A 126,358-nucleotide genomic window follows, 5' to 3' on the forward strand; every position below is an offset into this window, starting at 1 on the left:
TCTGAGCAGTGGTGATGTCCCTGCGAATTGCGTCGATCTTGCTTTGGAAGTGGTTAGCAATCTTGTGGGCGGTGAGTGAGGTACTGGGTGGAGGTGGGGGTGGGAAGAGCAGAGAGTTGAAGGTGGAGAAGAGCCGGCGAGGGCTGGAGGAGAGGGTATTGATGAGGGTTACAAAGTAGGCTTGCTTGGCAGCGTGGAGGGAGGAAGTGTAGGTGAGGAAGGCGGATTTGTATCGGGTAAACGCTTGTTGGGATCCAGTTTTGCGCCATAGTCGCTCTAGTGCGTGACTGCGTCGCTTGAGGTTTTTGGTATGGTCATTCTGTCAGGGTTGAAGCGGTCGGGGTCTAATGTTTCATGTGGTTAGGGGTGCGAAGGAGTCAAGAGTGGCTGACAGCGAGTTATAGACAGTAGTGGCCAGGTCAGGGCAGGAAAGGGGAAGGATACTGTTGTAGAGTTGGTCAGCTGTAGAGTGGAAGGGGGCAGGGTTCAGCTTGCAGAGGTTATGGCTGGTGATGGTTTGACGTTTGGAGCGGTAGGTGTAAGAGGATGAGGAGACGGAGAAGGTGATGAGGTTGTGGTCAGAGAGGGGAAAAGGGGTGTTTGTGAGGGGTGCAGAAATGAGAGAAAACAAGGTCTTGGGTGTTCCCGTCGGAGTGGGTGGAAGACTGTATACACTGTGTGAGTGCAAAAGAAGAGGTTAGGTGGAGGAGTTGGGATGTGGCCGGGCTATTGATGTTGGTAGGGATGTTGAAGTCTCCAAGGATGATGGTGGGCAGCTCGGAGGAGAGAAAGAAGGGTAACCAGGCGGAGAAGTCGTAGAGGAAGAGGGATACGGGTCTAGGGGGCCGATAGATTACTGTGATCCTCAGGGGGATTGGAGAGAACAGTCGGATGCAGTGGGCCTGGAGAAGGATAGAGAGGGAGCGTTTGGGAGGACTTGGAAGGTGCTCTGCGGTGACAGGAGCATACCAACCCCACCACCTTTTCGACCGCTGGGTCTGGGTGAGTGGGTCCAGGTGAGACCTCTAAAGGACAGTGCTGCAGGGGAGTAGAGTCGGTGGTTTGGATCCAGGTTTCGGTGATCGCCAGGAGGTTGAGGGAGCGGGAGACGTGGATGGCGGTAAGTTTGTTGCAAACCAAACGGGCGTTCAGGAGTGCACACGAAAACGGAGGGGTGGTTTTGGGGAGCAGGGGGACCGGTATTAGGTTGAGGGGGTTGTGGCAGTTTGTGGAAGTAGGTGGGTGCCTTGTGGGTGAGTGAGGTGGAGGAGGGCCAGGGTTTAGGGAGATGTCCTCCGCGGTTAGGAGGAGAAGGGTAAGAAAGATGGCATGGGAGCGGGATGTACAAGAGCGTGTGATTCTACCATTGGTGGCGTTCCAGTCAGTCGGAGAGTGGAGTAACAGGAGGAGGTGGTGAGAGCCGTAGAGGGGAGATGGAAGCAGTGAGGGCACGATGTATAGTTGTTTGGGAGGAGTGGGGGGATAGAGAGAAGAGATTTTGGGGACGGAGGAGAAGAGTATGAGGAGGAGGAGTACAAGTGGCATTTTAGGGAGGTAAACAAAGTGGAGGACAAATGAGGTGGAAAGTCTTTCAGGGCGCTTGGTTGTAGATAGATTAACATATAAATATATATTTGACGAGGACAGTAAAAAGAAGAAAGCTGAACAATTAAAAAAGGAACATTGTAAAGCTATACGGTTAGAGATTTTCCTGCCTGGAAGGATTTAATGGAACTTCTGTATGAAAATGAAGCCCATACAAAGGAAATAGATGAACAAAATTTGATACAAGACAATAACAATATGGTAGCAGGAGAGAAAAATTCAGGTTCCTCCAGGAAATTGAAGAAAAAGTCAACTAAATTTCCTCCTTTACAAATGCAAGTATTTGGACATACTTAACCCAAACAACAAAAGAAATAGAGCAGATAGACATAATGCAAAAAAGGTCCATATAAAGTGGTGTATTTAGGTTTCACGTAGCCCTAGGCAACACAAAAATCGACACCCCCCCCATGGAGAGACCGTGACACTGACCAATACCTCCATCCCCCATGAAGAGAGCCTGACATTGATCAACAACACCCAAGCCCCCCCCTCCACCCCCACTCAAGCGAGCCTTCCACTACCACCACACCCCATACACTGTCAACCCCCCACCCCCACCCTACGAGAGAGAAGACACTCACCTTCACAGCTCCAGACATTCCCGGGATCAAGAGTCAGGCTCTGTATACACCATCAAACTGCCCACAGTCTCTCTCAGATCCAATCTGGTCCCCATGCTGTGTGTGTCCCTTCTTTCGGGGGACACGGCACTGCCCCCCTGAAAAGTGCTTCTGCCCCCATGAAAAATGCTGCCCTAGGAATTGTTTTCTGATGATCGATTATCGATGTACCTGTCCAACATATTATGTTGGTACAGATATATATACAATATATTTATGCTATGGGAGAAAATGAAGCAGCTCTAAATAGTTTTATGTGGGAATTGGAATTTAACAATCTAAAATTCACAATGCAATGTAACAGAGAAAGACTGGCCTTTTTGGATGCAGAAGTGTTTGTACAGGAAAATAGAACAATAGGAACATCTCTATATAGAAAACCTACAGCAGGAAATACTATCCTGCATGCCAAGAGCGCCCACCCCCAACTGTTAATACAAAGCATTCCATGTTCTTAATATTTAAGGATTAGACGGAATTGCTCTACTGGATAGCTATTTGAGAAGGAAGCACAGGTCCTAAAGGAGAGATTATTGAAAAGAGGATATACATGCTCAAAAAGGAATGTGATGGGGCAAAGAAGAAGCATAGGCAGGAACTACTATTCGGGGACAAAGAAAGGGTAAACAAGGAAAGGGAAAGGGTAATCACCACTTTTTCAAACATCAATTAATTAGGAAAACCATTGGAAAGCATTGGCACTTATTAACAGGAGATCCAATTGTGGGTAAATACGTTGGCAACTACCCAGAAATCACATATAGAAAAGGCAAATCTATTAAAGATCAACTAGTTCACAGCCATTTTGAAGAGAGGAGTATGACCATCATCAAAATAGAGGCACATATAAAATGTGGGGAGTGTGATTACTCTTACTGGATCTTGGAAGGCCTTTCATTTAATCTACCTAATGGTTCATTACACAAAGTTGGAAACTTTGTAAACTGCCAAACAAAAGGAGTCCTTTATATCATGTTTTGTTACTGAGTAGCATTTTACATAGGGAAAACAATACACAACTTTTGGCGTCGGAAATACTGTATGATCATATATACTATATTAGGAAGACCTTATTGTAAATACCAATTGTTAAACATGTAGCACTGAAACATAAACACGATACCTCAATGATATGCTTTGCAGCATTGAATAAAGTATATGAAGATCCTAGAGGAGGGGATTTTGATAAGAGAATTTTACAAAAAGAGGTGAGGTGGATCTACAATTTGGATGCCACCTCCCCCCTGGCTTAAACGAAGCAATGAGCTTCCAACTTTCCTTCTAAATCCAATGAGATAGCAGTAATATTAATGGTAGGTACAACCAAATTGAGGATAGGAAGTTTATGATTGGGAGCATACTTAATGTCATGACATCTAAAACTTTATCAAAATCAAAATATTTGACATGTTTGTAATGGAAGATAAATGAAGATGTGTATTATTCTAATCATCAGAAGTTCCATGCTAATCTATCAGTCCTTATATTTTAACTAGGTACCAGTATGTAAGCTCACAGTATGAGTATAACCTTGTTATTTGACTTATTGAATAAAATGGAGAATTGACTTATATGCTCTCGTATGGGTGAGGGTGACAGAAGTGCTGTTTTAATATGTATTAGGTAACAAAATGTTGTTTTACTGTATATGGTTTTCACAGCATCCTGTGGCCAAGGATGTAAATCTGGGATGGGAGAATGGATCTCCCTTGGCCCCAAGGTGGTGGAGATGAGGTGGAGGCAGCCAGGATATTGTGAAACCAAATGGTATAAAAATAATGCATCTGTATGTAACGCTGATGGGAAGAATGACATTAATGACAAGATATGGTGTCCATGATGGATACTAATGATGTTGGATGGCGATTTTTTTGTGATTGGTTGCCACCACAGCGTAATGATATTCAGAGCTGATTGGCAATAGGGCGTGCACACGCAGTAGCGACAAAATGTCGTGTATACGCAATAGCGGTCACATAGCGCAGTGATGTCATCAGCTGTTGACATGTTGCCGGTATTCTGCTAGCACACTGGTGCCATGTTGAGAGAATATAAGGGCAGATGAAGATGCAGTAGGGAAGGACAGGTGGACAATATTTGCAGGGGAACTGGATTATGACAGATGATTAACAGAAATGTATGATTTGAATGGCATACATTAATAAGGCTGTGAACTGGTGTACTGAAAGATATGTAAATGTCCACTATAGGTTTGGAGGAATAGAACTGATATACTTACCATGCATATTATTATTATTATTATTATACAGTATTTATATAGCGCCAAAGGGTATGCTCAGTGCTGTACAGTAGCAAGGGGGACAGAACATGAGACAATACAATAACAAAGCAATACACGAGGGGTTCGAGGGCCCTGCTCTTTCGAGCTTACAATCTAGGAGGGAGGGGAAGGTGGTACAGGAGGAAGTGGCTGTGGGGGATGAAGTGGTAGGAGGAGTGGAGGAAATCGGCTGTTAGGTGAGGGTGGGGTAGGCTTCCCTGAAGAGATGGGTTTTCAGGGTGCAATGAATCCAGATCTCAATATCATAGAGCACCTGTGGAGAGATCCCAAAACAGCAATTGGGAAAATGAGCCCTTATAACCTGAAAGACCTGAAGCAGTTGGTGAAAGAAGAGTGGTCCAAAATTCCAGTAGAGAGGTATAAGAAACCCATTGAAGGTTACAGGAAGCAATTGATTTCAGTTATTTTTTCCAAGGGGTGTGCTACTAAATATTAAATTGAGGGTGTTAATCATTTTGTCCAGTCCATTTTTGGGGTTTTGCATGGAATGTATCGAATTTGGCTTTTTGCTTCTCCTCTTTTTTACTAATACAAACAAAAGCATGCCTAAACGTATATAATTGCAACAATTTTCTGGGAGAAGTGGTGCATTATCTGACAGAAATGCAGGGGTTCCAGTATTATTGGCCATGACTGTACCTAAAAAAGAGAATAAGGTGGTGTTTAGAAAGAGAAGTAGGGTGATACAGATTTGGGGGTGAAGAAGGGAAGGTGGCCAGGTAGGATTCACAACCCACCTTTTTTGACACACTGTAGTTTTTAAAGTAGCAACCATCATAGTTCAAGAAGGCAGTGATAAAAATCCCTTGTCTGAAAGTAGGTGGCCCATGGTTCCCAGACTCTGAAATTTAGGCGTAGTGCCCTTAAGTTCAGTTGGTAATTTCTCATTGAGCATTATTCATTGCATCCAAAATGTAACCTTAGATATAAGTAGGTTATCCAATAGCCAAGCTTTTGCTATCATCTGTTTCATGGCAGTCAGGACCTGGGTCATTAGACGAAGTTACATAGTTAGTCTGGCTCAAAAAAGACAAAAGTCCATCCAGTTCAACTAAAAAAAAACCATTATAATCCTATACCTACAGTTGATCCTGAGGAAAGCAAAAAACCTCAGCAAAGCACGATCAAATTTGCTCCTGCAGGGGGAAAAATCCTTCCTGATCCCCCAAGAGGCAAATGGATATTCCCTGGATCAACTTTACCTATAAATGTTAGTATCCAGTTATATTCTGTGTATCTAGGAAATAATCCAGGCCTTTTTTTGAGCAATCCACTGACCTGGCAGGAACCAACTCTTGAGGGAGTCTATTCCACATTTTCACAGCTCTCACTGTGAAGAAACCTTTCCATGTTTGGAGATTAAATCTCTTTTCCCTCAGACGTAAAGAGTGCCCACTTGTCCTCTATGATGACCTCAGAGTGAATAACTCTACACCGAGTTCACTATATGAACCACTGATGTATTTATACATGTTGATCATATACCCCCTTAATCTCCTTCTCAAGAGAATAAATCCAGTTCCTCTAATCTTTCCTCATAGCTGAGCTCCTCCATGCCTCTTATCAGTTTGGTTGTCCTCTGCACTTTCTCAAGTTCCCAAATGCTCTTTTTGTGATTTGGTGCCCAAAACTGAACTGCATATTCCAGATGAGGTCTTACTAATGATTTGTACAGGGGTAATATGATATCTCTCTCTCTCTGGAGTCTATACCTCTCTTAATACAAGAGAGGATTTTGCTCACTTTAGAAACTGCAGCTTGACATTGCATGCCATTATTAAGCTTGTGATCTACCAGAACTCCCAGATCCTTCTACACCATTGATTCCCCCCAGTTGTAGAGATTGGAGTAAATTGACATTTGGAAATCCCAGTGGGTTTCCCGTCTAGGGGTGCTTTGCATGGTTATATACTGTAGATAGTGTTTTCTGTAGGAGTGCATCCAAGATTCTATATACTTGTGACCACAATCTGTAAGCGACTGGGCAGGTCCACCAAGTGTGGAAAAATGTGCCCATGACCAAACAGTAACGAAAACAAAATGGTGAAGTGTTGGGGTAAATTGTACCCTCTTTACTAGTTTTTACTAGTCTAGCCGAAGTTTGTTGAATATCTGTGTAAGTTCCTTATTTAATAAACAATTTTTTGTGGTTTAGCTTTTTTAATTATTTTTGTTTGGGAATGTCCAAAGATATTTTTCCTTAAAAGTTCCTTATAACAATGTTTTTTTTTGTGCAATCCTCATTAAATTTTATACAACATAAACGCCAGCCTCTCAATGATTGATTTCCACAGCCTGGTGAATTGTTGATTGACATGCACAGTACACATCATTGGCCATTAGCCATTGGAGTTGTAGGCATTATCAGTATTATCCGTTACCAGAAGATAGCTTAAGAGCCAAGTAATGGGCTGTAAATAATATCTAGAATGAAAATGTGAAAAAAATAGGTGGTAATGATAATGTATTCCGACTATGGACTAGAACATTTTTTAAAAAGGATTATTTTTTATTACTTACTGGAGGTATTTATAAGATGGGGAAGTAAATTTGTGTTGATGTTGTTAGTCCACAATTTTAAAACATTTTTGAATTATTGGCTGCTCCCACTATCACTAGCAACATCAATGCCTGTGGCACATGCAGTGCTCTGGGGAACTAACAGTATTTGGCTATCCAGTTTTACTACCTACCACCTATCAATAGGACTTGGTGTGAATTAGGCATGGTCAGTGATTGTTGTCATTGGAGACAATACAGGGTTCTGTCAGTGGCTTTTGACAGAGTGAATGTTTTGAAGGTAGGGAAATGCTTTCCTAAATCAGAATATGCCATTTTCCTTCCCCAAAGTGCTCCTGACTTTGACTGAAGGAAAAAATTCAAGGAGACCCAAGATTTGCTGTTCTGATGGCAACACCGATCTATCATTTTGACTAAATGAGCTGCCATTTTTTTTGTCTGATTTTTGTAGCTTTATGTATTCTCCTTAGTTTGTTTGTTAGTTCTGTTTGCTGTGATTTCCTTTCTTTATTGGATTGTTGTTTGGTTGCATGTTACATCAAGCTTGCAATTTCCTTCTGGTTCCTTGTCTCTGCATTTCTGCTGTGGTGATCCCTTTTTGAGCATTATGGCAATAAGTACAGAATGGCAAAAAGAGGTATCATGTTGCACAAAAAATGTTGTTGTAACCTATATGTAACCTATATTTATGCAGCTTTTTGGAATATTTACAAGAACTGAATTTAAATACTTAGTCTTGGGTGATATTGTGTGAATAATTGACATTTTTTCCACACCAATGCTCTCTGTCTTTTTTTAACAGATACTTTATTTTTCATAAATAGTATAAAATAATGCAAATCCAAACAAGTCTGGTTGGTACATAGCACATAGGACATGTCAAAATAATACAGCACATATGCAGCAACATATACAATTGAGGGCATAGATATTTCTTTGGCACAATAGATCAAGCTGCGAAATGTCCCAAAATAAGAAGCAGCATAACCTCATTAAAAATTCAGGCGGGTGAGGAGGGGGGGGGGGGGTGTAAAGAGGATAATTGGGCGGGGGCAAACTGCTCTCTGCTTTCATTTTATTGTGTCCAGGAAGGGGTATGGGAAATGTGTCACAAGTTAGCCTGCAGTGCAGTTTGGTTTGTGTTCTTACCTTCTTGCTGCAGCCCTGTTCCTGATCCCTTCTCATGTTTGTCTGTGCTCATCTATGGGCATCGTCTGCTGTTCTCTGGGTTTTATTTCCTTCCCTTCCATAACTTCCTCTCCCACCTCCTTGTCTGCCTGTCTATATAAGATGTGCTCAGACTAGGCCATTTTGCCTGAGCAACTTCTTAGTTGTTGGAGCTCCCATGTGTTTCTGCTGTGAATCCTATATTGTCTATCTGTGTACCGACCCCGGCTTCGTTCCCAAACTTGTTTGTTTTCCGCCTGTCCTGACCTCGGCTTGCATATTGGATTCCCTTTGTCTTCTCCCATTATACTCTGTTCACTCAAGTGGTCTAATCCACCTCAGCTGGGTGTTATTGGGGGCTGCAATCTGGTCCCAGCCTGCTGCAAGTCCATCCCCATCATCAGGGGCTCTGGTGAACAAGCAGCCTGGGGCTTAGACTCCTCACCCTAGGGAACCCCAAGTTGAGGATCAATGGAGCTCACTACCACAGGTGCTGACAAAATGAATAACATTTATAGTCTGCTTAAGGTCTGCAATAGGTGTATACACTGTAGCACATTCCACAAATAAAGTCTTTTCCTACTTTTTTTCCCCATGTTTTTCAGATAAGGATAACTCCAAAGAGAACTCACGTGGAAGGCCTAATTGTTGTTCTCTCACTGACTACCTTTACAGAGCTCCTTCTTCACCCAGAAACCAGTGTCCTTTTTCTAGGTTGGAGGACATTTTCCTCAAGTCATGGAACAGGACCTCAGCTACACACTACAGTGGGAATAGAATAGAGGGGCCAAATGCTGTAAGTACCTATAATAGAGATGCTGGGTGCAATAACTAAAAACAAGCCATATACACACACACAATCAACATGTAGTCATGCAGGTACCTTTCAAATCAGCATTTAAACCATTACATGCTCTACACATGTGAAAGACCAACTACCAAAGGAATACCTGTCCTGGCACATCATAGCATTCACCCGGCATTCCAAGAAATAACAGAATCCAACTGCAATATTCTTGCACTGTCAAAACCTCCACTTTTATTATCACACGACACACAGGAGGATATATCTTATAGGTTACTAGATGTCATAAACACGTTTCATTCCATAAACAAGTTTTTATCTTTCTCTCAGCAGAATATCTTGTGACTCTGTTCCTTTGACCTAGAGAAAGTGACACATCAGTCACCTCTCATAACCCTGGCATTTGGGCAACAATGCTTTATTGCAAAAATTACCCAAGAAACAAAGGGTCCAAGGCCAACACATTTCATAGGCATTACAGTACACCTTACGCATAGGTCTTGAAACACTAGTGTTTGGTGGTGTCACCAGGCTGGGCCGAAGTAAAGTAAAGCCACATTTAATCTCTACCAGATTACACAACCCAGTTGATCCCAAGCAGGTTTATTCTCCTGCTTGAAATAATGTTGATACGTTGATAAGTAACAATCTGAGAATAGAAAGGAGCACCTGATCTGCTAATGATGAAATGTCTGTTGTCTTCCTTGCATTAGTAGAATCATCCATAAAGAACCTATTCACACTTATTCAGGAGACAGCCGTGTGTGTGATAACTAGAATACCTGAAGAGGATCTGTATACACAGAGGGGAATGAACCAATGACTAGACCCAGCTAGTATAGGTTAAGAAACCAATGTGAATAAAGAAGGAACTGACCTCTGTAAAGGAATTTTGAGAGCCCTCCCTAAGATTCAAAGTGAGAGAAAGCAGAAGGTAAAGAATTCCTGGCTGCTGAGTATAAAGAATTCTGCTCAGTGCATGTGTGTTCTGGTTCGTGCTGTAACAGAAGAGCGAGCCATTTTGGCAGCTGTGTACAATATAGGGTTGATTTACTAAAGGCAAATAGACTGTGCAATTTACAAGTGCAGTTGACCTAATTTTTCCTGAGAGCTTAGCAAATGTTGGGAAGCTCTGCTGATTTCCATCATCCAATCATGTGCAAGAACAAATGTTGTTGTAATTTTCCTTGCACCTGATTGGGAATTCTTTACAAAGTGAGCTTTGAGGAGGTCTGGGGACAGGCAAAGTGCAGTGCCTTTTTGCATTTACTAAATCAAACCCTATGTCCCATTTTCCATGCCAAAATACTCCTGTATTAAAAAAACGTCATCTGCTCTATACTAACATCACATGCGTAACATTATTTACATCCCAATCATTTTAAAAGAATTTTAAGAATCAGTATAAACTTTAGACAATGTTTGGTTTGAATGAATCAGTTGCTTGCACAAGCATTTGCCTATGGATTAGTATAATCTCTAAAATGTTGTTACAGTATATTTATAGATGTCATCGTTCATATGTATACATACAAATAAAACCACTGGATATATTGTAATGTACCATAACAACCAGTTAATACTTAAAGCTTTTCTGTGACGGCACTGATGTCCTTGCAGACAAATGGGAGCTTAAGTAATTCACAGAAATTTATCATTAAACAAATGATTGCACTGTGTATTAAGGTGACATCACTAGACGCCAACAAAAACATATTCATAAAAATTAAATGTCATTTGAAAGGTCTGGCCAACAAATATTCTTTTTTTAATAGCCTTGGTGTTACCTTGTACAAACCCTGGCCCTAGCTTTATCTTGGGGGAACAGAAGGGGTCGGCTACATTAACATACACCAGAAGACTGATTCTTCCTCCAGGATCATTTGGCTAGTGTGTTTTATAAAAGGATGCAGACTCACCATGGCAATGATCTGTCAGTAATGTCTATTGTTATCTTTACTGCTTTATGGGTGAAAGGTTTTAACATTAATCATGAATTAGATGAGCATGTGTAGTGCTTACCCCAGAGGGAGCTGATGATGTTTCCCTGATTTTGGAGTTCAATGATCCTCTCGGCAATGCCATACCCTCTAGTCAGTGTGTTGGGGCCCAAATCTGGTGTTGGAACACTCAAATATATGTGACTATAAACCTGGTTACTAGTGCCTAAACAGTGTCCCAAGTGAGCAATACTGTTCCTTTAAATAAGTGCAGCAGGGTATGGCCAGCGGCCTCTCACTGACACATAGGATAATGACTTGTATCTTCTCCATTTGGAGCCCAGGGATACCAGCTGCAATGACATCCTCCCCGCGACCAGACACTGACACCAGACCTGACTGTGGTGTTCTGCAATGACCTCCTAATGACCACCTCAAGCCCTTTTACTGCTCTGCAGAGTGCTGGGATTTGTAGTTTGCAAGAACAACACTGCCATAGAGACGTAGTCTTTCTGGGAACTCCCACAAGTCCTTGTTTCTCCCAGCAGGCTGTGTCCACCCCAAAGGTATACAACGTTACATTACAGCTTCCTCTGCTCTTCCTGGTGGTGGGTTGGACTTTCCTCCAGCTCTCTGGGGCAGCACACAGCCCTGAAAATGTTCAGTGTTTTTTGTCTCTCACTTCCTTCCTTTCAAGGGCAAGGGGAAGGAAAACAGCTGCAGCAGAAACTATGTATGAGGGGCTGCAGCATATGTGACTTTGTCAGTGACAGCCTGGTTTGTGCAACTGTAGCCCAGGGTGTGCCTTGGACTGGGGCTACATGTTGGTCTGCAATTTTGTAATGGGCATATACACTCACCAGCAGGGGCATCCCTAGGGTTGGTTCATTATGCTCCCCAATCCGCAGATCCGATCCATCTTGTGGGGATCGTCGGCTTGCAACCTATACGGGGTTAACTGATCTTGCAACACTGGTCTGGGGGGTGCGACGGGGACACAGGGAGGGGAAGAGCCAGGCTGTGTGTGCACGACAGGGAACGCCCACCTCTGGAGAGGTGACACCATATGTTACCGCAGATCCGATCCATCTTGCGGGGATCACCGGCTTGCTGTAAAACTTTTTGGTATCACCCCATGAGATAGGTGTACATCTTGCTAGTGCCAAGCAAATATCCCCCACACCATTACAACCACCACCACCAGTCTGAACCATTGATACAAGGCAGGATGAATCCATGCTTTCATGTTGTTTATGCCAAATTCTGACCCTACCATCTGAATGTTGCAGCAACCAGTCTGCCCATTCTCCTCTGACCTCCAACATCAACAAGGCATTTTTTCCCACACAACTGCCGATCACTGGATAGTTTCTCTTTTTCTGACCTTTTTCTGTAAACTCTAGAGATGGTTGTGCATGAAAATCACAGCAGATCAGCAGTTTTTTATAGACTCAGACCAGCCTTTCTGGCACCCACAACCATGCCACTTTCTAAGTCAATTAAATCCCCTTTCTACCCCATTCTGATGCTCAGTTTGAACTTCAGCAAGTCATTTTCACCACATCTACATGCCTAAATGCATTGAGTTGTTGCCATGTGATTGGCTGATTAGCAATTTGTGTTACCAAGCAATTGAACAGGTGTACCTAATAAAGTGGCCAATGCGTGTATATCACTGCAGATGTGGCAACTGTGTCCCTAACAATAAGAAGCCACTATGTATGGACCTTTTATTAATAGAGGATAAATTGCGTTTTTGTACATATATTTTTTGTAGCGCTACCCCCGAAGGGGCTGCTGATAATAACTAGTCTTTCCCTAAAAGTACAGAGGCTGCCCACCATCTCAAGCGCCAGTTCATTCACACCAGCTCCAGTAACACAGTCTAGGGGATGTCATATGACTTCCTTGGATTGAAGTGGTTATACCAGGATGATGCCTATCAATATTTTCAGTAGCCGATGCTCTTTCATGTAAAAGTGATTTGAGAGGCTATACAGCCAGTCAGTCACTTCTACAGGTCACGAAAGGGTGTGCTCCCCTTTTGTCACCACCTTTTTTGGGCTGTCCTGTCTGATTGGGGAGCCTAAAACAGCTCTGACCAGTGGCAGAGAGAGAGAGAAACTGACCTTGTTCCTTCCTCTGTAAAATCAGAAACCAGAAGTGACAAGGATTTTGTCACTTCTGGTTTTGGTCTTTGTTTACTGACTGTTACCGGCTTTTACAAGCATCTGATCAAACTGAGCTCGTTTTGATCAGATGCTTTGGAAGCCAGTGAAAGATTTGTTATTCCAATGGTTGTTCATCCCTTGTGATAGTAATAAAGTTGATGAAAAAAAATATAAAAAAAATTAAAAGCACCCCCGTCCCCATGTGATCACGTGCAAACGCCAACGCATACTGTCAGGAATGGACTTGCCAATAGTGGTGGGACTCACCTGCCTTGTGGGCTGCAGTACCAGGGCTGGCCAGCGGGTGCTCTCAACAACCAGAGGCTCACTTCGGCAATTAGCCATCACTTAGGGCTGATTGCAGGTGGTGTATTTAAGGGATGGCCAGACCTGCAGTCAGTGCCTTGTTGTACTGTTCGCTTGGCCCTGGTTTCCTGATCCTGTTACTTCTGTCCTGACTCTGCTTGAACTCTGCCTGTACTGACCTCGGCTAGTCCTGACCACTCTCCCGCCTGCTCCTGGTACTCTGTTTGCCCGTTTGCTACCGACCCGGCCTGCCTGACTACTCTTGTATTGTATGTTTGTTATCTGTTGGGAGGTTTGGTTTAGTTTGTTTGTACTATGTTTATGTTTAGTTTTGCACTGCGTTTATATTGTTAGTCTTAATAAATTATATATTTACTACACCTGAAGCCTGCGTTTCCCTGTGTCAGTCCACACACTTCTGGTCATACCCGCATCCCTGACACATACTTAAGTCCCACAAGCATGAAATGGCTGCACAATTACTATGTGAAAAACATTTTTTTTAACACTCACCATTTTATTCTCTAGGGCCTCTGCTTAAAAATGCTGTATATAATGCTTAGGGTTAATTAATTTTCTAGCAAAAAAACTTTTACATTGTATACAAGAAGTATCAGAATTGGCCTGGTATTGAAATAAGCCAACACAAGTCCATTTGTGCTGTGAGTAGAGTGGCAGAATTCCCCAACTCTCCAGAAAACACCATGAATAAACTTATTTATAAAGCGGTTACCTAGTCCTTTTGATAATTGTAATCATCCAGAAATTATTTAATCCTGGTGGTTTATTGGTTTACCAATTCTGTTGGATTTATGCCCATAGGTGTGTTCTGTGTATTACAGGGGTGTACAGAATTACAGAAATACTTACCAATACATAATTATCAACTGGCAATAAGCATGTTTTGATATCTCTTTAATCTGATGTTTAGGAAATTGTGGGTTATGATTTGTGTTGCTGCAAATATATTCACTTAAAATGTTTTATCTAAACTAAAATAAGAGTTTATGACATAATATTTACAAATAGTAGGTTACAAAAGGCACAAGATCATTGAGCTCAACCATTAAAAAAAAACCCGTGTCCAGGACTCCTAACACCTTGTTGAGTCAGAGAAAGGAAAAAAATAGATTTTAAAATGAACCTGAGCTTTGTACCTGCAGAACCCTCCAGTTCCTTTTGCACATAAAAGACTGCATCCTTTCCTGAAAAACCGGGAAAAATCTTCTCTCTGTTTCTCATTTGTAGGGCTTTGCCAGCCCTTGTAGTTCACTGCCCCATTCACTTGCATTGTATATTGCTCCTCAGGGACTCCACGTCCCATGATCCATTGCCATGTCACCCAGTTTTCTTGCCTCTGCTATGAGGAGAAAGGGGGAAGGAGAAGTGGGCAGGGGATCGCACTCCTCTTGGTTTCCTCTCTAACCGGCAGAGTCCTGACTACAATTAAAAGAGACAATTTTGCTAAACTGCATTCCATACTACATGAGATTAAATGGGATCAAATCTTAGGAACAATGAACACTGAAGAAAATGGGAGTGTCATCACAGAGGACAAAGGGGCACTCTTTCCATCTGGAGAAAAAGAGATTCAATCTCCAAATACGGAAAGGCTTTTTCACAGTAAGAGCTGTGAAATTGTGGAATAGACTCCCTCAAGATCTGGTTCTGGCCAGATTAGTAGATTGCTTTAAAAAAGGTCTGGATTCTTTCCAAATGCACATAACATAACTGGAAAACAACATTAAGGCCTCATGCACACAGGGTGTTTTTGCAGCCACTTTTAGGGGCATCAGACTTTTTTTTTTTTACTGCTTCTAAATGGCCCTCTATGTTATCCTATGTGTCCATGCACACATATACTTTTAGAAGCTTTTAGCAGCAGTTGCATTTACCAGCAGAAAAAAAAAACCAGGGTCAGTGCGTCCTGGAGCAGCGTTTTGGCAGAAAAAACGATTGATGTGCCTAAACGCATCTAAATGCTAGTCACGTTTAGCGCTTGAGTGTTAATCCATTTCAATGGCCAGAATAAATTATCATTCTGGCCAATTAAATGAATTAACGCCCAAGCGCTTGACACTTGTAAATGTACCTAAATGCTTCTAGGAGAGGTTTTTTTTTAATGTCTTGTGTGCTCCTTATAGGTAAAGTTGATCCAGGGAATATCCAAATGGCTCTTGGGGGGATCAGGAAGGAATTTTTTCCCCTGCTGGAGCAAACTGGATCTTGCTTTGCTGGGGTTTTCTTACCTTCCTCTGGATCAACTGTGGGCAAAGGATTGTGCATATAGGATTGTAAACATTTTTTTTTTGCTTTCCTTTCTATTGTTTGAATGTGTCAGGACCTGTTACTTGGGTCACCTGCTGGTGGCACTGTTGTTCAAAGTCTAAGCGTGCACTTTCGGTGGCCAGCAGTGGGTGTCTCCCAGCAGCTGGGCTGTCCAAGTAATTAGGCTGCACCTGACATGGGCTACTGGGAGGTATATAATCCCGGCCTTGACTGAAGTTCAGTGCTTCAGTGTTCTTCCTGCAAGCCATGTCCCTGCCTGAGCCTGATCCTTGTACCTGAACCTGCTCCCTGCACCCTACATCCTACTCTTCCAGCACTCTGCATTCTGCTCCCTGCATTCTGCTCTCTGCATCCTGCTCTCTGCATCCTGCTCTCTGCATCCTGCTCTCTGCTCTCCCAGTACCTTGCTCTCTGCATCCTGCTCTCTGCATCCTGCTCTCTGCTCTCCTAGTACCTTGCTCTCTGCTCTCCCAGTACCTTGCTCTCTGCATCCTGCTCTTTGCTCCCTGCATCCTGCTCCCCAGTACCTTGCTCTCTGCATCGTGCTCCCTGCATCCTGCTCCCCAGTACCTTGCTCTCTGCATCCTGCTCTCTGCTCTCCCAGTACCTTGCTCTCTGCATCCTGCTCTCCCAGTACCTTGCTCTCTGCATCCAGCTCTCTGCTCCCTGCATCCTACTCTCTGCATCCTGCTCTCTGCATCCTGCTCTCCTAGTACCTTGTTCCCTGCTCCTCTTGTTTCCTGTCTTAGTCCTGACCTTGCCCTGCATGTGTGTGCTCCCTCCTATTTGTATATAGTTAGGTTATCGTTTGGGTTTCTGCACCTCCACATTTATTTTATCTCTTTACATTGTTTTTGGTTTACTGGTGTTAGTGTTGTAAGAGTGATATTTATGTTAATAAACTTCATTTAACCTTATTCAGCCTGGTTCCTGATTTACTATGGTCCAGCCCACTGATCTGGTCATCCTTGCTGGATGTCTATGGTATCCCTGACATAACACTGAAGCCACTAATGATCAGATTGGCTGCACCTGGGAATTAGGTCTCAGCATTTGCTAAATGCTGCAAGATGCATTCTGGGGAGGTTTTGTATTATGCACTGCTTGTAACTAGTGATGGGCTGAACACCCCCTGTTCGGTTTGAGGTTGAACATTTGAACCTACCGAAAGTTCGACCATGGACTTTGAACAGGGACAGTTTACTAAGTGGTATCTTACCGCATCTGAGTATGCAGTAAGATGCCACTCAGTTACAAAAATACCGCATGAGTTATATTATTAAGTCATGCGGTATTTTAGTAGTAAAACATTAATTTATGTTTCAGCTGTGAGTGGGGTTCCCTGCTGATAGCTGAATGTCGCCAAAATAAAAACAAAAAACGTTTTGGGGGTCCCCCCATATCCATACCAGACCCTTAGAGCATGCAGCCCGGTAGGTCAGGAAAGGGGGGGGGGGGAGAAAGAGCAAATGCCCTACAGTTGCCACCTCATCCCTTTAAAACACAGGTTCTGGGACTGATTAAGGTGGTAATTAAACTCACTTGGTGCCTTATCTGCATTAAATTTGCCCCAGTACCTGTGTAATTAATATGTGTTAGGTTTTAAAGGGATGAGGTGGCAACCCTAGAGAGCTCCCCCCTCCTGAACCATACCAGGCCACATGCCCTCAGCATGGGGGGGGGTGCTTTGGGGTAGGGGGGTACCCCCTAAAGCACCTTGTCCTCATGTTGATGGGGACAAGGGCCTCTTCCCAACTACCCTGGCCGGTGGTTGTGGGGGTCTGTGGGCAGGGGGCTTATCGGAATCGGGAAGCCCCCTTTAACATGGGGGGCCCCAGATCCTAGCCCCCCTATGAGTATGCAGTACATGGATCACTACCCTTTCACAAAAAAAAAGAAAAAAAAAAAAAAAAAGGTGTAGTGTAAAAAAAAATGGGAGACAATATTTTGACAAATCCTTTATTAAAAGGTGCAATGTTTTGGCCAATCACAATGCACTCTCAGAGCGCAGTGCATTGTGGGGTGCAGCGGGTGAACAGCCTTCTTAATGGCCATACCGTTCGTGTTTTCAATGAACACACAAACGGCCCATGTTCGAGTTGAACTTACATTCGGCTCCAACATGCAGCCCATCACTACTTGTAACAGAGAGGGGATATTGCTACCAAATTGTGAAAGAACAAACTAGGAAACAATTGTTGGAATGCATTCATTTGGCTCACTCTCTTGTTGATCAAGGCAGAGTTTTGTTCTGAGAAATTCAGCTACTCTTTCCAATTTGTGCAGAGTTGGCTCTGTCTAGTCTTCCTAAGGGTGGTGATAATTAGGGGCGTCCCTAGGGTTGGTGTCACCCGATGCGGTAACACTTGGTGTCACCCCTCCGACGTTCCCCGCAGGATGGATCAGATCTGCGGATTGAGCATAATAGATCGGAGTCCGATCCATTATGCTCTCCAATCTGCAGATCCGATCCATCTTGCGGGGATCGTCTGCTTGAAACCTATATGGGGTTAACTGATCTTTCAACACCGGTCCCGTCCTCACATGCTCGAGAAGTGTTGTCAGATGGTGGAGGCTCCTGCTATCGCGGCCGCATTTCCTGGTTACAGACAAGTCCCAGATCTTGCACAGCCTTACCTAGATCAGTTAACCCTGTTTAGGTTGCAAGACAATGATCCCCGCAAGATGGATCAGATCTGCGGATTTGGAAGCATAACGGATCGGACTCCAATCCATTATGCTCAATCCGCAGATCCGATCCATCTTGCGGGGATCGTCGGCTTGCTTTCAAAAATTTCCTTTTCGTGGAGCTCGCGGAGAGGATCCAGTGGCGCGCACCCCTCGCACCTGTCTAGGTACTGGTGATAATTATTCTCCTCCTTTCAGTGTGTTCCAGGTGGAATTTCTGGTGCGACTATTGGAAGATGATAAATCCTATTTCCTTGAACATTATTCAGTATATCCACAATAGGCTCTGCGGGATTGTATGAAAGCAGTACATTCTGTAGTCAGGCAAGGAATTGTAAATTGAGTTTTGTTCAGCCCCTACTACAAGCCTGATCAAATATTTCCTATTCAGCTTCGGTTAACATGCACCAATCCACTTCTGCCCGTAGCAACCACTGTAGCTGCAGTTGAGCATATTTTGCTTCCAACTGTATGTCAGTATCCTGTCTCCACTAGCTGCACATTTCCTGTATTTTATCCAGAGAAAACCCCTTCTACTACTCCATTGCCCCTGGCAACCCCTCAGAAATCCTTCTTTGTAACTGCTCCGCCTTTCCCACCATTTATTAATATAATTATTAATATATGGGATTATATGGCCAACAGTTTGCGCAGCACTTTACAATATAGGGGGATAGTACAATCACAATGCAGTTCAATACAGAAGGAATAAGTGAGCCCTGCTCATGAAACTTACGATCCATAGGAAGGGAGAGGTTGTACAAAATCTGATAGCTGCAGAGGATGATCTGATGGAGGTGACTCAAGTACAGTTCTTAAGGCGGAGGTGGGGTAGGCTTCTCTGAATAAGTGAGTTTTCAAAGATCGACTAAAGGTGGACAGGGTGGGGGCTGACTGGACTTACTGGGGCAGGGAGTTCCAGAGGATGGGAGAGGTTCTGGAGAACTCCTGGAGGCGAGCATGGGAGGAGGTGACAAGGGAGCTAGAGAGCAAGATGTCTTGGGAAGAACAGACAATTTGGACGATATCTGCAGATGAGGTTGGTGATGTAGCTAAGGGTAGTGTTGGGAATTGCTTTGTATATCGTGGTTGGTATTTTTAAATTCTATACGTTGGGCTAGTAGAAGCCAGTGAAGGGATTGGCAGAGAGGGGCAGTATACGATGATCAGTTGGTAAGGTGTATAGGTCTAACAGCAGCATTTATAGTTGAATGGGGGGATAACCTGTGTAAAGGTAGGCCAGTGAGGAGGGAGTTGCAGTAATCAAGGTGGGATATAACCAAGGCGTGGATAAGTTGTTTTGTGGTGTTGTTAGTCAGGAAGGGGTGAATTCTGGAAATGCTTTGGAGATTGAGGCAGCAGGATTTAGCCTGTGAATGGATGTGGTGCCTGGAGAGGTCAGAGTCTAGGATTACACCTAGCACCCTGGCATGTGGGGAGGGACCAATGGTTGTGCTATTGATCTTGATAGTAAAGTCATGAGTGGGGGTGGGGGATCAGGGAGGAGAAAATATTACAAGCTCTGTTTTAGAAAGATTGAGTTTGAGGAAGTGGTGTGACATCCATACTGATATGTCGCTCAGTAGATTTGTGATAAGTGAGGAGAACAAGGGGGTTAGCTGGGGAGTAGAGAGATAGATCTGGGTTTTGCCAGCGTAGTTGTGGTATTGGAAGCCATGGGGGGTTATCAATTGGCCCAGAGAGGAGGTGTAAAGAGAGAAAAGGAGGGGTCCAAGGACAGATCCTTGGGGTATCCCAATAGGAAGAGCAAGAGGAGCGGAGGAGTTGGTACTGTATGCATTGCTGAAAGTGTGCTGAGATAGGTAAGAGGAGAACCAGGATAGAGCAGAGTCATGGAGGCCAAGGGAATGGAGTTTACCGAGGAGGAGTGAGTGGTAAAGTGGTAAAGTGTGCAAAGGCAGTGGAAATGTCTACAAGTATGAGTATGGAATATTGGCCGTTGGTTTTAGCAGTTAGTAGGTCATAAGTGAGTTTCAGTAGGGCAGTTTCCAAAATGGCCGCCAGTCATTTGCACATGCGCAGTCTGTGGTGCCACGCACACACTCTACTGGGCATGTGCGAACGGCCAGTGGCCATTTTGGAAACTGAACATTTTTTTTTGCCAATCAATGCTTTATGATGCTTGCTTACATGTGAGTGCAACCATACTTTAAATAAATGTTGTGATTATGGTTTTACACTATGTGGAGTGTTCTTTCGTTGCATGTTTTCTACAAGCCTTATCCTGAGTGGTTTAGCTACCCCAATTAAGGTCCATTGTTTGGAAGATCTTTATGTGCTCTTTTGGAGATCTGGAGGAGGATTCGAGTGTCCGTCTTTTTGGATTGTTTAAACAAAGTGCAATTCCTGCCTTTCTGGTAAGCTTTCCATAGTAGTGGTTGGTGACACAACAACTGTCCTTGGATTTCTTTTGTTTCATCACAACCTCTGGGACTTTTTTCATTTTTGAATGGACTATTTTTTATACACTTTTCACTGTTTCTTTATGATTATTTGTCACTTTTGTAAGCGCTGCACTTCTATGTATATAGGAGAAATAGTATAGTTAATTAAAACAATTGCTAGTGTATTCCAAAAATATTATAGTTCCCTATATGTGGTTACATCTAAGAACCCAAAAAATTCAGACATATTTAGAAATAGCTGCAGTACCTAGATTAGAAGAAGAAAGGTTGATGTTAGAAAGACCATTAACACAAGCAGAGGTGCTAGAAGCTCTTAGGAGTAAGCGGGGAAGAGCTTGGGGCCAGATGGATATACTGTAAGATATTATAGGAACTTTAAAGAACAATTAATCCCGAAAATGTGTGTATATATGAATGCAATGGGAGAAGGAATGCAAATAAGGAAAGAGCCATTGCTGGCACATATAACAATTATACCTAAAGAAGGCAAAGATTTATCTCACTGTGCCAGTTTTAGACCACTATCATTATTAAATATAGATATGAAATGACTGTATATGGAAAAGTTATTGCTAATAGGATGAAAGATTTAATGTCAGAATGGATTCATATAGATCAAGTAGGGTTTATACCAGGAAGGAAGAGACAATGGCCTGAGATCATTGCTACTGCTACAATAAAAGTAAGAAGGAGAAATCCCTAATCTTATTTCTGTCGATAGACGCTAAAAAAGTGTTTGACAGGGTAGATTGGGGATTTAAGATTGAGTACTTTAGAAGCAATAGGACTAGGACCTAAAATGATTAAGTGGATAAAATCTTTATATAGCCACCACTCTGCAACAATGAAAATGAATGACTCATTGTCACAACCTTTTCAAATGCACCATGGAACCAGACAGGGATGTCCACCTCTTTTATTTACACTATCCTTGGCGCCCTCGTTAGCAATAATATGGCAGAGTGTAGATATAAAAGGAATTCAAATTGGAGAAGTGAAACATAAAGTGGCAGCATATGCAGATGATATGTTGTTTTATATAGTAATCCCTAGGGTAACACTACCAAACCTCATGAAAATATTTAAACACTTTGGAGAACTATCAAATTTTAAAATTAACCTCTCAAAATCAGAGATATTAGATATTATTATATCAAAAGCAGAAACACAGACTCTACAAGAAAGCTTCCCTTTTACTTGGAGGGATAAAGAACTAAATTACTTAGGAGTATAGTTGACTCCGTCACTTAGGAATATATATCAAATTATATACCATTATTAAATGAGATTAAGGATGAGCTGTGAAAAATCTCAAAAGGATCACTTTCCTGGATAGGACAAATAAATATGGTGATAACTCCATAGTGACTCACTCACTGACGCTTTGGTCCAAACACAAATCTAAATTGGGTTTAGTCTCTTCTATTCCCCCAGGTGTGTCATTTTTTGGGGATCCTACTTTTGTTGTAGCCTTTTCTTCCCCTCATATGTTTCGTTGGTGGTATGATCGATCTTTTATCAGATTATCTGATTTCCAAAGAGGAGGATCTTATATTACCTTTGATATGCTGCGCGAGTTGTTTTATGTTCCTCTACGTGAGTACCTTCGTTATAGACAGATTAGGCACTTTTTTAAAGCGCACTTTGGCCTTACCCCATCCTCTCCGATTTCCTTTTTTGAACGTATCAGCCGTGACTCTCCCAGGGGTAGGGGTCTTATCTCAAATCTTTATCACCAATTTTTGATCTGTCTTTTTCATGCTCCCCCTTTGTACAGACGAAAATGGGAGGAGGATTGTGGCGTCACTTTTTCGGATGAGGATTGGGATTCCATGGTGGATAATATATGCAAGAGCTCTAGATCTCTTTCGGTTCGTGAGACGGCCCTTAAAGTTCTAACCAGATGGTATTATACCCCGTCAAGACTACATGTACTGTTTCCACAAACGTCCCCTCTATGTTTTCGGGGCTGTGACTGCACGGGTACTTTGGTTCATATATTTTGGGATTGCCCGACCATATCTTTGATCTGGCGTAGGATTTCTGAGGTCGCTGCCTTATTGTCGGGCGCCCCGATACGATTGTCCATGCAGACCTGTTTATTGGGGGCCCATATCCCAGGGGTCTCTGATGCCAATCTGAGATTGATACACACATTATGTATTGCCACTTTATGGTCTATTGCCCTACATTAGAGGTCCAATGTTGTACCCTTAGACTCCGTTTTACACAGAATTGACACTGTAATGCTTATGGAACGCATTCATTATACCCTACTGGATAAGATGCACTTATACGATAAAAAATGGGAGTCATGGAGAGATTGCAGACACTTATTACATGCTTAATAACATCCCCAGTAAAAGTTGGCTGGCATGTACTATTGACAGGTGTATCACCTAACCTATTTTGTCGTTTACGTACTTCATGCACTTGTAACTTCCTCTTTTTTTTTCTTATCTTCTTTGTTATGTTCATATACGTTTATGTATTGTACTTTTCAAAAGTGCCTTGTTTTTGCTGACAATATCACTTTTAAAGTGTGCTGTTGTTCTACTGTCTACTCTTGTACAATAAAATCGTTTGTAAACAAAAAAAAAATAAATATGGTGAAGATGGTGCTGGTGCCTAAAATTTTGTATAAATTTCAAATACTACCAATATATTTGCCGCAAATGTGCTTCAGGGTCTCAAAAGGAACGATAATGAGATATATATGGGCAAACAAAAAACCAAGGGTGAAATATGAGGTATTATGTAAAGATAAAATAAATGGGGGTTTAATGTGCTGGAGTTTAAAAGATATTATTTTGCAGTATTATTATCACAAATCCCTATATAATGCACAGGGAAAAAGTTGGGTAGGAATTGAACAAACACTAAGTGAAGCACAATTAGACAAAATTATTTGGGTCCCACAACAATATCGAATGTTTTCGGTAAACACTAGATCACAAGAAATGTATTTAAGGTATGGGATTTAATTCATAAACAAAATGGATGGGGGTTTAATTCACCATTAATACCACTGGAGGGAACAATTTTTGCTCCACCGGGTAAAAGCACTATAGCAGGAACTTGGATCAAAGATAGCAATGTACGATTAAAGGATATTATGAATAATAGGGAAATAGGCACTTTACAGGAGTTGAAACACGAAGCCGCACTGATTTCTAAAGCAGTGCATGCACTACTTTTGTTGCGATTTGCATAGAGATCTGAAATCGGCATCTCACTCGCATAGCAGAGCCATACAAAGCAGTATGCTAACAGTGAAACACAGACACAGCCCACATAGTAAAACAGCACACAGTTAACCGTATGATCGCCCCACATGTTAACCCCTTCCTGCCCAGTTCCATTATTACAGTGTCATTGATTTTTATTAGCACTGATCACTGTACTGGTGTCATTTGGGATGAAAAAAAAATCCAGTATCTATACTGCCATTTGTAAATGCTATAACTCAAGTAAACCAATTAATTTATACATATTGGGATTTTTTTTAAGCAAAGACATGTAGTAGAATACATTTTGGCCTAAATTTATACCAAAATTAGATTTTTAAAATTTTTTACTGGACATGTTTAATAGCAAATGTTGAACTAGACAATGTGGGATTTTCAGGGTGCAAATTCACAAGGATAAACCGATTTAAAAAATCACAATAAATTTTATTTAATCTTACAAAAAAAGGGGAAAGAAAAAAAAATTAAAAAAATACTGTAAAAACAAAAATTGAAGCTTGGCTGTATTGTTACAGTAATTCCCTACATGTTTTGCCCAACAAGGGCTTCTTCAGGGAAGAGAGAGATAAAAGCTTCAACCACAATACAGTCTACAATATATCAAAAAGAATATACATAAACAACTGAGTTATGACATACATCCACACAATGAACATAATAATCAAAAGTATAAAAGAACATGCCGGCTCACCCTAGATGTCAGGCTCACGAAGCTACTACCGCATATCAAAGTGCACTATCAAATAACTTAATTGGCCTATTGGCAATTGTAAAGGATATATTAGGGGTCAAATATCCATCTAAATATAGGTAAAAATAAGCACAAATGGATTAATTACATTTTTACCAATATGGGGCAAAAGAAAATCAGATAGGGGGAGAGAGAGCACCAGATGATGTCAAGTCATTGATATAATAAAAAAATAAATGAAAAATGAATTTACCTGTAAATTATCACAATTCAGGCAATAGAAGAAACAAGAAAGCAGTTTTTGACTCAAATTGTTGATATACAATTCAGCCACTAGATGTCAGGAGAGGTCACAAGTTCATAGAATATTAGCAGTAAAAATCAAAGAGTACTCAGAACAATGCACTGTACAGAATCCCCCAGGTGACTGAGAAGTCACCATTTTCCTGAAGCCCTCTCCTCAACACAAATCTCTCAAATTACCTCCAGGGGGTCTCAAAACATCTTGTTAGATCCTACATGTGCACAGTTGATTAGCCAAAGGGCCATGTCTTTATTCCCGCCCTATTTTATACCCTCCACGCCGGCTGACGTGTGACATCATAGGCCGGGTGCAGATGTCCGACATACAACTGCGCATGCGTGAGGTCTCTATTGCACATGCGTGAACCAAAGCTGACGAAAACACAGCCAGATCTCTTAATATGAACAATATCTAAGCAGGACAGCTAAATTAAGGGTGTCAATACAAACAAAACCACCCAGCCACAATGTACACAAGCCTGTCTGCCATCTAGATGCAATTTTAGGAAATGCAGAAGAAAAACAAACTGAAGAAAAGAAAAAACAAATCCATTTATACCATGACAGGGAAACATCCCATCATTTCTATATAAGCCTGTTAAGGTCCAATCCAAACAAAAAATGATTAAGTCTAAAAGACAACAATTCCAAATCTAGATAAATGGGGCCGGAATTACGGTTCGCAAGTTGTGTTTAGGCAAGCACGTCGGAAAAGGAATTTTGCGGTGTAGCTGCGCCCTGGGCGTCCATACAATTGCACCTAGGGACGCATTATGACGCACGTTACAAACACTAGAGATTGTTAGTAACATCCAGGTGAGCAAGGCAGGTTCCTAAATCAGAATAATTTTCTGTCAAATAACAGCATTTATTCTTTAATTTTATTACAATAGACAAAAAAAATTTACAGAATAAACAAAATATTACAGTATTTGTGTTTATCATTTCATGAGCGTAGCATTAAAATATAACAACTTTTTAATAGGTCCTTACTGTGGGGTGATGGATAGGCAGGATAAGTGAAATTTCAAAATCGCAAAAAACATTTAAAGCTCAGTTACTCATTCAGACCTGGATAATGAGTAGCACTGAGCCTATGAATCCACCGTGTTTCGAGTTGTAGAAGCTTTTGATCATAATTCCCTCCTCGTACATGTGGAGGGATATGTTCCAATGCCATGAATCTAATCATTCCCAGATTAAAGTTATGATATAGACCTACATCTCTGCTAATGGGGGTTTCCATTTTGTGGTTTATAATAATTGAGACATGGTCTGTAATCCGCTCAAAAAAATTGGCGTTTTGTTTTACCCACATAAAAGCAGCCACAAATAAACTACAGCTGGTGTTTGGCAGGTGACTATATCTGATACAATGAACTGTACCATTAGGAAGATCGACTTCAAGAAAAAGAGCCAGCAGAATCTGGAACATTAGGTTGTATTTACTTGCTGTAGAATCGGCCAATAATAGGGGCCAATATTTTTTTAAGGATCTTTTTGATCTGTGAATGCTGTTTGGTATAAGTGGTTATTAACCTTACCCTAGAGTCATCCTTCAATTTACGTTTACCGAAAAATAACAAACGTCAATCCTGATTTTGAACTTTCTTATACGTTGTTTTCAAGCAACAATGGCTGTATCCTCTTTACCGTAAGCGAGTGTAAAGAAGATTGGCTTCTTTAACGAAGTCCGAATCTTTGGTGCAGTTACATTTAAGCCGAAGGTATTGACTATTAAGATTGTGGATGAGAACTTGAGGCATGTAAGATGGTATTGCCAGCAGAAGGCTTCCTATAGAGTGATGAGTTCAAGGAGCCATCTGGTTCTATGGATATTTCCATATCCAAAAATGTAATTCTTTCTTGGTGGCAGGTCATAGTGAATTTATTTTATAGTCGTTGAGGCCCAGAATGGTCATGAATTCGATAAGCTTCGTGTGAGTACCCGACCATAACATCAAAATGTCATCTATGCAGCGATACCAAGAAATGACATGTTCAAGGTACAGGTCAAGGTCCTCACGTGCAAAATTTTCCCTCTCCCAACCACCTACACCTGGAGGTAGTGGGAGAGGTCGAACATAAACATGTTACGTGTCAATATGAATTTCAGAAGTTGCAAAACAAATGGATTGTAGTCAAATGCTGACTGACCCCGTTCACACAAATGCTCAGATACCACTGATAGCATTGTACAGGCTTTCAATGTCAATAGCGACCAACCATGTGCCTGTCCACATGTAATCCACATGTAATCCATCTATTATCTTTAGTAAGCCAGTTGTGTCTTTGACAAATGATGAAAGGGATTTAACATGTAGGATGTAAATATCTATCTACCAAACAGCTGGCATTTTGTGTAAGGCTGTCACAACCAGAGACAAGAGGATGGCCCGGAGGAGAACTCAAAGATGTTTGCACTTTGGGTAGTGCGTAAAAGGTGGGAATTTTTGGTTCCTTGACATGTACAGTAGATATAGCCACGTATCCTTATCTATGATGTTTTTTTGATAGGCTCTTGATATTAAGTTTCTAAATTCTTTAACATAATTATAAAGAACTGTTTTGGATAAAGGTCTATGCCATTCTTAATTTATTAAAATTTTCATGTACATTTGTTCATATTGCGAACGGTCTTTGATTATCAAATTTCCCCCTTTATCAGCCGATTTTATGACTATGCTGGTATTGGTTTGTAAGGAAGTAAGGGCCTTTCTATCGACTAAGGTTAAGTTATCGGCAGTGGTATTTTGCCAAATGACTTTTTCAATTTCCTTGGTAGTTTGTTGCACAAAAGCCCAAATATTGAGATTATTACTCAGAACTGGGAATGTAGATGATTTGGCTTTGAACTTGTGGGGAGGGGGAAAAGCGGAGGCACAGGGGGATAAGGATTCCCCCTGTGTAGAGTCCACTTGACCCTCTTCCCACAGTTCCATCAAATCTTGCATAGCACAGAGATCATTAACTGTCAGATCTGTCAAAAAACTATCATCCAAGGCCTGAGGTTGAGTTGTAGCAGACTTATCATACATAACTTTAACCACCTCCCATATAAGGCAATGACGGGCGCAAGGCGGTTCTCTCGTTCTTGGAGGACGTCAATGCCAGTCAGTGCGACCTATCAATGCTGCCAATTAGTGCCACCTATCAGTGCCAGTCAGTGCTGACTATCAGTGTTGCCTATCACTGCCCGTCAGTGCTGCCTATCAGTGCCACCTAACAGTGCCAGTCAGTACCGCCTATCAGTACCATATATGAGTGTTGCCTTTCAGTGCCCATCAGTGATGCCTGTCAATGCTCATCAGTGCCATCTACCAGTGCCTCCTCATCAGTGCCCATAATTGCAGCCTCATTAGCACATATCAGTGAAGGAGAAAAACATTTGATCAGTGTTACATGTGGTTAGAATTTTCAGTTGGAGATACGGTCAAACAAATATAAGGAATTAATAGATTTAAGGCCTTTATGGATAAGCTGTACCTACTTAGAAAGTGTTATCTGGAGTTTAGATTTAATATGTTAGTGTATCTAAATCTGCTACTACATTTATCACTCCTCCAGCCTGACAATGCTGCAGTCCAAAGGTGCCTTTGTGCTCCTTCATCCAGAGTGGGAGCAATCTAATACAGGAAGTGTATTATTGGCAGGATCACCTCTGAAAGCAAAGGGTGAAATTGAAAAAAAACTAATGTAGCCACCATATCTGAGGATTGTTATCCTGTAATTTATTTTTGGTTTGGTGATTAAATACCAGATTGAAGAATTGATAAAACAAGAGTTTTCCCAGGGACTTGTCTGCCCTCACACCAAAGTAAAGAAATCCTTTCGTGCACAATGGTAGACTTTGTGGGAGGTAAGCTCTGAGTAAGGTAGAAATCACAAAGTCAGATATATCCCTATCTTTCAGAACCTGGGTCTCAACAGCCAATCTTGCCTTTTTGGAAGAGGGCAATGTTCAACTGCCATGAGTGAGCATATGTCTTGTGTACCACATCCCTCCAGGCCAATTTTGTGCAATGGGATTCCCAAGAACCCTTTTCACCTCCAGGCTGTGCAGCAGTTGAGGGAGAATCTTTATCAGAGGGAAAGCATAGAACACCTTGAATTGAGTCCAAGGAATCACCAGAGCATCTACTGCGAAGGTCAGAAGATCCCTAGTCCTGTCTACAAATATATCACAACAAAAATGCTGCGCTATATGAAAAAATATTACAAGTGTATCCTCTTAAAAACTAAAAAACAATCAGCGAATAAAGGTGAGATGTAATATGATGCAATAGCCCATAAATGTTATTACATATCAAGACAATAAATATGCAAGAAATATAATACAATACGTGCAATCATTAATAATGGTGACTAAACAAACAGTCCAAATAAATGGCAGTCCTTGATGCAATGATATCCAGTACACAAACAGGAAAAAAGTGCTCAATGGAATAAATGGCTGCACCCACAATTTATATGAACCGCAGTCCTAGGTAGAGTGAAGTGACATCCAAATGTGGAAAATAAACATCTGTGAAATCCTTCACCACTATGCATTTACAAGAACTAAGATCAAAAAGTCTTGTAACAAAAGATACTCCAAGGTAAACATATCTCCTCCTCTCAGGGCTGGTACGTGGCCTTTAGTAGTGTGTCCTGAAAAAAAAGCTCACCACACAGAGCCCAAGATGGAGACGCATAGTGTAGTATTTATTTAAAATCGTAACAAACACAGACAATCCACGTGGAATTTGAAAAACTGTGGCCACACTTACAAAGATGGACGCTGAACCAAAAACATGGACTCGGTGGCATGACATCAGCACGCAGGCTCCTCACTGACGTGTTTCGTGCACATGCACATTCTCATATAAATTGTTGGTGCAGCCATTTATTCCACTGAGCACTTTTTTCCTGTTTGTGCACTGGATTTCATTGCATCAAGGACTTCCATTTATTTAGACTGTTTAGTCACCATTATTAATTGATTGCACGTATTATATTATATTGCATGCAAATTTATTGTCTTTTTATGTAATAACATTTATGTGCTATTGTATCATATTACATTTCACCTTTATTCGCTGATTGTTTTTTAGTTTTTAGGTGGATACACTTGTAATATTTTTCATATAGCGCAGCACCTTTGTTTGATATATTTATTGTGATATGGAGTAGGTTCACCTAGCTGCTCCCAGTTTTCTCTTAGCGCTCACTATATAGTGTTTGTTTCTGTCTACAAATATGTGTAGTTTGCTGTTGACACTAGAGGGCAGAATGAGCACATCTGCCTTCCCCCTACTTACAGATATTCTGGAAGACCGTAGGGTTCCAAGACAGCTTGCCCAGCTCAATGCGTTGACTGCTTAGGAAGTCTACCTGCCAATTGTCCAAACAGGGTGTCAGGCTCCGCCCAACGGGATCTCTAGTGGTCCACAGCACGGGGTTTCCCAGGACGCGGAGTCTAAGTCCCAGTCTGCCTTTTCACCAGGGCCCCTGATGGTGGGGATGGACTTGGTGCAAGACTGGAACCAGGTCGCGCCCCTGGGCACCCCCAGCGGTGGCAGAGGGGTCCTGCTGAGGGTATGTGCCCGGGATGAGCCTGCTGTGAAGGGGATGACAGGTCTGATCCGAGCGGATGGATGGGATGACAGATCCCAATCCGAGCGGGATGGACGGATGACAAATCCCGATCCGAGCGGGATGGATGGGTGACTGCTAGGAGTGAGCGAGGTCAGACTAGCCGGGTCGGTATTGTGCGGGCAGCGTGGTACAGGGGGAGCAAGCGGAGAATGGTCGGGGTCACAAGCCAGGTTCAGCAGGTAGCGGGCAGAGCGGTACCGAGGGTCAGGCAGAAGGATGGTCAGGAACGAGCCGGGGTCGGAGCAGGAGAGGGTCAGCATAAATCAGAACAGGCAGAGTTTGGCAACAAGGAAACGTACTTACAGGAACAGGGACAAGACCTTGCGGCAACTTGGAGATGCACAGGGCAGTTTTAAATAGAACGCCCTGTTCTCCCATTGGTGCGGCCGCGATCGCTAGTGCGCGTGCACGGCCACCGCCGCGATCGCCGGGGACTCTGTGCTCGCCAGCTGGGACGGATCGGCAATCTGTGCATGCGCACACCGCCGAGGACCCGGGATCCCGGACACAGGGAAGTGGATTGCCAAGAGAGCTGCAATGTGAATTTCTGATGATTTATGCTGGCCACTGCTGTGACACTGTCCAACTGCACACTGCTAGGTGACCTTTCAGAAAGGGGGGGTCATCCAGTGTTGTAGAGATAGTATCCTGGTCTCTGTTTCATAAGGTTGATGGGGAGTTTCAACTCCACTAAGGACCAATTAACCTGCACGGTTGTTTTTTAACTTCCTCCAACTGGTAAAGCTAGCATCCATTGTAACCACTTTCCATGGCATGGGAAGGAATGAGTTGGAGATCCACCATGCCAAGGAGAGAATTCTTGGCCTAGTAAATATGCAGGATGTTCAAGAAAGTGGATCTGTTTGTTCCACAACGTGAGCATCTTGAGTTGAAGTGTCATGACGTGAAACAAGGCAAAAGAGGACTGACTCAAAATAGGCTAACCTTTGGCCCAGAATCCTCATGTAAAAGCAAACAGAGTGCTTTTTGGATTCCAATGCCCCTATGTGGGAACTGGTAGAGACAATATTTTCTGGACGAAGAAAGATTCTGACTGGGGCTGTGTCCAATTTTAGACCCAGGTACTCCAGTGTGAGAACTGGAGAGCAGACTTTGGAAAGTTGATTAACTAGCCAACAGTTTGAAGAACTGGATTGTCAGAATCTGGTTCACCTGCTGGTGGCACTGTGCTTCCCTGAGAGGAAAGCTGCAGCTCTAGTGTCCACCAGCAGTCAGCAGATTCTAGCAATTGGCTCCACCTGGCCACACCTGCTGGGAGGGTACTTTAGCTCCACTTCTGCTATGACTCTATGCATCAGTGTTTTGGCTCTCCCTGCCTTGTACACCATTTGCTATGTTGCTGCCAGACTCCGTTGCCACTAACTCTTCATCTTGCCCTGTATCCAGTACCTTGTTCTCTTTTGTTGCTCTCTCAGTCTCATTTTCCTCCTTCCCATCCACTATTCCAGCTTTCCCCTGCCTTGCATATTTCACTTGCATATATTTGTACATTTAGTTAGTTGTGTAGGTTGCTGCATTTTATTATTCAGTTCTGATTTTCATACATTTAATGTTTCTTGCTTTGTTGGTGTGTAGTTATCTTACATCCACTGTAAATAAATTTCACTTTAACCGCTTCCCACCTGGACACTGCACATAAACGGCCAGGTGGGAGCTTCACTGTTCTGAGTGGACGTTCAGAAACGTCCTTCAGAACATGCGCACAAGCGCAGCCTCATGGCCACGCAGCTGCACACTCTCGGTGTGCCTGTGTCCCTCGGCAGAAGGGCCCTCTGATTGGCCCTTCTGATCACATGATGGCTGTGTCCAATTACAGCCGTCATGTGTGATCAACAAAGCCACCATTCATTTGAGCGGCTCTGCCTCTCCTCACACAGAGCACGTGAGTGAGGAGAAGCAAAGCCGATCAGCGAGTAAACACAAGCATATCGCCCACACATCACCCTGTCACAGTACCAGTGATCCACATCTGTGATTCACATCTGTCACAGTGCCAGTGATCCACATCTGTCACAGTGCCAGTGATGGATTCTGAGGAGGAGAGTCCAAACAAAGAGGTTCAGGAGATCTGAGGAGGAGCAGGCATCCACCAGTAGCGCAGTGGTGAGTACAAGCAGCGCTCCCAGAAGATAGGCAGGCATCCAAGGGTAATTCCATTGTCCTGGTGCTCCAGGGCTTTCAGGTTTGTGATAGGTGTAGGTCCTACTTGGATGTTGGGCCTCTGTATGTAGCCAGGCTGTGGAAAAGTCTTACATATTACATAGGTGGTATCCACATATTCAGGAGTAGCAGAATGTATTTTGGGGTGTAATTTTTGGTATGTACATGCTATGTGTTAGAAATATCTTATAAATGAACAACTTTGTGTAAAAAAAATAAATTTTCATTATCTGAAAACTTCTGGTAAAAAATAACATGTTCAAAAGACTCATTATGCCTCATGGAATATACAATGGGGGGTTTGCTTTCCAAAATGGGGTCATTTTGTGGGTAATTCCATTGTCCTGGTGCTCCAGGATCTTCAAAATTGTGATAGGTAGTCAGGAATTGGGATATGTAATTTATGCCTCTAGAACGCCTGTAGGTCCTACTTGGATGTTTGGCCTCTGTATGTGGCCAGTCTGTGGAAAAGTCTTACACATGTGGTATCCCCATACTCAGGAGGAGCAGAAGTATGTGTTTTGGGGTGAAGCTGCAAGTATGCATATGCTGTGTGAGAGGAATAACCTGTTAATATAACAGTCTCAAGAAATGAGATCCATCAGAGGCCATCAATACATCAGGATTGATCAGGTGTGTTTAATTTTCAGTGATTGGTACCATAGCTTGTAGACTCTATAACTTCCACACAGACCAAATAATACACACCGATTGTGATTATTTTTACCAAAGTAATGTAGCAGTATACAATTTTGCCCAAATTTATGAAGAAAATTACTTATTTGCAAAATTTTATAACAGAAACGAAGAAAAATGCATTTTTAAACAATATTTTCTGTCTTTTTTAATTTACAGTGCAAAAAATAAAAACCCAGTGCTAATTAAATACCACGAAAAGAAAGCTCTATTTGTGTGAAAAAAGTACAAAAATTTCATTTGGGTACAGTGTTACATGACTAAGTAATTATCATTCAAAACGTGAGAGCACTAAACGCTGAAAATTGGTCTGGGCAGGAAGGGGGTAAAGTGTCCAGTATTGAGGTGGTTAAAGTTGTATACATATAGTGAAGGCAATACGTATTTGATCCCCTGCTGATTTTGAATGTTTGCCCACTCACAAAGAAATGATCAGTCTAAAAATCAAATGGTAGATGTATTGTAGCACTTACAGACAGAATAGCAACAAAAAATACAAAAGAAATGCATGTCTAACAAATTATGCACTGATTTGCATGTTCATGAGGGAAATAAGTATTTGATCCCCTATAATTCAGCATGATTTCTGGCTACCAGGTGTCTTTCATACAGGTAGCAAGCTGAGATTAGAAGCAGCCTCCTAAAGGGAATGCTGCTAATCTCATTTTGTTACCTGTATAAAAAGACACCTGTCCACAGGAGCAATCAAACAATCAGATTCCAAACTCTCCACCATGGCAAAGACCAAAGAGCTGTCCAAGGATGTCAGGAACAAGATTGTAGACCTACACAAGGCTGGACTGGGCTACAAAATGATCGCCAAGCAGCTTGGTGAGAAGGTGACAACATTTGGTGCAATCATTCGCAAATGGAAGAAACACAAAACAACTGTCAGTCTCCCTAGGTCTGGTGCACCATGCAAGATCTCACCTCATGGAGTGTCAATGATTATGAGAACAGTGAGGAAACATCCCACAACTACACATCAGGATCTTGTCAATGATCTCCAGGCAGCTGGGACCACAGTCACCAAGAAAACAATTGGTAACACACTACGCCAACAAGGACTGAAATCCTGCAGTGCCCACAAGGTCCCTCTGCTCAAGAAAGCACATATCCAGGCCCATCTGAAGTTTGCCACTGAACATCTGAATGATGCAGAGGAGGACTTATTGAAAGTGTTGTGGTCAGATGAGACCAAAATCGAGCTCTTTGGCATCAACTCAACTCGCCGTGTTTGGAGGAGGAATGCCATGACCACAAAAACACCATCCCATCCTATCAAACATGTTAGTGGGAACATTCTGCTTTGAGGGTGTTTTTCTGCTAAGGGGACAGGACAACTGCACCGCATCAAAGGGACGATGGATGGGGCAATGTACTGAGCATGAGCATTTTTCCCTCAGCCAGGGCATTGAAAATGGGTCGTGGATGGGTGTTCCAGCATGACAATGCTGCCTTGGTCATGTGTTTTGGGTCAAAGGAGTGGCTCAAGAAGAATTACAGTAAGGTCCCGGAGTGGCCTAGCCAGTCTCCAGACCTTAATCCAATTGAAAATCTGTGGAGGGAGCTGAACATTTGAGTTGCCAAGCGTCAGCCAACAAACCTTAATGACTTGGAGAGGATCTGCCAAGAGAAGTGGGCCAAAATCCATCCTGAGGTGTGTGCAAACCTGGTGACCAACTACAGGAAATGTCTGACCTCTGTGATTACCAACAAGGGATTTGCCAGCAAGTACTAAGTAATGTTTTGTGAAGGGGATCAAATACTTATTTCCCTCATGAACATGCAAATCAGTGCATAATTTGTTAGACATGCATTTCTTTTGAATTTTTTGTTGCTATTCTGTCTCTCAGTGTTACAATACACCTACCATTCAATTTTTAGACTGATCATTTCTTTGTGAGTGGGCAAACATTCAAAATCAGCAGAGGATCAAATACTTATTTCCTTCACTGTATTGTCTGGTCCCAGTTTCTGTGTGCAGCTACATATATCTGGTCATCCCAGCTGCAGATTCCTGACATGGATAGTCCAAATCGTGGCAAAGAAGTGTTTCACATCCAAGTATCCTGTGACATGGATGCTCTGGGTCAGCGGCCAGTAAATCTGCTGGTTTTTGAGCATATGCTGGCCAATTGGAGGGTAGTAAGCAGGGAAGGGGCAGAGACAGAAATTCTATTTTGTACCCATTTAAAATGACAAATTGGACCCATAGACCAGGAAATCTTAAAACCAAACTAGAGCAAATGGCAATAGATGTACCCCAGACTGCGAGGCGAGCTGGCACACCCCTTTATTATGAGGAGGGCTCCTAGATATGCTTGGTGGACCAAGGCTTGCAATGAAAGAAGTGCTAAGCCTTGGTTTGGTTCCCGCTTGGGGAGAGAAACACGGCCCATTTTGCTAAGTAGAAGGAGTAGCTGTGGGAGTAGGAGACTTACACTTTGTGTGAGTGTGGGTGTGTTTATGTCAATACCATTTCCTATATCCCTGTATCGCATTCACCAAGATGCCCATCTAAGAGTTTTTTTAAAATTATAGACACTTGCTGTTGACACCACTAATTGTGGAAGGGAGTTCTACATCCTTACCGCTCTGACAGTAAAGAACCTGTCAGCACCTGTGGTAGTGAGCCCTTGTAGATAGTCGACTTGGGGTTCCCCAGGGCACAGAGTCTAAGCCCCAGTCTGCTTCTTCACTAGAGGCCCTGAAGTTGGGGATGGACTTGCAGCAAGCTGGGACCAGGTCACGGCCCCCGGGTACGCCCAGCTGAGGATGAGGAGACCTCTCCAGGGAGCAGAGTACAATGGGCGGAGATAAACGGAAATCTGATAGACTAGCTGAGGTCAGGACGGGCGGAAAACAAGCACAGAGAACGAAGCCAGGGTCGGTACACGAGTAGTCAATGCAGGATACAGGTTATAGCAACACACAGTAGCTTCGACAACTAGGAAGTTGCTCAGGCAAAGTGGCCTAGACTGAGCATGTCTTATATTGGCAGACAAACAAGGAGGCAGGCCAGGAAGTGATGGAATGGAAGGGAAGGAAATCAAACCCAGAGAACAGCAGACGATGCCCATAGGCAAACACACATGTGAAAGGAATCAGGAACAGCAATGCAGCAAGGAGGTAAGAACGCAAACAAGAAACTGCAGGCTAACTTGTGACAGAACCCTTACATAGTTTATGGTTAAACTGCTTCTTCTCCAATTTCATTTTGAGTGGCCGCATGTCTTCTTAAGCTCCCTAAAACTGAATAGTTTTTATTTCTATGTGAGTATCCCCATTAAGGCATTTGTATATTGCTATATCTCCTCTCAAGTGTCTTATAAAGAAACTTAATACTTGTAGTCATTCCTTGTAATGGAGGTCCTCCAGTCCCCTTATTAGCTTTGTTGCCCTCCTCTTTCTAGTTCTTTCTAGTCCTTTCTGAGGACTGGAGACCAGAACTGGAAGGCATCCTCAAGATGTGGCTGGACCAAAGTTCTGTAGAGTGGAATAATTATAGTTTTATCTTGTGAGTAAATATCCTTTTTAATGCATGTTAATATTTTGTTTGCTGCAGCTTGGCATTGCATGCCATTGCTGAGCTCATGATCTATAAGGAACTCCAGATCTTTTTCCATCATGGATTCCCCAAAGGTTTTCCCCCTAGCGCGTAACTTGCATTCATATTTTTAGCCCCCAAGTGCATTCCTTTACCTTTCTCAACATTAAACCTCATTGCCATATAGTTGCCCACCCCTTTATTTTATTGGGGTCTGGCAGGAAACTTTTAATTTTCTATACCCTGCTGTGAAGTTATTGCCCTGCTTAGCTCTGTATTGTCAGCAAGAGAAAGCTACAGTCCTCAGCATAAATGAGTACACACCAACAGGTTTGTCAGAAAACCTTTACTTTCTTTTCAGAATCAACATTTTCTGTGGGACACTGTACTACAAAATACTCCCACAAATGCGGGCCATCGATTGCAAACAAGTTTTTTTAATTTTCACACTCAAAAAAGTATTTTTCAACAACAAATTCATTTAAGACAGGTGCTTAGCAGACAGTTGAATATAAAAGGGCGTTACTTAGCATGAAATGGGAAAGGGGTTTTCTTTGTTGTCAGCAATGGCACCACATGGAAGAGAAATGTTACAAGGCTTGAGAAAGAAAATAATTTCTTTACACAAGAAAGGTGAAGGTTACAAGAAGATCAGCAAAGCTTTACTTATCAGTCAGAATACTGTAGTAAAAGTGATACAAAAATTTAACTTTAAATTTTAATGGAACTGCAACCATCTCACAGAGACCTCCCAGCTATCCATGGAAGTTAACACCTGGACAGGAGTGCCTTCTGATGAGGTTTGGAGAAAATTGCCATGCAGTTATCTAAAGAAGTGGAAAGCCAAACTGGGCTGATTGTTTCCCATGACACAATATGGCATACACTGCAGAGGAATGGCATGTATGGGTGTTGTCCAGGAAGGAAGCCTCTCCTAAATCCCATGCACAAAAAAGCACGCCTAGAATTTGCCAGGGCCCATGCTGAAAACGAAGACTACCGAGACTCTGTAATCTGGAGTGATGAGACCATGATAAATGTTTTTGGAACTGATGGCTTCTAAACTGTAATCCAATGCATCTCTAATTTGGTGATCTCCCGAGTCGTATTGCACCCTCTCCAATGGGGTTTTAGCTTATCAATCACCGCAAATCTAATTTTGCTTTGATCTCTATTGTGAAACTGCCTAAAGTGAGCTGAAAGGCTGTGGTTCTTGAAGCCACATTTTACATTATATACATGTTTTCTTAGGCGGTCTCTAAGGCACCTTGTGGTCCTCCCCACACACTGAATGCCACAAGGGCATTGGAGAAGGTAAACCATGTATCTGGAATTACATGAAATGAGTGAGTCCACTTCATAATCCTTACCTGTACTTTGTGAAGTAAAGTTGGTCATTTTTCTACATCTCTGCCTACCTACCCCACAGATGACACACTTATTACAGGGGTAAAATCCATTAACCCAATTTACAAGGTAGGTCCACACCATTAGGGGCAATCTTATGTCTAAGATTTGGCGCCCTCCCAATTTAGAATCTTCAAATCACAGCCCTGGTTCCATCGTGAGGTGCATGTGCAAGCAGTAACTGGCAGCATTGCATTTACTTTGACTTTTTGTGGTTATAACACACGGGCATTTATGCTGTTGCAATAGTAGCCGTTTCTGGTGAGTTACAAATTAACAGACAGACGGTGGTGGACCTCGGAACACATTATATGAAGAGCTATCACATTTGCTAAGGGTGGAGGATTATTTTCTTCAAGACTGTCACTGGTTTTCATTTTATATGGACTGAGATTTATTTCAACATTGTGACATATTTCTACTGAATACACTACTATTTATAATTTATTTATTCAGGTGGTGCTACACCTTTTAAGTTTTTCTATATTCTTTTAGGTTTGTTATACTACCTATTGCTAAGAGCTGCCATGCACTACTGAACACAGTGTGGATACATCTTCTTTATACATACCCTAAGCACCATGCCAACAGAACTCAATTTGTATAGGGAACTGTATTGAATGCTTTTGCAAAATCCAGATACACCACATCAACAGGCCTTCTATTATCTAGACAGCAGCTCACTTCCTTGTAGAATGTTAAGAGATTGCTCTGGCAAGAACAGTCTTTCATAAATCCATGCTAATTACTACTAATGGTACGGTTTTCATCAGCAAATTCTTGGATACAGTCCCTTATCATCCCCTCCAATAGTTTACATACTATCAATGTTAGACTGACTGGCCTGTAATTCCATAATACAGGGGTGAGCAACTGAGGCCCTCCAGCTGTTGGCGACCTACACGTCCCATCATGCCTCTGCCTTTGGGAGTCATGCTTGCAACTGTCAGTTTTGCAATGCCTCATGGGACTTGTAGTTGGAGGGCCACAGTTGCCCACCCTTGCCATAATACATAAAATATACATACACACACACACACGTTAAAATGTCAGGTTTCTGCGATTTAAAAAAAAAAAACTAGACAAAGATAAATAATTTCAGAACTTTTTCCACTTTAGTGTAACCTATAAACTGTACAACTCAGTTGAACAACAAACTGAAATATTTTAGGTGAAGGGAAGTAAAAATAAAAAAAAACTAAAATAATATGGTTGCATAAGTGTGCACACCCTTAAACTAATACTTTTGTTGAAGCTCCTTTTGATTTTATTACAGCACTTAGTCTTTTTGGGTATGAGTCTATCAGCATGGCACATCTTGACTTGGCAATATTTCCCACTTTTCCTTGCAAAAACACTCCAAATCTGTCAGATTGTGAGGGCATCTCCTGTGCACATCCCTCTTCGGATCACCCCACAGATTTCTAATCAGATTCAGGTTTGGGCTCTGGCTGGGCCATTCCAAAACTTTAATCTTCTTCTGTTGAAGCTATTCCTTTGATGATTTGGACGTATGCTTTGGGTCATCGTCATGCTGAAAGATGAAGTTCCTCTTCATGTTCAGCTTTCTAGAAGAAGCCTGAAAGTTTTGTGCCATATTGACTGGTGTTGGGAACTCAGCCCCAAAGCATGATGCTGCCACCACCATGCTTCACTGTGGGTATGGTGTTCTTTTGCTGATGTGCAGTGTTGTTTTTGCACCAAACATATCTTTTGGAATTATGGCCAAAAAAGTTCAATCTTGGTTTCATCTGACCAGAACACATTTTCCTACATGCTTTTGGGAGACTTCATATGTTTTTGCAAAATTTAGCCAGGCTTGGATGTTTTTCTTTGTAAGAAAAGGCTTCCATCTTTCCACCCTACCCCAGACATATGAATATGGTAGACTGTTGTCATATGTACCACACAGCCAGTACTTGCCAGATATTCCTGCAGCTCCTTTATTGTTGCTGTAGGCCTCTTGGCAGCCTCCCAGACTGGTTTTCTTGTCGTATTTTCATCAATTTTGGAGAGAAGTCCAGTTCTAAGTAATGTCACTATTGCACCATATTTTCTCCACTTGATGATTGTCTTCATTGTGTTCCATTGTATATCTAATTCCATGGAAATTCTTTTGTACCCTTCTCCTAACTGATACCTTTTAACAATGACATCCCCGTGATGCCTTGGAAGCTCTCTGCAGACCATGGCTTTTGGTGTAGGAAAGACCTACTAGAACAGCTGAACATTATTTGTGGTTAATCAGGGGCACTTTAAGTTATGTCCGGTGTTTACTGACTCCTCTTTTACATGATTTTGAATGTGATTGCTTAATTCTAAAAACACAGCTACATCCCCAGTTATAAGAGGCTTTGCACACTTATGCAACCACATTACTTTAGTTTTTAATGTTTATTTCCCCCCCTAAAAGATTTGTTTGTTTTTCAATTAAGTTGTACAGTTTATAGGTCACATTAAAAAGGAGAAAAAAACATTTCTGAAAATGATTCATCTTTGTCTCCTTTTTTTTTTACATCACAGAAACCTGACATTTTAGGGGTGTGTAGACTTTTTCTTTCGTGTGTGCGCATGTATATATATATATATATATATATATATATATATATATATATATATATATACACACACACACACAAACTATATTGCCAAAACTATTGGGATGCCTACCTTTACACACACATGAACTTTAATGGCATCCCAATCTTAGTCCGTAGGGTTCAACATTGAGTTGCCCACCCTTTGCAGCTATAACAGTATCAACTCCTCTGTGAAGGCTGTCCACAAGGTTTAGGAGTGTGTCTATGGGAATGTTTGACCTTTCTTCTAGAAGCACATTTGTGAGGTCAGGCACTGGCATTGGACGAGAAGGCTTGGCTTGCAGTCTCCACTCTAATTCATCCCAAAGGTGTTCTATTGGGTTGAGGTCAGGACTCAGGCCAGTCATGTTCCTCTACCCCAAACTCGCTCATCCATGTCTTTATGGACCTTGCTTTGTGCACTGGTGCGCAGGCATGTTGGAACAGGAAGGAGCCATCCCCAAACTGTTCCCACAAAAGTTGGGAGCATGAAATTGTCCAAAATGTCTTGGTATGCTGACACCTTAAGAGTTCCCTTTACTGGAACCCCTGAAAAGCAACCCCACACCATAATCTCCCCTCCACCGAATGTTACTTGGCACAATGCAGTCAGGTAAGTACCGTTCTCTTGGCAACTGCCAAACCCAGACACATCCATCAGATTGCCAGAGAAGCGCGATTTCTCCAGAGACGGTGCGCTTTACACCACTGCATCCAATCCTTTGCATTGCCCTTTGTGATGTAAGGCTTGGATGCAGCTGCTCAGCCATGGAAACCTATTCCATGACATTCTCTATGCCATGTTGTTGTGCTAATCTGAAGGCCACATGAAGTTTGGAGGTCTTTAGCTATTGACTCTGCAGACAGCTGGCGCACTGTGCGCTTCAACATGCCCTGACCCTGCTCTGTCATTTTACATGGCCTGCCACTTGGTGGCTGAGTTGCTGTTGTTCCCAGCGGCTTCCACTTTGTTATAATACCACTAACAGTTCACTGTGGAATATTTAGTTGCAAGGAAATTGCACAGATGGACTTATTGCACAGGTGGCAACCTATCACAGGACCACACTTGAATTCACTGAGCTCCTGCATACAACCCATTCTTGCACAAATGTTTGTAGAAGCAGTCTGCATGCCTAGGTGCTTGATTTTATACACCTGAATCCAATGACCTGGAGGGAGTGTCCCAATACAATATAGTGTATATAGACACCCTTCTTAGAATATTGAAGATTCATTTGCATTTCATCAATCAGCTGGTACCATTTAGGTCACTAAGCTGTCCATAAAAATTAGGAATAATGGTCTGGCTGTTACCTGGCTAAATTCTTTAAGGACTCTCGGGTGTAAACCATCCAGTCCTAGTTATTTATGTTATGTTTTTCAAGTCTTTCAGTGTTACAAATGATACATTGATTACGCTACACCGCCTTTTCCTTTGTAAGGACAATGCAGAAACCCCCCCCCCCCCCCCCATTTAATACGGCTGCCTTCTGCATGTCCTTTGTAACCAACTTCCCTTGATCATCCTGAGGAAAATATTGTTCTGACCTCACTTTCTTACAATATAACAAAAAAAATTCACTCTCCTCTTCTATGTCTCTCATGGTCTATTTTAGCTGTCCTGATTGAGCACTTACATTTTTATTACACTCCTTTTGGTGGAATGTTGACAATGACCCCCTCCATCCTTACATTTTTTTGAAGACCATTTTTTTTTCTTTTATATGCCTTTTTAGGTTAACCACTTCCCACCACATGATGTCATGTGACATTGTGAACGGAGTAGAAATATCTGAAAGATGCTTGCAAGCTACAAACATCATCCAGATATATTTTATTCAGCCAGCAATTTCCTGCAGTCTAAAAGCCAACCTAGTGGCTCATTAGCCACTGGATTGCTTTTACAGGCATCAGAACCCCTCAGCGCTTCTCTGTGCACTCCCATGTGATCGGGGAGCCACGCAGAACCGATCCACCAGCAGTGCCAGTTTACCATAGAGCTGGCCGTCTCTAGGACCCTGGGAGGCCAGAAGCAACCTCATAACATCACTTCCAGCACTGGCATATATAAATTACTAGGATGTCAGAGGGGGAAATGGGGAGGAGCCACAGCAGGAAGCTGTAACAGCATGGCTGGGAGGCTACGGGCGCCGGCCTGCTAGAAGGAGTATGAGGTGTTGTGCCCTAAGTGTGGCAACAGCTTACCTTTCACTGGAGTGAGAGGACGTGGAGCCCAGGTGTCATCTGATCCAGAGCGGTAGAGGACGGTGTTGCGGCAAGGGAGCGGTGTCAGTGTGCTGGGGGAGCGGAGTGAGAGTCCGCTCCCATGTGAGGCTGGAGCTGGTGTGCTAGGGGAAGTGGCCGAGGAAGGAGAGAGAAGAAGCAAGGACCTGGAGAGATACGGAAGGACCCGCAGCTGCCCCGTATAGTGCCTGAGGACTGGCGGTCAGAGGTTAGAAGGGGAAGGGAGCAGCAGCAGTGGGACCAGAGCCTGGGGACATATGGTCAGTTCCCAAATTCATCACGTATTCCACCATATAAAATAAAACATATACAAAAAGGTTGGTGCAGATTTCCTGGTATAGGGTGATTAAGGGTTGCTGCAGACATTTTCCAGCACACTGGGTATATTTGTTTGAGAACTGGATTATCTATCAATGTCTGTTGGTGCAGGTGGAGTCTAATGACTGATATTTAATTACAGCAGATTCTTGTCAAGAACCATACAGCAGACCCACATCAAGCTTTTAAATGTAGATCTATACCAAAGTATATACAGCGTACGTAACAAGCTCTATCCAGCTGACTGGTGCCAAATATTATACAGTGGATATGCTCCTTGCTCCAAACAGCAGAATCACACCAAATCTTATATAAACAGACCTGTACTAAGCTATATATAGCAGGCTTTTGTTAAATACAACACCACAGACCCGCCCTAAGCTCCAAACAATAGACTCATATGGAAGTCTTAAGTGATCTGCACCAAGGTGGTGCAGATTTCCTGGTGCAGGGCGATTAAGGGTTGCTGCAGACATTTCCCAGCACACTGGGTACATTTGTTTGAGAACTGTATTACCAATGTCTGTCTGTGCTGGTGGAAGTCTAAAGACTGATATTCAGTCACAGCTGATTCTCATCAAGCATCATATAGCAGATCCACACCAAGCTCTTAAATGCAGATTTATATCAAAGGATATACAGCGTATCTGCAACAAGCTCTATACAGCTGATTGACGCCAAACGTTATACAGCGGACCCGCACATAGCTCCAAACAGCAGACTCACACCAAATTTTATACAGCAGACCTGTACTAAGCCATAAATAGCAGGCTCTTGTTAAACCCAACGGAGCAGACCCGCACTAAGCTCCAAACAACAGATTCGTATGGAAGTCCAAACAAGTGACCTGCACCAAGGTCTATACAGTGGAATTTCGTCTAGTGTTACATAGTAGATCTGCACAAAACTTCAAATAGTAGACGCACATCAAGTTGTATACAGCTGATCTGTATCAAGTTATATATTGCTGACTTAATCCAAGTACTATACAGCAGACACGTATTAGCTGTATATAGCAGATTTACGCAAATTAAAATACAGAAGATCCAAGTTAGTCTTATATAGTAGACCTATTTTATATATATATATATATATATATACAGTCATGGCCGAAATTGTTGGCACCCTTGATATTTCTCCAGGAAATCATGTATTTCTCACGAAACGTATTGCATTAACACATGTTTTGCTATACACATGTTTATTCCCTTTGTGTGTATTGGGACAAAACAAAAAAAGGGAGGAAAGAAAGCAAATTCGACATAATGTCACACAAACCTCCAAAAATGGGCTGGACAAAAGTATTGGCACCCTTTCACAACTGCGGATAAATAAGAATGTTACAAGCATGTGATGCTCCTGTAAACTCACCTGGGGCAAGTAACAGGTGTGGGCAATATAGAAATCACACCTGAAAGCAGATAAAAAGGAGAGACGTTCACTTAACCTTTGCATTGTGTGTCTGTCTGTGCCACACTAAGCATGGACAACAGAAAGAGGAGACGAGAACTGTCTGAGGACCTGAGAACCAAAATTGTGGCAAAATATCAACAATCTCAAGGTTACAAGTCCATCTCCAGAGAACTAGATTTGCCTTTGTCCACAGTGCGCAACATTATCAAGAAGTTTGCAACCCATGGCACTGTAGCTAATCTCCCTGGTCGTGGACGGATGAGGAAAATTGATGAAAGATTGCAACGCAGAATAGTCCGGATGGTGGATAAGCAGCCCCAAACATGTTCCAAAGACATTCAAGCTGTCCTGCAGGCTCAGGGAGCATCAGTGTCAGCGCGAACTATCCGTCGACATTTAAATGAAATGAAACGCTATGGCAGGAGACCCAGGAGGACCCCACTGCTGACACAGAGACATAAAAAAGCAAGACTACAGTTTGCCAAAATGTACTTGAGTAAGCCAAAAGCCTTCTGGGAAAACGTCTTGTGGACAGATGAGACCAAGATAGAGCTTTTCGGTAAAGCACATCATTCTACTGTTTACCGAAAACGGAATGAGGCCTACAAAGAACAAAACACAGTACCTACGGTAAAATATGGTGGAGGTTCAATGATGTTTTGGGGTTGTTTTGCTGCCTCTGGCACTGGGTGCCTTGACTGTGTGCAAGGCATCATGAAATCTGAGGATTACCAAAGGATTTTGGGTCGCACTGTAGGGCCCAGTGTCAGAAAGCTGGGTTTGCGTCCAAGATCCTGGGTCTTCCAGCAGGACAATGACCCCAAACATACGTCAAAAAGCACTCAGAAATGGATGGCAAAGAAGCGCTGGAGAGTTCTGAAGTGGCCAGCAATGAGCCCAGATCTAAATCCCATTGAACACCTGTGGAGAGATCTTAAAATTGCTGTTGGGAAAAGGTGTCCTTCCAATAAGAGAGACCTGGAGCTGTTTGCAAAGGAAGAGTGGTCCAAAATTCCGGGTGAGAGGTGTCAGAAGCTTATTGATGGTTATAGGAAGCGACTGATTTCAGTTATGTTTTCCAAAGGGTGTGCAACCAAATATTAAGTTAAGGGTGCCAATACTTTTGTCCAGCCCATTTTTGGGGTTTTGTGTGACATTATGTCATATTTGCTTTTCTGCCTCTGTTTTATATTTGTTCCAATACATACAAAGGGAATAAACATGTGTATAGCAAAACATGTGTTAATGCAATACCTTTTTTGTGTGAAATACTTGATTTTCAGGAAAAATATCAAGGGTGCCAACAATTTCGGCCATGACTGTATATATCCTACCCCAGTCCGAAATAACAAATAAGTCATTAAATGGGAAACCTCTAAAGAAAATGAGAAGTAAACCAACTAAAGGGGATGGCGCTAAAACACCCCAGGCAAGTGCAAACTCTCTTATGATAAAAAATTATATGCCGGCACAGGGGAAAAAAAAAAGTCCAGAATCGCAAAATCAAGGGAACCAGGGAGAGTGCTCTATAAACATGAGAGGTGATCAATCAAGACTGTCACTTGGTAATATGGAGGAGGTCCAAGATAAAGGAAGCCCAATTTCAGAGAGAAGAGAGGAACAAAGAAGAGTGGAACAGGAAGGGTCCTCAGTACATACCCTTTCAAAAAAGGATTTTATAGAAATGTTCACGAAATTGGAGATGGTTGTCAAGGAGATTGGGAACCTCCGAGGCGATCTGGGTCATGTACTGTTCCGTTTGGAGGAGTCGGAGGAAAGAGTAGAGGAACACACACTAAAAATCGAGAGATTAGAAATGCAAATAGAAGAGAGGCAATTAGTAATGAGAGAAGTATTTAAAATGGAAGATCAGGAGAACCGCAGTAGAAGGACTAATTTGAGGTTTAGAGGTATTCCGGAAGAAAAAGGACAAGAGGAAGACTTGCTGGGGAAAATGAAAAGAATTTGCAACCCAATTATGGGAAGACCGGAGACAGATTGTATAAAAATGGACAGAGTATATTGGGTCAGAAGGCCAAAGGGTATATCAGCAGAAAGACCCAGAGACGTGATATCCAGATTTCAGGATATTGGAGATCGGGACCAGATTTGGAAAGGGTTGCGGGATTTTCCGGAAATAAAATTTGAATATTCAGTCATACAAATTTATGCTGATATTTCCCCAGAGACATTAGCGAGAAGGAGAGCCCTTAAACCACTTCTAATACACGAGAGAGAAAAATGTCAAATATCGTTGGAGATTTCCTTCTTGTTTGGTCGGATGGAGAGATGGAAGATCGGCAAGATTGAGATTCCCAGAAGACTACAATGACTTTTGTGAAAAATTGGACTTACATAAAGGTAACAGAGGGGTGGTTTGAGGGGATTAGTAAATAGGAGGTAGATCTTAGAAGATGAGTGCAGGGAAGGGGCTATGGGATAGAGATGGGGGAAGGGGTGGAGATACATAGAGGCCCCCCACCCTTGGTGGTTGGGGGAGGGGGGTTGTTCCCCCCTCTCCGTCCAGTGGCCCACTGGGCTGCATTAGAATTTTGTAGTTCCTCATTGGTCTATATCCCCTTGTGCTGATGATCAAGGGGATAGGGGAGGGTTAGAGCAGGCTGGCAGTCTGGTAGGCTCAGCGCATGACTAATTGACAATTAGAGATGTCATCTGTACAGATGAAAGGGAGGTGGTCATGATGCGAGTCTCACCCCAATCAAGGAATTGCTAGGGGGAATCCTTCTAGTCAAATTCTTAGGCTTATGATTAGCCAGGGGGGTGGGGGGAGATGGGTTAGAGAAGGGGTTTAGTAGTAATTATCTGTATTCAAGCAGAAAGGAATCAAAGGGAACAGATCAAAAAAAGAACAGAGGGTATGAATGAGATTAAGTATATAACCTATAATCTGAAAGGGCTAAACTCACCCAGCAAAAGACATAGGATATTGAGGGAGGTCCAACAATACTCAATAGATATAATATTCTTCCAAGAGACTCACCTAACTAGAAATATAAATGTGATATTATATTCAAAGCATTATCAAACATGGATATATGCAGATTCACCTGTAAAGGGGGCAAAAGGAGTAGCAATTGGTTTTTCAGTAAAAGTTGACTTCCAATTGGAGGATAGAATGGAATATTTGGAAGGTTGATTCTTGTTTATCAGGGGGAAATTATTAGGAAAGGAATATACACTCGCTAACATATATTTCCAAATAAAAACCCAGCAGGATTTTTGGAAGGGACATTAAGGAAACTCATGGAGTTTAAAAAGGGGAACCTGGTTGTGGCAGGGGATTTTAATCTGTTTGGATCCCAGATGGGATGTGTCATCTGAGGGGAGGAAAGAAGGAGAGAGGAGTCTTAAATCTTTGAAGGGGGTATTGTTTAGATATCAGTTGGTTGATGGAGTGTGACAGAGGGTAGGCAGGACAGAACACACGACGCAGATGGCAAACACACAAAGCTTTGAGACAAATGACAGTCACTCAATGGGGGAATTGCAGGGAGTGGGACAATGCCCAGTATGGAAATAGCAAGGAGAGGGCCCAAATACTTGTAGTCCAGACCCAGGGGCAAAGTTAAAGTCTCTACAGTAGTTTGTAATCCAAACAGAGAGGTGGAGTACAAGAGCATTTCAGGGAAAACAGGGGAGCATACACTCACAGATCCGACAGGGGCACCCGGGTCCACAGGGGAACAAGATAGTATGACACAAGTACCTGCCCAGAGTCCAGAGTATGCGTGGCGTAGTCAGTGGTAGTATCCCCCCCCCCCCCCCGAGTCCTGGGTGCCTGCACTGGGCAGTTGGTGTAGTTCTCCCTCTATCCTTGGGGCTTGCAGTGGGCAGTTTGTGCAGTTCTCCCCCTTAGCTTGGAGGTGTGCAGAAGCTCCCCCTTATCCTTGGGGGTCTTCGGGCTTGTGTGGCAACTTGCAGAAGCTCCCTCCTATCCTTGGGGGTCTCAGGGCTGAGTGGCCGCTTGCAGACACTGCCCCGTGTCCTTGAGGGTCTTAGAGTGGCAGCCTGCGGAGACTCCCCCGTATCCTTGGGGGGGTCTTTGGGTGATTGGCAACTTGTGGGGACTTCCCCTATCCTTGGGGGTCTTGCAGAGTTGGCCACGAGGGTCCCGCCGCAGCTAAGATCCCTCAATAGCTTGGCAGCGGAAGAGGATGATTGGGAAGAGCCCAGCATCGGTCTCTTAACCCGATGCAGGACGCTTCCCAGTCGTCCTGGCAACGGTGGGCGGGCTGAGGGCGGCGTGCCTCATTGATCGGCAACAAGGCACGCCCCTCTGGACACAGGTCGCGCTCTTGTGAGCGCGGCCTTTGTCCGGAAGCATCCACAAGCACGGGAACTCCTCGTCCCCATGCTGCGGATACTGGGATTGTGCGGCGTCAGCCTGACCCCGCAGTCCGGAACATCTCTGCAGAAAAGTTCGCACCTCTCCGCAGAGGTGTGAACCTCGCTATCTTGTCCCCTCCGGCCTTGCCAGATGGGGATAAGATAGTGGCAGAGGCGAGAGGAGCCGCGCCTCTCATCCTGCAGGGCTTGGCTTCAAAGAGCCGCAGAAGGACAAGAGACAGCGGGGGGTCATTTATGAATGGGCCAGCGGAGGGGGGACAGCGGAGCAACAAACCGTGACACGGTGGATAAACCATCGGAGGGAAAAAAGATTACACCTTCTCACATGCCCATGGTACATATTCAAAATTAATTATATAATGGTGGAGCATAAATAGTTGGAGATCGTAAAAGGATCTAAGATTGAACTTATGTGATTATCAGATCATGCCCCAGTCACGATGAGGTTTCAAATGGGGAGTGGAGAAGATAAAACATTATCTTGGAAACTGAATGATTCGCTTTTACAGGATCCTGAAGTGGAGAAGAGGATAAAAAGGGAAATTGAACAATTTGTTGAGATAAATGAGACCGAGGGAATGGCAGAGGCAATAGTGTGGGGAGTCACATAAAGCTTACATCAGAGGAATATTGATTTCCATAAGCATAGAGAAGGAAAGGGGAAAAAGAAAAAAAAAAACCAGGCCATAGAAGAACTGCAAAAACTGGAACAAACTCACAAAAAGGGGATGGATAAATATCAGAAGATAATACAAAAAAGATGAGTTGAAAGAACTGATGGAATAGGATTCTAGGAGGATATTTAATAGAATGGCTAAAGAAAGATTTCAATGGGGGAATAAACCAGGAAAATATTTAATTAGAAGACTCAGGAATAAACAAGCGAGGAATTTTATGGAAAAAAAATGAGTGACGGGAAGGGAGAGAATTTGTTTAAAACATCTGATATTGCTAGGAGGTTTCATTACTATAGTGAACTTTACAATGTAAGAAAAGATAAGTGGGGGAAGTGAAGAGGAGGATAAAAGAATACAGGACTATTTAAGTGAGGTAGAGCTCCCAAATATAGCAAAGGAAAAAATAGAAAATCTCGAAAGCCCGATCACCCCCAAGGAAATTAATGTTGCTTTAAAAAATACAAAAGTGGGTAAGAGTCCCGGGCCAGATGAGTATGCAGTAAGATACCTGAAAAAATTTAAACAGATATTGGTTCCCAAAATATGCAAATATATGAATGTGATAGGAGAGGGAGTAGAAATGAGGGAAGAATGCCTCAAGGCTTATAATTACCCTCATTTTGAAGGAGGGGAACTATAGTTCTCAGTGTGCAAGCTATAGGCCGATTTCATTGCTAAACATTGATACCAAATTGTACGCAAAAGTACTGGCTGCAAGGTTGAAGGATCTGATGTCCGAATGGGTGCATTTAGATCAGGTAGGTTTCATATCAGGGAGAGAGGGGAGGGACAACAGTCTGAGATCTTTAATGTTGGTGCAAAAAGCTAAAAAAGGAAAAAACATCTGCGATCTTATTGTCAACTGATGAGGAAAAGGCATTTGACAGTGTCAACTGGGGGTTTATGTTTAACACGCTTGAAAAATTGGGGCTGGGACCGAAAATGATGAATTGGATAAAAGGATTATATAAGAACCCATCAGCAGCAGTAAAGGTAAATGGAACCTTATCCCAGTTCTTCAGGATGAATAATGGAACTAGGCAAGGTTGCCCCCTCTCCCCCATGTTGTTTGTGTTGTCATTAGAACCACTGTTGGAGAGGATCAGGAAAAGTAATGACATAAAAGGGTTAAAAATAGGAGATAGGGAACACAAAGTCGTTGCTTATGCAGACGACATGCTGTTCTACGTGGCTAACACTAGGACAACTTTGCCCAACTTAATGAAAGAACTAAAACAATATGGAGGAGTATCAAACTTGAAGATAAAGCCAGCTAAACTGGAAATCCTAAATATCAATCTTGCAGTCACAGAAAACAAAAAAAATTTACAAAATGTGTTCCCTTTTTCCTGGAGGAAAAACAAAATAAGATATCTTGGAATAAAATTAACGACTTCGATAAAAAGCATATACCAAATAAACTATATTCCCCTGATCAATGAATAAAAGATGAGCTGAAAAGACTAGTAAAAGGGGAGGGCCTCGTGAATTGGAAGAATGAATTTAGTCAAGATGGTGATACTCCCAAAAATTCTGTAAAAGTTTCAGATGCTCCCGATATCTTTACTGGGAACTTTCTTTGTAATAATTAGAAAGATGATTACTAAGTTCATATGGGCAAATAAGAGTCCTAGGATTAGTTATAAAGTTTTATGCAGAGTAAAAGCAAATGGAGGACTGGGGTTACCAAATATAAAGAAGTATTATACAGCTGTAATATTGTCACAGGTGATAGAATGGTTTTTTAATTCACAAGGGAAAAGTTGGGTAAAGATAGAAGGGGAATTAAGTAAATCATAATTAGATAAAATGATTTGGATACCTCACAGATTTCATATAGATGTAGAAGCGAGTAAATTGACTAGGATAGTGTTGGATACAGGGGACAGATTACACAATAAGGAAAAATGGGAATTTAATTCACTATTGATACGACTAGTGGGAACAGATTTTTTTGCACCAGGAAATGTTAAAATAAGTGGAAGATGGATAAAAACGCACACTTGAAAGATTACAAAAGGGGGGAGATTATGCACGTTTCAGAATTTAAAAAAGAATAAGGATTTGTTTGTTAGAATAGCTGAATGGAAGTATAGCCAGTTGTCTCATTTCGTTGCAAATTTACCACAACCATTTAGGGATGTAGGAGAAATGAACCAGTTTGAAAAACTAATGAATGCTGAAATAAGCCCAAAACACATCACCTCTAGGATATATAAAATCCTTGTGGACTTAAATATCCAGGGGGCTCTACATCATCTAAGTAAATGGGAAAGGGAACTAGGAATAAAAATCAACCCTCAGCAAAGGGAAGGTATTTTTAACCTAACACAAGGTAATAAACATGCACACAGAGATGAACTACAAATGCTTGGCGAGATGGTATTTAACACACAGTATAACCCATAAGCAGCAAGGGGAAAGCCATGGTGCTGGAGAGGATGTGGAGAAAACGGGAATATGGAGCACATCTGGTGGCGTTGCCCAAGGATACAGGTTTATTGGAGGGAAACAGCATATTATATCAAGGAAATGTGGGGTAGATATTCAAGGGGACCCACTGAAATGCTTATTCTACTATTCTGAGCCCATGGCAGAAGTAAATAGGAATAAATTGTATCATTTCAATACCAGGCAATTTTACACCTTCCTGCCTGGGCCATTTTTCACATTTCAGCGCTCTCACACTTTGGGTGCAATGTTGTATGACCGCGCAATTGTCATTCAAACTAAAATTTTATCATTTTCTTCACACAACTAGAGCTTTCTTTTGGTGGTATTTAATCACCGCTGGGGTTTTTATTTTTTGCTAAATTAACAAAAAAAACCAAAAATTTTGAAAAAAAAAAAAAACACGTTTCTTTGTTTCTGTTATAAAAGTTTACAAATAAACAATTGTTCTTCATAAATTTAGGCTGAGATGTATTCTGCTACATGTGTTTGGTGTAAATAACCCAAATTAGGATGTATTTTTTAGTTTGTAGGAAAGTTATAGAGTTCACAAACTATGGTATAGATCTGAAAATTGATCAATCCTGAAGTACTGACAGCCAATCTAATTTCTTGAGGTCCAAGAATGTCAGAATAGTATAGATATCCCCCAAATGACCCCTTTTTGCAGAGTAGAGTCAGACATACTTCATAAGAGGAATGGTGAGTTTTTTTGAAGTTGCAAATTTTTTTAATTTTCCAAAAAATTGACAAAAAAAATACCTTTTTTTATACTGTCACCAGTGCCATACAGCATCATCATATAACTGGCATGGCGGTGAACAGGAACACTGACTGGTGACAGTATGAAAAAATATATTTTTATTTATTTTTTTATTTTAAATTTATTTTTTTTTTAAGATTTTTCATATTTTACTATGACCAAAGTAGTACAATGTTACCATAGTAACATCATATATACATATATATACATATATTTTTTTTTTTTTTTTTTACACAATTTGCTTATAGCAAAGAATTACTTTGCTATAAGCAAGCATTTAGCTGAATGAAAATCGATTCATTCAGGTTTTTTTTGTGCTTAGCTGTGATTTGGCCACAGCTAATCACATGACATGTGCATGTGACCTTCTGTGACCATTCACAGCTAGGCACTAGTATACAATGGATGGCATGAATGAAGCCATCCATTGTATACAACCGTCATGTGACCTGCTATGATTGGTCACAGCAGGTCACATGGTACCGGCAACGGGGGCCAGTACCTAGTTCTGTCTTCGGCCGTGTCCGAGGTACACGGCCAGTGACAGATCACACTACTGCGCAGCTCTGCAACCGCACGAACTGCGCATGTGCGGGAGCACGCCAAATGGCGTGCACCCAGAAAGCTGAAGCATTTTTGCGGTCGCCAAACAGCTATAGGCCGGCTGGCTAATGGTTAATCAGTGCACAGGGTTTGTTACAAAAATTTTGGTTAGTGGCAGAGGTTACGAGGGTGGTTGATTGGATAGAGTGGAAGGCAATTTCAGAATGGAGGAACTGAGAAGTTTAGAAGAGGATAAGATGGGAATATTTAAAAGAACATTGAGTGTTTGGTTAAATTTTAAAACCACAGAATCTTATACAGAACTAATTAAAGTGAAGCAGGCAGCCTAAGAAATCACAATGAGATTGGTCGGAATAACAAGTTATGGAGAAATGGATACAGATAGAGAAAGATAAGACAATGATGGGATGGGTGGAGATGTGGGAGATGGAGGGGTTATAGAATGTATTTATTCATTTAAAAAGAGAGAAAATAAAAAAGTATATTTTAGAAGAGGAAATGTTTGTATGAAATAAAGTTAAAAAATTTTTTTTTTTGTTTAGTGGAAAGCTTGAGATGAAATTTTTTTTTTTTTTTGCACTCATGCTTTCCAGTAGAGGAGAGAGTAGGAATAAAAGTGATTATAAAACCCCAAAACAAAAACACTAAACTAAATTTTAAACACTCCCATCCCCACATGCTCGCACACAGAAGCAAAACGCATACGTAGGTTGTGCTCACATATGTAAATAACATTCAATCTACAGATGTGAGGTATTGCAAGAAGAACAAGAACAGACCTCCTCTCTGACTACACTGGAACCCTGTAAACATTTTTTTTTTAAAGCATCGCCTATGGCGATTTTCAAATACCAGTTTGTCACCATTCCACAACTGTATGCAATTTTAAAGTGTGACACATTAGGTATCCATTTACTTGGCATATCATTTATGCTTTGCCAGAAAATTGGGTTATATATTTTGCTTTCTTAAATTTAGTAAAGTGTATTTTTTCCCCCCTCAAAACAATTGAGTTTGAAAAATTGCTGTGCAAAGACCACGTGACAAATTGCAATGACCACCATTTTAGTCTCTAAATATGTGTGTGCGGTCTGAGTAATTTTATAGGAAATAAATGATCCTGACATTGAGAAATGCCAGCATTGGTCCGAGTGGAAAGTTAAAGTTTAGGCACCCAGGTTTAACCTTAGCGCTTATATTTGTTGGCCATTGGAATGCACTGGCTAATAACTTTATTTAACCGCTTGCCGACCAGCCACAGTACTTATACTGCAGAAGGGCAGCACCACTGTGCAAAATCAAGTACATAAACACATGATTTTGCATTTCCGGGTAGGAGGCGCGCAACAGTCCTACCCGCACCACCGATCACGGCTATCAGCGGGTCCTGGCTGGTGATTACCCGCCAGAGCCCGGTGATTCCTGGCAGGCAAACATTAACGGGGAGGAGGGCTGCATTGTTTACAATGCAACTCTCCTCCCTGTTAGGTTGGGCACACTGCTCAGCCATCCCAAGCAAAGCCATCCCGATCACTGTGCTTACAGTGACGCACACCCCCTAGTAAAACACTCCCATCACAGTTAACCCTTTGATTGCCTCCAAATGTTAACCCCTTCCCCCCCCCCCCCAGTGCCATTAGTGCAGTGTCAGTGCTTGCTTTTTTTTGCACATGGATCCCTGTCAGTCCCCCCATTGTCAGAATGTCCACCACACTCCTGCCATAAGTTACTGATCACCGCCATTATTGGTATGAAAAAAAAAAATCCCAGTATCTATAACCATTTGTAGACGCTATAACTTTCACAAACCAATTAATTTACACATATTGGGATTTTTATTTTAGCAAAAACATGTCGCAGAGTACAACAAATTTAACTACTCCTTGATTTTTGGAGCGGTTTTTCACTGAAAATCTGTATGCGTTGATGGTGGATCAAAGCAATTTATATGCACAATTTATTGCCGCCAACCCAAATTCAAACCTCGTCAGACCATTTGCATAGAAACCCATTACAATTTCAAAGGTTAAATTTTTTTGGGGACCCAACCCTCAACATTGACATTACTTTAAAAAAAAAAAAAAAAATCTGCGGCCCTCAATTTTTCTGGCCACCTTGCATTCAATTTCGCCCCAGCAAGCGTGCCAGATTTGGGGTCAAGATGTATACAACCCGTGTGAGAGCACCAGGCTATATACATACAAGTTTCAGATTTACAAGGGAAAAGATAGTCACATGGAGCCCCCCAAAATACATGGGGAATAGGCAAGATAGTTTGGGACCTTGTGTCATCCTTTTTCCATATGGCCCACAAGCTGTATACAAAATAAATAAAGGCCAGCATATATACCAAACCAGGACCAGCAACATACTGGTACATCACTGCACTCTGAATGGTTATACCAGTATGATGCCTGAAGCTGTAGGCATCCTGCTAGTTTTTTTTTTTTCTCCAGCTGGCGATCTGCATTCATGTAAAAGCAATCCTAGTGGCTAATTAGCTGCAGGATTGCTTTTACAAGCAGCAGGGACCAATGCGCCCCCCCACTGCCTTAGGCAGTCTAGTGCCATTGGGGGAACTTGAGAATGGAGCCAGTGTTTCTGTCACATGCGCATAGAGCTGATTGGAGACTGGAATGCTGCCAATCATCTCTATAGTCTAAGAAATCAGAAGCTACAAGCATTTCATCACTTCAGATGCTTTCCCAAATTACAAATGGCATGGTTTATATCCAGCAAAACTGATCACACCAATCTTGGTGAGTTTAGATATCTCTACTGCCCTTATATTCTTTTTTGAGATATTTGGGGTCTGAGACTTGATAGACTAGATAATATATGACAATGCCCATTGAAGTTATAGGGGATATTTGCATTCCCTATGATAGCATTAAAAGTGATAAAAAAATGAAAATGGACAGTAAAATTAAAAAAAACAACCAGTACAGATACAGGACCCCCAAAAGCCATTAAGAACAGTCAGGCTTTTAAAAGGGCTTTATTTCCTCATTACACTTCTTATCCGTTTCAGATGCCCTGAAATGCCAGGATAACCCCAACCCCCCCCCCCCCAATTGACCCATTTTGTGGAAAGTAGACACCCCAAAGAATTTGCTAAGAAGCATAGTGAGTATTTTGCAGATCTCATTTGTTGCGACAAGTTAGTGGACAATAAAGAAAAACACAAACCTTGTGAGAGAAAAAAATGAGATCTTCAAATTACTCACCATGCCTTTTTAAATTCCTTGGGGTGACTTCTGAAAAAGGGGTAATTGGGGGTGGGGGTGCTATCCTGGCATTTCAGGGCTTCTGAAAGCCTGAAGGTGCGTCACTTTCTCACTACCCATCAGTTTCAAAGTGGTCACTGGATTTCAGGCTCCTGTATGTGGCTAGGCTCCCAAAAAGTCTCACACACGTGATATCCCCATACTCGATAGAAGTAGCAGAATGGATTTTTCTGTGTAATTCCACATATACCCAAGGCTCGTGAGAGAAATCATTTAAATGACTGTGTGTAAAAAAAAAAAAAAAAAAGTCATTTCCCAAAAACTTTTGAGAGAAAAAAAAAAAAAAAGATCTTCCATGGACACAATGCCTCTCAGTTAGCTTAGGGTGTCTACTTTCTGTAAAGGGGTCATTTGGGGGGTGTTTTTACTGTCCTGGTATTTTATACTTATTGGGAATTTTTTTTTTTTTTTAAACCAAAAACATAGCAGAATACATTTTGGCCTAAATTGACCAACTTGTGAGTTTACTATATTTTTTTTATAGCCGAAAGTAAAAAATATTGTTTATAACCAAATAAAGAGACTTTTGAAGAAAAAGTGAAAGAAAAAAAAAAAACAAAAAAAACAGGTGATCAAATACCACTGAAAGAAAGCTCTATTTGTGTGGAGAAAAAAAAAAAAAGACGTAAAATTTGTATGGGTGCAGCATTGCATGACCGTGCAATTATCAGTTGAAATAGTGCAGCGCCGAATAGCAAAAAATGGCCTGGGCATTAAGGGGGGGTAAATCCTCTGGATGGCAAGTGTTTAATATGTTCTTAAAGCACTCCCATTTTCCTTAATGTTCATGGTTTCTAGAATTGTAGCCCATTTAATATCCTGTAGAATCGAGCAGAGTTTAGGAAAGTTGGCTCTTTTGGAATTCAATGTTTTTGTAATACCATTACACTGCCTTTTTCAAGTGATTTATACAAAAAAAGGTAATTACCCTGTGATTGCCATTTCTCGAGTTGTCATTCATTCAGTGTTTTTGTAATTTGTATATTATGCATTATTCCTAGGTGGGGCATGCACCAATTGACACATTAAGAAATGACAATCCTTCGATGAGCAAGCAATTCCTTCTGCCTAGTCGATATCTGGATAATTGAAGTCCCAGAACATTGTCTCATCACCATTCCTAAGTGTGACACAAGATCCAACTCCCCCTCAGTTTGGGGGGCTATAGCATACACCTATTAATTTCCCTTTTTTATCCCTTTGAAGCTCCAGCCACAAGGATTCCACCTCCTCCTTTGCCCCAATATCATTCAAATTAATGGGCTGCCTTAAAGCTGTAGTAAACGGCACTATTTGGCAATTGGGGCCTCTGCCCGTTTATACCATGTGCCATTATGCACCACATACTAACTTTAAGACTTGCCTGTGCTGGAGGGGTTAGTGTCAAAGAGCAGTCAACTCCTAGCGCTTCAACCTTCACCCAGCTTTGCTTCCAGGTTCATGTTCAGGCTATTTGAATGGGCAAGTCTTGATATCACTCCCACACCTGTGCATAGGAGTCCCTATCATTGCACAGCACTCTCTGCACTCGGGGTCTACTGATTGTGCCCTGATTTATGCCCCGTACACACGATGAGAATATCAGATGAACGATCGGCCTTTTTTTTCACCTGCTAGTCTAAGTTCAAAAGTAAAAAAGGTTACTAAAAAAAAAAAAAAAAAAAAAAAAAAAAAAAAAAAAAAAAAAAAGATACAAAAAATCTCCTATGAAAGAAAAGAATTTCGAAAGTGATGTCATGAATTGCATTGTATTTGTATTGTATTTTCAGATGACTACTGTACTGATTAAATGAAAATCGTACAAGAAATGTTTGCGCTTGTACCTTCGGATATGGTCATACAAAGTTTTGTGATCGGCTCTCGAAAGCTGTGTACCAACAATCTGATTATAATCTGATAATTATCAGACAATTTTCTTAAGTGTATGAGGCATTAGAGTGACAGCATCAGATGGAGTCATGTGAATATCTTCTAAATAGAAACAGTTTAGGAGATATGCACTGTACGGTAAGACTTTATGAAAAAAATTACCTGTAGGTAAAAGTTTAAGCTCAGCGTTTGCTACACCTTTAATGCAATGTCCTGTTTTTGGTGAATTTGGCCTTAAGGCCATAGCAATTTACAAAATAAAATTTTAGTAGCGAATAAGAATACACAAACACACAGTTTGCAGTGGGAATTTATTAACAAACAAAACAAAATATCGAGATTGTACCATTTATCTCCCATACTTACTGGTAATAACCACCAACTACAAATTGAGGAAAAAATTCCCACTGAGCCATTTTCTTGAAATTTATATTAAAGCCAAATTCCAATAGCTCAACTGCACCACCATCCCTGTTGTATTCACTTATACTTTGCAATCTTTGGTGGTTGCAACTAAGCCATCTATGCCGAAAAATTAGAAAATGGCAGTTTACCTTTTATTGTTGTGGTCCTGATTTGAAAAGGCAACAATTAAAAAGGTGAAAGCAGACCTATATACTGAAGTAACAATTCTTGCTCCAACCTGGCCATCCTGCCCTTTTAATGCATAACCAGTTTAAAAAAAAAAAAAAAAAAAGCTGAAATTGTCTACAGAACCTGGCGATACAAGCTCTGTCTGATGTCTGTCACATTCACTGTTGAAGTGGAGCACAAGAATCCCAAGGACAGCCCAGTCACTGGCTGACTAGGAATCATGAAACCACCAAAATTTCAGCATGTGTTATATGTCCAGCATCAGAGGAAGCCCAAAGCACCAGTTCTTATAGTAATGGTATTTCAGCACTTTTACTGTTATTTTTATATTAAAACAGCATGGATAGGGGCAATGTTTGTTATAGCTATACAGGCCTGCCTTAAGATTAGGGTATGTTTGTCTAATTGCCTACCAGCAGATAACCGCTCTACTGCAGCCATCCACTGACAGGCAAGTAGTTATTACCACCCCCAACCCCCCCCCCCATTAAGGGCAACAATTCAATACCCTTTGGCCCATATCTAGCAAACATATTGGGAAACATTTCAATAACTTAACCAGAGCCAACCTTAAGGAAAAGGCTCCCACCACTAGAAGTAGGAGATTCTCTTCAATAAATAAAACAAAAATCCATAATCCTGCATATAGTTTCGTTCACTTCTCTTAGAAAGCAATTTCAAACAAAAATACACCAAGTGGATCACCACTTCTGAAATGGATCCCAATATGATGAACTGCTCTTCAGATCTGACCACCCACCCCACTCACCCCCCCCCCCCAATTCCACCCCCCCCCAAAAAAAAAGCCAGAATGAGATGCATAATCCATCTAGAACAGCGTTCTTTAACTGAACAAAGCCGATTTTACCATACTGCTTTGTAAAGCCAGTACAAAGTTGTGCAAAGAGAAAGATGCTCCCATCTCATTCTGGGAAAAAATAAAAACACGAAAAATATTTCCAAGTCAATTTAGAGAATGGAGAAGCAATTTTCCAAAATGTAAGGGTATAAGTGAAGCTCTTTTACAGTCTTTTCAAAAGCTCCACTGGCAGCTCTTAGACCAAATTTGCTGCCAGACATCAATTGCAGTCATTTTATTAAAACTCAAAAGTAATGGTCATTTGTATACAAAAACAAATCTGTTATCTGTCAATCTTTGGAAGACTGCAACTTGAAAGATTTCAAGCGTACAACTTAAATGAAAAAAGGGACAAAAACCATGTTATTGTAGAGCATCTTTTACTTTGCCTTCAATTATGTTCCTCAATATTGAATACCTAGACAGCACCTTAGCAAAGGCAACTTCAAAACTGCTGCCATAATATTTCTAGGGTGCTCAGTGTGTAAACTCCTTGTGCAATATAGAAACTGAGCACTAAACCTCTTGTGTATATAGGAGGTTTAAAGTTTAGTGGTGGGGAAAAGACTTCATGGGTGGATCATAGCTTTAGCACCAGCAACACTGCCACTTGAAGTTGCAGTAAAACACTGCACGATGACAGGTGCAGCTTCAACAGAATAACTGGGCAAAGAAAGTCATTTATTGCACCATGATCCCAATCAATGAAATAAATGCACAGGAAAGATTTCAGTAGCAGAACAGCTGCAAATCGAAAGTTAAACTATCCCCATTAATGACTTTTTGCCAATTATTTCTGCTTGCAACCTTGTAAATGATTACACAGCAGTTGCCAATTCCTGTGCTTCCAAGGGGCACCTGGACATGCAATACTAAAAATTGTAGAACAAATTCTAGCATAAACCTTAAAACAAATAAAGGGGATATATTATGGCTGCACAATCCAGGTGGTGTGGGAAGGGGCAAAAACTTCAGTGATGGTTACTCCTAATATTTAGAGGGGAACAAAAAAGGCATTTCATTGAGTAATACCCCAAAAATTAAAGGATGGAGTAAAAATCAATCCATTTAGAATTATGGAGGAAATACCATTTCCAGAAAACCCAAACGTTGCAAGAATGAGCCTCTAAACAGGGGTGGGCAACTCTTAGAACTCCAGCTGTGGTGAAGCTACAAATTCCTCAAATGCATCTACCTCTGGGAGTCAAGCCTGTGGCTGTCAAGAGTCTTGCAATGCTTCATGGGATATGTCACAACAGCTGAAGTGCCAAAGGCTTCCTACCCAACTATAGAATTTAGATGAGGTCCTAATTCACAAAGAAACCTTCAGTAAACCATCAAAGACAAAACTAAAATTTATACCTCCCCCATAAAAAAATGTATATATATATTTACAGTTTTGTACAAGTATACACATCAAATCCAACAGAATTCTCCCCTCATGCAATGGACATCTTGAAAGAGAGGGGTATGGATTTGTATTATATCTGAACACAAAATGTTGCTTGCAGGTTAATAAAAATTACACATTTAGTGTTCAAAAAAGAACAAAAATCAAATAGCAACTGCAATAAGGTGGAGAGGACTGAAAAATGAGTTTACTTCCTAAACTGTTTTCTGACTCAGGCTCTCATTTTTTGCTTGTGTAATTACAGGTGTACATATTTACATATCATTGGGACCCCTGAAGCAAGCTTTTGATTTTTCAGATGAAAGTATGCATGAACAGTTTTACAGCTAAGTAGTTCATGATTTGCAAATTCCACATATGGTTAAGAAAAAAAAAAGGAAATATTGTGTTTGTCTTATAAGGGCTGCATGAAAGGTCTTATACATAAGGCACTTTTGCACAAGTAAAATAGTTTGCTTATGGAATATCATTAAAACATGAACTCTAAACTGCCACAAAGGTGTACAGGAATAATGACAAACCAGTTTTCAACTGTATGCAACTTTCCAACTGAAGGGACTTCCTAAACCAAGTATTGCATTGCTGACCCAGGTGAAAACAAAACCATTATAAGCATATAATAGTGCAAGGGTCCTCAAGCAGAAAAGTGGCCAGAAGGTTTTCCATTATGCACTCCCTCTCCCAACGGAACAGAATGAGAAAACAAATAAGTGCAACTACATTAATCTTATGAGCACACAGTGCAAACAATGGGGTAATTAAAAATGTCTGAGGGGGAAGAAAAAAAAATTCAGGCTCAAAACTGCTGGTAAGTGTCCTAGAAGGCAGGAGGAAAAAGCCATGAAAGGGGGGAAGAAGCCCTCATCAAGAAAATTATGCATGTTGGGATCCTCATCTTCTCGGGGCCAGACCATGCCTAAAATAAAGAAAATTAAAACGAATTAGCAATCCACACTTGGTGTGTGTAAAAAAAAAAAAAAAAAAAAAAAAAAAAAAGGTACACTAACCTACTGTGTATATAAAGTCTACACACCCGTTAACATGTCAGGTTTCTGTGATGTAAAAAAATAATGAGAATTCATTTCAGAACTTTCCAACTTTACTGTGACCTACAAACTGTACAACTCCATTGAAAAACAAACTGAAATCTTTCAGGTGGTGGAGGGGGAAGTAAACAAAACTAAAATAATGTGGTTGCATAAGTGTGTACACCCTCTTAGCTTAGCTGTGTAGCTGTGTTCAGAATTAAAGCAACCACATTCAAAATCATGTTAAGTAGTAGTCAGTACACACCTGCCATCATTTAAAGTGCCTCTGATTAACCCCAAATAACGTTCAGCTGTTCTAGTAGGTCTTTCCTGACATTTTCTTAGTCGCATCCTACAGGAAACGCCATGGTCTGCAGAGAGCTTCTAAAGCATCACAGGGATCTCATTGTTAAAAGGTATCAGTCAGGAGAAGGGTACAAAAGAATTTCCATGGAATTAGATATACAATGGAACACAATGAAGACAGTCATCAAGTGGAGACAATATTGCGCAACAGCGACATTACCAAGAACTGGACGTCCCTCCAAAATTGATGGAGACAAGAAAACTGGTCTGGGAGGCTGCCAAGAGGGCTACAGCAACATTAAAGGAGCTGCAGGAATATATGGCAAGTACTGGCTGTGTGGTACATGTGACAACAATCTCCTGTATTCTTCATATGTCTGGGCTATGGGGTAGAGTGGCAAGACAGAAACCTTTTCCGAAGATAAGCATCCTAACCTGGATAAATTTTGCAGAAACATCTGAAGTCTTCCAAGCATGTGAGAAAATGTGTTATGGTCCGATGAAACCAAGGTTGAACTTTTTGGCCATAATTCCAAAAGATATGTTTTAGTGATCTACAGTGGTGTTTTTGCACCAAAACATCCACAATGAAGAATGGTGGTGGCAGCATAATGCTTTGGGGCGGTTTCTCTTCAGCTGGAACTGGGGTCTGAGTCAAGGTAGAGGGAATTCTGAGCAGTTCCAAATACCAGTCAATATTGGCACAAAACCTTCAGGCCTCTTCTAGGAAGCTGAACATGAAGAGGAACTTCATCTTTCAGCATGACAACAACCCAAAGCCTACATCCAAATCAATAAAGGAAAGGCTTCACCAGAAGATGATTAAAGAATCTGTAATGGCCCAGCCAGAAGCCAAGACCTGAAACCAATCAAAAATGTGTACGGTGATCTGAAGAGGGCTGTGCACAGTAGATGCCTTCGCAATCAGACAGACTTGGAGTGTTTTTGCAAGGAAGAGTGGGCAAATATTGACAAGTCAACATGTGCCATGCTGATACTCATACCCAAAAAAACTGAGTGCTGGAATCAAATCAAAAGGTGCTTCAACAAAGTATTAATTTAAGGGTGTGCACACTTATGCAACCATATTATTTTAGTTCTTTATTTTTACTTCCCTCCACCTAAAAAGACTTGTTTGTTGAGTTTTAAAAAAGGTGGAAAAAGTTCTGAAATGATTTATCTTTGTCTCATTATTTTACATCACAGAAACCCGACGTTTTAACAGGGGTGTGTAGACCCTACTGGCTCCTAGACCGAGCAATCACATGATCGCTGTTTTACCCTTTACTGAGCAGAGACTACCAGTCACCAGCTTTCTGCACTCACTGTAGTGCTGGGCTGTAGAGGGGGCAGGAATGGCTGGGCTCAGGCTCTCAGCAGCTAGCGAGAGGCTGAATCAGCTGCCAGTCAGTCATCTGGGCTGATTGCAATATAGTCAGGATCCTGCAGTGTCTGGACCAGCTCTGCGATGTCAGCTGACAGCAGGCTTTAGAACTATGTGCTCTTTTGTGACCTGAATGAAAAGTATGGTCAAAAGAGCTGTAGCCATACTTTCAAAAGTGATCTGCAATCACTAATCTGTATTGCAGAAGTATTGCTTAGGGGTTTTTCTTATACCTGTAGCAGGTCAGTGACTGAGTGAAAATGGATGACTAAATCGTAAAATCAAGGATTTAATCCAGGCTCTCAGTGATCCGCCACACTGGGGAGAGCACCCTCTCCCCTGTGAGCCACCAGAAGGGATATGGCAGACATGCACCTATCCCCAGGACCTCCAGTCCAGCACAATGGTAAGCCTATCCTTGGCTCCACACACTAACACCAACCTAGGGTGCTAGAGGGATCTAAAAATTGAGCTCCCATAAGAAAACAAAAAAGGGGAAGGGGATGAATTTTCAGAGCCCCAACTGCGCCGCCCCCCCCCTTTACAGAATCCTCTGACACCCCCCCCCCCCCCCAGACTGCAGCAGGACCACCTAATGCAGGAGGGGGGGGGGGTGCGCAAGAGGTATTCAGGGAGACCTGAATTTAAAAACCTAAACAAAAAGAAAAAAAAACACCAAGGTGCTGTGCTGATGTTTGCAGGATACAGGAAACCAGAACCTAAGGGCAGCCTTCTCGGGAAACCTTTTAAATCTGTCTGTGCCTGTTTTCTGTAGGAGTTGCAAGGCCATCGCCTGTGACCATCCTGGAGGACAACTTGGGAAATCTGGTTAGCCAGCTGCTTTAACATTTGTCTGCAGATTCAAAACCTTCCTGCTTTGCATGCAACTTTTTTTTTTTTTTTTAAAGGAGCAAAGAGAACCCAAATTAAAGTTGACAAAAAAACTTGCACTTTAAGTCAAAATAAGGCACAAAATGAAACACTGACTTGCAGATTAATGTTTCTCCTCTCCAGACTCGCTGTGATACTCTGCCACATAGAGGCTTTTGTCGATACTGGTGGGTATGGGCTTGATCTCTGTTCCCAGCTGCTCTTCAATACTTTTAAGGTTAAATCTGTCATCGTAGGTGATCAGGTTGATAGCAAGCCCAAGATGGCCAAAACGACCTGTTAAACAAATCAACTTTAAGATTCAATATGCAAAAATGTCATCGCACAAAAGCATGCTTTAAGAATTACAAAAAGTTTCTTTGAAATCACATCTCAGGCCCACCTCAGATCTATGCAGTTTATCCATAATCATTTTTGCACTAGCAGTTGCCTCACCTTTTTGTACCTCGAAACACTACTACTATAAAGTAAAGGCAGACTTCCATGACAAACCTCACAATGACCACATGAAAACCAATCAGCATAACACTCAAGATGAAATAGGCAGATTTTCCCAAATTCCCTTATTTACAGCTTAAAAAAACACAAAAACACACAGCTTTAGGCATAAAGTTAGGCTAAAGCTGCTTACAAAACAGACTGCATAATTGTTCCTAAGAATGGTCATCTGGGTTATACATGCACGGCTAGCTACAAACTTGCAATGGGTGACCTTGCTCAGGAAAATCTCACTTCAAAAATGCTTACCTGATCTGCCTATGCGATGTAGATAGGTCTCTGCCAACTTTGGAAAGTCAAAGTTTATCACCACATTCACAGCTTGAATATCAATACCACGGGTAAACAAATCTTAAAAAAATAAAAAATGGAACCACAGTTAAAGCTAATTTCAGAAGACAATCATGTACAGAAAAAAAAAAAAAAAGAAAAAAAGGCAACACATTTGTACCTTTTTGCATTTCCATCTTGGACAAGTTTGTGGGTTTTTGTTTGTTTTTTTTTTAATTTCTAGGAAATTGGATGGATGATTTAAAGAAGTGTGGGCTGCTTTCAACTAATTCCTGAAAGTGCCAACTAGCTGTCTTTGGCGTCAGCAATTAAATCACCAACCTAAAGAAACATGCAGCAAATAGTCGAAATTCTGCATTTATACTTGTCTGTGGTCATTGATTTGAAATACTGAAGTCAAAGCATCACAGCCAGAATAGCAAGGTCAAGAATGAGCAATGGCAACCTACATGTAGGTTTTGATATGTTTTCTATAAAAGGTTTAGTGTGGTGGATTCAGGCAATGAGATGTTGTGGATAGAATAGGTTTTAATTTAAGTGTAATACCTTTTGGGGGGGACTGAAAATTTTGAAAAACGGATGGGCCTACATTGATAATCAGTGTACATGTCCCCTCTGAAGAATGCCGCTTACCGGCTCTCCTCACATGCTGTCAGTGTGAGGAGAGGACTGCCGATAGCAAGCATTTCCTTGTTTTCATGCTATCAGCAGTGATTGGACACAGCTGATAACATGATAGAGCCTGTGTAATCGGCTCTTTACTGTGATCGGTGATCTATGGTGTCCCAGGGAGTGGGAGATTGTCATATGACACCTTCCCACAACAACAGAGCCACCGCCCATCCTTTATATGGTGGGCAGAAGACAAACCATAATTCATCTTATGTAGGAATCTGGAAAGCATTGCACCCGCAGCAATCAGTAGGTGAGCAGGCTCCTGCACTCTGCAGCTGCTTATCTGTACAGAGGTACAAGCCTTCGGTTACAGAGCCACAGCAAGTGTGAATGGCCCACAACTGCAGCACTGCATTGAAACAAAGTCCCTCTGCTGTGGTGGCAGACAGGACTCGTTTTTTCAGTCACCTTGTCCTGAGAATGAATGATGCGGTTGTAAACAAACCATACTAGATACAAAAAAAAAAAAAAAAACTCAATAGAATAAAAAAAAAGTGAAAAAAAATCTCCAAAAGCTGCTCGGACACTGCAGAGGTTTGGAGTCATGGGAATATGGCGGTTTTAATATTAAAGAGCAATAATAAAGTATATTCTGAACATTATATACAGAATTACACTATATCCTTTCCATATATCATGTACATCTGTGGAGCATGGGTACTATGAGTACTATGGAGTACTTCTACTAAAGCCCCGACTACATCTAGGAGAAGGATCTATAAGGCTGTGAGGACATCATAAAGAGTAATACTCAGGCTGGGAAGGAAGTCCTTGGAATAAATGCAATATACCCTTTGTGATATTAAGGCGTGGTTTTATGGCCATTTGGTAAGGGTATTTATTTCTTACACTGTAGAAGTGTACACGGTTATTGTCACTTGGATTTTATTCACAAGAGCGATTCACAGTCACGGTTGTTACACAGTGCTCACTTTTCACTTATGTAGTCACGCTTGATGTGAAGTTGCACAGAGCATATTGCATATAGTTAATTTTGATCATTTGTTTATAAGGGTAAAGCACTATGTAAGTTTTTTTTTTTGAGGTTCACATTGTCCATTGGAGCCATTTGGAGGGCTTGCAAATCAGGATTTGGGATTTTTCCTTATTGGAATCAGAATTTGGAATGACCAATTTTGGACACGTGTATAATTTTTTGGTGATTATGTTCCACATTTTTGATTAATGATTTTTTTGTATCTAGTATGTTTGAGCATATTGGGGTATTAAGATTATTACACTTTCAAGGGTGAAAGTTAGACTTTTATGCTTTAGGGTTTTAGCGGTTTCATCCTTGTGTATTTGTGTTAGCTGTGTTTACAACAGACTAGATAAAATACGGTATCCAATTTCAAATTTAGTAGAAGCCAAGCCCCCCTCAAAAAAAAAAAAAAAAAAAAAAAAATTCCTGCGGGAAAGGAAGAAAACGAGGCAGGCTGCACACACTGGCCATGCGTCATTATTATACAGTATTTATATAGTGCCAACGGTTCGCTCAGCGCTGTACATTACAATGGGGGACAATACATAATGCATGCTAAATAGAGAGGGGAGGGGGGCTTGGTTCTCCCTGTTGGGTGTAATATTAAACATGGTCAGAAAGAGTTGACCTTTATGTTTCAGAACATTGGTTTGTGTTAGAAACTAAAGAGGCCAGCATGCTACAGGCCGGTAAGATATAGCCTTTCCTGCTAACTGGCAACAGAAGCCACAAGCCTGCCATATACAAGAACTCCATTACATAAGTTTCACGCAATAGGTTAACAACTTACCAGTGCAAACAAGGTTTCGGCATAAGCCATTTCTGAAATCGTGGAAAACTCTATTCCTGTGCTCCTAAAAAGAAAGTTACAAAAGTTATATTGCATTCCTCACGGTCATCCCTAATAGAAGGTAATTACACTGGATTGGGCCTTGATCAAAATTTCTTTAGCAGTCAATTTGTGAACTTCAATGTGATCAGATCACATTATAAACCTAAACCTTTAAAAACAGGTGATTTACAACCAAAATCTACAGAGTGAACTTTCACCTAGTTTAACCTTCACTGGTAGATCTCAGATCCCTGCATATATTAAAGACCAAATTCACTTAAATAAGTGCATTTATTTTTTTCTTCAGGCACCTGCAGAGCATTGCACCAGCAATTAGTGGATCTTGGGCGCAATGTCAGGCTCCTGCATTCTCTTCCTACATCTCTGTGCCAATACCTCTTCATGGGCTGTCAGTTTCAGAGCTGAGGGAAGAGTGGACTACAGGGGTGCTATTCAGTGCCAGAGCAATCCATTAAAATGTATAAGCCACCTGCCCTGGGGCAGACTGTACTTTGTTAATTCATTCACAGATCTCTGAAGGAGCGACGCAGCTGTAGAAGCAGAACTGAAATTCGTATTCTGACAGTGGGGGGACTCCACTCTTGGAATAAACTAGTGCAGGTAGGAGTATTCCCCCATCTACATCGAAGGTGTGGAAGTTGGAAAAGTTCTTGTTCAGCACACCGGCTTGACAAAAAAAAAAAAAAAAAAAAAAAATCTATTTTTGGGTTGTCCCCAGAAGAGTAACGGGGAAATCTCATAATGGAGACACTAGTTCTAGTGATCTGGGGGTCCAAGGAATTACCTTAATTTGCAGGGACTTCCTCTAACTTCCTGTTTTTGCCATGGGACAGGAAGTGGGAAAAAAAACCCACGCAAAAAAAGGTTTTGCTTATAGTTCTACTTTACCTCTTCACGCCGAGCATACGCAAATATGCGTCCTCTTGGCGTGATGCTGAGTGGTCGCATATTCACACACCATTTGTAAACATGTGCTGAGAGCGGGCACCCTGCACATGTCGGTGTCCCACGGAAAGGTCCCAATCTCTCCTTGCGATTGGGACCTTTGCGATCATGCGACTGCCGTGACAGCCAATCACGGCGGTCGCATGACTAAACCCCGCCCCCTGCATCAGAAACCCCTTAAATGGCCAGGAGGCAGCAGGCGTGAAGCTTACAATTTGTCAACTTCTGTCACCAACAGCATTCAGTTAAAACATACAATAATAGTCACTAAAACCAGGCATTGTAGGCGATGGACAAAAACACACGCTTGTTTAAAAATGCTCACGTATGCCCACACAGAGCTGCTTGCCAACATGGCCACAGATCAGCATTTTTCGGCCCTGCTCCACTGCATTATGTGACCCAAACCAAAACCCTTACAGTACACTATAGGTATTAGTCACCAAATATGTAGAAATTATAAATAAAACTGCAGAAAGCAGTTCTTGCTAGCCTTCACAAAAAAATGAATTGCCTTCCCTGGTTTGAAATATCCAAGTCACAGACTCCAACATGTATGCAACAAAGTCAGAAGTTTAGCTCAAATCTGTTGCAAAAAAAAAAAAAAAAAAAAAAAAAAAAAAAAAAAAAAGTTTACATGCTGCAATGCACAGCATTGGGGAAACTGGGTCAGTTGAATAGATAATTTTTTTTTGCCTGTCAGAAACGCAATATTTATACAATCAAAAAGGTTGTGACAGAGCCCTCAAGGTAGATGGAAAAATGCAGTTCAAAATGACAGGTGTTCTTTAGTCCTCCTGCACACTGGACATTGATAACACTGGTAACGTTAGCTGTGTAAAGTCAAGTTAAAAATGTTTTTTTTCAGCTTTTTTTAGTGTTTTTGCATTGGTGTTTAGCGCAGTTTTCATGTCTACAGTCGAAAAAAAAAAATTTTTTTGTCAGTCAAAAAATGCCTGTGTTTCAGCGGCTGAGCGCTTTTACAGCTGAAAAAAAATCCTCTGGAAACACTAATCCTGAGTTTTTTTTACCAGCCAAAAAACGGTGTATGAACACATAGGATAACATGCAGAACATTTTACTAGCTGTAGAAAAAAAAAAGTCAAATCCAAAAACAGCAGCTGTAAAAACAGTGTGCATGAGGACTTAAACGCGCTGAATTAAGTTAAATTTTTAAAAAACCCCTCGGGAGAAAAAAAAAAATCATATAGTGTTACAGACCTGTCTCATCTTTGCATGTATATAGAAGCACGAATAGCCCAGCTGAGATATTTTCTTGGCCAATAGCTCTACCCGCTGAGATGAGTTGCAGAAGATAATTGACTGGTTAATCTGAAGCTGTAAAGGAACAATCAAAAGCGATGATTAGTTGTGTAATTTCAATGGGCATACAACCTACAGCTCTCCGGATACATTGAAGCAATGCAAGAGTTTTTTTATCACTAGAAAGAGGCACTAAACATTTGGCCATTTTCTTGTTTTTTTTTTTTTTCTATTACATAATTTCGGTAACGGTTCCATATATTGGAAACACTAACATATTAACCACTTGCCCTCCGAAAGATTTACCCCCTTCCTGACAAGGCCATTTCTGAGAAACTGCACTGTATTGCTTTGACAACTGCACGGTCATGCAACGCTGTACATAAATGAAATGTATGTCATCTTTTCCCCACAGAGCTTTCTTTCGGTAGTATTTGATCATCGCCGCAGATTTTATTTTCTGCGCTATAAAACTGAATTTGAAAACAAAAACCCACTAAGTATATTAATTGGTTTACGTTTAAGTTATAGTGTCTACAAATGGTGGTATATATATACACTGGAATTTTTTTTTTTTTTTTTTACACTACTAATGGCAGTGATCAGCGACTTATAGCGGGACTGCTGCGGGCATTTTGACACTGGGTGGGAGCCAACTGCCACTGACATCTCTAGTGACACTAATACAATGATCAGTCCAATAAAAAGCACTGACACTGTACTAATGACAGTGGGCAGAAAGGGGTTAACATCTGGGGCGATCAAACTGTCAGGGAGTGATTAACTGCTGTGCTGTGCACTCTTCTGTCAGCATGGACTGGCTTCACAGCAGAGACCCGTGTTTACACAGATCTCTTCCCTCTCAAACTTTGTGGACAAAGTCCCAGCCGAACACCGACATCCTCCACACCCCCTTCCCGGAAATGCAAAATCATTTATATTTACGTGATTTTGCACAGCACAGCCACCCTGTAGCGGTACATTTGCTATGAGGCAGTGGGCAAGCAGTTAAATAGCAGGTAAGAAATTAATTTGTCCAAAAAACTTATTTGAAATGGGAACGATTCTTTTGGGCCTGCAGTGGAAAGGCTACAATCCTGAAGCAACACAGAGGGCGCACCAGCCTAGCGCATTATCTCCACAGCCATTTACATAAAGATCGGTTTGGGCTGAGGAAAAGGGTACTGCCTTCAAAACACGTAAGCCATTAGGATTGTCAATTACTTCCAAGCCCAGGCGCAAGTGGATCAGATGAACCAGTTGTATTACCGAGATGCTTTGCCAGTCTGGACATCTGTATAATGTGTTTTTAAATTGTTTTGGAGAATGCACTAGGTTGGTGTACCCTCCATTTCATCACCAGTCCAGAGAGGGCAGCAAGGTGCTATGTTTATATCTCCAATTCTATATGTACAAGTTCCGGAATCAGTCCACCACATATGCGCAGGTGGTGTTTTATTGCGCTATAATCCTGAAGTGGCTGAGGGGGGAGAAAAACAAACCAACCCCAAACATTTTTGCATCCTTTTGGAGGAGATAAACTAGGATTTTTGTACGTGCCACAAAAGAAAAAAAAAAAAAAAAAAAAAAAAAGGAAAAGTCCTATATTCTCTTATCCTCTTGTGGGACACAGTGTTTCACCACTGCAGTCCAAATGATGGGTGGGCAACACAGCAAACACTAACAGGGCAAACCCCCCCCCCCCCCAGGCCTCAACACGTGAAACCTGATAAAAGGTTTTAACTTCCACTAGAGGATCCCTGTACCTGGAGAAAAACCTTCCCCATTTGTTAATGACTAAACTCCGGTGTAGGGGCCACATTTTGACAGCTTAAAAGTTTGCCTGCCAATTGTCCATGCCTGGAAAGTACATGGGAGAAAAGGTTGTAATGTAAAGTTTTGCTGCTAAAGTCAGGATGCAATCTACCTATTGCTGCGGAGAGATTTCCTCCCTGATGGTGGATGTAGGCCACTGATGTGATTTTCTGACTCAATACAGACAAGGTGCCCAAGAACTCCACAGCCCAACATAGCTGGTATATGTTGGGAGGACTAAAGACCCAAGGAAGGACATCATATTCCAGAGCTGGATACCAAAGCCACAAAGAAAGCAGCGACATTGTAACCCATTTGCTGATGACACAAGGGTGTGCAATAAGGTGGATATCCCTGGAGGTGTTTGTAACATGGAACATGATTTGGCATTGCTGTATGATTGGTCAAAAAAGTGGAAAATGCAGTTCAATGTTTCTAAATTTAAAATAATGCATTTAGGGGAAAAATCCCTTGAGTACAACATTGGGGATACATTGTTGGCCAACAGGAAAAGGACTTTGGGGGTATTTATTTCAATTTATTGCAAAATGAGCAATGTGGCCAGGCAGTGGGGAAAGCAAACAGAATTCTAGGATGCATCACTAGAGGGGTCACCAGCAGGAGGAAAGCAGTCCTAATTCCTTTGCATCAGGGGTGTTAAACTGGCGGCCCTCCAGATGTTGCGAAACTACAAGCCCCATCATTCCTCCGCCTTTGGGAGTCATGCTTTTACTCTAGGACTTCTAGTTTGGCAACAGCAAGAGGGCTGCCAGTTTGACACCCCTGCTCTACATAGATGTAGAGTTAGACCTCATTTAAGATACTGATAAGACAGAACGAGTCCAGAGACAGGTAACAAAAATAGTGAAAGGTCTGGGGGGGATAAAACATATAGAGTGACTTCAAGAACTTAACATGTACAGTCTGAAGGAGAGAAGGGAAAGCGGAGACACAATTGAAATCTTTAAATACATCAAGGGGGTAAATGAGGTTCAGGAGGGTAGTATTTCAACATGAAACCAAAATAAAGAACACGGTGACATGACCTTAAACTAACTGGAGGAAAGTGTCAAACTAATCTCAGAAAGTACTATTTTAACGAAAGTAGTTGATTCTTGGAATAAACTTCCAGCAGAGGTAGTGAGCCAGTCAACAATAAATAGCTTCAAACATGCGTGGGAGAAGCATAGGTCTATACTCAGACATAAAAGTTTAAATTATAAAAACAAAAAAAAACAAAAAAAAAAAAAAAAAACAAAAAAAAAACAAAACAACCCGGTCAGACTCGATGAGCCACTGTCTCTCTGCCGTCACTTTATGTTTCTATGTAACCCAAGTCAAAGAATGAACAGGCCTGGCCCATGACAGCATAATGTTGCACTTGAGGTCTGGCATGCAAACAGAACTGCCTCAAGATGAGACATGTAGGTATGTGGCCTTGTAGTGCACTAAAGCTAGAAAGTCTCCCTTGTGAAGGAAAGCTTTGAGATCTGATGGTTTCCATGCAGAATTTGAGCTTGAAGACATTCAATGCTTTTAGATTCAAGGTGGGGCAGATGCCCCCCTTTGTGTTTGGAACAGGTTGGAGTAAAACCTCTGAAATGGTCTGCCACTAAAACAAAACTGCTCTAATTGCCAATGAGAAAAGTTATTTAGCAGTTTAAATTTACTAAAATTGCATTTTCATGTTCAGTATACTGTGGTAGACTGGATATAATGAATGCATGGTCCTGGGTTTAGTAACACTAGGTACAAAATGTTGAGTGGTCACCAGTGATTCATGGCTGGGACTCTGATCATCAGAGACTGACAAAAGCTCTCTGCAAAGAGAAAGCAGCACGTCCCCTAGTAGACCACCACAATACACAGTTAACCCTTTGCCCCAGATGTTAACCCCTTCCTGTCCAGTGTCAGTTCTTATGACCACTGATCACTGTATTGTGTCACTAGAGATGTCAGTGACAGTTCCCACCCAGTGAGAAAGACTGCCACAGTGCCGATAAGTCATTGATATAAGAAAAAAAAAAAAATACATACCGCCATTTTTTGACGCTAGAACTTTCACGTAAATCAATATACGTCGGGACTTTTTTTTTTTTTTTTTTACTACACACATGTAGCAGAATACATTGTGTATTAAATCATGAGGAATTTATATTTTATTGGATAGGTTTTATAGCAAAAAAGGTTTTCAAATTTGGCAGTCTTGTTCATAGCACAAAAAAACATAAGCAATAAAACCAAACAAAACCGCAGAGGTGATCTAATATCACCAAAAGAAAGCTCTATTTATGGGGGGGGGGGAGAGAAGAGGGAGGACGACGACATTTTATGTACAATGCTGTACAACTGCGCAATTGCAAAAGTAACGTCGCACATATCACAAAAAATGGCCTGGACACGAAGGGGGGGTGTAAATATTCCAGAGGGCAAGTGGTTAAAAACACACCCTAGTCAAGACAAAATGAAAATGGGTGGAATATAAAATATAGCTAAAGCCCACACCAAATACAAAACAGTCTGCATAAAGCTCTAAACAGTCAAGCACAAATAGCAACCTCAGAAGAGAATACATGATGTGGAACTGTAAACAGACGATTGTGACACTTACCCTTGAAAAAAGTGTGTTAAGGCAGTGAACCTTTTGCCTTTCTGTAACATAGGCATAGTACTGTGTAACTCCCTTCAACGTAAGCTCTTCCATCAGGTTGATCTCATATGGTTTTTGCAAGTGGGAGGACTAGATAAAGATTAGAGAAAAAAAAAAAAAAAGACAACTTAAGAGGTAAACTTACAACAGTGCCTATGTGGCCAATCAAAAACCAGTCTTATTGAAGTGATATGAAACTAAGCAGATTTAACCACTAACCGCTTGTCAACCACGCCACTGTAGTTTTACGGCTATAGTGCAGGCCGGCTGCGCAGAATCACATCACCAGCTTTTCTTAGACGATCAGCAGGTCCCGGCCAATGACTGAGGGACCCACTGATGAGCAGAGCAGACAGGAGAGAGATATGTGTTGGTAAAAAACACAGACCTCTCTGACAAAGGGGATGTGCTGCTTTTGGTCACCCTGCAGAGCAGGATATAAAAAAAACCAGTCACATCCCCCAGTAAAAACAGCACACCGTTAGCCTTTTGATTACTGTCCCAGATGTTAACTCATTCCTACCCAGTGTCATTAGTACAGGGAGTGCATATTAAAACTGATCACTGTATTAGTGTCACTGGTGATGTCAGTGGCAGTCAGTTCCCACTCATTGTCAGATTGCCCACCACACTATCACAGTCTTACTATAAGTCACTGATCCCTGCCATTACTAGTTTAAAAAAAATTCAGTACACACACAAACCTTCATAGACGCTATAATGTTCATGCAAACTAATCAATATACACTTACTGGAATATTTTTTTCTTCATATATCAAAAGACACGAAGCAGAATACATTTTGGCCAAAATGTAGGAATACATTTCTTTATTAAATCGCAAAAAGTAAAACATGTTTCAAATTTTTTTTTTCTTTTTTTATAGTGCAAAAAAAAAAAACAGTGGTGATCAAATTTCAAAGAAAAAAAAAATAAATTTTTATGTACACTGTTGCAGGACTGCACAATTGTCAAAGTAATGCAGTGCTGTATAGCAAAAAAACTGCCTAGCCATTTTAAAAATCAGGTTTTGCTAGAAAAGAACTTTGAAACCCCAAAAATTTTAAAGCAGACACCCTAGAGCACGCTTGTCAAAATGGCAGCCCTCCAGCTGTTGCCAAACTACAAGTCCCATGAGGCATTGCAAGATTGACAGTTACAAGCATATCTCCCAAAGGCATGATGGGACTTGTAGTTTCACAACAGCTGGAGGGCCACCGGTTTGACACCCTTGCCCTAGAGCATAAAATGCTGGTCGTTACTTTTGTCACATGGTATTTGTGCAGTGGTTTCTCCAACGCATTTTGGAAAAAAACACTAATGAATTTTAATGCACAGTAACACAATGCCACTTTAGGGAAAACAAAAAACACAAGGGGGGGGGGGGGGGGTGACAGGTGACTACCTTTCCTGCTTCCTGTAAAAGTATTTCAGCAGTTATTTAGGACCTAGGATGACTTTTACAAAAAAAGAAAATCGCCCACACGTAAAAAAAAAAAAAAAAAAAAAAAAAGTGCATTTTCGCTGGAAATAACTTTGTGCCTCGTGAAAGTTATCGAGCAGCTCTGGAGTCACCCAAAATCACTTGAAAGCAGAGAGTTGGCTGTTAAAATCCATACTATGCTCACAGCTGGAACATAGGTAAGGGATAAACCTTTTGTCTACCTTTTGATAGGGTACTCTGATCCTCCTCCGGTTCCCCCACCAGCAATCCTGGGTTCTCCTCTTGTGTGCCACCATAGCAAGAAGCATTATATTGTGGCACACCTGTGGACTCAATCTTGGGCTCTGCTGTCTGCATTGTATCCTATGTGTTCATTCGAGAAAGTTCTGACATGTTCATGTGCCTGGGTCACAGACCAGTTGACTACAGAGTAGTAGAACCAAAATGTGTGCATTGCGCTGTCGATGGAGAATGAGTTGCAGGAACCTAGGGCAGTAGATTAACAAATTTTGCATAAAAATTTGCAAAAACGTTAGCTCTGTAACAGGCTTATGGTGAACAGTCCATGAAGCAAGCGTTTTTGAATGGCATAGGTGGTTGGAGGGGCAGGAAGATGTTGACAATGACTCAAGAAGCAGGCTACCAAAAACGGAAAGGACTGATGCAAATGTGGAGTGCAAACCCTTGTATGCTCAGATCGAAGATTGCTTGTTCATGTTCAATTCTTTCACCATCATTCTGACTCAGTGTGGCAGATAACAGGATTTGAGAATGAAAGATTTCTGCAAAGATAGTTCCTCATATCTTGACAGATCAGAAAGAACGTAGTCTTCAAATTTCATCCGATCTTTTGAAGAACGCAGAGCGGGTTATCAGTCCATTCCGGGAATTAAATTGTCACATCATTTAGGGAGGAGGCTGATCAAGTATAATCACTTCACACTACCCACATTCAATATGTGCATGTGATTCAATCATTGGATCATTTAGATAAATCTAAAACCAAGCTGCTTACCATGAATTTCTGTACACTGAGAGGGAAAGTGGCTGAATAAAGGAGAATCTGTCTGTTTTTAGGTAGCGTAGAAATAATATCCTCCATTATCTGTACAAAATCTTGAGAAAGCAGTTTATCAGCCTGCGGAAAAGGAATGGATTTGTAAATTGTAAAACAATTTATATTCGGTCAAAAAAAAACAAAAAAAAAAAACCCAAAACAAACAAAAACAAAAAAAAAAAACCTTCCATCTTTTTTGCAGACATTTAATTTTCTTGCACGCTACATATCCTACACTACTCTAATAAGGTTGTCTACATGCAGCACCCAGGCCTTTCCTACTGCAGGCAGCCCATCAGTCTATCAGTGTATAATCATAAATAGGTAGGCACTATACAACTAAACAAACCATATACATTTCATAATACATAGACATGAGTGAATGTGCCGATTTGTAATACAAATAAGTGAACGTGAATTAAATATTGTAGTGACAAACCACAATGCTGTAGACCAGTATCCTGTGTGCCTTCACACCCTGCAGAGGAAATAAGTGAATTGCTCACTCGCCAAATTTATTTGACCCTGGTTAAGACGGTCAACGCATTGATTGTATGCAGGAGGATCCCCTTATGGCTTTCCCAAGACATTCCTCCAAGTCATCAGCACATCAGATATATTATGCACCTGGGCTTACTAACATGGTTTCAAATAGATCAATCTTAGGTGGACTTGTATCAGGCTTTCCTTGGTCTATAACAGGCAGCAGCTGGATCCAAAGACCTGTGGCCCGTAAAACACAGGGCCCCAAACACAACAGTACAGAACTCAGCAGCCTGTCAGACACCCTGCAGCAGGGCCAGAAGCTGTACCTATTCCTGTACCAGCACAAGCCACTGCACTGATCCTAAACTGCCCCGGGTGCAAGGGGCCTAACACCGTGATAATTTATTCTGTCACAAGAACATCGCTACAAACCCAATTCAGAAGCTTCATCATAAAGCTATTGATATTCCTTTGCATAGTGCTGAGGCATGAGAATTTATAGGACGTTTACAATTAATCCATAGGCACTTGAGCATGTTCTGGCATGTTTTTAACTTGCACTCACCTGTGTTGTAGGCAAAAGTTTATGAAGTCACCCCAACTCTTTCTGAAACCTACAGAACTAGTACTGGTGATCTTGGGAGTTTCTCAATTGTGAGAAACAAACACTAATTGTGAACACAATGTTGAAAATTTGTGCTAACATACTTTCATAAACCTTTTCTATACAGGGATGTCCAATTCCTATTGCCAGACGCCCGAGACATGTAGTTCCAGGCAGAGTTTTTTTTTTGCCCTTAGCCCTGCTGCAAGTAAGCAGCAGGGCTCACCTGTCAGGTGGAAGCAATAGGGAAGCAGCGCTGCCGCCCGATTGCTTCCACACAGCGTACAGTGTCAGCCTCACCCCTGCTCTATGTCCCGGGCTCCGCTTGCCCATCTGCGGGCCCGAGACTGGTTCGGCGGGTGCCGCAGGATGTGGCATAGGAGAGCGGACACATCTGCTCCCCTTCTCCTGATCTGGATGTGACATCACATCCGGGTCCCAGTTCGACAGATTCCCAGGCATTGAGGCTGGGAAAGAATGTATTGCGGTGCAATGTGCACTGCATTACATCCAGTGGATCACAGGGGAGACCTGCAGGGTCTTTTAGACTCTGCATGTCTCAAAAAGAGAACCTGTCACCAAAGTCATCACATAGGGGACTTTGTCTCCTATACAATGTAAAAGAAAAATAAAATGGAAGTTACACCCAAGCATATAAAAAAAAAACAAAAAAAAAACCAAATTTTTCGAGGCCCCCAACCCCCACAATTTCGCCTGCACAAACATAAAAGCACATACTCTGGTGCCTACACAAGAAAACGTGGATTGCGATACATGTTACATATTGCCGTGCATGCCAGAATGACAATTCTAGTACCAGACCTCCGTACACTATACTGATTACCTATCAGGAGCTTTAAAAGTATCGCCTATAGAAAATATAGGGTACAAAAGCTTGTTTCCGTTTCACGAGCGCACGCAAACTTAAAAGTTTGACAAGTTGGATATTTACTTGCTGCAACCTCGTCATTTATATTTTACAAGAAAAAAAATTGGGATAATTTATTGCTTTTGTGCCCTAAAGTTAACTTAAAGCGGAGTTCCACTTTAAAGACTGGTCCCTCGCTCCCCATTAAGGATTGGCTCCTTTGGGGGGCGGGGGGGGGGTTGGGAAGTGAAAGGTGTCCTCCCTTTCTCCCCGTAGTCTTTTGTGACACGCGGCAGATCCCAGAAGACTACAGGACCATTGAGGAAGCACTGCACTACTTGCGCATGCACAGTGAGTACCCGGCTGTGAAGCCGCAAGCTGTCACAGCGGGATTCCCACACCGACGATGCCGGCGCCCAGGGAGAGAAGACAGCAGGTAAAACGGGGTGCAGGGAACACACAGGACAGGTGAGTGTGTGCTTTTTAAAAGTTAGCAGCTACAGCTTTTGTAGCTGCTGACTTATTTTTTTTGACAGCGTGAGTGGAACTCCGTTTTAAGTATTTTTTACTGAAATTTATTTTGTTTCCTAGACCTTTGACAATATTGTGTGACATACAAAATTGGAACTATCACTATTTTATTCTCTAGGGTCTCTGCTTTCAGAAAATATATGTTTGAGAGTTTTGTGTAATCTTACAGCCTAAAACTATTTAAACGTGTGCAAAAAACACAAACAGCTCTGGCAGCAAAAGGGATAAAGGATAAGCGGGACACTCCCCTTTCCTGATGAGCAGCCAATCGGTGCTCATTACACTGCAAGGTCTCTTCGCTCCCCGCTAGTCCCTGGGTTTGGTGCTGGAGACAGGAAGGGAGGGGAGGAGATAAACATTTAATATTTTTAACATTTTGTTTAAGTCGCCATAAAGCCTTTTTTGTTTTTAAAAGCCTCAGACATTAAAAGCAGATTTAAATACGGTTTTGGTTAAAATTTATGTTTTTATCAGGCCAAGTAGATTGTCATGAGGGACAAGTAGATTGGGACACCGATTTAGTCACTGGACAAGTATTTTTAAAAAAAATTTCCACAACCCTGCTATAGTTTTCCTATTTAGTACTATACTTGACCATAAAAATTATTATTGATGTACCATTTGCAGAAAAATCAAGCATGCAGTGAAAAAGGTCCTTCCAGTTATGCCTGGTTGTCCTCTTATGTCAAGAACTGATCAACACAACCTTAAACCAGTTGCTGACCGCAGATAGCCGAATGACAGCTGCACTGCGGCCGGCCAGTTCTGAGAGAGAGTCATGATGTCCTCCCAGAACGCGCTCTCCTGTGCGCCCCTGGCAATCTCCGCCATCGCTGTGTCCGTAGGACACAGCTGATCACGTGATGTGGTAAAAGGCCAATCACGGCGGTCTTTTACCATGTGATCAGCTGTGTCCAATGACACACTGATCACAGGGAAATGCAATTGCTGGTTCTCGGCTGCACTTTCCTCATGCTGTCAGACCGTGAGGAAAGTACTGCTGAGAGCCAGCAATTGTCAGAGCAGGGATCAGCACCGATCATCCGTGCCATCCACCCATGCAAAATTTTATTAAAAATTATGCAAACTTTTATAATAGAAACAAAAACTTTTTTCAAATTGGTTTGCAATTTTTTTTGTTTATAGCGAAAAAAAGTTAAAAAAAAAAAAAAAAAAAAAAAAACACCCCAGCGATTATTAAATACCACCAAAAGAAAAATGCTAAAAATGTCATGGGTACAATCTTGCATGACCGCGCAATTGTCATTCAAAGTGCGACAGCGGTGAAAGCGGAGAACTGGCCTGGTAAGGAAGGGGGTACAAGTGCCTGATAGGCAAGTGGTTAAAGTACTTTCAGCTAGGCTCCTCTATACTTCCATGCATATGAGCTTGAAGTATTTATTCATTCCTATGTAAAGTCTGTAGCCACCACTTTGCACTTCTGTGGAAGGTCTGAACTACGATCAGGCTAGAAGGCAGGACAGTACAGCCATGCTAGAAGTCTGAAGAGGCCATGCAGTGCAAACCACAAAAAAGGGGTTGGCAAACCAGGCACAGGAAGGCAGACTTTGAAGAGGGCTGGGAAAGGGCCACATTGCCTAAAAGACTACTGCACTAGAACGCAGACCTCACTGGATATTTTTCGGCTGCTCTTAGGGGCCATTTATTTCAGGTACTTCTATAGCGCTGTCAATTTACGCAGCGATTTACATATATATTATACATTCACATCAGTCCCTAACCCTCAAGGGGCGTACAATCTAAGGTCTTTAACTTGCATACACATACTAGGGACAGGATCCAATTCACCTACTAGCATGGCTTTTGGAGTGTGGGAGGAAACCAGAGTACCCCGAGGCACAGGGAGAACATGCAAACTCCAGGCAGGTGGTGCCGTGGTTGGGAATCAAACCAACAACCCTAGTACTGCCAGGCGGAAGTGCTAACCATTTAGCCACTGTGCTGCCCCAGCAGTGATTTTTTCCCTCCCCCTGCATGTTAGACTGAGACCATGCACACAGGCTTTTGGAGGACTGCCAGTGCTTCCAGGAGCAGTGGCATTTTGGCAGAAAACACTTCATTCTTCTAAACATGTGTAAACTTGCCTGAATGCACATTAACGATAGGCACGTTTAGCACTTTCGTGTTAAATCATTTCAATGGATAGATTAAACTTTTACAAGTTTTTGTGCCAAAATGTGCATGAGGTCTTTTTTTCCCCAGAAAGGCCCCATGAGATAGGAAGCGCATTAAAAAAATCCCATTCAGATTAACCTGGTTTTTCCCTGATGAACAATCAGCGCCACTTTCAATCATAACAGTAAAAGATAACTCAGAGCTGCGGCTCTGTGTAAATTATCTGCTGGTGCCAAATATGTGTAAAAGCAGCTGCTGACAGATTACATAGAGCTGCACCTCTGAGTGATCTTTTACCATTTTGAACCGACAGGCAGTGCCGACTATTCATTATAAAGTCTGCTCACTCAGCATTGTGGCTGCTTTTACACATCACAGCCGATGCCAATGAGTCACAGCACTGCAGTGCTATGCAATCTTTCACTTTAATAAATCAATGTTGGGCTGGTGTCATATTCAACAGAAAAAAAAAACCAAATGCTAATAGCTTCTAGGAGCTTAAAAACTGCCTTTAGGGTCCATGCCCAAAAAAAAAAAAAAAAAAAAAAAAAAAAAAAAAAAAAAAAAAAAACACAAACAAAACCCAAGACTCCTGTAGAAGTAGCGTTTAAGCCCAGTGTGCATGGATCCTTCCTCTAGTACACCACTTAATGGTTAGCGATGAGCTTACACATGACTATCACTGCTGCAAGGTGTGGAAGCACACAGGTGTTATATTTGGACCTGCGAGTAATTTGGTCTTAATAGTTGTGGAAGCGCTGCATTGCATCTACTGCCTGATGTCTGGTGGATTTATAGATCAATCCTGAATGCCAGCTGCTGAAATCTAGTTTAAAAACTTCATTAGCACAGACAGTTTCAAACTGCTCAAGTAAAACCAAAATTTATGAAAAAATATTTGAAAAACACTAACACAAAAAAATGTTTTTTTTAAAAACCCCTCATATTGATGAAATTGGTATATAAAAATCACATTTGTAACACTGATTGCACTTTTAAAGCCCAAGCATTCTGGCATTCAGGAATTTTTGTCTCCAGAACAGCTTTGACTAGGGGCTTTGGAAAACAGAGAAAAAGAAAAAAAAAAAAAAAAAGTTTTAAGTGACTTTTCTGTACAACTAATATTTTTCATTTAAAAACAGGTTAACAGAAAGCCACCCCGCCAATGTTTGATATTCAGTGAGGAAACACTTACAGGCTTTGAGAATATCCTTACCTCATCTAAAACTATCATCTGAACATGGTCCACTTTAGCTACGCCTTTTTTGATGAGGTCCAGAATCCTCCCCGGAGTTGCTATTACCACATGAACTACAAAATAAAGAAGAAATTATGCTAGACAAACATTTGCAAAGTGGATCTTAACTTACAGTAGAAATACCTTGAGTTTAACAGCAGGGTCTTGAGGGAATTAAAAATGGGAATCTACCTGAATATAAAGAGGGGCTGGCTCTCAGATTCACTACTTTGCGTGTCATTGACCCAAACCACCATGCACTTCATTCCAGGTTAAAAATTTACAGAACACTGAAGAATGAGATCAAAGTTGGCAGCTTTAAATGTTAGCCTTCATAGACCCATCTTAACAGTCCTTTTAAAAGGGAACCCATACTAGGATGGAAACACAGATACAGGATGCTAAAAAAGTATGCACCTCCTTGCAGGTATGGAATAAAAAAATATATATATATTATGGAAGAGAGCAAGACTGCATGAAAAAGTAACAGCAACATAACTATTGTTGGACTTGAGTCAGCTGTTTTACTGTATGCAACAAACCCCAATATAGGTTCACCCAACTCTAGGTGGGCAACTTTGCACACAAGCTGGGGGATTTATTAAGACTGAAGAAGGCAGAATGAAAAGCACGGCAGCCAATCTGCTTCTAGCTTTCAATTTCAAAAGGCTGAGTCTAGAAGAGGACTATGCAAAGCTGCTCTGATTTTAGTATTTGACCACCCCACCTCAACCCATGGTATTTTAGGTCTACCTCCTCACTAATTACGTGATAGAAGGTCCTTTTAGAGAGGTCAATTTCATGAAAAAGAAAAAAAAAAAAAAAAAAAAAAAAAAAAAAAAAAAAAATCAGGACAGGCAGTGCTACTCTGTGGTAAGCCACTTGAATTGTAAATTGTGTACTTACATAAACATACGCCACGTGCTACTGCTGCATTTAAATCTTGTTTTAGGAAACTAGACAAAAGACAGTTTCCTTAACATTGTTCTAAATTTTTAGATCAACTGACTTACATCAGCAATGTTATCAGTGCCAGAAGGGTGAAATGCTCAAAGCTTGAGGCAAGCATTTTCTTAGCTTTTTTGATATTCTGCTTCCTAGGTAAACTGAAGCCCAAGTTCTCAAATGCAATTTAGGAAAATTTAAAAGACAAGTTAACCTTTGGAACTTATGTTCCAGCTCCTGCCTCCTCTTCCCCGATCCCCCTCTCCTTGTGACAGCAGGTGGTATGTCCCGCACCTGCTGTCACAATTTAAAAACAGCATGGCTGTTTAGGGCTCCGCCCACATTTATACATAATTTTTTGAATGAATGAACTAAAAAGTACCATCAACTTCTAGTTCTCAATGAACTGAGAGCACCAATGAGCACTCTTGTCGTTCAGAGATTCTTTCTGCAATTCAGTAACTGTGCCAGTACTAGGTACAGGCAGCCAGCTGTACTGTCTGTAGAACTACCTGAAAAAGTTTGCATTTATTTTTTTTTTTTTTAAAAGGTGAACCTTTCCTTTAAAACCAGTAAAAGTGAATTAAATGGAAGTAACCCCTTTATATAAACTGCACTACTTTGGAGCAATTTAGACAATTACATATGAAGGATTCGATTTTGCAGAAGATACTAAACACCTTCTGATCTCGTGAAGATATTGCTTACCTGTATCATCCAGTCTCATTATATCATCTCTTAGGTTGGTGCCTCCAGTTGTTGCCATGACCTTTACTCCTCCAAGGTGCTTGCTGACTTGGATACAGATCTGACTGACCTGAAGTGCAAGTTCTCGAGTCGGTACAATCACCATTGCTAAAATGTAAAAAAAAAAAAAAGAAATTTTAATAAGGATGTAAACTTCTAAAATGCATGTTGAACTGCAATTAAACAAAAAGCGCATTGCCGCAATTTTGTTACCATTAGATATTCCACTAAAACCTTGTCTGTTGGCAAAAAACATCCAGTAGAAGTAATGAATCTGTACCCACCTTGTATGCAGTCCTTCTTTAGGTCCAGCCGTTCAAGTAAGGGAATGAGGTAGGCTCCACTCTTGCCAGTTCCATTCTTAGCTCTAGCCAGGATATCCCTACCAGACAAAGCAATAGGAATGCTCTCCTCCTAAAGAGCAAACAAGTCATGTGATTATTGTCAAGGTCTAATGCGTAGAGTCTGAGGCCAGATTTTCACTTTACCAACCTGGATTGGAGATGGTTTTTCCCATCCCATTTCAAAAATCCCCATGAGCAGCTCTCTTTTTAAACAATAATCTTCAAACTCATTGCCTTTTGTGGAGGTGACATCCTGAAAGAAAATATTGAAGGCCAATTTACTACTGAAACTGAATTGAAGATATATATAAAAAAAAAATTAAAAATTAAAAACTGACTTTTAAAACTTAGAATTAAAAAGTTAATTCAGTCTCAAACCTGGGCAAGTCAAGCTAAGCAACAGTGCAAAAATCAAATCCTGGATAAAACCCCAAAACAATCTAGAAGGTAAATGCCTTAGTCGCCTTTTCCACATTCGCAACAGGTTTATAGCTTGGGGGGGAAGGGAAAAAAAACCCCTCAGATGACTACATTTCTCAGCACTTCAATACTGCCATACATACATATACATTCTTGTGTTGAGCTAGTTATAGTGAGATCATGGTTGGGGCTACAATCATGCCGACAGTTTCTCAGTAGGCGATTCTGCACACTGTAAAAGTAATGAGTGGGGGTGTCTCACCCCCTTCCTTTACCAGGCTCTCCCATCCCATCAGGCAGCCCAGTAAGAATGCGACTGGCAGCATAGGCTTCCCTGCACAGTAAGAAATTTTGTGAAAGACATCAGAAATTATTAAATCTTCATTGCTCCCAGTTTCTGGTTTGTCTGAACTGATCTCAGTCCGATCTGCTGCTTTGGAGGCCAGAGGAGAGATCTGGGGTCTCAGACCATAAAGAGGACTTGTCACAGCCCATGCAATCGTATGCGATGTTGTGCATCCCTTGTGGTAGCAATAAAGTTGAAAAAAAAAAAATTTAAAGGTACTGTGTAAACAAAAATTTAAATAGCCTAGGGAAGGGTTTCTCAACCAGGGTTCCATGGAACCCTAGGATTCCTTGAACAATTTCTGCCTCTCAGATAAGTTCCCACTGACACCATTGATCTTTGTAGTTATCTGTAAGGGGGCAATTCTTCCCATTGACCATCACAAACATATCAGGAGTTTTAGATATAATTTTTAGCGGGGTTCCCCAAGACCAGAAAGTTATTTCAAGGGTTCCTTTGTGTTGAAAAGGTTGAGACAGGATGGTCTAGGGTGACAACGCTGCTATGCCATAAAATTCAATGAGCAAACATTTTCAACCTAGCCATGTGGGGAGAAAAAAAAAAAAAAAAAAAAAAAATTGTTAAAAACAAGCCATTTGGTTTTGGATCTGACTTTTGACCTGCAACAGTTACTGCCGAGAACCATACTTCCAATGAAAACACATCTAGCTACGGAAGGTCACTACATTTTAGTGCTAGAGTTGAGAACCAGAAAAAAAAACCAAAAAAAAACCAAAAAAAAAAAAAACACTATCCAATATAAAAAAAACAAAAACAAAAACAACAATCTTGTACGAACAATTACACAAATCCCCTTTCAACTTGATAGTTTACAGCTGTATATCCACGCTTTATCTAATTTCTATTCTTTTCTGTCAATGGAATATAAAATAGTAAAACAAAAAAAACACCACACAGCATGTTTCTAGTGCTTGGCACTTGTTTCTCTGCAGGTGCAGTACAGATTTGGGAAATAAGTAAAAGCAATGTTTACACTGGCCAGTAACTTATAAGGTAGCCAAAACCCTTCCACCCATCACAGTGACCAAATCTGTCCAGTCCTGAATTTAATATAAAGTCTTACCGAAGTCTTGATTCGAAGATCTTTTGGAGGGAGTTTTAACGTCTTCTTCCAGTCGTCACCAGGTCTACAAGCAAGAATACCATTTTAACATATGGAATGCAGTACCCAAAATCCAAATACTACAGAAAGTAGATAAAAATGTAACGAATATACCAAAAGCAGAAGGGCGAGCCTTTGCTCGAGTATATATAAGCACATCTTTTGAATTACCACAGCATATACTTTACCTCAACCAATTTAGCCTTTGATGCAATTTTTCCTTTTTTTTTTTTTTTTTAAAATTAAACTTTACGCAAGGTGGGGGTCGATCTTGCTTTAAACCACTTGGCCATAGGAAGATTTACCCCCCCTTCCTGACCAGGCCATTCTTTGTGATACAGCTCTGCGTCACTTTGATAATTGGGCAATCATGTAATGCTGTACATAAATGAAATGTATGTCTTTTTTCAGCACAAAGCTTCCTTTCAGTGGTGTTTTGATCACCTCTGCATTTTATTTTTTGTGCTATAAAATGGGGGGGGGGGGGGGAAGAAAAAAAAAAAAAAAAAAAACCAAATAATTTTTTTACTTACAAATTCCCTCAAACGAATGACACGATAGCAGCACTTTTTGGGAGTTACTTTGTACAAAGCGCTAACACCTCTTACATGCAAGTGGAATACAGCATATTTTATAAATGTTTTGTAAGGATAAAAGCACTGTTTTGGTCATCTTTTCTGGCATTGATCTGATGGAGGAGGAAAACTAGGACAGTGAAGGAGACCCAGACTCACTGGACATCACAACCATCCTATCATAGTCCACCTAAAGGGACACATGCTATACATGACCTCACTTAGCGGTTTGGTCATACACCAGGTGAAAGCACAACAGGTGGAAGTGTATACACAGTGGCTTGTAGAAATGGCACGATGTTTGTACAGAGAGGCAATTTCTAAACAGTGGAGATTTTTTATATTTCTATCTATATATAGTATATTGATGCATGGACACTTATTCGCAGATATTTTAAAGTTTTGTTAGAGGAGCACTGCACTAGATTGTAATTTTGTTATATTTAACACATTTGTATGGGTACGTGTATGGTGTGAGCGATTCAGAATCTCATTTATTGTATTTGGAATTTGTATTTAGTTTAGCAGCTCCAGAATTTTCACTTTTTTCAATATCTTTTACTTTTCGACTATAAAACATAGCCAATTAAAAGAAAAAATCCCAAACAGCGTATATTGGTTTGTGTAATGTTCGGGTCTACAAATACTGGTATAAATATACAGTGAAGGAAATAAGTATTTGTATATACATACACACATACTTTTTACACTAGTAATGGGGTAATCTGACTTTTAGCAAGACTAAGATATTGTGGTGGACAGGGACACCATCACTGACACTGGGAACCAGTGACACCAATACAGTGACCAGTGCTAAAAATACACTCACTGTATTAATGACACTGGCTGGAAAGGCGTTAAACATCTCGGGCAATCAAAGGCTAAATTGTGTGCATAGCTAGTGTTTGTGTGTACTGTTTACTGGGCAATCTGGTAGATTTTATTCCCCGAATAAAACCTAGCAGATCGCCGTTGACATAACACAGCTCTGCTATGTTGATATAAAAAACAGGTGACAGCACTCACCTATTGGCCAGCACCAGTTAATTGAATTCTGCTGTCTCCAAACACAGAAGCAGCGTTCCGGCAGAAATGCAAAATGATGTTATATACATGATTTTACACAGGATGTCTGCCCTGTAGCAGTAAATCTGCTATAGGGCGGAGATCAAGTGTTTAAAAATGTTTTGGATTGTACAAAACATCCATTAAAAGCAAGACATTCTGTTGAGTAGCACATACACGGTGAAGGGTAACAAACATTTGTTCCGTAGAAAATGTAAAGTGCAGAATAAAGTTGCAAGCTTAGTCAAGGGAGGGGTAGCACCGTACGGTCAGTCTGTAGATAAATAAAAAGGTGGAAAGAAAATCTGTTATCTATATACGGTGGCAATCAAGAGTTTACTATTGGGAAACAAAAATGGGCAGAGAAGAATGGGAAAAATGGGTATGGAGAGAGGGAGGAGAAAAAAAAAAAAAAAAGGGGGAGAAGAGAAGAAAATAGAGGCCCTCAACCTCAACTGGATGAAGGTCTATCATGAGCATTTTATCTGCATCAGCAAACAAAATTTTACCTTCCTCTAAGAAAGGAAAGGCTGTCCAGTAAAGCCAGGTTTAATACACATTTCCGGCTTGTTTTGTGAGGAAAGAAGCAAATCCTCCAGCCATATCCTCAACCTTGCTTAGCTACACAGAGGTTGTGGGAGGATAGGGGTTCCTCCATTTTAGACTAAAGGCTTTAGCTGCATTCAGGTGGTGTCACAACATAGATCACTGGACAATTAGCAAATTCTCCTAAGACTCGCCCCCTCCCCCTGAAAGCAAAGATTCAGCAGAAAAAATCCTGATGCTTGTAAAAAACAGGTGCATTTACAGGCATTTAATTGGGCAGAATAATAATTTATTCTGGCCATTGAAATAAATTAACACTCAAGCACTAAATGTGTTTACAAGCTTTTTTTCTTCCGAAACACTGCTGCTCCTGGATGCATTGGTAGTGGGTTTTCTGCTTCTAAATGTGTGCATGGACACATAGGCTAACATGCACACAACACACCCGATGCCCCTAGAAGCACCTGCAAAAAACATCCAGAGTGCATGAGGCCTATTAGGGATTGAAAAATTGTGTAGCAGAAAGACTGAAGGGCAGGCAGGAATGAGCGGGAAAAAAAAAAAAAAAAAAAAAATCCCACACAAACATGCAAGTAATGAACAGGAAGAGGAAAAAGTAAAGTAGTGCACAATAAAAGGAAAGAACATTCATACACAGTGTATTTAAACATTCTACACAACCCTGTTAAAATGTCAGGTTTCTGTGATGTAAAAAAAAAAAAAGAAAACCTAAACAAAAAAATAGACAAATCATTTCAGAACTTCCCACCTTTAATGTGACCTATAAACTGTACAAATCAATTAAAGAACAAATTTTTTTTTAGCAAAACTAAAATGTGATGCACAAGTGTACACACACTCTTGCTGTGTTTAGAATAAGCCCTGGTTCACATATGCGGGCCACATTTTGCGCAGGCACGAGAGCCCATTCATTTGAATGGACTTTTGCCCCAAGATTCACAGGGAAGAAGTCCCTGTACTTATCCGAAAACGCAGCCCGCATGGGAACCTCTGTTCCCAGTACGGTTGCGTTTTCCAGTACGGGCGACATGCCATTAGAACGGCACCCGCCCGCGGGTCAGCGGTCCTCTGTATGGCTACATGGATTTTCGTGCGAATCTGCAGCGGCACCACCCACACAGATGTGAACCTAGCCTTAAAGCAATCATGTTAAATAGGAGTCAGTACACACCTGCCGCCATTTAAAGTACCTCTGATTAACCCTAAAGTTTAGCTGTTCTAGTAGGTCTTTCCTGACATTTTCTTAGTCGCATCCTACAGCAAAAGCCATGGTCTGCAGAGAGCTTCCAAAGCATCAGAGGGATCTCATTGTTAAAAAAGGCATCAGTCAGGAGAAGGGTACAAAAGAATTTCCAAGGCATTAGATATAGTGAGAAACAGAAGTATTTGAACACCCTGCAATTTTGCAAGTTCTCCCACTTAGAAATCTTGGAGGGGTCTGAAATTCACATTGTAGGTGCATTCCCACTCAGACAGAATTAAAAAAAAAAAAAAAAAGAAAAATTCGGGAAATCACATTATATGATTTTTAAAGAATTTGTCTTGCACTGCTGAACATAAATATTTGAACATCTAGGAAACAGCAAGAATTCTGGCTCTCAAAGACCTGTTACTGTGCCTATAAAAAGTCCACCTCTACTCCACTCATTAACTTAGTAGCACCTGTCTGACTGTGGGGTGGACAGGTGTCTTTAAAGAGCTCAGACGCCAACTACTACCATGGGCAAGACAAAAGAGCTGTCAAAAGACACTAGAGACAAAATTGTGGACCTCCACAAGGCTGGAAAGGGCTACGGGGCAATTGCCAAGCAGCTTGGTGAAAATAGATCAACTGTTGGAGAAATTGTTAGAAAATGGAAGAGTCTAAAGACGACTATCAGTCTCCCTCGGACTGGGGCCCCATGCAAGATCTCACCTCGTGGGGTATCACTGATAAGAAAGGTGAGGAATCAGCCCAGAACTACAAGGGAGGAGCTGGTCAATGACATGAAGAGAGCTGGGACCACAGTTTCAAAGGTCACTCTCGGTAGAACATTACGCTGTCATGGTTTCAAATCATGCATTGCACGGAAGGTTCCCCTGCTCAAGTCACCACATGTCCAGACCAGTCTGAAGTTTGCCAATGACCATCTGGATGATCCAGAGGAGGCATGGGAGAAAGTCATGTGGTCAGATGAGACCAAAGTAGAACTTTTTGGGCTAAACTTCACTCGTCGTGTTTGGAGGAAAAAGGATGAGTTGCATCCAAAGAACACCATCCCTACTGTGAAGCATGGGGGTGGTAACATGCTTTGGGGGTGCTTTTCTGCAAAGGGGACAGGACGACTGCACTGTATTAAGGAGAGGATGAATGGGGCCCATTTATTGTGAGATTTTGAGCAACAACCTCCTTCCCTCAGTCAGAGCATTGAAGATGGGTCGTGGCTGGGTCTTCAACATGACGACCTGAAGCACACAGCCAGGATAACCAAGGAGTGGCTCCGTAAGAAGCATATCAAGGTTCTGGAGTGGCCTAGCCAGTCTCCAGACTTAAATCCAATAGAACATCTTTGGAGGGAGCTGAAACTCAGTGCTGCTAAGCGACAGCCCCGAATCCTGACAGATCTAGAGGAGATCTGTGTGGAGGAGTGGGCCAAAATCCCTATTGCAGTGTGTGCAAACCTGGTCAAGAACTACAGGAAACATTTGACCTCTGTAATTGCAAACCAAGGCTTCTGTACCAAATATTAACACTGATTTTCTCAGGTGTTCAAATATTTATGTTCAGCAGTGCAAGACAAATAAATTCTTTAAAAATCAATCATACGTGATTTCCTGAATTTTTTTTTTTTTTAAATTCTGTCTGAGTGGGAATGCACATACAATGTGAATTTCAGACCTCTCCATGATTCCTAAGTGGGAGAACTTGCAAAATCGCAGGGTGTTCAAATACTTCTGTTCCTCACTGTATACAATGGAACACAGTGAAGACAGTCATTAAGTGGAGAAAATATGGCGCAACAGTGACATAACTATGAACTGGACGTCCCTCCAAAATAGATGACAAGAAAACTGGTCTGGGAGGCTGCCAAAAGGCCTACAGCAACATTGAAGGAACTGCAGGAATATCTGGCAAGTACTGGCTGTGTGGTACATGTGACAATCTCCCGTATTCTTCAAATGTCTGGGCTATGGGGTAGAGTGGCAAGGTGGAAGACTTTTCTTAAGAAAATCAAAGCCTGGCTAAATTTTGCAAAAATACATCTGAAGTCTCCCAAAAGCATGTGGGAAAATGTGTTCTGGTCTGATGAAACCAAGGTTGAACTTTTTGCCCATAATTCCAATAAGATATTTTTGGCGCAAAAAACACTGCACATCGTCAAAAGAACACCATACCCACAAGTGAAGCATGGTGGTGGCAGCATCAGGTTTTTGGGCTGTTTTTCTTCAGCTGGAATGGGGGCCTTAGTCAAGGTAGAGGGAATATTGAACAAATCCAAATGCCAGTCAATATTGACAAAATCTTCAGGCTTCTGCCACCCATATACTCTGACCTGTTAATGCTGTATTTAGCTAGTATGTGGCTGTAACTGCATGGTGTGCAGAAACATGTGAACAGGGGTCAGCAGGGCACACCGTCCTACCCGCACTGCCATTGGAGGCTACAGTTGTCGATCACCGGGTCTCGGCCAGAGATTACCTGCCAGCACCCGGCAATCGCCGAAGAAAACTGACAGGGGAGAGGTCTGTACATAAACACAGATCTCTCCCATCAGCAACAGCATGCTACTTTGTATTGTTCTGTGTAGCAGTTTAAATCAAATATATGTACCATTTGTAGATGCTAAAAAACATGCATGTAAACCAATTTACACATATTGGGATTTTCAGATTTTATTTTTAAGAAAAGACATTTATAGACACAATACATTTTGGCCTAAATTTATGATGAAATTTGTTTAATTTTTTCAATGGATGTTTTATAGCAAAAAGTAAAAAATATGGTTAGTCAAAATTGTTGTTTATAGCGCAAAAAATAAAAACCGCAGAGGCAAATCAAACACCAACCGAAAAAGAGATAAAAAAAAAAAATTTAGTTTGGGTGCAGCGTTGCATGACCATGCAATTGTCAGTTAAAGTAACGCAGCGCCGTATGTTTAAAAAAAAAAACAAAAAAAAACAGCCTGGTCAGGAAGGGGGGTAAATCCTCTGGAGAGCAAGTGGTTAAAGCAAAACTTCTCTCAGACAACACGGTTTTATTATCTCCTCGAGTGCCTAGTCTACACCCGCCTAAGCTCTCACCTCAACAACAACAACCTCCTCCTCGATACCCTACAGTCCGGCTTCCGTCCCCTACACTCCACCGAAACAGCCTTACTCAAACGACCTTCTAACCGCCAAAGCTAATGGCCACTATTCAGTGCTCCTACTCGACCTCTCTGCGGCCTTTGACACAGTCGACCACCCCCTCCTCCTCAAAAAACTACACTCCCTCGGCCTCAGATTCTGCCCTCTCCTGGCTCTCATCCTACCTGTCACAACGCTCTTTCAGCGTTACCTATAATGCTACCACCTCCCCCTCACTCCCCCTCTCTGTTGGGGTCCCTCAAGGCTCTGTCCTCGGGCCCCTTCTCTTCTCCATCTACACCTCCTCCCTTGGCCAACTCAAACACTCTCACAGCTTCAACTACCACCTCTATGCCGACGACACACAAATCTATCTCTCAACCCCCCACCTCACCCCCTCGGTCTCCACCCGAATCACACACCTACTGAGCGACATATCAGATTGGATGTCGCTCCACTTCCTTAAACTGAACCTCTCCAAAACAGAGTTGGTCTTCCCCCCAGCCCGGACCCCACCCCCCATTGACTTCTCCATCACATCCAACAACGCTACCATCAAACCCCCCCCCCGCAGGCCAGAGTACTTGGTGTCATTCTGGACTCCAACCTATCCTTCCAGCCCCAAGTCCAATCTTTAACAAACTCGTGCAGACTCCACCTCCACAACATCGCCAAAATACGCACGTTCCTAACCCCAGAAACCACTAAAACAGCTCATCCACTCCATCATATCACGACTCGACTACTGCAACTCCCTCCTCACTGACCTGCCTCGCCGCTGGCTATCCCCGCTTCAGTCCATCCTGAATACGGCTGCCAGACTCATTCACCTTTCCAACCGCTCCATTTCCGCCACCCCCCTCTGCCAATCCCTCCACTGGCTTCAGATTGCGCAACGGATCAAATTCAAAATCCTAACACTGACGTACAAAGCCGTCCACCATACTGCCCCGAACTACATCACTGACCTAATATCCAAGTACCGCCCAGCACGCACACTCCGCTCCTCACAAGACCTCCTCTCTAGTTCCCTGGTCTCCTCCTCCCATGCCCGCCTCCAGGACTTCTCCAGGGTGTCACCCATCCTCTGGAACTCCCTGCCCCAACCCATCAGATCACCTACTCTCCTCTCCTTTAGGCGCACCCTGAAAACCCATCTCTTCAGGGAAGCCTACCCCACCCCCTGCTAACCTGCCGACAACCTCCACTCTTCCTACCACTCAATCCCCCACAGCTATCTCCTCCTGTGCCACCATCCCCTCCCTCCTAGATTGTAAGCTCCAAAGAGCAGGGCCCTCAATCCCCTCATGTTTGCATTGTATTGGTATTGTTCTGTCACATGTTCTGTCCCCCTTTGTAATGTACAGAGCTGAGCGAACCATTGGTGCTTTATAAATACTGTATAATAATAATTAACCCTTATGCTACCAGGATAACTAAAATCAATAGGAAAGTATATTTATTTATTTTCCAGTCCTAGGCAAAAGACATACATCCCAGAGGTCTTCAGGGGAGAAGGGGCTCTCAGCTAAGCACCCCCTCCTGTCTGCATGTGAGCCAAGGGCAGATGAACTCCAGGAAGCAAAATGCTACATGAATCGTCTGCCCTTAGGGCTGTTTCACACCACAGAGTCCAGTGCTTTTTTTGCTGCAAAAATGCATGGATAGTAGGGTATTTGGTTAACAATGGCATAGCTCAGACCAATGCATTCCAGTTCCAGAGAAAAAAAATAGAACATGCTGCATTTTCTCAGCACTGAACTGTACTGGAATGCAGTAAAATACATAACAGACCAGAACGCACGTCCTTAACTCAAGGTGAAGAGGGGAAAAATGCACCGGAACGCATTTTAAAAAAGTATTAAAAATGTAACGCATCAAAAATGCACATGCAGAAACATCTGGACTGTTTCTATAGTGTGAACTGGCCCCAATCAGAAACGCTAGGGGGTGTTTTTTAAAGCGATTTATCAGGAAAAAAAAAAAAAAAAAAAGTATGGAGACATGCATGGATGAGGGAGTTTGCTTTGAATATCAAAAATGATATCATTCAATAGCATTTTTGGCTTGCGGTGCGAAGGTGCTGTGTAGTTCTGCTTTAAGGACAAATTAACTTCTGAAAAAACATGGATTCAGATTAAATATGTAAACCCAGCATTTCATATTCCTGATCTGTGCCTGTTGTACCATGTACTTGTATGATAGTATCCTGTTCCATTTGTATTGCTTCCTTTGTGTGAAATCCCTGGTGTTCCTGCCAGTCCCTCTGCATTTGTGTTAAAAATGGACCACACTTTGTAGATCACAGCGTTGTCAGTTCTATAGCTGTGCTGGGAACTCAGTGTGCTATCTTCAAACGATCAGACTTCTGCTCACTAAGGAGCTTAGAGGGTATGCAATCAAGTCCAAAAAAAATTTTTTTTTTAAATCTATGTATTCACAAATGTTTTTATTTTAATGTGGAACTGCACTGCACCTGAGCACAAGCCAAAAATGCTTATTCATTGTTAACATTCAAAGCAAACTCACTCATACATTCATGTCTCCATGCTTTATTTTGCTGGTATTTATGGCAGTGGCCATCTTGAGTAAGAGCAGATTATTCATGTAGCAGTTACTTCCTGGAATCCATCTGCCCTTTGCCCAGTCATTGGCTGAGCACTGTCCCTCTCCTCCTGAAGACTGCTGGGATGTATGTCATTTGCCTAGGCATGGAAGTCAGGAAGTAACTGAATATAAAAACAAAACAAAAAAAAAAAACCTACACAATATATCCTTTCCAATCCATTTACTAATGCTAGCAGTATACGGTTTAAAAATAGTCCATGTGAATTGAGAGAGCAAAAGTTCTGCTTTAATTACTAAAGGCATACCTCGGTTTACGAACGCCTTGGTGAACGGAATTACCGTTTTACGAGTGAAAAGCCATTGAAAATAATGCCTCGGTTTACAATTTTTTTTTTTGCGCAATATGAAGTTTTCCCAGGATGCATTGCGCCTGGGAGGTTTATAGCATCAGCCCCCTGCCTTTAAAGTGCACTTTATAAAGAGTTTTGAACAGATAAGACTTTACTTTTCTGACCTCCGAAACGGATTGGTTTTTAATGCATTCCTATGGGAAACCGCATTTTGGTTTACGTATTTTTCACAATATGAAACGTCCCGGGCAGAACTCATTAAATTTGTAAACCAGGTATGCCTGTATTTTAAATTGAATGGGCTGTTTTACAAGGTTAGGGTTTACATATACCTTAAGTTGTGCTGGTAAAGACTAGCAAGAAAGACAAAGCCCAGCAATGGAACAGCTGTTGTAGGCTAAACAAAAGGAAATCTACGCATGTATGGACAGCTAACTTTTAGCCAGGATTAAACTAATGGCAGCCTTTCCACTACTCTTATGGTGGTCAACAGGTTAACCCTCTATTCCCTATACTTTATATGATCACAGTGCAACACCTAGCTGTAGTTCTACAAAATACATCTGTTAAAAATAGGCATCTCATTTGGCATTAGAGGATATAAGCTAACTCTTTGCTGATGACTTATTACCTCACCAGAAACTACCATCCAATCACTAAAGATTAAAGTCCAAGTTTTTTTTTTTGTTATAAAATCTGGCTCCCCTGTGTATCATACAATTAACCACTTGCCCTCCAGAGGATTTACCCCCTTCTTGACCAGGCCATTTTCTTGCAATATGTCACTACATTACTTTGACAATTGTGTGGTCATGCAATGCTGCACCCAAATGAAATTTATGTCCTTTTATTCCCCACAAAGCTTTCTTTCGGTGATATTTGATCACCTCTGCGTCTATTTTTTGTGCAAAAAACCAACAATTTTGAAAACACAAAATTACTTTTTGCTATAAAACCTATCCAGTAAAAAGGTTTTTAAAAATCAAAATTTAGTCCAAAATGTATTCTGCTACATGTCTATGCAAAAAAAAAAAAAAAAAAAAATCCCAATACATGTAAATGAATCGGTTTACGTGAACATTATAACGTCTACAAATGGCAGTATATGCACACAGGAATTTTTTATTTTTTTATACTAGTAATGGCAGAGATCAGCGACTTCTAGCAGGACTGGGGCAAAGGATTAACTGTTTTACTAGGGAACGTGATGCTTTTCATCCGGCCGGCCATTGTCCGCTCTGCAGAAGCGAAGCGGATACAAACCGGTCATCCGCTTGCTCAGTGGAGAGATCCCCAGCTAAGCAAGTGGATCCGCTAAACGGGTCTGCCCATGTGAAAGAACCCAAAGGGATGCCGAACAAACATGGTTAATGGGTGCAGGGTATGTATTAATGAAGTCTGCTGGTGAAGTGCTGTGTCTCTCTGGCTTTCACATCCCAAATCTATAGGAAGTCATGAAGCTTTCTATGAAACAGCAGGCGCTAAGACCTTGTTCTAAGGCCTCATGCACAGAAGGCATGTTTGCAGCCACATTTAGGGGTGTAAGGCTTTCTTTTTTTTTTTTTTAAAAAAACAAAAAAAAAACCCCTCCATGTTATCCTAGGTGTCCATGCACAGACTAGCAGCATTTTGTGGCAGAAGCTTTAACCCTTTCACTGCTAGAGACGTTTTAGCATTTTTGCACATTACAAAAAAAATCAAAATATAGGCCTGAAGATTACACAAAACCTTCAAATATTATATATATTTCCTGAAAGCAGATACCCTAGAGCAGGGGTGGCTAACCTGTGGCTCTCCAGCTGTTGTGGAACTACATTTCCCATGAGGCATTGCAAAGATGGGAAGTTACTGACTTGCAGAGGCATGATGGAACTTGTAGTCCTGCAGCAGCTGGAGAGCCGCAGGTTGGCCACTCCTGCCCTAGAGAATAAAACAGTGGTAGTTCCAATTTTTTATGTCACAATATTGCAATGGTCTAGAAAGCATAACATTTCAGAAAAAAACCCCCACTAAAGTTATTAGGGAAAATGCAATAAATTATCCAAATTTTTGGTAAAAAAAAAACCCCACACATGAGGTTGTGCTGAGTAAACACATACCAAACATGCTAAACCTTAATTTGTGTGTGCCTATGAAATTGCATAAAACTTCAGTACCCTATATTTTCTATTGACAACGCTTCAAAAACCCCTATAGGTCATCAGTTTAGCTTTTTGGAAGTTGTCTAGTGCTAGACTTATTGCTCAGTCTGGTGTGCGTGACGATATGGGGGGGGGGGGCTCAATTTCTTTGGGGGGGATGTTATATGCTTGGGTGTAACTTACCAAATGTTCTTTTCTTACTTTACTTTTTCTTCACATACAAAGTCTGCTATGTGATGATTTTTGGGTGAGAGGTTCTCTGAGACACGCAGGGTCTAAAGGACCCTGTATGTCTCCTCTGTGATCCATTAGATATCTTGCACTGCAAACCGCATGGGGGGGGGGGGGGTGAGAACAGTCGCGGGGGGCGGAGGAAGCAATCGGCAGCCGTGGAGCCCATGAATGCTTGTCCCTTCTCAGGTCCGTACGGAACCGGCAGCGAAAGTGTTGAGGCAGGGGGAAAAAAAAAAAAAAAAAAAAGTCCAGAAGCAGCACCCCTAAAAGCTCTAGACACAAGTGTCAGGCTTTTTTTCCCCCGCAAAAATGCTGCTGGCTTCTAGGAAAGTTAAACGTCCTATGTGAATGAGGACTAAAAATCAAATAAAGCTTTTATGTTTCAGCAGCAGAGGTATATTAAATGGTATATTGTACAGAGGTGAGCTAACATTTAGAGCAAAAAAAGAACGCTTTAAATATTTGGGAGCAACTAAATGTCTGATCTGAAAGCACATTGCTTACCGAAAGACCTACCAATATTCCCCCCCCCCCCCCCAAAGACTAAAAAATATCTAAAATTGTACCCCTTCCTGGGTTTGGAAGAATAAAAATTGATACGCAAACAAAAATTTCAGACACTATTGTATTCCCTCATGCCTCCTTCGAAATGCCATTTGGCACTCCTCCAAATCCAGATTGAATTATAAGATTCTGACTAGGAAAACACCAGAGCAGACTACTGGAACGTGAGCCTTATTATAAAGGCATCAGTTCTTGGGTGCTGGACTGGTTTCATCACACAAAAAGTACAAATAGGCTCAAAGCATCCTTAAAGGACCCCTCAGTTCTAGATAAACCTTCCATTGGAATAAATCACTATCAAATGTTGAAAGAAAGCTCCACCCCCAAGCCCACCAACTCCCCCACTAGCCTTCATGCACCATTAAAAACTAAAATGCACATACGAGCCTCATTGCGATCCAGTGATCTGAATGACAGCCTCGGCTGTCCCAGGTCTCTGCCTCCTCATTGGCTCCCACTGCTGTCAATCACAGCTAGTGAGGGGGCAGGGCCACACCGCAGCTCCATGTGTGAATGGACACGGAGCAGCAGGAGACCACATAGAAAGCAGCTTGCTGTGAGGGCACCAAACAGCAGGGAGGGGCCAGGAAAGCTTGTGGGGGACCTGATGATCCAGGCTGCTCTGTGCAAAACCACTGAGGATTTACCCCCCCCCCCCCCTCCTGACCAGGCCATTTTTTGTGTTACGGCACTGTTACTTTGACAATTGCGCGGTCATGCACCACTGCACCCAATTGAAATTTATGTCTTTCCCCCACAAATGGAGCTTTCTTTCGGAGGTATTTTATTGCCTGTGCATTTATTTTTTGCAATATATTAAAAAAAAAAAAACACAAAAATTTACTTTGCTATTCAAACATGTCCAGTAAAAAAAAAAAAAAAAAAAAAAAAAAAAGTATCCCAATAACTGTAAATTAATTGGTTTATGTGAAAGTTATAGCTTTACAAATGGCAGTATATGTCAGCGATGAGTATATATATGTCAGCGATGCGATAAGAAACATAGCGGGACTGCAGCACAGACAGACATTCTGACACTGAGGGAAACTGACACTCACTGACATCCCCAGTGAAACCAATAGTGATCAGTGGCCCTTGCCAGGAGGGGGTTAACATGAGGGGAAATCAAAGGGTTAACTGTGCTGGGTGTGTTTTACAGTGGGGTGGTGTGTGTGCTTCACTGGTAAGCACAACACTTTGGATGGCTGTGCACAGCCATCCAAAGCAGTGTGCCTGAGCTGACGAGAACTGTTAGTGAAGAAAACAAAACCACCTCATTGTACTGTGATTAATATATCTTACATCTGATCGCACTGAAACCAGAACAGAGTTCACAGCAACAGTCTTGCTTTCTACAGAGAGCAATGCAGTTAGTCTGATCAATTCATTGCCATCTATTACGTTTCTAGACAGCCACTTCATTTTTAAAAAACAGATTGTTCATTCAAATGATGTACAGAGACTAAAAACACAGGTCTATTGCAGAGACAGAACCATAGATCAATACAGGACATTTCAAATATATAATCGTGAAAATAAAAAGCATTCATAATATAATGGCCCAAACGAAAACTCCAGTAGAAAGTCTATCTACTGGTGAGACAGTGCTGATTAGATATCACATGTGATCACTCCTGCACTCCAACACCAAACCGTGCCTTTTACCACTGATTTCAGATGTACTGGCCCCTGAAGACTCAGACGAAGCCCGAGTGGGTGTCATCACATTTGCTGGCAGACATCATTTGGCAGATACATGTGCATTTAATTTTTCCTCATGTGAGTACCTATTAGTGCCTTTTACACTAAAGCTGACAATATTGCTCTAGGAGACTCCTTTTCCTCTCTTCATAGTCCATTTTTGAGGAGTTGTCAGATGAACCTCCCCAGTCAGGGATCACTTGCCCTTCTGCATTTATGGCCTTTGTTAGAGGCCATGTTTAGTGTTGAGTAGAGGAGTGATCACATGTGATATCTAACCACCGCTTTCACACCTGGGGGTGGACTCTTTCCACTGAGTTCTCAACTAATATGTTTGTGGTTGTGGGCCATTTTATATAGAAAAAAAAGTGAATAGGTGAGCTTCCAACTAATACAAGACTGTCAATTCACAAATTAAACATGAAAAATTCTGTAAAGATCTATCAAACATGTGAAAGACATGTTTTTTTTCACAAATTTGAAGAAAGTGAACTATAATAGGGAAGAGTCTGAAAATCTTTCCTCCGTAAGATAAAGCAGACAGGTGTCTTCTTCTAATGTCCTACACCACAGGTATCATAGCCTCTTGCTGAAGATCTAAATTGTAGAGATCAATAGCACATGTCTAGTAGGTCACTAGGAAGGCAGCACCCTATGGATATATTGGTACCTGACCTCACTCCAACCGGAACAAGAAACCGGCCAAACAATCCATGGGATCTGAGGTTATGTGAAGAACAGAAATACGACAGTAAAACCACATTACTGCATCCAGTAGAGCAGCAAAATGCATCACCAAACTGTATGAATCCGTGTTACTTGAACTGCACCATGCAGTAGAAATAAATGCCCCCAAAGTGGAGATCAGGTTCCCATATAGGCCATGGTGTGCTACACTATTGATTTCATTTTACAGATTAGATTTTCAGTAAGAGGCTGTGATACCGGTGGTGTGGGACACTGGAAGGAGACACTGGACTGCTTGTTACATCACCAAGGAAAGATTTTCATTGGCTTCACTATTGTTCATGAACACTTATGCCACTTTTACACATATGATAGATCCATGTATAGAATTTTTATTTTGTAATATTTGTGAATTATTAACAGCCATGTATTCGTGGGAAGCACACATTTCTTTTTCCATTTCAGAGCTCTCCCATATTCATAGAGTTAGAGGGCAGCATCCAGTATTTGTTAATTTTCACAAAAATGCAAAAAGATTTCACATTTATGCATTTCACGTTTTTTACCATTATGCTGTATATTAAATTGATACATGTATTGAGTTGGGCATATTTTGGTTATCAATTGCACTTGTTGATTCATATATAGTAAAGGGGAAGCACAACAGGTTATATACACGTTAGGTATGATTTGCATTCGGACAATCACTGTGTTGCTTATGGACATTTGTAAGTTTTGCCATCTCCTAGCACAGATTTTGTTTACTTACAAAAAACCATAGTTCATGTTTCTTTCCAGCAGAGCATGTAAAATGCAATGCAACTCACAAAAGGGAAAAGCGTTGCAACAGGATAAAAGGGTAATAAAAAAACCCAGCATAAAGAAAACTGATGTTAAGTGGCATAAAAAAACATGTCATTGTATATCTATGCACATCAAATGTATGGGTTTTTAAAACCATGAACAAGCTGAGAGAAAGCAGTTTTCAGTTTTTGTAGTGTTTAACCAGTTCACACCCTGCCTGGTAGGAGGGATGTGGACCATAAAATTCAGCAGCCTGCAGTGAGGCCTGTAGGTTTGGCCTTCTGCTGAGATGGACAAAACTGAAAACTGCAATTTTTTTTTAAACCAGTCATCTGTTAAGTAAAGGTAATTTTTCATTCTTTTGCATATATGCGTGTGATTTTACTGGTAAAATGTTATGTATAACATAGGTTAAAAAAACTGACGTGCAATTTAATGAATCCACCTTGAGAACAGTACAGATATAAGTAGAAAAAAAAACACAAAAAAAACTTACTTAATACCACTGCCCATACTCTGTGCTTGCTGCTGACTTCCATTATTGATTGTGCTGGCATTTTTCAGCTGGTTTATTTGCTGTGTCTGTGTTCCCCCATTTCCAGGCCCTGGGCTTTGTTTCACTGGGCCCCTCAACTGCCCATTCTGACTGGACAGACCCATTAAAACAGGGTTCTCTGTTCTTGTGGTGCTCATTTTGTTTTTTGTTTTTTAATAGTGTCCCTTTGCAAGTTTCTTTCAGCTTCACAAGTTCTGAAAGTCAGTACAGAGACTAATAGTTTATAGGACTCTTCAAATGAAGAGATAATGTCTTGCTCAGTAAATGAGTCCTTAATGCAACTTAAAACAAGTGCTTGTTCTTCTTAAAAGTCTTTGAACTATGAAATCACTTGTTCTGATGCACCAAATCAACTTTATAAAAAAAGCCCTCGGACATTGATGAAATTCACTTTTGTTCAACGATTTCAACCTAAAAGAAAAACCAAAGAATTGTTACAAACCCTTAGAAAAACCTTAAGCAGCAAGAAATTAAACAATTTGTCTTTTCCCTTTGCAGCCAAGTGCTCTGTACCCTTTTCTTGTTTTCCAGCTTTTTCAGAGGGACTGAACTCCTGAAGTAAAAAAAAAAAAAAAAAAAAAAAAAAAAAGGAGGCAAACAAGGGGCAAAAGGACTAGTATTGCCAGTGTTGTCCCTGCAGCTGATCTTTCCCCTATTACTGACTTACAATGCCTTGCTCTGCTGCGGGAAAGCAGTCATAGTTGTAGATGCAGTTTTACTTCCTAATGTCAGAGCTACTAGCAAGAATAAGCAGGTGAAGTAGTGACATGATTCTAATACAGGATTTTTATAGCACCGTTTGTGCAATACTGTACAAAATAAAAAGACCGTATGGTTACAACACAAGAGGGTTAGTAGGGCCATGTTCATATTAGTTTGCAGTGTACGGTTGGAGGGACACACATACTAACTCAAAACCTAAAGCGGGCCGTAGAAAAGTGTAAATTCAAATATTTCGGATTGTAGATTGTCAGTTCATTTGTATCTCAGTGTGCCAGCCAGTTTTCATGCTGCAATCAAAAGTGCCTGATCCAACATGCTAGATTTTTTTTCGGCAGGTTGTTTTGTTTTTGACTTGTCTATGGCCAGCCTAAGACCACCAGGAGTCCAGAGGCAGCAGTGCTATACAGATCTTATACAAGTATACATCTACTCATAGTAAGAAGTGCACTGCTGTTTGTTTTCAACCCTGGAAGACACTGATGCAGTGCGGCACATCGTATGCCATTAGCACAGGAACCACACTGCATTCCGGTGCAAATCACATGTGATTTCTGTGCGGTGGAATTTGAGCCATACATTTATGACTCAATCACACTGCATCCACATCAAAATAGTGAGCACTCTTTGTCCGCACCACAAACCGATTGCATGGGTCTTCATACTGATGCGATTTGATTTTGCACACCACACTACATTTTGAGAACAGATTTCAGGGTATTAACTTAAAACACACACCAGCAGCAGTTCACATGAATGGGGTGCGATTATGATGCGATTCAGAAACCGCACAGAAACCGATGCAAATTCCACACCGCATCAGTGTGAATCATGGCTGAAAGAGGAATTTAAGACCAAAGGGTACAATTTTGGGGGGTTACATTTAGGCACAAGTAATGTTTCCAAATATTCCCTATAACACAGAAAATCTTTAATTTGTGAGTTCAGGTCCACTTAAAGTAGACTTCCCTTCTGCTTTCTTTTGATTAAATACACCACTGAAAGAGGCGTTTCAATGGTTTTAACAAAAAAAAAATACTTCTTGATCCTGCCAGAAAAAAATCTGCACCAGTAACTTCCTGTGTTCTCTGCCTCTGCCAACTATTTTCAGATCTATGAACTACAGAAGACCTTATCTATGTTACTGTGAAAACAGTTTTTAATACTTTGTCATTTCAGAAAGACATTTTTATCAGACTCTTTAAAAGATAAGTTTGCTTACAGAAACCCTTAAATGATCTGTAAATCTAGTAACAGATGTAACCTGTAATAAGCTTTATTTGAAAAACTAAATGCCTTGTCCATATTCTAGTAAAAGTGTAAATGACAAATCCAACATGTATTAAAATAAAGCAGATCACAACAGATCCCTTTAACCACTTGCCAAACCACTTTACCCCCCTCCCTGCCCATGCCAATTTTCAGCGCTGTTGTACTTTGAATGACAACTACACAGACATGCAACACTGTACCCATATGACATTTCTATAATTTACTTCAAACAAGCTTTCTTTTGGTGGTATTTAAGCACCAGTTTTTTTTTGCACTATAAACAAAGACCAAAAATTGAAAGAAAAAAAATGTTTTGTTTTCATTATAAAATTTAGCAAACAGGTAGTTTTTTCTCCTTCACTGATGTGCATTGATGAAGCTGCACCGATGAGCCAGCACTGAGGCACTTTTGGGGCTGCACAGATAATTAGTGCCCCGATCAACGGTGTAGATTAATCCTTTCAGTTTTTTTTCACAGCCATCATTCGGCTATAACGCAGTTAAGTGGTTCAACTCAATCATAGTACAGATTAACCCAAGGTTTAGTGGCCTTACCTAGTCAAATTTGCAAACAGCATATAAGACAAGTCAACATTTATACAATAGCATGCTTATCTCTTTTAAGACTTTGCCTAAGATAACAGCAAGCCATGTACTACCAAACAGTAACTAAAGAGTCATGGTATCACAGGAGGTCCTAACAAAATTGACATTCAGCTGTTAGAATAGTGGATATTCACTGAAGGTAATTGTGAAGTCGACCATACAGGTCTGATCATACCAACCGCCAGCACCAGGAACAACCAGAGGAAATGTTTGCGAATGAAGTGAGGAAGGGTGCAGAAAATGCTGTGTACTCAGCTTACTGCAACGGAAAACAGGACAGAGCAAATTTGCTAACATGTTCACTAGATGTCCACCACATGGCCTTTCAGCAGGTATCTGCCCTACCCTCTAAACAGTCATCGTCACCTGTTGTCTACAGGCAGCTTAACGCATAACATTAGGTTCCAGACTGCAATTTTAGAATAGCTGCTCATAAACACACCCTTTTTAAACATGCTAAATAAAAAAAAAACAAAAAGTGTGGAGATTATATTGTATTTTTCCATAATATATATACCAAAATGTGTTCACCCTCAGACTGGCACCTAGTTGATATTTAAGACACCTGGTATATTTAACCCTTTCACTGCCAGTTCTGTACATCATACAGACCTGACAGCAAGAGACTTTACACACTCCCGGAGGCTGTAGCCACAGGAGAGTGAATGTACATCTGACAAGCATGGTGGATACCAGCAGGTAGAGGGGAGGCAGCCAAGCTCTGCTATCCCCCTCCTTTTTGCTGACCCAGAAGCAACGTGTAAACATCACTTCTAGGACCTTGGGAAAGAATCTAATACAGTGTTATCTACACGACAGGTTCTACATTATTATGAATAAAGGTCGATCACGAAGCACCAATCTGTGGCAAATGGTTTGTCTCAACACTCTAAACTGCTTCATTTGCAGGACAGCTTGTGTTGAAAAAGACTCACTGGTTGGATCACCAGGTGAAGAGAAAAAGACTAAGAAAACCGGTGCAGCCACATCTAAGAATCTGTAAGATGCAATAAAACGTTTGCTGTAGGATCTCATACTGTGTTAAATAGTTCCCATCTCCCAACAATGCTCCTGCATCGTCACAGCAGCTTCCAATGGAGACATGGTCACAGCCCACAGTGGTCACCATCAGGAAACCCACTCCTAAATACAATCACACCGGAGTACCTGCATGAAGATAGAAATAGCTGCAGAGATTAGCAGCACTGAGATGTAACAAAGAATGAACACATGAAAAGTATATTAAAAAGGTAATACTTTGGAAAACACACAGTAAAGGGTTTACAGCTGCTTATCCTATTCTTTGTCCTTGTGAGGTAAAAGGTTCCCTTAGCTTTCCCTCTGTCTAGTTGCAGATACGTCCCTTTTTCTCCTATCCTGCTCTGCTGGACTGAACAGAGTAACATAGGAGCAAATGGAGTCTCTAAGTTACAGTGAGACATCCTGGGAGCAAGAGGTAAACACCATATACTTCCACATGTCAAACCTGGAAGGCACACTAGATCCAATTTTAGTGGTCTGGCTTAGATCTAGCTAAATACTGCAACAGAAACTCTAAATATGTGCCACATTCAAGCATTTCCTTTTACCACTGGCTCAATTCAAAGCCAACACACCAGGATAAAGAGCCTTATTTTTAAAACCGTTCTATTCACTAGATTCCAATAGGTTTGAAACATTACACTCATGTGGCTTACAATAAAGATCCCTATGCTTGCATAGCCTAGAGCAGGGGTCTCCAAACTTCCTAGACAAACAGCCAGTTTATGGTGCTTCAGCTGTTAGGGGGCTAGACCATTGCCATTGGGAATAGAAAAGGTCCTGATGTCAGTGGGGGGGAAAAAAAAAAACAAAAACAATGCCCCATCTTTGGTGTCAGAGGAATTACGCCTCATCAGGAAGGTCACTGGGCTCAACTGATTGAGTCATTGGGCCCCATTGTTGGTGTCAGAGGGAGGAATTGTCCCATCATTGGTGTCAGTGTGGGGAGGAATTATGCCCCATTGTTAGTATCAGTGGATGAAAGTGCCCCAAAGGCCAGATAAAAGCAAGCAAAAGGCCGCATCTGGTCCTTGGGCCACAGTTTGGAGACCACTGGCCTAGAGAACAGACTATTGTAAAACAAACATTTCCAGCAACTGATCACTGAGAAAACTACATGTCTACTACATTTTCCTTGCAGATCATTACCCTTTTCCCTGAGATGAAGCTGAACAGTCAAGCGCATAGCTTCAAGACTAAGGCCTCACACACTGGGCATTATTTGAAACTACCTTTAGGCACATCAAGCATTTACTGCCTTTGAACGCCCCTGCATGTCATCCTATGTATCCATGCACACAGGCTGTTCTCATTTTGTGGCAGGAAAAAACCCACTGCCAGTGCGTCCTAGAGCAGCAGCGTTTTAGCAGAAAAAGAAAAAAAAAAAACAATTGACACGCTTAAAGTGTGTAAATACAAGGTGCGTTTAGCGCTTGAGCATTTATTTCAATGGACAGATTTATTCTGCCCAATGAAGTGAACACCCAAATGCTTGAGGTGTAAATGCATGTAAACATTATACACTTTTACAAATCTCAGGCATTGTTTAGCCAAAACTCTGCTGCCAGGAGAAGGCTTCTAAGTTAACCAGTTAAAGTCCGGACACTTTCACCCCCTTCCTGTTCAGGCCAATTTTCAGCTTTCAGCGCTATCACACTTTAAATGACAATTGCGCAGTCATGAAACACTGTACCCATATGAATTTTTCAGCATTTTTTTGAGACAGATAAAGCTTTATTTTGGTGGTATTTATTCAACACTGGGATTTTTATCTTTTTTGCTATATGATGATAAATGAAAAAGTCCAAAAATTATGAAAAGTGTGTGTTTTTCTTATAAAATTTTGCAAATAAATAATCTTTCTTCATAAATCTTGCTCAAAATGTATTCAGTTATCTTTTTAGAAAAAAAAAAATAACCCGAATTAGTTTAGAACCAAAAATTACACTTTAAAAAAATTTACATTTTTATTTTATTTTTTATAGTTTTTTTACATACTGTCACCTTAGCAGTACAGTGTCACCATGGTGAAACTGTACTACTTGTGGGGGGTAATGTTTTTTTTTTTTTTTAACACGGATTGCTTTTACACCCATAAAGGCTGTAAAAGCAATCATTTCTCTTTCTCTCTAGCTGCATTCTTGCAGCCATTGAGAACTACTGTGTGAGCTGTGATTGGTCACAGCTTGTCACATGGAACAAGGTTGTTGTGAATAACCTTGTACCATGTGACCTCTGATCATTCACAGATTTCACACGTAGTAAGCAATGTCGTCAGAAGTGACATCTGGCTTACTATTCTGCTCCCAGGGAACGAGCACAGTCCATAAAGGCGAGCACCGTTTATGAACGGCAACCCGCCCCTGGACTGCCACCGTCCGGCCATTTATATACAGCGGCTGGACGGCAAGTGGTTAAAGAAAAAAAAAAAAACCCTTCAGTGTGCATGAGGCCGTATGCCTTTGGCTGTTGGAGTGTACTCGCTTCATTCAAAGTGGAGGCAGTTTTCACTGGAAGGCTGTTAGAAGCCATTTTCGTTGTATTAATACTGAGCGATTTCAGCAGCTGCTAAAGCGGTTTTGTACCCAACAGGCCATGCCTTACTATTTACAGCACTGCGGCCTAGTGGAAAAAGGCATTTTTAATCTTACCAAGTGAATACTTGTTTAAAGAGCATCACATCCAGCAATCATTTACAAAACATCTAAAAAACACTGACGAAAGCGGTGAGTTACATTAGAAAATCAGGCCAATTTATTCAAACCACAGCCAGTAAAATCTCTGTAAAGTGTAGCAGGAGTAGTCATTTTTATACCAACATCTGAAGAATGAATTGCTTAATAGTACACTCAGATCTCGAATATTTACCTAACCTGATAAGTCTGTAGGTACTGTGAATATCTCCTAAACCTGTGCCATTAAGGAGATATTTAAGTCAGCTCCTGCTGAATACATCATTGCATACACCGCATTCAGGGCTGACAGTGCAGTCAATGCAGTTGTGTTGAGACTCCAGTGCACACGTACAGAAGCTACATTGCAGCCTGGCCATTCAAAAGACCAGAGGAGAGCGCAAAGCAGGACGTCCAGGCAAAGTAAGCCATTGCAGCAGTGATAGCACCACTGGAGGGTTTGTTTATAATGTGCTCGTATGTGGTGCATACCATCACATTATGGTATTAAAGCAAAACTTCTGCATATTTTCTGGCACTTTGGGAATGGGGAGAACCCCTTCCCCCACAGCCTTCTGGGACACATCACAAGTCCCAGAAGACCATTCAGAAAGCGCAGTGTTGCTCGCACATGCACAGTGGGGAACTGGCTGTGACGTTAGTTAAGATGCTGGCTCCTGGACCCAAAGCCAATTGAAGAGTCGGCTCAAGTGAGGACAGCGCTGGATCCATGGACAGGTAAATGTCCTTACACTAAAAGTCAGCTACAGTATTTGCGGCTGCCGACTTTTTTAGTGCACAACGACTGGAGATCTGCTTTAACCTGCAGAGGGCCAGGTTCATTTTTTTTCTAGGTAGTCTTCTAGATTTAAACAAGAACTCCTAGTATGGATATTTACACACTGCTACTGCTTGGACCAGTTTACCTATGTGTATGTCATACAGTGGAATCCCTCTAGAAAATGGAGGTCACTGTAGTAGATCTCACTATTTCAGTGACCTCCATTCTCTTCCAAGTCCTGTGGCTTCCCTGCTGCACTGTAAACAAATTTGGTTGCTGAACACGGCAATCATTCAAAGATTGCTTTTTGTTTACTTAATGAATGCAAACTGTTCAGATTGGACAAGGTGGAGAAGCAAAGTGGTGACATCACTCTCCACCTCATCCAATCAGAATGCCTTGCATTCACTGAGAAAATTCAGAGCATTCTCTGAATGGTGCCCTGTGCCGAGTAGCCAACCTCCTGTGTTGACAATGCAGCCTCTTGATACAGGACACAGAACCAAGGGGAGATTACTGGAGTAGTAAAGTCTTCTAGTGATTTCCAGTGTGATTGACAACTTCTACAGCAAATTTCAAACATAATTGGAACTTTAGAAAGAGAATTAAGTCCTGCTAGATCACTTCATGCTGGCCCCTTTAGCAGGTAAAGCTATGTAAACCATTAAAAGTGCCTATACTGGTTACAATTCAGTAGTAGTCTCACCCTGCTCTGCACATGCTCAGTTGCTCTTTTTTGGCATTGCAGACAATGCAGAGGCCGATCTGCAGACAACCTAAAGATTTACTGTTTCGCAGGGGCTCTGGGCTTCAGCAAAACAGGAGCCTCCGGCAAGAAGAAACAGGAACAATGCTGGAGGCAATTTACAGCATACTAATTTATTAATGTAGAATCCTTCCTTGCTAAAGAACATTTTTTAAGTTATAGGTGAAATTCTGCTTTACTAGTCCAAATCCATGACTTTGTGTGTAGCACATCGATCGAAGGGGTTATCGACTACAGGCCAATATTGGAAGAGATTAGGAATAAAATAATCCAAGTATGTGGCCACCACAAATGTGTCTGTACAATGTATGGGAAGCCTTTAAGTTAGCTCATCTTTCCAGAAAAAAAAAAAAAGGAAAGGTAAACACTGTACACCCTCCCCATCTCTGGATCCTGTTGTATTTACCTCCAGGGATGCTGAGCTGTCTGTGCTCATGCAGCTGGTCCAGAGTTGAAATTCTCACTCTACTCTGCAGTTCTTACAGGACAGATCAGCATAATCTGTGGCAGCACTGACCAATCAGAATCACTCTGATCTGTCATAGAAGTGCTGCACAGAGTGGGGATTTCAAATCCCAGGACTGCTGGACCTGATGTGGGGGTGATGACTGCTTAGCAGCCCAAGAGGCAAGTACAGTGAGGGGGTGTGTTAGTTCACCTTTATATTTTTGGTTCATTGTGAATGGCATAGGAATGCGCAGTGTGTTCCTGTGCAATTCAAGTGATTTAGTGCAGTGCGATTTGAGCCCATTCATTTTGAATAAACTCAAAACACACCAAAAGCAGTGCATGCACTCCTTTCCGAAACACTGCAACAGGATTACATTGTAAACAGGAAAGGATCATGGCTGCTCCCAACAAGGCCAGGTAAAATGATAAGGAGCAGCCATAGACGAGCTGGAAGCTGCTCCTTACTTACCTGGGCTAGTCAAGGTAACAGCGATCCTTCCCTCTTTACATTTACTAGCCCCCTGGATCAGTATCAGGCTAAGCCTGCACTCCATTTCACCTCTACTTGAGTGGCACCTAAAGCAATATAAAGCCCCTTTCACATGGCCATTCCATTTGTACATTTTTCATTCATCCACTGATGGATGAAAAACAGAAATCAATGCATCTCTATGGAAAAACAGAAGTAACCAGATAATCATCTGTTTACATCCGCATTCAACATTTTTTTAATAGAATGGACAAACTCAGTTTTTGTTTGGGATGTAAACTGACTGGCCTGATGAAATAAACAGATCACCTGTGTGGATTGCATGGTGGTTTGGTATCATGTGACCCGGTGTAGGTAAACACACTGGGCTCAGTAACATTGCACTGACACCCACTGCAGATCACAAGTGCAGTGCATTTTGAACACAGTGCAGGAACCACACACAGGTTGCAGGTTGGTCTAGTGTTGCCTGGGGTGACCACATTAGACTCCATTCTATGATCCGATTAGGTCGGCCTGTCAGTTCTCAGGTGAAGATGATCGGAGGGTCCACTGACCCCTATGGACAAGGAGGTGAAGCCGGTTTTGTGTCTTGTTTACTCCCGCCTAGCTCTGGGGCCCAATCTAGTCCACAAAATAAAAAACACAGAAGGGAATCCATCCTCTTCCATTTAGGCAGATTGGAGGTCGGGTGTAAACGGACAGCAGAGACCAGCCAATCCCTGTCACCCTTACGGCAGAGCTGTGTTTTCTTTACATAAACTGAGGAGACACAGATGTGTCATCAGCCCATCCGCTCTGATCAGGAGAGGATCTGAGAGCGAACACCCAGATGATCACACAGAACCCACCCGTGTGACACCTCCACACACACACACAATCTGATTGTACAATCCTTAGTAGATCCCACAGCTATGTAGTAGAAGTGCCTGTCTGACTGGATAGTCTGGTCAGGTCCTCACATTCCAGTTTGGGCAGCTGTACGATCAGATTGTACGGTGTGTGGTGCCCCTTACATGACACCGAGGTTCCTGTACGATCTCCTCCTCAGTATGGGTACTGAAGACAAGACCAGGAAGACTGAGGCCTCCAACCCGGCCGAGCGGCCTCCCATCCTCCATGACGTAGTAGGAGTAGTAGGCCTCACAAAGCCAGCCATGACCCCATTACACGTCACATCACAGCCAATCCCAACCGCGCTCCGCACTGCACACCATTCCGGGGCCCCAACAGAGGAAACACGGTGTACCCCCTGAGGCCGAGCCGCCTCACCCCTCCTCCACCGGGCCGGGGAGCTCCCTCCACCGAGGACTCACCGTTCACCCCCCCCTCCCCTCACCACCACACGCACCCTAATGGATCGGACTTCAAATCGTCGACGCCGCCGTATTCTGTTCTTCTTCCGTGTCGTAAAGTCGTGTGTATCTCCGCAGATCTCTAGTTCGCTCCCTATTAGATATATGTAATGTCTGTTTTCAAGCCTCGCGTTTTCCTTAGTCGAAGGTCCAAAATGGCTTCCTTCCTCCTTTAAACCCTCCCTACGCTGCGCGTGTGAATCCCTCCGCCGGGGAACGGGGCTGTGCGTGTGTGTATGAAAGGAGAGAGGATCACTCCGCGGACTATATGAGGGGCGGATCACTGCTCTGACTATATGATGGGGCGGATCAGTCCGCGAACTATATGCGGCAGTAGACAGTTCCGCTGTGTAGGGCGCTGTGTTTGTTTACAACACGGGAAAGTGCCGGGGAAAGAGAGGAGGGGCTTATAATGGCGGAGTACCTGTGATGTGTGCAGTCACGGGAGGAGCAGTACGCCTCTCCTCTATATTTTTTACATGTATAATATATAGACGTAATAAAGAGTGAGCCATCAGCGTGCATGTGAGGCAGAGCTGTGTTGTTGTTTCACATGGCCGGTTACAGGAGGCCACCAGATTTTTGTGGCAAAAACCAGCACATTCTTAGGGCTGGAATGAGCAGGGCGAGCAATCAGTGGCAGTTAGGGAGATCTGTGGGAGCCAGTGGACATCTGGTGCTCCCAGATTCAGAATCCACCTATATCTGCACCTATGCACTCTGTGTGTGCCAATATTCCCATCATTCCAGCCACTAGAAGCAGCCAATTCTTGCCACAGGAATCCAGTGGCCACACCTAACCGGCCATGTGAATGTCGCCTTAGAGCCAATAGGAGTACAGAAAGCTTAAAGTGATAGTAAAGCTTCATGGTTTTTCTTTAAAAACATAAACCTGTGATAATTACGTGCTCTGTGTAATGGTTTTACACAGAGCAGCCCCAATCCTCTTGGGTCCCCCACTGGTGCTGACTCCTCCCCCTTGACCAGTGCCCCCAATAGCAAGCAGCTTGCTATGGGGCACTGGTGTGTGCTCGCTCCTGAGCGCCGCTCTCTGCATCCGTAAGACACAGCCGCAGTTCAGCCCCGCCCCCACTTTCTCCTCATTGGCTCACTAGCTGTGAATGACAGCAGTGGGAGCCAATGGCTCCCGTTGCTGTGTCTCAGCCAACGAGGAGAGAGAGACCTGGGATGGCCAAGGTTACCGTGCACATCGCTGGATCAAGAGGGGGCTTAGGAGAGTATTAGGGCAGGCTGTGGGGAGAGCAGTACACAAAAGGTTTACTATTGTATCCTGCTATGTAGCCAATAAAGAATTGTTCCAATGGGTGTTGTGGAGTAGCCAGCTTCATTGTATCAGAGGATTATTGCTACCTTTTGAAGGCATTTGGGCCAGAGTACTGGTTGCCAGTCTCCCAGGTAATCTGCGGTAGAGCATGCTTTTTTTGTTGGATGCGGGAAACCTTCCTGCTGGGACATTGTATTCTAACATTGGAGGAGTCAGTTGGACTCCTCTGCTGTCAGAATACACTGATCAACACTGTAGCCTCTTGGCTGCAGCTAAACTAAAAGGGTAAATGGATAATGTAAAAAAAATATATATATAATTAAAAAAATACAAAACTGATGAAGTGTGCAAAAATATATACGCTTCCTAAAGACGTCGAGGAGTATGAAACATGTAGGGACAGGGCCACTGAATGTAATGTCACTTCCACTCTGGGGTGGAACGCACATTGGCTCCATAGTGATTGTGAAGCAGTGGCACCGTCTTTTATATGCACTCTCTGGATCGGGACAGATTAATTTTTTTATCCACTCTGATGATTCTCCTGGGCTGCTGGTGGATGCAGCAGGAGAGGATATTTTAAAGTGCTTTAGAGTGTGGAGCAAATTGAGATGGAGAGAGGAATGGAGTTCTTACAATGATCTTTTTTTTGTTAAGGGGTCAGATTGCTTTGGTGAGTGAATCATGAGTGAATCACCAGCACTGGAGCACTGAAGTGGGTTTTTGCACAAGATTAGATGTTTTCTGCACCTTTCACATCATTTGCACAGAATTATGGACATTTTTATAATTTTAGTGTGTGTTTACATGTTTGGAATGACTCAGCTTACATAAAATTAGTCTTTTATGTGAAAATGTAAAGTTTACACAATTTGCACTTTGCACAGGCTTGCAGATATATATTTGCATATTATATCAGTTTTAAACTTTTTTTTGAATATTTGTAAAATTTGGACACATTTTAGGTCATTGTAGTGCTGCTATCCATTTCCGTTTTTCATTTAATTTTCGGTGGCACAAGGATTACACCTATTAGCAGCTGCTGGGTTTATTTATTTAGAGAGACCATCTATATCTAGGAGAATGCAGGTGCTGATTAATTTATTTTTTTGGCTGCACCACTGTTCGAACTTAAGTTTTCTACCAAGCCCATTTGTGAGCAGTCAATCTACTGATCCACTCTCAAGCAGCACCCAGATATAGGTGGATCAAAGTCTACCAGTCCCTGCTGAACTGGACAAATTCGATCCATCTATGACTAGCTTAAGGCTGTTAAAGAAAACTGAAAAATCACAGATATATTTGCTGGATCATCAGAATAAAGAAAAAAAATGCAGTTACCGCATAGTGGAACAAAACCTATTAATTTAGCATTTTTTCAAATCAGTTACATTCAAGGCATGCGGTGAATGATAACTGTTACAGTTCCCATCTGAACTGTCAAGTCATCAAACGGCTGGCTTCATAACTGATCACATGTGCAGCATCATGGCAACTGCCAATCAAACAGAGGCTAAGATGGTGGCTTCCTTGACTGTAAAATATAGGGTGGTTTAGTTCTGCCTTAAAGTGTAAAAAAACCTAAGTTAAATTATTCTTAAAATTTTCCCTCCCCCTCTTCCTATCTATTCTGTCTTACCTGTATAAAAAACATCTGTGCACTTATCTATTTTGAATCCATTCTGGTCCAGCCATGTGATCCCTCAGCTAATGACTCCCCTGTTTCATTGAGTGACTGCTGCAGGGAAGAGGAGGGAGTGCCGACTATGGCGTAGCCATGGGAGCTTCTGGGTGATGTTGCAGCTCCTAGAATTCCCAGCCATTGTCAACTGCTCACTGGACCGGACCTGCAGGATCACATGACCAGAGTACATTAAAAATAGGTAAGTACACAAATACACAGGACAGATGGGGAGACGGGAGGAAGCATTTTTAAGACTAGTTAGAATTGGGAATTTCTTCCACTTTAAGGACTGATAGGCTGCAGTATGTTACATATTTGTTTTTGGGTGTAACACCTCTTTAATTTATTTTCTTGGAGCCTGCAGAGAATTTGCAACCATTGTCAGTGGATCACGGGTTCAATGCACAGGGTCCTGCAGATTTTTCCCCAGGTCCATATAGAGATAGAGACTAAGGCTGGTCATACACTATACAATTTTCTGTTCAATTTCTGCCCAATTTCCTTTAGATTTACCTTCAACTATGTAGTGCAAGAGCTTGCCTAATTGGATACAATTGAAAGTGTTGTTAGGTTTGACCTCCTATTATATGGTTTTTGGTAAATCTAAACCAAAAATCTCAAGAAAATTGTATAGTGTATGGCCAGCCTTATTGTTATGGAGGAAGCAATCAACAGACTTCAGGTGTGGTGACTTCCCCGGAATTTTGCTCTGTTGAGATCTGTGAATCCTTTTGCAACAGTGACAGATGGGACTTGTAGTCCTACATTTACAGATCCCTGTGAATGGAGGACATGGCTGTGGGGACAGACATAGCCACACCAAATTCAAAATAATACAGAGTGCTGGGGAGAGAAGAACCCATGTAAGTAGGGGGGCAGGGTTTGAAGGTGGAGGGTTAGAGAATGGGACTTTTTTTATGCTACACCCTAAGGCCCTTTTACATGGAACAAAACTAATTGTGTTCAGTCTGAAGAACCTAATTGGACCCAGATGGGGAAAACTGTCTGACCACACTACTTAGCAACCAATGGATTGATTTGTTTTCCATTCGTTTTTATTAAGTTTTTGTATTTTTCATTCTTCAATACAATAGTACAAATAAGTACAAAACAGTACAGAAAAATATAAGAAGGGTATCAAAGCACGGTACGTTCATGAAGTTACATTCTTATACACGATATTACCAATGGATCGATTTGAATGGTACCTGGGGGGGTATAATGAAAAGAACATTTTTGGTAATGAGACTTCTTTAAAATTGTTTGTTTTATTTATATAACAGGCAGAATGAAGACAGACAGGAACATAATAACCCATACATGATATATTAGGGCCCCTTTCACACGGGGCGGATCCATTTTTCACATCCCCTGTCCACTGAACCCCTGCTGATCAGAGCAGAGTGGGCGGATGACAGGTCCATGTCCGCTCAGCTTCTGCAGAGCGGACATGGACACAGCCCTCTCTGCTCTGTGGGCAGTCGGATGTAAACGGACTGGCTGTTTATTTACACCCGACTGTTTTCCGATCCAATTTGTCCAGACAGAAAGGAATGGATCACCTTCCCCTTGTTTTTGCCAGATCGGATCAGAGGTCTGTTTACATCCACCGCTCCACAGAGGGGAATAGAGGCACTGATCGGGTCAGGCTGAAAAACGGACTGACAGACCCAATTGGACCGCTCATGTGAAAGGGGCCTAAGACAGAACAATGCACCTTGAATGAACCAATGGAAGAAAAAGTCATGAGGGACATGATAGTATTATAGTGTGGTAGTTATCTGGGTCCCAAGTCTTGTTATGTTTCTTAAGGGCATCATGTAACATAGCGGACAGATGCTCCATACTTTGTATCTCTTTGGTACGGCTAAGGAGTTCTAGTTTGGGCAAGGTCCAGGGGTGAAGTGTTTGTCTATTTTCCATTTCCATCAGACATCTCATAGTAGTTAGGATATGTGAGGTCAGTTTATTCAGAGACAACTATGACATTAGTCAGTAGTTGAAGGATGTACTGTAAGGTTCAGGTTCACCTTTGGCCATTTTATAACCCAATCCAAAATTGCACTGCCCTGCCCAGTGGTTTCCTACGTAAATACACTACTGTTTAGTTATTATGCACCAGTAAGAAAAAGCAGCTTTTCAGCATACAAGGCAATTATAATGACTCAGACATGTCACATAGCAGATGCCATCAGGCATAGCAGAAATCCACAGCAACACTACAGGCAGTTGCTGAAACGCACAGGAACAGTTAATGGTAATTGAACCCTAATGGCTCCTTCACACAGGCAGTGGTGAAAACAGAGGTCTGCTGCCCATCCATACTCTAACTCAGGCTGCTTTGTGTGAAAACATGGGCTACAGAGTCTTTTAACTTGGGCTGCAGAGCTTGACAGGTCCTGGGAGATGACCATAGCGCCTTCTGAACGCCTGTCAGCCACTGCTATTTCACCCTCTGAAAAGCTATCCATCATGGATTGCTTTTCAGAGCGCAGTAAGCACAGCTCTTGGAATCCCCCAGAAGATTTCTCTTGATTTGATCCGCATTCAGCAGAGAAACTGCGTAAGACGTATTTACCGTCTTTCTTTTGCAGGCAGAGTTTTTGAGGATTGTTTTAGATCTGACATGGTTACCGAGTGATATAATCAAAAGCCTATCCAATCCCAGGGTGATCTCCCTAGGAGGGTATGGTGAGCATATACACCCTAAGTACCTTACCCACTCATATAAAAATGATGGAAGAGCATAACCTCTTGAACCATACCTTGCTCACGTACATTTTTCAAGCAGCAGTGAAATAAAAACAGAGACTGCGGAAAGCAAAGAGAGCCATACAGGAAGGGCAGAAACAAGATCTTCCAAACATCGCTCCTGTTGGAGCTTGCCTAATTCTAGGTTCTAATATGCACCAATCATAAGACCCAATGGTAGGGTGCCACAACTGATAAAGAAAAATGCTCTTTATATTGGTGGTCAATGAGAAGAATACCCCCCTTACAGTGGTGGTGAGAATTCCACCCTTCCAGTTTAAAAGATCAATAGTGTCATGCCACTGGCTATTTAAAGTGGCGTTGGCCCAAGGAAAATACAGACATGGTCAAGTGGGAGATCAATCAGCCACAACTCAAGGAACCCCCACGCAACCGCTGGAGGAACCCTAGTTGAGAATGGCTGGTCTAAAGCCTATGTAGCACTTATCCCCACTGGAGCTGCTTGGTATGATAGGTTCTCTGTTCTGTCACAACCCTGTGAAACAACCTGTCCTCTCTGACACACTTGGTTGTATATATTTTTAAGGTTGCATACACATGTATCAATTAAGTGTTAGTATGCTACCACACTATATTAACATGCAGAAAATAGGCCACAGACTGCTTGATGGTGTAGCGCTACCCCCTTAAGAGCTGCTGAGTATTATGGGTCCCCTGTTCACTCTGAGCCTTATTTGGAGCACAATCCCTGCTGACAACATTGTATATTCTTGACCAGGAGAACCCCCTGGCTGTGAAACACAAAATAATCACACAGTTTAAAGTGAACAAATGCTCCGATTGTATTGCATTGTATAGTTACAGTAAAAGTAATGCAAACACAAAAGAAACAATGGTAGGTGTGTACATATATAAACACTCTAGAAAAAGAACATATACAGTACCACTTTAAAGTGTTACTAAACCCACAACAGTAAAATCAGTCTGTATATGCAGTAAAGCATGCTTGTTATACTCACTGTGGAACCTAAGGGGTTAATCCTCTGCATCGTGCAAAAAGGCTGTTTAGTCCTTTCTTCTCTGCCCCTCCTTTTGTTTAAATGTCCATGTCTTATTTCCTGATAAGCAAGACTGAACCCGTAGCCCTTATGCACATGCTCAGTTTAGTGTGTATTGCTAGAGAGGGTTTTTTTTTCTTGGGAGAGTGCATGTGATCAGCACAGGGCCAATCAGTACTGTCCAGACAGAGGTCAGGGGTTCTGCATCCTTCTAGAGCAGAAAGAAAACTCCTACAAGCTTTAACCAGTGCTCAGCTGAAGTCACAAGACTGCTCTAACTGCTGATGAGAAAAGGTATTTAGCAGTTTATATTTAGTACAATAATTGCACTTCCATGTTCTCTGTACTGTGGGAGACCAGATATAGTGAATGCAGGGTTCTGGGTTTAGTAACACTTAAAATAAATCTAATTGTCCTGCAGGACCAGAGTTTATACATTAATCACAGCACTTCAATTTTTTCTTTCCCAAAGTTAGCTGCAATAGATTATAAAGAAATATTGGGCTAACTCACTTGTGGATTCTCAATGACTAGAAACAGAATTTAACTCACAAGATAAATTTGCATGTAATAACATCCCCTCCTAGGTAAATAAATAGATTCTTCTGCGCACTTGATGGGGCCCTAGATGGTGCACATTAGAGCTGAAATCCTCTTTGGCTGGAAACAAAATCTCCTAAAAAGGGTACAGTAGTAAGAGAAGCTCTTCCTAAACTGATGGTAAGAAAAACTGGGGAAAGGTCCCTTTAACAAAGAAGAGGAATGAAAGAATTGTTAAAGTTAAAATAGTGGTGAGAGTAGACTCAAGTAGAACCGAATCCCTATAGTAGGTGAATTAGCTTGATGAAGAAAGTTCCTTTACAGCTGCAGGAGGTTTGACATGAGATAAATATAGTATTCCTTCTTGCAAGACACATGTGCAGTAGCAAGAGTCCTGCGTTCAGAGCAATGGGGAGACACTGAAACAGTAGGCTGCAATACGAAATGAGCTAGGAAGTCTGTGCCTCTTGAGTGGCAAACTGTGCTGAAATGTGTACTGAACTGAAGCAACTGAAAACAACAGAATCACTTGTAACTTCTGACAGCCTGGGTTATGGAACCCTCTCACCCGGTCTGTAATCCTAGCAGAGTGAAGGAAGGTCTCTTGGTTGGGGGGCCCCCTTGTTCTCTTAATCCCTCTCAGGAAGAAGCAATAATGATGACGAAACCACAATCCACCTGCCTACACAGTAAACTCGTCTGCTTCTCTGCTGTGAGCAACTCTGGCCTACGTCCTCTGAGTCCCGCACTAGCTTCTCTCACTCATCCTCACCCTCTCACAGTCTCCTTCCTTCCCCCCCAGGAAGTTCCTGTGCTTTTGATTATATATGCTCCTTTGCCAGTTCTTCTGGGAAAAGTAGTCTGTTCCAGCTTGTCTGGGTACAGAAGTCCTGCTATCAACACACAAGTTCAACAATGTTTTGCTTTGCTGTATTAAAGTCTGTGAAACCTTACTTACAGAACACTGCCATCTTGTGGTTAATTAATATCCTGCAATCAGTAACAGTGCAGTGTGTTACAATGGTTATTATGGCAAGGCAAGATAAACACAATGCACAAACCAATAAACAGGTCAGACAATATGTTATAGTGTGTTAGACTAACTGATGGGAATACTTGCCTCAACAATAATAATTGACCTAAATAATAAGGCTAACCCAAATTAAACTGGCTTGCACAGTAATGAAGAACAGCATAACCATAAGAAGTATAAATATCACAAAGAAAAGTCCCTATGTAACGTTTGGTAATAACTAGTCAAAGGTGCCCTTATTGCACTCTGTGATACACCCCTAAGAGTAGGTGGGTAGGTGGGAGTATATGCTCCTGAGAGGGGTACCCCACAGGATGGTTGCAAAGTAACTGCGGCATGGTTAACAAATTTAAGTCAGCTATCATTGGGGCCCGTTTGTATAGTGGTGCTTGTGTTACCGTCTCTTTAATTACAGGCTGGGAGCAAACCTTGGGGAGACAAGACAAATGGATGCTAGGTATTTATGGCAGTCTCCAACTGTCATTAAAAACTGTGGACAGTGATGGGATAAGCACAGTTGTTCTTCTCACCCCTCCAGATACACAGTGAATCCACTCCAGGAACCTTAGTGGTCTGTTGGCCTTTGGAATCTGGTCCCAGTCCTGGCTCAGTCCTCACAAGCAGGTCCTCACAAGGCTCAGTCTCTCAGCTCTTGTCCAAGTACACCGTACATAACGGTGCAATATCCACACAAGTAGGACACCCAACATGATTTGTTCTTCCAAAGCAAATACACCTTTGCACACTGGTGCTGACTAGTATTGCAATGTTTTTCTCCCTCACTCCCCAGTGCTGATAGAGAGGGGCAGGGGAGAGGTAAAGAAGGATGCTATACAGGCACATCCTTATCAATGACATCATTGGTTGTTAGGACACTGGCGGATGGAAGGTTTAAAGGGTGAACAATGAAAACCTTTTTGTCTAAAAGGCAGGCTTAATCCACCTGCTGGCTTGTATATATTTTTTGAGAAATTTGTGGGAATTTTGCCAAGGCACACCTAAAGAAACCTAAAGGCACCTTGGGGTGCCCAGGCACCCTGGCTGAAAAAGGTTGGTGTAGTGTAGACATATGATTCTACACTAAGAATTTCAAGTGAAAATTCCAACCGAGAATTCCTGCTGCTGATATCCTTTAGGGCTCCATGCAAACTGCTTAAAAAAATGCTAGTGCGTTTGGCAGGGAAAGAAAATGCTAGTTTTCTGCCAAAAAAAGATCTAATAGAATACAAAACAGAAAGTTTTTTTTGTGTCTCTAAACATTGAACTTAACCTCTTTAGGGTCATATGACCGCCTTGATTCGCCGTCACGCCGGTCAAATGATTGGAAAAGGTCCTGATCGAAAGGGGAGATCAGGCCCTTCCAGGGAGTAGGGGACAAAAGTGCTGGGGGCGCGCAGGGCGTGCGCTCTCAGCAGATATGTATTTTTTTTGTTGCACGCAAATATGCAGCCACTCGGCTTCAAGGGCCAGACGCCAAGAGACTGCATATTTTCGTGCGATCGGCATCAAGGGGTTAAAAAAACACCTCTAGGCTACTTAATGTGCATGGACACATAGGATAATATTAGTTGCTTCTATAGGCAAAACTCTAATCTCTTCTAGGAGCAACGTTCTTTTCAGGCAATGTGCATGGAGCCTTAGAATCAAGTTACTGTGACAACATGACCTGTACTGGATGGAGTGGTAATAATTGGGTAATATCATAAACCAAATATTCACACTTTTTACATTTAAGCAGGGTAATATGAGCAATTTTTCCTAATTGCTATAGTGATCAAAGTAAAATAAAAAAAGTGAGCGCTCTAAAAGTAGCAGCTGTAGCACTAAAGGTAACCAATATAAAAACCTCAACAATAATGTAATAAATAAATAAGTGCAGCGCTAATAGTAATAAATATATTAGTCCATATATATATATAGAGATATGCAAAATGTAAAATAAGCAAAAACATTCCTTAAGTGACAGTCTGTGCAGGTCTAGGTGAAAATAGCAGCAATAAAGATCCAGTGACGGTGCTCCAAAACAGTATGGTAAGAATACGCACTCACCAGATGCGTAATGGAAATACGCATTAAAAAAATCAGTAGAGGTCCCCTTTAGGAGTAGGATATGATCCTGGCCAAGGATAATCCTCCCTCTGGGTAAAGGTGGTGCTTTCGGAGCTCACAGGTGGTCTGTCATCATCCCACCAGTAATCACTAGTGATTGTTACACCTGAAGGTACTTGTAATAGTGATCATTCGCCCAAATTTGGGGCATTGGGCTATGCAGGCCATAGATGGGTCGTTAATCGTCCGATATTTCGGCCGAAAGAAAAATTGGCCGATTTTCATACCGTTAGTGGATTAGTTCTTCGGCCGTTTTTCATGTATTTTGCACTTTCAGATTATTGGTTATGTTGGGAAATTTGCGGCCGATTTGGACGATCGGACGATTTTCCCAGCAATGATGGCCAAATCGGACGATCGTTTTAACGATAAAAAATCTGCGCATGAACTGTGACCTGCAAGGGACAGAAGTTATGGGGTGAACTTTATGATTTAGTCGAATGATTTTTTTAATCGTTGGTGGTAACATTGGCCGAACAAACGAACTACTGATTTTTCATTTATCGTTCGAAAAATCAGACGATGTTCGACCCGTCTATGGCCTGCACTACTATTGGTTATTATTTAGTATTACATACAATATTAGGCTGGCCATACACGGGTCAAATTCCGAAAGAATTTTCTTTCGAAAATCTTTTCTAAGAATTTTTCTTCGAATTTCACACCATTAGTGAGTCACAGAAACGGCCGATTTTCGTGTGACCATTGAATTTGAGTGATCGGGCATGATGGAAATTTTTTGAAAAAGGTACAAATTTAGAATCAATGATGGGAGAATCGTGCAAGAAATATAAAGCTGTGACCTGGAAAGAAAAGAAAATTTGTGGCCACAAAAATTCTTTTGTGTAGCAACATGAGGGAAAATTGGAGGCTGGGTTGGTTGAATTTCTAAATCAATGGCAGTACAAAACGCACAAAATTTCCAGTTTTCTAAAAAAAATTTGTTTGGAATTTCAATCTATATATGGGCGGATTTACAGTATTCTGCCATTACAAAGAAAATTGAAAATGAGACTTTACTTCTGCTTTATTTAAAGCCAAACATTTTTTTTTGTTTTGGAATGTATGAGAAATCATTACAACCCCTGCCATGTTTTTATTACTGTCTATGTCCCCTTTTAGGGAGATATTTTAGGAATTCTTAGTTTAGGGGACTAAAAAAGATGTGAAATCCAAAATTATGAGTTATCAAAATAATAGAAACTGAGCAGAAGTGTTCCATTGGAAATACCAGTCAAATAGAGACTTTCCCTCACTTTGGAGAGATTTCCTTTTCCTTCCTATTGCGTCTACAGGACAGAAAATGAAATGAAAATACAAATTTGCCTTCTCTTATAGACAGGGGTGTGCTGTGTTGCAGAGCTGTGTAATCTCAGAACTGGATAGACAGAAATCTTTTGGCAGGTAAAATAGTGCCCTTTTAAGTGTTTATATTTGTGTATTATGCATTTTTTCTAGAGTTTAGTTTTAAAATTCTGTATTTTCTGTGCTCTTTATACAACTCTTATTAGAAACATTTTATTAGTGTGCAAATTATTCAATCTTCATGGAAAAAAAATATTATCAAGAGTAGACATGTGAATTGAATACATATAAATCTTTAATTTCCTGTAAATTTAATAGGTTGTTCTTAAATGAAGCAAATTAACAAGCACTCAAAGTTTATACTTCATAAATGAATACATTGTTAAAGAAGAAGAAATGTGTGGATATGCTAACACAAAGAAGGAATAAAGCTATATCAAACCCAAAACCAAAAATGTAATATATTGCAGTTTACCAATCATTAGATGTGGAGACTGCATAGTTTTCTTTTTTTTTAAG

General features: G+C 41.6%; 1 protein-coding gene across 1 annotated transcript; it reads right to left on the reverse strand.

Moving 5' to 3' along the window:
* Positions 1-61,204: 61,204 nt before the first annotated feature.
* Positions 61,205-114,330, reverse strand: DDX6 (DEAD-box helicase 6). The gene is made up of 14 exons (XM_089678611.1): positions 114,110-114,330; positions 103,901-104,371; positions 87,784-87,847; positions 86,082-86,186; positions 85,874-86,003; positions 85,551-85,697; positions 83,877-83,971; positions 77,994-78,116; positions 75,498-75,626; positions 71,030-71,146; positions 68,801-68,864; positions 66,312-66,413; positions 65,661-65,840; positions 61,205-62,871 (listed from the first exon to the last, which is right to left on the reverse strand). The coding sequence occupies exons 2-13, from the start codon at positions 104,095-104,097 to the stop codon at positions 65,668-65,670; spliced, it is 1,446 nt and encodes a 481-aa protein (XP_089534737.1). The 5' UTR covers positions 104,098-104,371; positions 114,110-114,330; the 3' UTR covers positions 61,205-62,871; positions 65,661-65,667.
* Positions 114,331-126,358: the final 12,028 nt, after the last annotated feature.

The sequence above is a fragment of the Staurois parvus genome, unplaced genomic scaffold (genome assembly GCF_062004578.1).
Source record: "Staurois parvus isolate SC_StPar_1 unplaced genomic scaffold, SC_StPar_1.0 ptg000207l, whole genome shotgun sequence".
NCBI classification, from domain to species: domain Eukaryota; kingdom Metazoa; phylum Chordata; class Amphibia; order Anura; family Ranidae; genus Staurois; species Staurois parvus.

Bases quoted from the DNA above. Each gene is read 5' to 3' on its own strand.
- DDX6 (XM_089678611.1), bottom strand. From the start codon at position 104,097: ATGAGCACCACAAGAACAGAGAACCCTGTTTTAATGGGTCTGTCCAGT. The intron at 86,187-87,783 runs GTAAGACTTTAT...ATTTTCTTTCAG, and splicing joins ATCTTCGAATCAAGACTTCG to GATGTCACCTCCACAAAAGG. The intron at 68,865-71,029 runs GTCTGTAACACT...CTTTCTTTTTAG, and splicing joins TACATGCAAAGATGAGACAG to GAGCACAGGAATAGAGTTTT.